A 127,078-nucleotide genomic window follows, 5' to 3' on the forward strand; every position below is an offset into this window, starting at 1 on the left:
TTTCAATTAAAATCACAAACCCTAAAGAGCAGACTCAAAAAGCTAGTTAATTAAATACAATAAAGCAAAGTCCTCCCTTAAATGTTTCTTATGAGTAGTTTGAGTCACTTTAAGGGAGGGTTCCCCTTACCATTCCCCCACTCTTAAGATGTCTAACCTGCTAATTCGGGCGGATTGACCCATACGGGGTTCCGACCCGCTAGGGGACTTCATCTTACTTTAAAAAAATACACGGTATGGAGTAATAGTTTGAGTACGAAATACTCCCTTTGTTCCTTAATACAAACCGGTGCGAAATTTAAGATACTTGAATTGACTTATTAATTTAATATGTGTTAATTGATAGTGGAGTATTTTTTTAATATAGTTAGTGGGAAATGTATAAGGAGTGGTGAGTGGTGTGGGAGTGTGAATTTTTAAATGATTTTTTTTGTAGGGAGTGAGGGTGTAGGTGGGGTAGAAGGTAAGTGAGAGAAATAATATAATATTGACATGAATTTCCATTTATAGAAGCGATGCAAGTATTAAGGGACGGTCCGAAAAGGAAAACGGTGCGAGTATTAAGAGACGGAGGAAGTACGGAGTACTGTACTCCGTATATCACAACTAAAGGAGGAAAGTAACACGTGTCCTCCCGTAAAGGCTCCTGATGAGTAATGAACGGACGATGACGCACTTTCCCAACGTCGCAAAAAACGCTTACCAAAACACCAGCTTGAGGTTGCAGTTGATGAGTAACGAATTTACGATGCTCAATCTTGCTGCTGCGGAGGCGGCGCGGCTGATAACGCAGCTGTGGTTGTGGTCGGGTCAATGGTTCCATCGATTTTCAACGAAGGTATAATTATTTTGGGTTTTTGGGTAGTAGTTTTAACACCCAATTAGACGATTCTGTAAACATTGAATTGAATTTGTTGATTTCCTAGGTTTTTCGGTGAAAAATTGTTGGATAATTTGGTGAACATGGGGTGAAATTTTCGGCTAGGGTTTTAAATTAGAGTCGTAATGCAATTAATCAATCCCCAAATTGGGGTTTTCATGTTCCATAAATTACCGATGTGAGCACCCTCATCCAATTTTTAAAATAATGGTCAAGAAGGGAATTATCTTTTTTATGTTGGATTCCATTTATATTCAGGGTTGAGGTTGTAGTCTTGTAGACACCTGCGCAATTTGTATTCATATTCTTTTGCTTCTTAAATTTATTTTTGGTCAAGAAAATTTATGGTTTACAGAGGTCTTTGTGCAATTGATATTTTAGTATAATTTCAATTTAACTCTTCTAAAAGTTGAGGATGGATGCTTATATGTTGTTAGTAATAGACCTTGATTTAAGTTGCAACCGGTGATATTGATGGTCATTGTTCTTGGCAGCATGGTTTTGATGGGAAGTTGAAGGACGGATTTTCAACAAATTAGTTTCTGAGGCAGACAAATTTCAGTAATTCAAGCATTCCATTGTTGTCGAAGATGATGAGGAATATCTAAATCAGGCAACTGTTTTAAGAAAGGTAAGAAAAACTAATGCTTGCAAGTAACTTGCATTTGATAAGACAATATCATATACCCTATGCTACAAGTCACTCGGTTTCTTAACTGTTGTTAGTGCTTGATTACTTTTTTTGATAATTTTATAAGGTTCGAGATTCTATAATGCAGTAGTTTGAGTCCTTCATTTTTGTTTTAGCAAGTGCTAAAGTGGGTTGTTAAGTGTTGTTAGTAAGACGATTGATGTTTCGTCAAATCATCAATGAATTGTACGCAAACAAGAATCGTCAAACCTCATTAATATATCATAAACAACCAGAAGTATTAAATTTTCTTTTGTTTTTGGTATTTTAAAAGCCTACTTCCACTTCCTATTTCAACCAAAATCCTTAATCTCAGCAGAAATGACTACCACCTCAGTTGAATATCACTTAGCTTGTTGTTTGTTGGTTACCACAAACTGCATATATGCATTATAACTGGTGAATATGAAGGCATTAAGGCAAAACTAACTGATATAAAGTGTACAGGAAAGAAAGTTGCTGAAAATTGCCATTTTAGGCATCCTGTAAGTTAAAATTTGCCAACACTTATCCATCTTTAACAGCACAATGAGTATATAGTCATATACGTAGACACATGCTATAAAATTATAAATACCGTGCATACCTTTGTTTCCATTCACCAGTTGTGCATTAAAAAATATTTTTCATCTTCCAAAATCCAACATCTTCATAATTACACACTTGTAGTGACATAACGCCCATTCTTGAGCACATCAACTTCCTCAACATAAGTATCATAAAAATGCCTATAGTCTCTCTCATGAGTCTTGCCCACATTATTTCGTAAGTTTTTCTTTTATGCCTCAGGTTTTAATTTTCAATTAATTTGGAAAAATCTTCACATAGACGTTGTTAATTGTTTATTTGATGGGCACATACATGGTTAGTTGCTAATTTATCTTCCACCCTTGTGTCAACTGTTCAGTAGTAGGTATTGAGTAGCAACTCGTTCCTCTGCTTTGGTAGTTTGGTTTCCTTAATCTGTAAAATGGAATAATTTCTGTAATTGAGTTAAACTAATAATTCAGGAAGTCTCCATTGCATGTATAAGTGATCTGTTTCAATAAAGCATATGAAAAAATAAACTAAACAAAATGTTGCAGTTCTGCTTTTCCACTTGCATGATTCAATAGATCATGTTATAGGTTCATTATTGACTTTGTTCATACACATTCTGTGCACAAATTTAAGGTGCCATTATATGCTTGTTTAAGTTAGCTTGAATGTATATGAACTGTTTGGGGCACCTGGCACCAACACTTAATTTAGGATATTTATAACAGTATAATTTGTGAGTGTGTTGAAATATATATGGGACTGGTTCGTAATGTAGTATGTGTTTATATTTTTATAACGGTTTTGAGGACATTAGTGTTACGAGCACATGTGCATTCTTTGTGTGCTTGTAAATAATTGATCTTTTCAAATTCAATCTGATCATTTCGTTCCATAAGTTTTGTTTTTTACTTATACAAAATGACTTAGGCTTTCCATTTGGCGTCAACGTATTACGTAGACTCAAGATTAAACCTTTATGAAAAAACTTGTGTCCGTAGGAAATAATCCTCTATTCAAAAGAATACAGGAGATTTGTTATGTGTTGTGATATTGCTTTTGAATCTTCTTGCTTGATTTTTTGTTCAAATTTGTACGAATTGCTTGACTTTGGCTTAATTGTTTCAAAGGCCATACTCGGTATATTTTTCTGTAGCCTGCTAAGTAATTGTATGCATGCTACGATTTTGTTTCTTGCAAAACCCTATTGTATTACTTGGAACACTAATTTGGATGAAAATCAGCTGTTGTGGAAGTTCTAGAATTAATTTCTCATGTTAGATGACTTAGATCCCTTTAAAGAGTTGAAGTTGACTTGAAGCAATTAGATGACTTAGATACCTTTGATAATGTTCCCTAATTTGACTTGAATTCGGTTGATGTAAGGGTGTTCTTACCCTATGCATTTAAGGGGTTTAATAGTGTGTTGACTTTGCTAGAGTTCTGCCCTGCTTCGGAGCTGATGAATGATGTCAATTAATTTGCTTCTTAAACTCTGTAGTTGTAGCAAAAGAAGTTTCAGGGTGCTCATTACTCATTAGGTTCGAAACGATCATGATCGAAATTCTGGTAGGGGGTTCGATTTGAATTTGTGTATTGGACTTCTTTCTAGTGATCTACCGAACTCAGAAAATAAAAAGTTCTGGACCTATGTTTTCTACATTCTATATACGATTATGTTTAGTTTCTTCCGATCTCAGTTTACAATATTGAATTTAGGTTGCAATAATTTATGCTTGCTTAAGTTAGCTGTAAAACGTTTGAAAGCCCTATAAATTATCCACGGGTGAACTGAAACTTAATAATATAGGATGTTTTGGTTATGTTGGAATTGAATTCCTTGAGTATTATTGATTATGGGAAAGTCCTTATATACAAATATTTAGTAACGTAATATGCGTATGCTAAGGCTAAGAATCAGGAACTAAATATGTACATGATGACTAAATCAATGCTAATTATATACGTAATCTATCATACGCCCGCAATCGAAGCGGGAGGTTTGCGAACGCTTAGACTGTCCCGAAAATCATTAAATAGTACGCGCGGAAGCCCTTTTGTAAAAATATCGGCAATCTGATATCGGGATGGAACATGAAGAACTCGGACCTCACCACGGGCAACCTTTTCCCGGACAAAGTGAATGTCCATCTCAATGTGTTTAGTGCGCTGATGCTGAACTGGATTACCTGATAAGTATATCGCACTTACATTGTCACAATAAACAAGCGTCGCTTTAGGGACCGGGTTATGGAGTTCCAAAAGAAGATTCCGGATCCAGCAAGACTCAGAGACCACATTAGCCACACCTCGGTACTCGGCTTCGGCACTGGAACGGGAGAGGGTTGGCTGTCGTTTCGAAGACCATGATATTAAGTTGTCACCAAGGAAAACACAATAACCGGAGGTGGATCGCCTAGTGTCCGGACAACCACCCCAATCGGCATCTGTATACGAAATCAAGCTGCCAACACTAGACTTATAGAGATGTAAACCAAAATCAATAGATCCCTGGACATAGCGCAAAATGCGCTTGAGAGCAGTCATATGCTCAATACGAGGGTCATGCATATGAAGGCACACCTGTTGAACTGCATAAGATATATCTGGCCGAGTGAATGTGAGATACTGGAGAGCACCAGCGAGTTGGCGGTATTTAGTCGGATCATCAAATGGAGCATCATTCGAAGCACTAAGCTTCGGTTTGGTGTCGACAGGTGTGGGGGACGGACTACAATGTGACATACCTGCCCGTTCCAGAATTTCTTTAGCATACTGTTTTTGAGATAAGAATAGCCCATTTGCATCACGAGTAACAGCAATGCCCAAGAAATAACTAAGATGACCAAGATCCTTCATAGCAAATTCAGCACCCAAAAGTGCCATAATAGACTTACGGAGAGAATCAGAAGAAGCCGTAAGAATGATGTCATCAACATAAAGAAGAATATAAGCAGTGTCTGTACCTCGGCGGTATATGAATAAAGAATGATCAACGGTGCTGTGGGTGAATCCGATGGATGCCACATAATCTGCAAACCGTTGGTACCAAGCCCTGGGTGCTTACGTAATCTATCAGGTTAATAGTTCTGTTATTGGTCGTTTTGTACGACGTGAGGTCGACGCTGGAACAAGTCATCGCAAGTCAGTCCGCCCTCGGATCCTATTAAGGAAGCAGTCAAGGTTGGTTCCTATATTCAAGGAGCCATCATCTCCACTATATGCTTGTTGGACAAGGTCAAGGAAGCTAGCAAGGGTCAAACAAACAGTTAGAGGAGATCAAGGGATCAGTTGAGAGTATCAAGGAATAACTAACGGCATTATTCTGTCTTCTATGCTTGACCTAGTACTATATAAAGACCATGAATCCGCAATGAGAGGCCACTTCCAATCTGCATCTAGAACGCCTACAATGAAACCCACGCTTCCCATGTTCTGCCATTTACTCCACTAACACACGTTATCCGAACGGCTATGGTATATATATATACTATCCCTTCATGCTCCTAGGATCCGATGGCTTTTCCCGTAGCTCCTACAACAAATATAAGCTAGCCTTCCTCTTATCTTCCACATGGGTATTCCATCAAGATATGAACCATTGTCGTTCATCTTTAGCCAAGGTATATTAAACCAATTACACTCTCTTTACACACCTACCCTTGCATTAAGCCTACTGCCCTATTATAAAGCTCTTTCACAACGAGTCTTCCCTGAATGTCTCGTCCGCTTACGTACTCCCACAATATTTGCCACACCTACTTGTGTTTACCCTATTATATTAGCTATACTTACGTTCTTGCGAATATACAATGTAATTGTACTCAGTAAGGCTTTTTACGCCTATTACCTAGTGGATTGGTGGACTCATGGCCACCCGCGGTTTTTATCCCTTTCGGGTTTTCCGCGTCACCATCTCTTGTCTTGTCTCTCTTTATTTCCGCCCTTTATTTCATGTCATTTACATACTTTATTTTATCTAGTCGTCTATGTCCCAACCAAAGGTCGTCCATACGAAATTTGGCATAAACAGTTTGGCGCCGTCTGTGGGGAGATGGCTAGATTTATCTTCAAACACATATCCACAAATATCCTCTCAAACACAATATCCGACCCACTTGGGTTCACCAATAAAGTTGTCGCCAGGCTATGGATTGTTGTCATACTTTGTCGCCACCATGAGATGGAGCTACGTCAGGGTGCATGTCGTCGCCAGATCAGGTGTCGACATCAGCAGGTGTCATCGCTAGAAGTGACGCGTCTGAGTGGTCGAATTCAACCTAGATGATGCATATCGTGACAACGACACCAACGCTTGATGACATCGAAAATAGACGTCACGGACCATCATGCAGATGTCACCACAAACAAGATACAATATGAGTTGTCTCGTACCTTGATAAGATCTCGAGACGATTTGACACTTGACGTCGCGAGAAGTATGGTATAAAACTCAACCCCAGTGATTTTAATTTAAACTAATATTGTTTCTAGTCCTTGTTGTCACTAAAACAGATGTGAACACGTGACGTCATCCACCAATGACATGACGTCAACATAGTTTCATCCGACGTGACCTCCACATCAGTCGACGACGTCTCCAAAAACGAAGGCGACAAATGGAGATTCAACAACAAATTGTCGGCAATACTAGATTTTGTGGCTAACTTCAGTCCAAGTATCAAATAGGAGAATTTGTAGTTGTCCTGAAGTCGCCACAGGGGAGCATATAGTATACTCTATCTCATTTAATTTTCATATAGTATACTTGATTTGCTTTTTATATAGTATACTTTGCTTGTTTTAATTTCCAAAAGCACTTTGAAATATATGCTATACGTTGTTATCCTACCTTTTGTACTAACATCGTCACCACTTGTCGTTTGATCATGTCGTGTCGCCAAGTATTGTCTTGTCTACAGGTATTGACGTGTCGCTTGGCTAGGTCATGAGTACATCAGGGGACCGACGTTAGAATGCAGGTGACAAGGTACTGTCTTGTCTATAGGTACTGACGTGTCGCTTGGCAAGGTCGTGAGTAAAGCAGGCGACCAACGTTAGAAGTGTTACACGAGGTCACGACACGACATGAGGTCACGACGATACAACATGACGCCACGACAGCAGGACGCGACCATTCTGGTTACCCCTATGACGACAAGAAGTTTCTCGGCGTTAAACATGGTACGTAGAAGTGATTATCGAACATCTTTATTTTAACAATATATTTCTTCGTAAGTTCGCCAACAGATCGTTGATTGATACATGAATATCAATGGGGGCTAAAGGTACGAACATACTTTCGAAGTGAGTTATCTTTTATTTATAATATACACGTATTGTCGCTGCCACGTACATCGCAGATCGTGAGGGTCATCAACACAATCGAATGGTATGAGTGACTCAATTCATTTATTAGTGACGTCAAAATTTTATAAACTAACACCTCATATCCTATTGAAATTTTCTCATATATCATCCGTGATAACTATTTTTCATTTACTAACGACATGCCGCGACTATACGCGTTAGTATGTATATTAATGACAACAGATTACCTTGATCATGACGGTATGCCCCGACGCCACGAGATGGCAATGACCGATGACACGACGCCACCAGACTACCGAGAAAGCTAAGGAAATCGGAATGTCGAATAATCATCATCAATGATCATGATGACACATGAGTAACTTCTAAACTATTTTTCACACACTTTCTCATTTCAATTCATTCATTGTTGTTCTCTTGTATTAATATGTCTCGTATTCAACGCTCATCAAGTTAACTAATAAATTTTTGCATCGCACCATGAATGTCTCAATTTTTCTAATGACTAAACCATTTTATCAAATCGTTTTGAGGTAATTTGACTTGACACATGAGACGTTTAGAGGTTGCATCATGCTGGCACGCATGTACGAAGTCAAATATAAACGAACGTCATCATATCTGTGGCCGACTTCAGTCATGATATCTTCCTAAAGCCGCCACAGGGGGGCAAGATAGTACATACTCCCGTTCAGTTTAATATACTTGTTACAACTTTGAAGTTTAACTGACGATGTGATACAATTTATTTTCATGATGATCTTGTCGTAAGATTTTGGTAACAGGTACGATGCTAAGACAAATGTACGAACACTGGGGGCTCAACCACTATCACATGTCGAAATAGGCGGATAAAGAAAATTCATTGGGTTTCCCAAAGACGACAAGTGATAAGACGTCAACCGATTAACAAGAAAGGTAATTTATAAAGAGTTCACATGTATTTGAATTTACGACATATTGTAATGTAAGTTTGTCAAATGATTTTACCAAAGACGTTAAGAAAAAGTCCACTTCTTAAGACAGTATAAGGAATTCACATTAACCATATGTTCTTTCTTGTGCCACATTGCGAGGATCAACCAATAAGTCGACCAACGTTGGAATGGACAATGTCAAGACCAGCGATGCGTCATCATTCAACATGACGGTACGACGCCAGATGTGACGACGATGGTACAAGCGATGGCAATGATCTCAGGAACGAAAACAAGATCGGCCACGAGAGGTGTCACGACATCAGGACAATGCTGTTGATTGTAGAATCGTCATCAAGGGACAGTCAACGACTCGACGTAATTTCGTTACATGAGCCCATATTAAGTAATATCTAACACTTACTTCGTGCGTTAATTAATTTATTACATTTTTTACTACACTGCGATTAAAGTTCAATTTCAGTTTTTGTTATTTGTCGCATTGAATATATCTTTCCAAACGCAATTATATTATATTTATGTTTCATCTTATTCATTTGAAAATCAACGCTAACATCGCATCAAGCGAACGTCCACCTCTACCTTTTCTATCCTCAATAGATCACTTGTTGACGATATCACCAACGACAACAGCAACGAACGACATCATCAGAAGACGACATCAACGAACGACGCTATCAACTACAAGCGACGACGTCTCCATGGTCATAACCCTTAAACTTATTGGATCCCAACGACGACGTGTCTCTTCTAAGCGCGACCACTACACACGACGCAGGTACTATTTATGTGCACATAGCTTCGTTCTTTGAGTACCTTACAAGTGACATTTATTCCACAACGAATAATAGATATAGCATAAACAACATTTTAAGCTAACAACGTGTATGCACCCCCGACACTCGTCCAAACGGCTAACCAATCGCCAAATATAAAATAGCAAACTCACGTCTTTCCTCCTCAACACTGACGAAAAACAAAGCAAACCCAGAATGCTCAAAACCTACTTAAATTGTTGTTCTAAAAATCCCATAGGCTAAAGTCTTATGCCATAGACTACACCATCAAAACATCTTATCCCTTGTCCCCATGTTATAGGAAACCTCACAACCCTTCGAATATTCTTGACATTCGTCATAAGGTTGCTTCAAATCATTCACTCCATTCACCTGTAACTTCAACTTAGTCTCCTGCTACCTACCCTCACACGACATTACATCCGACTAAAATAATTCGACATTATGCCCAATCGACGCAACTTCCTTCTCTAAATTCTTCGCATGACTACGAACAAACGAAAAGGCTTATATCGCCTGCATACGATATATGTCACACAACAGCGACAATAGAGGCACGCCTGTAAACATCAGATGACCGACTGAGATACAACAGTTAGCCATGGCGCCTGTAAACATTAGACGACAGACTAAGATACAATCGTTGGCCATGACGCCTGTAAACATCAGACGACAGACTAAGATACAACAGTTGGCCATGACGCCTGTAAACATCAGAAGACAGACTAAGATACAACAGTTGGCCATGACGCCTGTAAACATCAAACGACGGACTAAGGTACAATAGTTGGCCGTGACGCCCGCAAATATCAAACGACAGACGAAGATACAAAAGTTGGCCATGACGCTAGATACCTAACTAACGTTGTGTCTCAACATATATGTTTTCGCACAGGTTTTTTGAGAATTACATTCTGTTGTCTCACGCTCGTTAAGAGGAACGATTCTTTCACAAGATGTCAGGTTTACGTCTAATTAAGCTAAGGACACCAACGCCAACATGAAGACGCCAATATACGCATGATGACGTCAAGTGCTGTCAAAAATCATGGATGACACCAAGTTGCGACGCCACTGATCAAGATTAAGTATGGAAGACGACGGACAAGACGAAGACAATGACAGATTAGCATCGACATCAAATGAAAGCGGTGACAGACTTTGAAGATTATTTTCCTAACTTTCGACTCCCTACAATTAGGAAAATGGGGGCTATTGTTATTGGTCGTTTTGTACGACGTGAGGTCGACGCTGGAACAAGTCATCGCAAGTCAGTCCGCCCTCGGATCCTATTAAGGAAGCAGTCAAGGTTGGTTCCTATATTCAAGGAGCCATCATCTCCACTATATGCTTGTTGGACAAGGTCAAGGAAGCTAGCAAGGGTCAAACAAACAGTTAGAGGAGATCAAGGGATCAGTTGAGAGTATCAAGGAATAACTAACGGCATTATTCTGTCTTCTATGCTTGACCTAGTACTATATAAAGACCATGAATCCGCAATGAGAGGCCACTTCCAATCTGCATCTAGAACGCCTACAATGAAACCCACGCTTCCCATGTTCTGCCATTTACTCCACTAACACACGTTATCCGAACGGCTATGGTATATATATATACTATCCCTTCATGCTCCTAGGATCCGATGGCTTTTCCCGTAGCTCCTACAACAAATATAAGCTAGCCTTCCTCTTATCTTCCACATGGGTATTCCATCAAGATATGAACCATTGTCGTTCATCTTTAGCCAAGGTATATTAAACCAATTACACTCTCTTTACACACCTACCCTTGCATTAAGCCTACTGCCCTATTATAAAGCTCTTTCACAACGAGTCTTCCCTGAATGTCTCGTCCGCTTACGTACTCCCACAATATTTGCCACACCTACTTGTGTTTACCCTATTATATTAGCTATACTTACGTTCTTGCGAATATACAATGTAATTGTACTCAGTAAGGCTTTTTACGCCTATTACCTAGTGGATTGGTGGACTCATGGCCACCCGCGGTTTTTATCCCTTTCGGGTTTTCCGCGTCACCATCTCTTGTCTTGTCTCTCTTTATTTCCGCCCTTTATTTCATGTCATTTACATACTTTATTTTATCTAGTCGTCTATGTCCCAACCAAAGGTCGTCCATACGAAATTTGGCATAAACAAGTTCGATGTTGACGGGTTTTAGAATATAATATCTGGAGAAGTTAATTAGCAGCGTTGGAGTCCTGAAGTGAATTTTATGCATAAAGTAGTAGATTTTATCTATGCGTTGCAAAACATTTGGTGTTTCATCCCTTAGAAACCGACTGACATTTATTTTAAATTAAGCGATCCTAATGATTATCCTAGCTTATTTTTACAGTAGCAATTATCCGATAATATTTAACAAAAATCTCTATGGCTTAATCTATAGCTTATCATGTGAATTATTCAGTATTAGATTTGGAGTGTGAATTTTTGATATTTTATTTTTGGTACAGGTTTACTGTTGCATCAATCCTACTTACACAACTCGGAATCTCTGTAGGAGATGATGGTCATCTTTACGGGCACGATTATTTTCATGGACATGAATTGATTATTCAAGTTTCACTACTGTTAGGTATTATTTTAATAATTGTTCTTATATTTCTTATTAGACGCTTTTTCAAGAAAAGGCAACAACATAGCACACCACCCAGTATCCAACTCCCTAATGTTCCCCCGTCCCAAGTGCCTGAAACTTCTACTAACCTCTCTAATACTCTTCCGGAAACCTATGTATTACGTAGATTACCCGAAGAGATTTACAGAAGTTTTCAGGTAGATACGTATTCAACTGAACGTTGTAATGACTTCAGTCATATAGATTGTATGATATGTAATTTTGCTTTTGTTGATGGAGAGGACCTATGTATACTTCCTGTTTGCCGCCATGTTGATGGAGAGGACCTATGTATACTTCCTGTTTGCCGCCATAGTTCATGGTTTTTAAGCCATGATTGTCGTTGTACAGTCTGCCGTCATGATTATTTTGACGGTTTTAATAATGATCAATTAGTAATGTAAAAAACTATGTATGTTGCATTGTACATGTATAGATAAGTTTTATCTTTTAATTATATATTTTAATATACTAATTATTGACTCTGTGTTATATACATAGTATTTGTATGAGTTTTTGTAAAGCCGTATTTTGTGATTTCAACCCATCATGTAAGAATACCTTGTACGAGATTGAGATTGAGATTGAGATTGAGATTGAGATTGAGAAGTATGGTTGCAACTTGCAAGCAATGCGTGGGAGAATACCTTGTACAATGTACTTTGTTATTCCAATCTCATACGACGTACGGAGTATATGTTATGTTAAGCGCAGGTCTGGGTGTTCTGTTGCTTTCCAGATTTCAGGCAAACATTGTCTACTTGTAAAACTTGTAATATAATGTCTTCCCCTTTGTGTTCATTTATTGTGTGGAACTGAACTGGGTAAGAACTGGTAATAAGTTTCGAGAATTACTGGTAAATCTGGAAATAAACTTGTATTACCGAGTATTAATGTTCGTTGTTTTTATTTCTTCCATTCTGAAAATGTAATTACATTGTAGTACCACCATAGAATATTGTTCTTCCAACTTTGGGATATTGTTCCCTATCATAGACTCCATAATGCCAATTATCGGTATACTTTTCAGTTTGTTTAGGGCTAATCTGTTGACGATTTGCATCTAAAACCCCAAAACGAGCACAATATGCAGATAATCTAACATCTTCAACCGGATAATAGCCGTTTCCGATGGGAGGAAGAGGCTGGTCAGGTGGGCTATATGCCTCTCCACCAACTGCAATATAAGTCGCGCCGTTAGCCAAACCGGTGAATAGCTCTCGTGGCCAATAACCAACAATATTGTCTGGTCTGATTGAGTCCCTTATTAGAAGCCACCAATGCCCTGTTTTAGGATCCTTTTCAACATATTATGAGCATTAGTTTATGTTACAGAAACAATATTAGGTTTACAAACTCATCATTTTTACGGAGTATAACAACAAAACATTAATCCGTCGTATACAATTGAACATTTAATTGTTGATACTCTCAGAAAACTAAAAGTTTGAAGAATAATAATGAACAAAAATCATGAAGAATTCAAATTAGAAATTTCACCTGGTAAACAAAGGGCCCCATACACACTATTTTCGAACTCCCTCTTTCCGAGGTTCCACTCACAATAGCATCAACCGGAATGTGTTTATTGACCCTAATGAATCCAGGGCACAACATGTTGAAACAATGTGATTGACCAGCCTTAAAGATAAAGACAAAAAATTTGTCAGAAAAGGCAAATAAAATGGACAAGAAGTGAAATGTCGGATCATAAACTCACATTAAAATACTGAAAAAGATGTGTACGATTGTCTTTATTTATCGTTGGATTAACCTACACGTTTGAAAAGAAATGGATGTTAGGAGTAAATTACTGTGAACCAATGTGACAAAAAGTCTCACTCAAAAGGATAAAAATAGTCCAAAAGATCGAGGATCATATAATTTTGACATCCGCAAGAATTAAACACTCCTTAATGTTTAGGATATTGTTTGATATAATGTTACATTTTCTTCGAGTACATGGAAGGTTACAAAACCAAACAATGTACAAAGACCTTGCATGCGTTAAACAATTTTTACGAAAAAGAGGGAGATGCGGAGTAACTTACAGTCCAACCAAATTGTATCCGATCATTACCATTTTGAATGATCATTTCTCCCGATGAATATTGTTGTGGCGTAACATGTGGATTATAAATGCTTAACTCACATTTTACACCATAATATTTCACTTTGCTTGGGTCGGAATTTGTTTGAACAATTGCGAACTGTGACAACAATAAAACAATCCTTCTTATTAGGAACACATATATTAATTAGGAACCTCTTAAATGCTCAAATTATTTAGAACGGAGGGAATAAAACGTTTACATGAGTTCCCGGTTGTTGTTGATTAGCGTTTGACTTCAATCTAGAAACATAATCTTTAGTAAATCGCGACATTCGGATAAATTCATCTTTACTCCACCGCCGGATTAAAATAGTTCCCTCAGGGCATCCTCCATCTTCTAATTGCATATTCTCAACTAATGCCTCATTTTCAGCTTCTTCCCATTTTGGTACAAAACTTGGTCTCATCTAAATCCTAACAAAATATTAGAGCAGGTACTTCGTCTATTCTTTTTTTGAAACTACACGAAATTGAATATAACAAAAAAAAAAGAAAAAAAAGATCATGAACCTGTGGATGGGAAGAATGATTTTTCATTAGAGGATGATCAAATGCAGGCTGTTTATAGAAATCCACACAATCGTACACATCTCCATATTTTGTCTGTGAATCATACTCTTGATTATTATTACAAGCATTATATATATTTATAATAAACCACCACCTTGCACAATTGCTCTTGCCAAAAAAAAAAATGTTAAAAAACAACAAACAAATTGAAACACATAAATAAAGTATTTCTACAAATAAGCCCAAAAATGGATTTTGGAAATAAAAGTTACTAGTTGTGGATAAAGTTGTAAATCATTAGAGAAAATTGTACATACAAATGGAGAAAATTGTAAATCATAAAGGAAAATGAAAAAGAACCTTTAGTGTCTTAACACTTGGCTTTTTTAGGAGCTTAAATTGCTTGACCCATTCAAGTTTATCTTGATTAGAAAATTGAATGCCTTCTATTTCATAATTTACCAGAGATGAACACAAGATCACAAAGTATGTAAGGACCTTAATACCCATCATCACGTACTCTACAAGTATCGAATTAAAAATATATATAAATATGACATTTACTAAGATACAAAATATCGATGTGTGGTCACAAAAGCAAAAAATAATTTCAATAAACCGTGCGTATTACCATATTAATTAGTTCATTTGTATATAGAATTATTGTATTTCTTACCTGTTCTTGAGTATGCAATTTCTGAAGGTAACTTGTAAAAGTATCCCTTTTTTTTGTTTCTTTAATTTACAGTTTTACATGAGATGGCTAGGAAATGTGATATATAACGTACTCCTGGTTTTGGTATAAAATCAGTAACAATTAATGCACATGCATTAAAATAAGGAGGTGCTTGGATGCATGTTGTACATGTTAAACAATAGACGACGATAATAAATGAAAGAATCAGGAGTGATTTCATTAAAATATGAAAGACAAATCTATACTAATATATTAAAAGGCGTTGTGAAAAATGTATATGTGTCATTACAATGAGGTTCGAACACCTGACCTCAAGTGTGGATGATAATTCTCATTACCATCTTAACCAACTACCAATTGTGGTTTATCTCTTCACATTAATTTATAAATAAATGTTCACATGAAGTCTAAAACAAATAAAATTTTATGTGACTTTAATTTCTATGGACTATTTTGAAAAGAAAAAAAATTAAAGCATTATGACAACCATGAAGAACCCTGATGTCATAAGTCTCATAAGAATCAACTATATGATTGCCTTACATAGCTGCATATATATCTAATTTGGTGTTTATTAGTTTGACGCACTTAGTTCCATGAGAAAACAAATTATACAAATTGTAAGATGATATGATTGAAAACATACTTGCCATGATAAATGACTTAGCGTGTCTATGTAGTTGACGAACTCAACGGATACTTTTCATTCTATAGAATACAAGTATTTTGGTCAAATATTGAGCTCAAGAAAAATTTAAAACTTTAGTTATTCAATGTAGCAACCGGGGGGCCACACACTAGTTCTTATTTTTTTGAGCTAAGCTGAACTGAACTGAACTGAACTGAACTGAACTTAACTTAACTTAGCTTAAAAGAATCTAATTGTAAAAAATAAAAAATGATAAATAGTAAATAAATAATAAATACTCCCTCCGTCTCTTTTTGTTCTTTACGTTTGATATTTTTCACGCGTTTTAACGATTAATTAATGTGGGTTGAGATTCCTTTATTTTTTTTATTTAAACAAGACAAATTACGTTTATTTATAATGTTTTCACTTTTATCAAAATTCTGATATTGGGAATATGAGAAATATTTAATGTCCTAATGAAAAAGTGTGAGAGATTAAATGACTCAATGAATTTAATTGGTTAAAATAATTATTGGACACGGATTTTGATAGAATATTATGGCATTTATGTGATAATATAAAAGGAAATGTAAAGAACATTTTGAAATACCCAAAAAGGAAAACGTAAAAAACAAAAAGAGACGGAGGGAGTAATTAATGATAAATAATTAATTACTAAATAATAATATTAAATAATAAGTAATAAAATATAGTAATTAATAGTAAATAATAAGTTATACTCCGTATATAATAATAAATTATCATAAAGCATAATAATAATAATAATAATAATAATAATAATAATAATAATAATAATAATAATAATAATAATAATAATAATAATAATGACCATCATCTCATGGCTACTTCTGCTGTTGTTTTGGACCGGATTAGGAGTTTTTCACGTGGCACATCTTGTGGGAGAGACGGTTTACGAGCTCAACACCTTATGGATTGCTTGAGTAGGGCTGTTGTGGCTGTTTCTGATGAGTTAGTTGACTCCATTTCTGGGGTGATTAATCTCTTTTTAGCCAGGAAATGCCCTATGGGTATGGGTGAGTATGTTTCTAGTTCTCCCCTCACCCCTCTTGTCAAGCCCGGTGGTGGTATTCGTCATATTGTTGTTGGTACTTTTCGGCGACGTCTGGTTTCGAAGGTTGGTGTTGTTATGGTTGGTCTGTCTTAGGAAAGTTATTTTGATGGTCTTCAATTTGGTGTCGGGGTATCTGCGGGTGGTGAGGCAATTCTTCATGTTGTGAACAAGTTGATTGAGGATCGGGGTTCTGATGTGGGTCTTTCAATGTTGTTGGTGGATTTTCAAAATGTCTTCAATTTAGTTGATCGAGCGGCCATGTTGCGTGAAGTTCGTCTTCGTTTTTCGGTCATTTCATGATGGGTTGAATTCTGCTACTCTACTCCAGCCAGATTGTATTATGGGGAGCATACGTTATGGTCGTCTCAGGGTGTGCAGCAGGGTGATCCCCTTGGTCCTCTACTCATTGCTTTGGTTTTACAACCCCTGGTTTGTAAAATCAGGGACGCGTTTGATGTATGTCTTCAGGCATGGTATTTAGATGACGGCACTATTATTGGTGATACCTTGGTGGTGGGGAATGTTCTGCAGTTGATTATGGAGGACGGGCCTTGTCTCGGGTTACATCTTAATGTGGAGAATACCGAGGTTTTCTGGCCTACAGAGGACCCTCGTAGCAGGATTGTGGGTGTCTTTCCCCTAATATTGCTCGTCCTTTGCATAGTGTTAAGTTGCTTGGTGGTCCCGCTAGTTTCAATCCAGTTTTTAGTGGTGAGCTTGTGATGCAGAGGGTAATCAAGACCATTGGGCTTATGGATAAGGTTACTCAGCTTGATGATCCTCAGTGTGAGTTGTTGTTACTTAGGTCATGTACCGGAGTTTCTAAACTCTACTTTGCTTTGCGTACTTGTCCTCCTGGTATTTTTGAGGCGGCTCAGCGCACTTTCGATGAGGCTCTTCGATCTTTTTTGGAGCGTATTGTTACTGCTTCGGGGCCTGGCTTTGGCGATTGGCAGTGGCGACTTGCCACCTTACCTTCTTCTTTTTGACGGACTTGGTGTTTATTCCGCGGGTGATGTTCGGCATTATGCTTTTCTTGCTTCTCGGTTGCAATCTTTTGGTTTGCACACAAAGCTTCTACGACATGCTGATATTGTTGGTCCTGGTCGAGCATTTGAAGATGCGTTGAGTCTATTTAGTGGAATGGTGGAGTATGCCATTCTGACTAACCCTAGAGAGGTCTCTGCCCCTAAACTTATGAAGAATTGGCAGATATATATTTCACAAAGGTTACTGTATCTGCAAAATCCACCTTCTCTTTATCGTCTTGGCAGTCGGCGTTGTGGAAATCGCAGCAGGGAGATCACACCTCTGTTTGGCTTCGTGCGGTCCCCATATCAGGTTTGGCACAGACGATGAATGCTAAGGCTTATCGATGTGTGTTGTGTTACCGGTTGGGGGTTCCTTTGTTCTCTGTTACGGTGCCATGTTCTGCTTGCTCCAGGGTCTTTTTCGGGAGACATCTTTGGTGATCAAGCGGTGTCATGTGCTGGCATCGTGGGTATTAAACATCGGCATAATGTGATTCGGGATACCCTTATTGATGTTTGTTATCGGTCTAGGATCTCGGCGCGGAAAGAGGTTGATATTGGTCTATCTGGAGGGAACGATGAAGCTCTCCGACCAGCAGACGTATTGCTCTACTCTTGGGATCGTGGTTGTGATCTGTGTGTTGACTTGACGAGATCTTCTCATTTGACACAGTCTGGGTTGTCTGGCTTTGCCCCGGGCCGGGTTGTGACTGATGTGGCTATTCGGAAGCGGGTCAAGTACAAAGCACGTTGCAGGGCCATTGGTTATGGCTTTCTTCCGTTCTCTTTCTCTTCTTTTGGGGGAGCTGGATAAGGATGTTGTTGCGTTGCTGAAGCGGATTCAGAAGTTTTCTAGGACACAAGACATTGGGGCTCGTGCTGCTGTTCATATTTTTACCAGGATAGGTTTTGATATAGCCAAAGGAGTGGGGGCCCAGATTGTATCTCGGCTGCCCACTAATTATTTGTAAAATGTTTGACTTTGTTAGCATAATAATAATAATAATAATAATAATAATAATAATAATAATAATAATAATAATAATAATAATAATAATAATAATAATAATAATAATAATAATATACTCCATCCGTACCTTTATACTCGCACTGCTTTCCTTATAAAGCCGCCCCTTAATACTTGCCCCGTTTTTGTAAATGGTATTACTAATATTATGTCATTTCTCTCATTTAATCTGGACCCACATATGTATATTCTTATTTCCTTAAAAAGCATTAAAAAATTCAACTTACCCCCACCCCATCCCTTTATTTGACACTTTTTCCACTAACTATAATAAAAAAAATACCCCACTATCAACTAACAACTAATAAATTAATAAGTCAATTAAATTGCCTAAAACTTTGTGCCGGTCAAAGTGGGGTGAGTATTAGGGGATGGAGGGACTACTCCTTAAGTTGAATTGAACTGAAGTGAATTGAACTTAACTTAACTAAATTGAACTGAATTGAACTTAACTTAATTAAAGTGAATTGAATTGAATTGAGCTGGAAAATAAGCCATGAAATTGAAACTAAGCCATAAAAACAACAGCGCGTCTCCTGTGTGACGACCAGCCACACCATCAACTTGATGGTGTGACGCGTAGTTGATGGTGTGACGCGCACACACAACTACTATGGAGAAGGTTATTGACTGTTATGACTTGACTTCCTATGTTGATGTTACTTATATACTGTATTCGTTGTTCGTTTTCATGTTTTATTGTAGTTCTTGAATTTCATGTTAGAGGTTCCTTGTATAGACCGGTGTTACTTGACTTCTTATGCTGGTGTTACTTATACATTGTATTCGATGTTACTTTTCTTGTTTTATTGCAGTTTCTTCAATTTAATGTTAGATGTTCCTTGTATAGACTGGCATTACTTTATTTTATATGTTGGTGTTACTTTTAGGTTCGATTAACCAACGCTCTGAGCTTATTTATAAATGTGAACACGCCACACCATCATGTTGATGGTGTGGCTGGTCACATAAAAGACTTGGGGTAAAAACAGGGCATAAAATGCTTAAGTTCCCCAATTTATAATGTAAAAGTTTTTATCTTTTAGTGATAAAATTATTCAATTAGTTAAAAATTATTCTTTCAAAATCACTAATAATGTATAAAGGTAACCATTTCATTTCATTCTATAATATTCTTTTGCATTTTACTTGTCCTTTGTGATCCTCTAAATTATTTATATTTTTTTCATTTTTGATTTTTCACTTTCCTTTTGTTGGATTTTTTTATTATTATTACAATTATTTAATTGTTTCTATAATTATTCATGATTTTTCTTTTACAAAAACACAAAATATTATTAGCATTATTTTTTTCTTCAAAATGATTTTGTAATTTCCATAAGATATATAAGTAATGTATTTTATATTTCATTTTTATAGACTCATAGTTGCATGTTTCTAAGAACCTTTAAGAGGCCTAATTATATAATAGCATAATGCCTCATAAGCGTTGAAAATGATGTTCCTATTTTTTTTATTAGTGTCGTGTACTATTTTGTTCAGCGACAAGCCGACCATTTTAATAAAGTATATCTCCTTCAAAGTATCAAAAATCATAGTATACACTCATAATTCTTTCTCGCTTTATTGAAATTTTTTGGACCCCATTTGTAAATTCCCGAATCCACTCCTGAGCTGTTGTTAAGTATGGTTGCAAGGCCACGGGTGAGAGAAAAGGTGTATGTACTTTGTTATTCCATCCTGCTAAATCTGAAAATAATAGGTTTCGAGTATTACTAGTAAATATAATAAAAAAAAACTAAAAAAAAAGTCAGGTTACACTTGATCTCCGGCCAGCCTCAATATATAATGAACTTTGTTATTCCAGCCTCATTTTATTCAAATGACACTCTATCCATTTGGTTAGGTTCATTCCATATTGAAATCTTTAGGTAAAAGATGAAAAATTTGAAGAACCTAATTACTTGACCAACTTGTTTGAACATAATTGAAAAAACTGAAGCTAATTAAAACTATAACTAAATTCGAGAAAGATAATTTTATTAAATGTTGAAAAGTAATACAATGAATACATATGGTTGTTTTCATAAATTTTGAGTACAAAAGAAAAGGGAAGCACGCAACTGAATCAACTTTGGTAAGAAAAGTACGTAGAGAAGCTTATGTAATTAAGCAGTGCCAAATAACCTTTTCATCCTCATCACCTCGTCATGACTTAGAAGAGTGATCTGTTGAGCAATATCGGCAGGTAAATTGCCGGCGAATAAGGAGGTGGTAGTGAATTGGACAGCTGGGTTCGCACCGTTCAAGCTAACAATTGCTGTAGCCGGAGTTCTGCCAACGTTGATTTGAAAATGAAGCATGGCTTGTGGGAAGATCATAACGTCTCCAACCTCGAGCCTTCTGTAGAATGCATTATTGCTTGCGTCAATGAATCCCGCAATTATAGATCCTCTGGTCACGATTATAACTTCAGATGTTCGGTGGGAGTGTACTGGGATGACTCCACCTACAGCAAAGTCTAACCTTGCCATGGAAATACCTAGGCCATTCAAAGCTGGGAAATTATCTACGAAACCTAAAGTGACATTACTTCTAAATAGGTTTGCAGTGAAGCTTTCATGACGGAAGCCAGTGAAAACAAAATCATCTGTAGTGACGTTAGCAGGATCCTTGCAAGCGAATCCTTCAGGTCCCCTAGGCAGAGTAGTATCTCCTACACAAAAGTCGAGCTCGATAGCTTGACAAAGAGAAACCAAAAGAGTGAAGGCGAAGAAAGCTACAAGGTTCTTCATTTCAAAAACTTAATTGTGGTGTATATATGCAAAGAGCAGTTTAATTAGTTTGTAATTTTGTTTAGCTTGAGAGGGTTTCTTTCTTGGTTATAATTGCCCCAATTTGTACCCTATTTATAGAGAGTTGTTTAAGTGTTAGAATTAGGAGCTGACTTTTGTAGCTTATTTGACCTTTTCATGTTCAAAGGTCAATGAAAACTACGGGACTAAAGTATTCGCTAGAAATTGTATTATTGTAGCTTAAAATGAAGACTTCAAAGATGGTGTACTCTATCCAAATATTGAATGACTTAAAAACGGCGTGTGGGTGATTACGGAGTATTATTTAATTGGTTTGAAGATGTCTCTATAACTCTATTTGACCTTTTGATTTCTTATTTCTATAATTTTACGGTTATTACGTTGAAGTACGTACATCTATCTCGTAAACTACACGGAGTAAAAATAAAGTGTACTCTCTACATAAAAAAAACAAAACCTAACAATATAAAAAATTTACTTTCTACACACAAAATAAATAAATAATCATATTCCAATTGTAAATAATGTTCAAACATTAGTTTTCGACCATTAACCTCAAGTTCAATGCTGTAGAACTCTAACCACGTACTACTACAAATTAGGGGTGTCAATTTGGACAAACGAATCGACTTTAGGTTGGGTTCATTGGTTCGAGTTGAAAGGTTTTATTTGGCTATCGGGTCGGGTTGAAAAATTAACGGGTCTGTTCGGTTCGGATTGGTAGACACAGGTTCATATCAAGTGGGGTTAATATCGGGCCGGGTATAATCGGGTTCGATTAGGCTGGGTCGGCTTGTAAACGGGTTTAGTCGGGTTGTAACATGATCAGGTCATACCGGGTTAGCTCATGTCAGGTTGGAACACGACGGGTTGTAAATGAGCTTAGCCGGGTTGTAACAGGTTCTATCTTATCGAGTCAGGTTCATCTAAAAACGGTCTGGAACGAGTCTGGTTAGACCTGTCAAATGGGTCGGTCGGGTCAGGTTGTAAAAAAATTATTTTCGGGTTCGGGTTAATCGGGTCGATCACTTTCGGGTTCGGGTTTACAAATGCTTGTTCAAGACCCGAAACTTTCGGGTTCAGGTCAACCCAACGGGTTGAGAGATTTAAAACGCGTATTAAATTTTCATTACTTTAGGTAATTAATATACAAAATATGGGCACAAATTAACAAACTTTCTTAGACAAGTTTATATTTAGTCAAATTCAGACATAAAAATGACGTATTATTCAAACTAAAATCATATTACGCCAAAAAAATAGTAACAACAACGTATTTACTATGCTTAAAATTCCTCATGATTTCTTTTATTACTATAAATACATTGATTATTAATCGGTCGAGTTAAAAACGGGTTCAGTTGGTATTTGACCCATTACTTTTTGGGTTGCTCGGTTTCAGATAAAATCCGGTTACGGGTCTTGTTCAAGACCCAGTATTTTCGGGTTGGGTTTGGGTCGATTTTCGGGCCGGCCGGGTCGATTTTTAACAGGTCTATGTCTGTTGAATAGGTTTAGCCGGGTTACATTAGGTCCAAGTTCATGTTGATTCGAGTTCTTATCATTTCGGTTATTATCGGTTTGGGTTCATACGGTTTGGATAAATCAATAACGGGATGAAATGCAAGGGGTTGTACTTCGGATACAAATTATAAACAATATCGGGTTATTTACTAAAAGCACAATTTTCAATACATTTATAAATTAAAATATGGATGTCTTAATTAGGGGACAAGAATTAGAGTATATTGTCACTTCATATTAATGAAACATTTATTGGTGAATTAAGAACGTACTTCATCCGTTCCAAAATTTTCTTTACGCATTCCATTTGGGTGTCCCAAAATGTTCATTACATTCCTTTTATATTATCACATAAATGCTTTAATACTCTATATATCAAAATTTGTGTCAAATATTATTTTAACCAATTAAATTTATTTGGGTATTTACGCTCTCACACTTTTCCATTGGGGGCATTAAATCTTTTTTATTTTTTCAATGTCAATTTTTTTTTATAAAAGTTAAAATATTATAAATAAACGTAATTTGTCTTATTTAAACAAAAAAATAGAGGAATTTCAATTAACATTAATTAATCTTAAATCGCGTGTAAAATATCAAACGTAAAGAACATTTTAGGATAAAGGGAGTAGTAATTAACAATTGATGATGACTAATTAATATCTAATAAATTTGAAAAGTTTGTAAATGCAAATCTATATATCATAGATTCATATTGGTTTAACAACGACGAGACTAACATATTGAACAACGAAACGAGATAACAAGATCAATTGTTAATGAATTAAGTCGATTTAGTTAAAACAATATGGATTTTGTGATTAGTTCGTTGGTTATAAACTTATAACGTACAAAGTATTGTATTAGATCAATTTAGTTTAGTAATTAATTAATCAGTTGAATATGAGTCAATAAAAAGTGCAAGACTAGTAAAATAATATAAATTAATAAATTTTATAACATTGGCCAACAATTAAGGAATAACATTCTACATTTGATTACTCTAATAAGGTAATAACTGATGAATCGATGATCATAACTAGTTTAAACTAAAATTGTACAAAACTATAATTAATAAAGATATAGATCTTTCTTATCTCGACATTAATTTATAAAAACGATCTAGTATATAGTACGATTTTTAATCTGGATCAAATAAAACTTGTTACGGTTGTAAATAGTTCATGGTAATAAAAGGGTTATAACAGTTTAATTTGGACTAAACATATTGTAAATGGGTTACGGGTAGTAAACGGTTTGGGTTGAAATAGTTCGGGTTGTAAACGGTACGTGTTGAAATAGTTCGGGTTGTAGATGGTCTGGGTTGAAACAGTTTGGGTTGTTGACGGTCCGGATTAAACGGGTTTTTCCGGGGTTGAAACGGTTCAGATCGAAATAAATCGGGTCAATAACGGTTATCGGGTTTAGTCGGTTCGGGTAGAAACAGTTTGGGTTTCTGCATGACAGTTTGTTATCGGGTTTTGAATCTTAATCGAGTTAATATTTTTTAGTCGGTTCGGGTTCGGATTGCATTTAATCGGATCGGAATGAATTTCGGGTCCAACTCACGGGTTATTAACAATCCGGGTTCTAAACATGCGGATAACCAAGTGGTTCAATGAGTTGGGTTGAGAATTGACAGCAGTAGCGATGAGTGATGAACTGACGATGACACACTTTCCCATTGTCGCAATAAACGCTTACCAAAACACCAGCGTGAATACATTTCGAAAAACTCTTGAAGACATGATCAATCTTGTTGCTGTGGAGGCGGCGCCTCTGATCCCGCGGCGGCTGTAGCGGTGGTCCGGTCAATGGTTCCATCTTATTTCAACAAAGGTATTTTGGCCTTTTTGTGGTAGTTTTAACACCCAATTAGACGATTCTATAAATGTTGAATTGAATTTGTTGATTTCCTAGGTCTCTGGTGAAAAATTGTTGCATAATTTGGTGAACATGGGGTGAATTTTGCGGCTAGGGTTTTAATTTTTAGTCGTAATGCAATTAATCAATTCCCAAATTGGGGTTTTCTTGTTCCATAGATTGCAGATGTACTTGCTTGAGCACCCTCGTCCAATTTATAAATAATGATTAAGAAGAAAATTATCTTTTTATTTAGGCTTCCAACGATTATTTGGGATTGAGGTCTTTGAGCAATTGACATTTGGTAGAATTTCAATTGAACTTTTCTAAAAGTTAAAGATCATGCTTATTCTTTTGTTGTTAGTCATAGACCCTGATTTAAGTTGCAATTGGTGATATTAATTGATGGTCATTGTTCTTGGCAGCATGGGTTTCATGGGAAGTTAAGGAAGATTTTCAACAGATTAGGTTCTGAAACAGACAAATTTGCGGTAACTCAAGCATTCTAATGTTGTCGAAGATGACGAGGAAGATCTATATTAGGCAACTGTTTTAAGAAAGGTAAGAAAAACTAATGCTTACAAGTCAGTCGGTTTTTAACTGTTGTTAGTGCTTGATTACTTTTTTGATAAGTTTTTAAGGTTCTAGATTCTAGATTGCAGTAGTTTGAGTCCTTCATTGTTGTTTTCGCAAGTGCTAGTGGGTTGTTAGTGTTTAAGTTAGTAAGACGATTAAAGTTTCGTCAAACAATCAATAAATTGTACGCAAACAAAAATCGTCAAACCTCATTAATAAATAAATTACAGACATAAGTTTTATATTTTCTCTTTGTTTTTGGTATTTTAAAAGCTTACTTCCACTTCCTATTTCAACCAAATTCCTTAATCTCAGCAGAAAGGAAGGGTAAATGACTACCACCTCAGTTGAATATCACTTGTGCACTTAGGTTGTTGTTTGTTGGTACCAACTACATGTATGCATTATAGATCACTGATGAATATGAAGGCATTAAGGCAAAACTAACTGATATAAAGTGTATAGGAAAGAAAGTGCTGAAAATTTCCATTTTAGGCATCCTGTAAGTTAAAATTTGCCGACACTTATCCATCTTTAACAGCATAATGAGCATATAGTCATATACGTAGTACATGCTATAATATTATAAATACCGTGCATACCTTTGTTTCCATTCACCAGTTGTGCATTAAAAAATATTTTTCATCTTCCAGAATCCAACATCTTCATAATTACACACTTGTAGTGATATAACGCCCATTCTTGATCACATCAGCTTCCTCAACATAAGTATCATAAAAATGCCTATAGTCTCTCTCACGAGTCTTGCCCACGTTAGTTCGTAAGTTTTCGTTTTATGCCTCAGGTTTTAGTTTTCAATTAATTTGGAAAAATCTCCACATAGACGTTAATTGTTTATTTGGGCACATACATTGTTAGTTGCTAATTTAATTTTTATCTTCTACCCTTGTGTCAACTGTTCAGTACTAGGTATTTAGTTGCAACTCGTTCCTCTGCTTTGGTAGTTTGGTTTCCTTGATCAGTAAAATGGAATAATTGTTGTAATTGAGTTAAACTAACAATTCAGGCAGTCTCCTTTGCATCATCGCATGTATAAGTGATCATGTGATCATTTTCAATGCAACATATGAAAAAACAAACAAAACAAAATGTTGCAGTTCTGCTTTTCCGCTTGCATGATTCAGTAGATCGTGTTAAAGGTTCACTGTTGACTTCGTTCATAGACATTATGTGCACAAATTTCAGGTACCATTATATTCTTGTTTAAGTTAGCTTGAATGTATATGAACTGTTTGGGGCACCTGGCACCAACACTTAATTTAGGAATTTTTAACAGTAATTTGTGAGTGTGTTGAAATAATATATGGGACTGGTTCGTATGTAGTATGTGTTTATATTTTTATAACGGGTTTGAGGACATTAGTGTTAAGAGCATATGTGCATTCTTTGTGTGCTTGCTTGTAATAATTGATCTTTCCAAATTAATTCCAGAAGTTTTGTTTTTTACTTATACAAAATGACTTAGGCTTTCCATTTTGTGTCAAACATATTGATTCTTGAGTGTAAGTATCCAACACTTCCATCACTACACACTCTGTATAGAGTCAAGATTTAGAATCTGAAACCTTATTGAAAAAATTGTGTCCCTTGGAAATAAATCTATTACTTTATACTAAAACAGACACCAGGAATGACACATGTCACTTCCTGGTGCAATTTTTTCCCGCCAAAAGCCTATTTCCTAAAATATATCTATTTTATTTATTTATTTAGTTTTTATCAGTTTTTATAAATGGATTATGCATGGAAACAAAATATTGGCTTACTAAATATGACAATAATAAATACCACATAATAACTTGCTCAAAATTATATTGAAATATTTTTGTCAAATCGGTATATCAATAATAGAAAATATATTTAGTCGATATTTGATCAAATTAGCATATGATGCACATAAAATATGTAATACGTAATAGGACAAAAGTTTCCTATTAGATGATTAAATGAATATGTTCAAGATTTATTAATTATGCATTGGCTTTAGGAGGAGAAATATTTTTTTAAAACAAATATGGTCAAACAATAATTTTAAAATATCCGTGCATGCACGGGATATAATCTAGTCATTCTCTATTCAAATGTGGATTTCGTTTTAATAAAAGAATACAGGAGAATTGTTATGTGGTCAGATTTGCTTTTCAATCTTCTTGGTTGATTATTGTTACTATTTTTACGAATTGCTTGACTTTTGCTTAATTGCTTCAAGGCCCAAACTCGGTATATTTTGCTGTTGCGGTTGCTGCTAATTAATTGTATGCAGGCTACAGTTTTGTTTCTTGCAAAACCCGATTGTATTACTTGGAACACTAATTTGGATGAAAATCAGCTGTTTTGGAAGGTATTAGATTTGTTTTTTCATGTTAGATGACATAGACCTTTTGATACCTTGACAATATGGCATTGAATAATTATGTTGGAGAGTTGGAGTGTGAATTTTGATATTTTAATTTTGATACAGGTTTACTGTTGCATCAATTCTACTGGCACAACTTGGAATCTGTGTAGGAGATTATGGTGATAATTTTAATTGGGGCGGAATTTTACATGGACATGAATGGGTTATTGAAATTTCACTAATATTAGGTATGTTTTTAATAATTGTTCTTATATTTCTTATTCGGCGTTTTTTCAAGAAAACGCAACAAAGCACACCACCTACTATCCAACTCCCCAATCTTCCCCCCGCCCAAGCCTCTGAAAATTTTACCAACCCCTCTAATGAAACCTATGTATTACGTAGATTACCGGAAGATATTTATAGGCGTTTTCCGGTAGATACATATTCAACTAAACGTTGTAATGACTTCAGTCATGAAGATTGTATGATATGTAATTTTCCTTTTGTTGATGGAGAGGAGCTTTGTATACTTCCTGTTTGCCGCCATGTATTTCACTCTCACTGTACTAGTTCATGGTTTTTAAGCCATGATTGTCGTTGTACAGTGTGCCGTCATGATTATTTTGACGGTTTTAATAATGATCAATTAGTAGTGTAAAAAACTATGTATGCTACATTATACATTTGTGTTCATACATTGGTTTCATTCATTGTGTGGTACTGGGTAAGAACTGGTAATAAGTTTCGAGAATTACTGGTAAATCTGGAAATAAACTTGTATTATCGAGTATTACTGTTGGTTGTTTTTATTTCCTCAATTCTGGAAATGTAATTTACATTGTAGTACCACCGAAAAAGATTGTTCTCCCTAAATTCTCATAATGTTCTCTATCATAGACTCCATAATGCCAGTTATCGGCATACTTTACAGTTTGTTTAGGGCTAATCTGTTGATGATTTGCATCTAAAACCCCAAATCCAGAACAAAATGCAGATAATGTAGCATCTTCAACAGGATAATAGCCGTTTCCCATGGCAGGAAGAGGCTGAGCAGGGGGGCTATATGCCTCTCCACCAACTGCAATATAAGTCGCGCCATTTGCCAAACCGGTGAATATCTCTCGTGGCCAATAACCAACAATGATGTCTGGTGTGACTGGGTTGCGTAGTAGTAGCCACCAATGCCCTGTTTTAGGATCCTTTTCAACATATTATGGGTATTTGTTTATGTTAGAGAAACGTTATTAGGTTTACAAACTCGTAATTATGAAGATTTGAAAATATGAAAATGTACCTGGTAAACAAAGGGCGACACAAACCATATTTTCGTACTTCCTCTTATCGTGGTTCCTTTCGTGGCAATATCAATTGGAACGCGTTTATTGACGTTAACGAATCCAGGGCATAACATGTTGTAGCAATGTGATTGACCAGCCTAAAAAATGAAGATCAAAAATTCAAAAAAGGCAAAGAAAACGGAAAATATGAAATATCGGATTATAAACTCACATTTAAGTATTGAAAATGATGTGTGCGATTATCTTTATTTAATGCTGGATTAACCTACAAGTTTGAAAGGAAATGAACGTTAGTGCAAATTACGATTATGACAAAAACTTCAATCAAAAGGACAGAAACAGTCCAAAAGATCGAGGAACATATAATTAATTTTGACATATGCAAGAATCAAATTAACAATCTGCTTAATGTTGAGGATATTGTTTGATATAGTGTTCAAAGCATTGCATGCGTTAAACAATTCGTATTAAAAAGAGAAAGGTGCGGAGTAACTTACAGTCCAACCAAATTGTATCCGATCATTACCATTTTGAATGATAATTTCTGCCGATGAATATTGTTGCGGGGTGACATGTGGATTATAAATACTAAAATCACATTTTACGCCATAGTATTTCACTTTGCTTGGGTCGGAATTTGTTTGAACAATTGCAAACTGTGACAACAATAAACCAAACCTTCTTATTAGGAACAACGTATATTAGGAACCTCTGAAATGCTCAAATTCTTTAGAACAATGGAATAAAAGGTTTACATGAGTTCCTGGTTGTTGTTGATTAGCGTTAGACTTCAATCTAGAAACATAATCTTTTGTAAATTGCGATATTTGGATAAATTCATCTTTACTCCATCGTCGGATTGGAATAGTTCCCTCGGGACATCCTCCATCTTCTAATTGCATATTCTCAACCAACACCTCATTTCTAGCTTCTTTCCATTTTGGTACAAAACTTGGTCTCATCTAAATCCCGACAAAATATTAGAACATGTACTTCGTCTTTTTTTTTTTTTTTTTTTGAAACTACACCAAATTGAATATAACAAAAAAAAAAAAAAAAGTTAAAGTTGAAAAATCATAAACCTGTGGATGGGAAGAATGGTTTTTCATTAGAGGATGATCAAATGCAGGTTGTTTATAGAAGTCGACACAATCGTACAAATCTCCGTATTTTGTCTGTGAATTAAACTCTTGATTATTATATATTACAAGCATTATATTGCTTGATGGAGAAAATTAACACTATAAGAATTTGTATCTTTAACGACAACCTAATTACGACGGGTCAAAAATCCCGTCGCAAAAGCCTTTTGCGACGGGGCTAACAACCAAACAATGACGGGAATAACCGTCGCAAATGTCTTTTACGACGGGTTTACGACGGATTTACGACGGGATTTCTATTAACGACGGCCCCCTTTTATGACGGGTTCGCGACAGGAAATCCCATCGTTAATGAACGATTATTGGCCTTTCGCGACGGGATTTCCCGTCGTTAATAGTACTATTTCTTGTAGTGTAAAGATAGAGGAAAAAAGAAAAAGAACCTTGATTGCCTTAACACTTGGCTTTCTGAGGAGTTTAAATTGCTTGATCCATTGAAGTTCTTGTTGTTTGGAAAATTGAATGCCTTCTATTCCGTCACATACCAGAAACAAGCATAAGATCACAAAGTATGCTAGAGTCTTGATACCCATCACTCTACAAGTAATCGAATATGCAATTATATATAAGTACCACATTTTCTCATAAAAGCTAAAATAATTTTATTAAACCATCCATTACAATTTTAATTCCATCAGTTATAAATTTATTGTATTTCTTACCTGTTCTTGAGTATGCAATTTCTGAAGGTAACTAGCAAAAGTATCCTTTTTTTTGTTTGTTTAATTTACAGTTTTACATGAGATGGCTAGGAAATGTGATATATAACGTAATCCTGGTTTTGGTATAAAATCAGTAACAATTAATGCACATGCATTAAAATAAGGAGGGGCTTGGATGCATGTTTTACATGTTAAACAATAGACGACGATAATAAATGAGAGAATCAGGAGTGATTTTATTAAATGTGAAAGACAAATTCTTATTTGAAGATGGTGTATAATAAATATTGTCAGAGTAAAAGTTAACTAAGACTTTTTTTTTTGAGTTGAATTGAATTGAACTGAACTTAGCTTAAATGAACCAAACCGAATTGATGAAATAAATAATAAATGATAGATGGTAAGTAATAAATAAGTAAAAAGTAATAATTAATAAATAATGAATAATGAATGATAAATAATAAATGATAAGTAATAATTATAGTAATTAATAATAAATAATACGAAGTAGTAAATAATAAGTTATTCTCCGTATATAATAATAAATTATCATAAATAATAATAATATAATAACAACAACAACAACAACAATAATAGTAGGTACATGCTAAGCCCAAGACAGGTTGTTGTTCTCAGTGTATTCGTGCCCCGACACACAAGATTTTCTGTTCACCATTCCTATTGATGGCTTAGGGCAGAAGATGAACGTACCGTCATCAATTCCGCACTGTATTGTCCTTTAGGCTCACGATAACTCTGTTACCTGAAGGTTGTGTCTGCTCGAATTGCAATGCTCCTAGGTTGGACCAATGGGGAGATCATGTGTCCACTGTTCTAGTGAAGTGGGTGTGAAGTTTAAGCATAATTTGGTGCGTGATATTCTTGTTGATATTTGCTCCAAATTTGGGATCGTGGTGCGTAAGGAGGCTCCAATGAGTTTCCCTTAGAAGCTGGGAAGGATCTAATACCTGCAGACCTTTTACTATTTAATTGGTTCCAGGGTAAATGTTCATATTTGGATGTGTCTGACATCTCTCCCTTTGCAGGTATGGTGTGAGTTCTTGGGCTCCAAGGGTGGCCTTGCACAATGTTGTGGAGAAGTAAAAGAAGCTAGAAGTATGCGTCCAAATGTGAGTACAACGGATACAAGTTCATCCCATTTGCTTTATCTACGTTCAGGGAATTATATAAGGATGCCTTGGACATACTTTCGCGTACCAAGTCTCTCTCTATTAGTCACTATAACAATGTAAAGAGTGGTTCATTTGTCTTTCATAGATAGAGTTTTTGCATTCAGAAAGGGGTGGAAGTACAATTTGTTTTAAGACACTCATCCAACTTTATGTAAAATGTTTACATGTGAAAATAATAATAATAATAATAATAATAATAATAATAATAATAATAATAATAATAATAATAATAATGATAATATAAGTTGAACTGGATTGAACTGAATTGAATTGAACTGAACTGAATTGAACTGAATTGAACTTAACTTAACTGAATTGAATTGAGCTGAATTGAATGGTCCTGAATTGAATTGAATTGGAAAATAAGCCATGTTACCGGAATTAAGCCATAAAAACAGAGTCTAAAATGCTTATTAAAAATTACCCCAATTTAAAATGTAAAAGTTTCTACTCACTAATAAAATTACCCCAATTTAATAATAAAATTATTCAATTAATTAAAAATTATTCTTTCTTATCAATAATAATTTACTTCATATAAAGGTAACCATTTCATTTCATTCTATAATATTATTTTGCATTTTACTTGTCCTTTCTTGATCTCTAAATTATTTATGTTTTTTTTTTTTGTTTTTTAACTTTCCCTTTGTTAATTGGAAGTTTTTTCTCCATCGCTTATTATTATTATTATTATTATTATTATTATTATTATTATTATTATCATCATTTAGTTGTTTCTATAATGATTCATGATTTTGCTTTTATAAAAACTCAAAATATTATTAGCATTATTTTTTTCTTCAAAATGATTTTGTAATTGCCATAAGATATATAAGTAATGTATTTTTATATTCCATTTTTATAGACTCATAGTTACATGTTTTTAAGAACCTTTAAGAAGCCTAATTATATAATACGGAGTAGCATAATGCTTTATAAGTTTTAAAAATGATGTTCCTATTTTTTTTGATTTGTGTCATATATGTACTATTTGTTCAGCGACATGCCTACAATCGCAATAAAAGAAATCTCCTTCAAAGTATCAAAAATCGGAGTATACACTCCTATTTCTTTCCCATTTTATTTAATTTTTTTGACCTCCATTTGCAAATTTCCGAATCCGCGCCTGGACCGTTGTTAAGTATGGTTGCAAGCCACAGGTGAGAGAAAAGGTGTACAATGTACTTTGTTATTCCATCTTATTCTTGCGAAGTATGTAGTATATATATGTTTATGTTAAGCGTACGTATATTATCACAAAAACTGCAGGACCTAAGAAGCTTTATTTCTGGGTCTGTTAAATCTGGAAGTAATAGGTTTCGAGTATTACTGGTAAATAAAAAAAAGTCAGGTTTACTCTTAAATACTTAATCTCCAGCCAGCCTCAATATATAATGAGCTTTGTTATTCCATTCCAGCTTCATTTTATTCAAATGACACTCCATTTGGTAAGGTTCATTCAATATTGAAATCTTTAGATAAAAGATGAAAAATTTATAGAACCTAATTACTCGACGAACTTGTTTGAACATAATGAAAAAAAACTGAAGCTAATTAAAACTATAACTAAATTCCAAGAAAGATAATTTTATTAAATGTTGAAAAGTAATACAATGTATACATATGGTTGTTTTCACAAATTTTGAGTACAAAAGAGAAAGGGAAGCACGCAACTGAATCAACTTTGGTAAGAAATGTACGTAGAGAAGCATATGTAATTAAGCAGTGCCAAATAACCTTTTCATCCTCATCACCTCGTCCTGACTTAGAAGAGTGATCTGTTGAGCTATATCGGCAGGTAAATTGCCGGCGAATAAGGAGGTGGTAGTGAATTGGACAGCTGGGTTCGCACCGTTCAGACTAACAATTGCAGTAGCCGGAGTTCTGCCAACGTTGATTTGAAAATGAAGCATGGCTTGTGGGAAGATCATAACGTCTCCAACCTCGAGCCTTCTGTAGAATGCATTATTTCTAGCGTCAATGAATCCCGCAATTATAGATCCTCTGGTCACGATTATAACTTCAGATGTTCGGTGGGAGTGTACTGGGATGACTCCACCTACAGCAAAGTCTAACCTTGCCATGGAAATACCTAGGCCATTCAAAGCTGGGAAATTATCTACGAACCCTAAAGTGACATTACTTCTAAATAGGTTTGCAGTGAAGCTTTCATGACGGAAGCCAGTGAAAACAAAATCATCCGTAGTGACGTTAGCAGGATCCTTGCAAGCGAATCCTTCAGGTCCCCTAGGGAGAGTAGTATCTCCTACACAAAAGTCGAGCTCGATAGCTTGACAAAGAGAAACCAAAAGAGTGAAGGCGAAGAAAGCTACAAGGTTCTTCATTTCAAAAACTTAATTGTGGTGTATATATGCAAAGAGCAGTTTAATTAGCTTGTAATTTTGCTTAGCTTGAGAGGGTTTCTTTCTTGGTTATAATTGCCCCAATTTGCACCTATTTATAGAGAGTTGTTTAAGTATTATAATTAAGGAGCCGACTTTTGTAGATTATTTGACCTTTTCATGTTCAAAGGTCAATAATGTATAAATTGATATGGTCATGAAAACTAGGTGACTTAAGTATTCGCTAGCTAGATATTGTATTATTGTAGCTTAAAATGAAGACTTCAAAGATGGTGTACTCTTATTTATTACTCTGTACGACTAATTGGTTTGAAGATGTCTCTAGTTCTTATCAATCAATCCATCAATACTATATATTAAAAAATACACTAGGTATGATGCATGTCATCTTCTGATATGTCCTTAGTTTTTTTTTATAATAAAATTTTAATTAAAAAATCTTTTAAAGGACAAATTGTTTTTTACCACCTATAAAAATCGAAAAATTGTTTTATACCACCTTAAAAATGGAAACTTGTATTTTACCACCTAAAAAAGAATTAAAACTTGTTTTTTACCACCTAAAAACAAAAAAGTAGATGCAACCTTTATGTGTGGCTAAGATTGCACTAATCACTTTATAATTCGAATAAATAATAAAATTCTCTAATTTTCCAACAACCAATAATAAAATTTTATATGATTTTATTTTATTAAAATATTATTTTAAATAAATTAGTCAGAATAGAGAAACAAATTATTTAGTCTCATAAGTGCTTTGCACGGGAACTAACCCAATTTCAATAATGTTACGGTTGTTACGGAGAAGTACATTTATCGCAAACTACACGGAGTAAAAATAAGGCTCCCGCAAAATAAATTGTACTCTCTACCTAAAATAAAAATAAAACAAGAAAATTAACTAACCATATAAAAAAATTTACTCTCTGCGCACACAAAATAAATAAATAATTATTTTCCAATTGTAACAAATCGGATCATTAACGATTATCGGGTACAATCAGTTCGTTAAAATGGTTTGGATTACTGCATGACAGTTTGTTATCGACTTTTGGATCTTAATCGAGTTGATATTTTGCGTCGGTTCAGGTTCGAGTTGAATTTAATCGGATCTGAACGAATTTCGGGTTCCAAATCACGCGGTATTAAAAATCCGGGTTCTAAACAAAACGGAATAACCCATGTGGTTAGATGATTTGGGTTGAGAATTGACAGCAGTAGCGATGAACGATGAACGATGAACGATGAACGATGAACCGACGATGACACACTTTCCCATTGTCGCAAAAAACGCTTACCAAAACACCAACGTGAATACATTTCGAAAAACTCTTGAAGACATGGTCAATCTGGCTGATGTGGAGGCGGCGCCTCTGATCCCGCGGCGGCTGTGGCGGAGGTCCGGTCAATTTTGCTGCTGTGGAGGCGGCCCCTCTGATCCCGCGGCGGCTGTGGCGGTGGTCCGATCAATGGTTCCATCTTATTTCATCAAAGGTATAATTATTTTGGCTTTTTTGGTAGTTTTAACACCCAATTAGGCGATTTTGTAAATGTTCAATTGAATTTGTTGATTTCCTAGGTCTTTGGTGAAAAATTGTTGGATAATTTGGTGAACATGGGGTGAATTTTGCGGGCTAGGGTTTTAATTTTTAGTCGTAATGCAATTAATCAATTCCCAGATTGGGTTTTCATGTTCCATAGATTGCAGATGTACTTGCTTGAGCACCCTCGTCCAATTTATAAATAATGATTAAGAAGAAAATTACTACGTATCTTTTTATTTAGGCTTCCAACCATTATTTGGGGTTGAGGTCTTTGAGGAATTGACATTTGCGTAGAATTTCAATTTCAATTTAACTTTCTAAAAGTTGAAGATGATGCTTATTCTTTTGTTGTTAGTCATAGACCCTGATTTAAGTTGCAATTGGTGATATTGATGGTCATTGTTCTTGGGAGCATGGGTTTGATGGGAATTTAAATGGTGGATTTTTAACAGATTAGGTTCTGAACAGACAAATTTTGCGGTAACTCAAACATTCTAATGTTGTCGAAGATGACGAGGAAGATCTATAGTAGGCAACTGTTTTAAGAAAGGTAAGAAAAACTAATACCTGCAAGTAACTTGCATTTGATAGGACAATATTTAAAAGCCCTGTGCTACAAGTCAGTCATTTTTTTAACTGTTGTTAGTGCTTGTTTACTTTTTTTGATAAGTTTATAAGGTTCTAGATTCTAGAATGCAGTAGTTTGAGTCCTTCATTGTTGTTTTTGCAAGTGCTAAAGTGGGTTGTTAGTGTTTAAGTTAGTAAGACTATTGATGTTTCGTCAAATCATCAATAAATTGTACGCAAACAAAAATCGTCGAACCTCATTAATATATCATACACAGCCAGAAGTTTTAAATTTTCTTTTTGTTTTTGGTATTTTAAAAGCCTACTTCCACTTCCTATTTCAACCAAAATCCTTAATCTAAGCAGAAAGGAAGGGTGAATGACTACCACCTCAGTTGAATATTACTTATGCACTTGGCTTGTCAGTTTTTAGGTTGTTACCAGAGACTGCACGTATGCATTATAGATCACTGATGAATATGAAGGCATTAAGGAAAAACTAACTAATACGAAGTATAAAGTATACAGGAAAGAAAGTTGCTGAAAATTTCCATTTTAAGCATCCTGTAAGTTAAAATTTGCCAACACTTACCCATTTTTAACAGCATAATGAGCATATAGTCATATACTTCGTACATGCTATAAAATTATAAATACCGTGCTTACCTTTGTTTTCATCCACCAGTTGAATTAAAATCTATTTTTCATCTTCCAGAATCCAACATCTTCATAATTACACAATTGTAGTAAGTAGTAACATTACGCACATTCTTGATCATATCAGCTTCCTCGACATATTAGTATCACAAAAATGCCTATAGTCTCTCCCGTGAGTCTTGCCCACATTATTTTGTAAGTCTTCTTTTTATGCTTCAAGTTTTAATTTTGCATTAAAGGAAAAATCTTCACATGGACGTTTTAATTGTTTATTTGATGGGCCATACATTGCTAGATGCTAATTTAATTTTATCTTCCACCCTTGTGTTATTGAGTTAACCGTACAGTAGTAAGTATTGAGTAGTATTCGTTCCTCTGCTTTTGATGTTTGGTTTCCTTAATCAGTAAAATGGGATCAATGTAGTCTCTATTTCATGTCTACACGATCAGTTTGATTACAGCATATGATAAACAAACAAAACAAAATGATGCAGCTCTGCTTTTCCACCTGACATGATTCAGTAAACCGTGTATAATGTTCTCTATTGACTTCGTTAATCCACATTCTGTGCATAAATTCAGGTGCCATTATATGCTTGTTTAAGTTAGATTGAATGTATATGGACTGTTTGGGGAACCTGGCACCAATACTTGGTTACAGATATTTATAACAGTATAATTTGTGAGTTTGTTGAAATATATATGGGACTGATTCGTATGTAGTACTCCGTACATGTTTGTATTTTATAAAGGTTTTGAGGACATAAGTGTTAAAAGCATATGTGCATTGTTTGTGTACTTGTTAAAATAATCGATCTTTCATATTCAATCTGATCATTTTGTTCCAGAAGTTTTGTTTTTTACTTACAGAAAATGACTTAGGCTTTCCATTTCGCGTCAACGTATTACACACTGTGAATAGGCTCAAGATTTAAATTGTAAAACCTTTATCAAAAAATTGTGCCCCTTGGAAATAAATCATCCTCAATTCAAATCTGGATTTCGTTTTGGTAAAAGAATAAAGGAGAATTGTTATGTGGTCAGATATGGCTTTTCAATCTTCTTGCTTGATTTTTGTTCATATTTGTACGAATTGCTTGCCTTTGGCTTAATTGCTTCAAGGCCCAAACTCGGGATATTTTTCTGTAGCAGTTGCTGCTAAATAATTGTATGCATGCTACGGTTTTGTTTCTTAAAACCCAATTGTATTACTTGGAACACTAATCTGGATGAAAATCAGCTGTACGTTTTGGAAGTTCTTAGATTTGATTTTTCATGTTAGATGACATAGACCTTTTGATTCCTTTAGAATTTGGCACTAAATAATTCAGTTGGAGCATTCGAGTGTGAATTTTGATATTTTAATTTTAATACAGGTTTGATGTCCATTTCCGACGGAGCCAAAGATTCATTTGTTCTTTTGGTTGTGGGATGGAATGGACTAAATCAAAATGGCTCTTAAAACCTCTTCGCTTCCTTTCCATGAAGTAGAAGATGGTCTTTCCGTTGTCGTCCCGTTATCGCTTTTGGGTCAATTGGAAACAACCTCTCTGCAATTGTAGGGGTAAGGTTGCGTACACCCGATCCCCCCTATCCCGCTTCTTGCGGGAGCCTCTTTGAGGCAATGGGGTAATGATAATGAAAAACAGGTTTAGTGTTGCATCAATTCTACTGGCACAACTTGGAATCTCTGTAGGAGATGATGGTGATAAATTTCCCCCTGTCCGCGAAATTTCTCATAGACACGAATGGATCATCCAAGCTTCACTTATATTAGGTGTTATTTTAATAGTAGTAGTTATATTTCTTATTAGGCGCTTTTTCAAGAAAAGGCAACAACATAGCACACCACCCAGTATCCAACTCCCTAATCTTCCCCTGTCCCAAGTGCCTGAAACTTGTACCAACCTCTCTAATACTCTTCCGGAAACCTATGTCTTACGTAGATTACCGGAAGAGATTTATAGATGTTTTCCAGTAGATACGTATTCCACTGAACGTTGTAATGACTTTAGTCATATAGATTGTATGATATGTAATTCTCCTTTTGTAGATGGAGAGGAGCTTTGTGTACTCCCTGTTTGTCGCCATGTTTTTCACTCTCACTGTACTAGCTCATGGTTTTTAAGCCATGATTGTCGTTGTACAGTCTGCCGTCATGATTATTTTGACGGTTTTAATAATGATCAATTAGTAGTGTAAAAAATTGTATATTGTACATTGTTTTGATCTATAATTATGGACTCTGTGAAAAGATGTACAATGTACTTTGTTATTCCATCTTATTCTTACGAAGTGTAATCCGTATGTGTTTATGTTAAGCGTACGTCTTTTATCACAAAAATTGTAGGACCTTAGAGCAACTTCAATGGTTACAAAATTGACCTGCTCATAAAAAAAATGAACATGTGAGCAGGTAGCCCACCATTGGTACAACAATGACATAAGCCGCTGTTAAAACCATGTAGCTATTTTGGGCTACGTAGCTCAAAAAATATAGCTCTTATAAATAAATTATTTAAATTAAAATATTATAGAGAGCTACAAAGTATTGTAACCCACCAATGTGATAACTTGTAGTTTTAATCAATTGTAGCTAGAAATTTGACGTGCCAACCCTAGCCACAACATCTTATAGTTCACCGAGTTGCTCTAAGAAGCTTTATTTTTGTGTCTGGTAAATCTGGAAGTAATAGGTTTCGAGTAGACCTGATCAAAAGGCGGGCTAGGCTGTGACCCTAAAAATCTGCCCACTGTGTTGGGTCGGGTTAAGCTTTGGGCCAATTTTGTGTACTCAAAATGCTTTTTTCGGGCAGAAATAGTGGGCTTCAGTCCATTTCAGGCCGGCTAAATTTATAACTACATTTGTTCTTTTAAATTGCCCAAAACCCTGGAAATTTGAAAAAAAGATCGGGCTGTCTTGGGCCAGAAAATATGGCTGAAATATTCTGCCCAAACCCCGGGCCGGGCCATGTTGATTGGCTCTAGTTTCGAGTATTACTGTTCATTGTTTATTATTTCCTGTATTCTGAAAATGTAAATTACATAGTAGTACCACCATAGAAGACTGTTCTTCCAAAATGACGATATTGTTCCCTATCATAGACTCCATAATGCCAATTATCGGTATACTTTTCAGTTTGTTTAGGGCTAATCTGTTGACGATTTGCATCTAAAACCACAAAACTACAAGTTAGTATAGGTATAGATTATTTTCTATATTGGAGTGTGATTAGTGAGAGTGACACGTGGCTGATAGACTTGTTTATCAACACTTTTAACATATTAGTATAGGTATAGATTATTTTCTATATTTAATTAAATTATTAAATGCACTTTAACATTTAAACCTTAAAATGCTTTATAAATATATTAAATTACTAGATCAAGTCATGTGTATGCACGATTATTATAAAATTATTTGACAGAAATATTTCTCTCGATCTAAAGCTACTATATATTAATAAATCGTAAACATACTCACACTACTATAAAAATACTATTTAACAGCGCTTGTTTTTGCGTTTAACAGCGCTCCTAGAAGCGCTGTTAATCGCTCCGCTGTTAAAAGAAAAATACACATTTAACAGCGCTTGATAGAAGCGCTGTAAAAGGCCCCTTTAGGATAATTCAAATGATTATTTGACAGCACATTATAAGCGCTATTAAAGGTATGCTGTTAAAAATTTTACCACCAATTTTAAATTATTTTATAATAGCGGATGTCTTAGAAACGCTGTTAAAATAATTTTTATTATTTTCAAAAATAATTTCATTGTTTGTGCAATATATTTCATTTTATGATATCACAAAACTATAAATAGTTCATCATAACATATATGAATAATATAGTAAATAGTTAAATATATTCCAAACCTCCAATATAAACAATTTTGCAATTGTCACTATAATATAACTGATTACATAAATATGTTCTGAAATAAGACCACAAACATTAAACTACGCAAAATACTTCTGTATGTTTTTTGATTCCTTCAATGTAATCTATCTACTATACATTTGTTGAACAACATAGCGCACCCAATGAGTTCTTACTTCGTCAATCTGCTCTTTATCGTAACTTGGAAACTGGCAATCTGAAAAATATTGTGAAACAACAAGGTATTAGAAACTCGTATATAAATATAGCGGGGGAGGGGTATATGCTTGACTGGGGGTGGGTAATTTTGCAAAAGATATGGTGCAGTTATAGATTTGCAAACCATAAATTCATCCATAGTTGTCGATCTATCTCCTGAAAAAATTAAAATATAATAATTCATCCAAACCAATTGAAATGTGCACGTTCAAATGTACAGCAAAATGTAATGTCAATATCATCAACACCTCTATGCAGCATGCCTATCACAGTAGCACAGCTGCACATGGACCTTTTTTTATATAGGTGATAATAACCAGGTAGAATTCATTAAGCACTTGAGTTAAGACATGAGTACTCAAAAGGGGAAATTAAAGAAAGAGGAGAATGTAGGAGTTACCCTTCTTCAAGGCATACCACCCGAGAGTTGGTTGCAAGGTTTATGTCTGTCAAGCCATTATGTCAAGTCGAGGGATAGAATTCTGTGTCTACTTGTGTACACAAGCTTGCTCTCAACGATAAGGGAAACGAGTCTACATCCACATCAAGCTTTTACCAAAGTTCGGATACCTAAGTTTTCGTCAGATATGTAGAAATCTGATCTGTAGAGACCCTCTGCAAAAAAGAAGGAACCATCCCAATTAGGTAAGAATGTTAGTTTGTTATGACTTCCCGAATCAGATTACTCAAGACTGAAGAGGTAATTAGTGAAATTTTAGTGCAAGAGGGTAGTATATCAGACCAACGAGGCAAGATCCTCTCAATGAACAAAAAACAGGAGAATCATAAACTCTAATGTTAGTACTCTGTATTCAAATAAATTACTCGTCTACCAGACTACCACCAGTCCACCACGAAGTATATTGGGTGGCTCAACTATATGGATACGTTTTCAGGAGTATATTTGGTGGTTCAACTATATAGATATATTTTCCCAATTTATAGATTCTGACATTCCCAAGGATACTGAAGAATGTTACCTAATTTCCAACAAGAGATTGGGTTTGGGAACACATGCATACACTAACTAATGTCACAAGTACTAATCCGTGTTCGAGGAATTAGATACTAGGTAACGCTGGGAGTAATTACCAATATGATCAACCTCAAGTACCATTTTTGGATCCTCAAAATCAGTATAAGGATACGGACACTTGACAACGGAATATGGATCAAAAACAGGAGAAATCATATAATATCCGAGTCTAACAATTACTACATGTATCAATAATGGCTGAATATTGTACATCTCTCTAAACATTGATAATAGTGGCTGAATATTGCCACAATCAAATGCTTATATTTCTCTCGTTCTTGCACTTAGAACCACCAAATTAATAGAATCACAAGACAAACTAATTCAATAACAATATCTCCATCCCATCCATAATTAAACAGTTATGCTACACTTTTTTAATCAAACCCTACTAATAGTCATAAGCTGGAGGTAGACATGAGAGCCCAAGTCAGGTCCCCTGTCCTCCTAAGGAGATCATCCCATTGAGTGCTTGGTTGGATGCATTTTTTGTTATTTGTGCCTAGACTTTGGTTGCCTTCAACATTTTATGTCAATAAGCTGGAGGAAGACATGAGTTACAGGAGAGCCTGTAATCAGAAACCCTCCTCTTTATCTGAGAGATCGGCCTGTTGGATGCTTTTAGATAAATAGTGTCTTCCATTCAGATTTAGTTGTTCTTTCTGCCTAGAGTTCGTCTAACTTCAGCATTGTTAGGTAGGTTTTGTTCTGCTCATTATTTCAAAAAACTTGAAGGGTGGGGAGCTGATGGTTGAGAGCCAGTAATAGATTAGCACTCAAAAAATCTAGAACAAGAGAACAGAAGCCTGTAAACTTAAGTAGGGAAAACAACACCTCCATCATGTAAACTTACTTCCTTAATTCACATCTAATATACATAAGTGTAATGTAAAACCAGAAGGAAGATCAGCTATCGCTACTACATAAATTGGATAATTTACGAACCCAAAAATGAAATCATATGTACAATTCGAGGACCAAAACCCATAATTAAAACAATCGTAATTGAATTCAGAAATCATAGACTAAAAGAAAACTAAAATTTATCCAATCGAAGTATGAGATGAAATCTTGAAGAGGAGTTTTCACTCAGTACCAACAATTAACATAGCTTATGAGGGGCTCTCCTTAATTACTTCACACAAAAGCTAAGCATCAGATAGATAACTACAAACTATCGCGTACTCATGTATGAAAAAGAGATATGACACAGAACAAAAGATAGCCATAAACCCTCTTAGTTATGGAAGCAATATTATCTTGGCCCTTGTACAAGTAACTCCCATATGAACCCTAGAAGTACTAATGAGCATAGCAATAAAATTTTACAGGTTATCAAGGAATATTCTCTTTCCGACATTTTTTCATGAAAATTAACATAAAAGTTTAAAGCTTTTATCTGTCGTCAAGAGCCATAGAGGCGAGATCGTCCACTCATTTTAGTGTTTATTAGGAGATTATATATGCTAATTTCAGGAGAATAAAATGTCTGCGATCTTCGAGGTAGACAACAGGACATTTAAGAATTACTCCAACAAGCCACCTAAATAAGGTTAGGCCCTCAAATAAGCTGAAGTAACAACATATTCTAAAAATGTTCAAATATCTCACCACAAACTGCTTTCTTTAATACAAAACAATACATATGAATCCCTAATCACAGCAAAAAGAATTACTAAAGTGTACAAGAAAGAAAAATTAATCCTAACCTTATGATACTGAGCAGTCTCAGAGGTCAAACCTACAATTGCCGCAGCTAATCCGATCAATCCGCCCTTACAAAACAAAACAAGCAAAAATTAATTTAACTCAATACGATTCCACACACCATTTAATAGACCAAACAAATTATTATTACCAAGATGAAAAGCTAGTACCTTGATGATTAGCCTGCGGTGAATAGGTGAATTCCTCAGTCAACAAATTGCTCACTGCACTTATTTTCTCGCGATCTGCAGCTGTAGTTAATTGCTTCACAATCCATTCAACCTATAACCACAACAACAACAATCAAATACCAATATCACTACCCGCAGAAAAAACTACTTCAAAAAAATTCTAAATATTCAAAAAAAATAACAAATTCAAATTAACTCAAGTGCAACAATTTTCCGCTTCTCGTACAACTTATCGGCAAGATTACGAAGCACAGCGGCCAGAATTATCAAAAGTGCAACCGCCATTGTAGAAACCTTTTGAGAAATCGCAGAATTCAAAGAGTAGATATTAGGTAACGCAAACTAATTACCAATATTGAATTCAAACCCCTTTCCCCACAAAACCAATTCAAGAAAATTAATTAACTACAATCGAACTCTTAAAACGCAAAATTAAGGACAGGCCAAACATAAATCGCCAAAATTCCTTGAATTTTATGAAGCATACCATCAAATTCGATTATTCACACCCGTCGTGAGAAGGGATGCGCAGCCGGGTGAAGGGAAGCGCAGCTGGGAAAATGGAAACGCCACCGCGTGAAAGAAATCTCCGTCGTCGGTTTCGCCGCTCCTATTGTGTTCGATTGAGATTTGAGAGTCTGGACAGTATCAAGGGTTTTGCAGAGCAATAACCGAGGGAAGAAGAAGGCAGTTCTTTTCTATGTTGAGAGAGTATTTTTTTTTGTTTTTCCATATATTATTTGATAGCGTTAATTGTTGGAGCGCTGTTGTACCTATGTAATACGACAACGCTCATTAGGTAAGCGCTGTAATACGACAACGCTCATTAGGTAAGCGCTGTAATATGTGCACTTATGACAACGCGTTTATTATAAGCGCTATAATATGCTAAATTTGACATCTTTAACATCAAAAGGGTAAGAAGCGCTGTTAAATAAACGCTGTTAAATATCATTTCTGTAGTAGTGTCATTTAATTTCTTAATTTTCTTATTTCCGAATATATGATGGCTTATTTTATTCTTTGAATTTTGACACGGTGTTAAATTATTTTATAATTTCGTGAAGGAGTTTTTTTTGGGTCTCGACCTTGGGCTTAACTATTTTTTTTTATAAAAAAAAACCACTACAAAAATTTGTATCTTTTATGACAACCTAATAACGACGGGTAAAAATCCCGTCGTAAAAGGGCTTTTGCGACGGGGATAACAACCCAACAAAGACGGGAATAACCGTCGCAAATATCTTTTACGACGGGTTAACGACGGGACTTTCCATTAACGACGACCCCCTTTTATGACGGGTTCGCGACGGAAAATCCCGTCGTTAATCAACAATTATTGACCTTTAGCGACGGGATTTTCCGTCGTTAATAGTACAATTTCTTATAGTGAACCTAAACTTTTGTTAACTTTTTAAAAAAAATAATACGAAGTAAATAAGATCAAATTTTAAAAGAAAATTAAACGACCAATGTAAAACTGACATGTGTTACAATTTGAGAGTGATGGATAGCTAAGTTGGTTAGAGCTTCCATCCCGGTTCCAGATGATCCTGTGATCGATTCTCATCCCCGCCCTTGTGGCTCATTTGCACCAAAAAAAAAACATGTGTTACAATTTAACGGTTCATAAAAGCAACTCCAATGGTCATAAAAAAGAACTTGCTTGCAAAAAATTAAAATTATGAGCAGGTAGCCAATCATTGATCAAACATTTGAGGTGTAATACAAGAATTTGTATCTTTAATGACAGCCTAATAACGACGGGTCAAAATTCCTGTTGAAAAAGCCTTTTACGACGGGGCTAACAATCAAACATGTTAGAATAATGCCTTGAATCGGTCAAGCCCCTTACTGCAACGCCCCAACACGGGGATCTCGCTGAGTCAGGGTTCAGGGACGACGCCCCTGTTTAGGGGTTCGGGGACGCAACGTGGTCCCCGATGGGGGTTCGGGGGCAACACCCCCGAACTTTACGGTATCTGTTATTCTGGACTAGGGTTATCTGTTTTGGGCCTATTTTCTGGGCTTTTCCGCATCTGTCTAGAGAGTACTATATAAACTCTCTAGGTCATAACCTAGTTGTATTCTGTAATCTGTACTCCTCAAGATCAATAAAACCTTTCTCCCCTCTGCCTGTGGACCTAGCTAACACATTGTTAGTGAACCACGTTAAATTCTCTGCGTTCTTTATTATGTTCTTTATTCTTTCTTTGCGACTGTTATAACAAAACAAAGATGGAAAACCGTCACAAAGGTATTTTACGACGGGTTAACGACAGAATTTCTCGTTGTTAATAGTACAATTTCTTGTAGTGTTGAAACATTTTGAAATATACGACACCGTTTAAGTTGAGACCCAAAAAAATTAGGACATGAAGTTGAGACATTTTGAAGAAGATAGATCATAGTTAAGGTTGATGACGTCAATTTTTCCAAAAAAAAAAAAAAACGATTCAGCGAACTAATCAACGCACTATGAAATTATTACATACCCGGTGTAAGCTACAAGTATGACGAAGATCAATGATACAATAATGATATTTCTGCTATTATACCAAACACCTGAAATGATAAACGATTGCAAATGTCTGCAAATTTTGATGATATGAAGTTACCAAAAACACGTGAACTGGTAAGTGATAACTGATAAGTCATGTCAATATTATTTGTATGTAAATTTATTTATTCCAACCATTTTTAAATGGACCCGATCTATACTAAATTTATTGTAAATTATGTCTAAAAATATGGTCAAAAACTTGTGCATAATTTAGTTTGACATGTTTATTAGGATAATTATAGGAAAAAAAAATAAAAATAAAAATCAAATTAGTGTAGTTGCTACATGTTGTGTTTGAATAATGTGATTTTAGCTCACAATTCGCTTTTAAAAACACAGGGTTACTATGATTGAGAAAATGGTTACTATATCTAAGAATTTTGGTATTTAATTTATTTATAGTCACTATATAAACAATAAAGGTCTACATGTATGTATAAAGGATTAAAGGGTGATAGAGAAAATTATCAGTTTTGAGTCCACACTAATATTATTGTGGACCAGGTCCACGTAAGAATAATTCTATTTATTCTCTGTTCCTAGAAGATTGCCCTAATACTTTATTTTTTCAATTTTATTACTCCCTCTGTTTTTAAGAATTGGGTATGCTTATGCTCAAATGTAAGTAAGTAAATTGTTTTGTGTGTACTCTACGGTTAAATTAAGTATAATGTTTGAGGAGAGACTTGTGAAAAAGAACTAACACAAATAAGGAGACACGTACAAACAACTAAGGAGTAAGGACATTCATCTATAGGATATGGAATAATCTTTTTAGGGACGGAGATCGAAAATAATGAACTATCATGACATTAGGGGTGTTCATCGGTCCAAATCCGGACCGGATCGGATCGGACCGATTCGAACCGGATCGAAGATCGAAATTATGATAATTCAAGGCCCGAAAATCGGACCGATTATGCTTGGAGCGAATTCGGATCGGACTGAAAAAATCGGTCTAAAATCCAGACCGGACCGTTTTGTACCGGTTGTAGACCTATTTTTATATATTATTTATTTATTTATAAAAATTATGATAAAAAAGAAAAAATATATAAAAAAAACTATTTGTTTGAGGCCTTTCTTGAAAGTTAAAATAAAATATATCACAATATAGTAATATTTACAACATATTAAAGGAGGTAATTAAAATTTTAACTAGGTTATATTATATTTTGTTAAGGAAAAATCGATCCGGTCCAAAATCGGGTTTTGGATCTGACCGGATCGAAGACCGAAAATTGATATTTCTCGACCCGAAGACCGGACCGATTGCCTTTGGTCCGGTTCGATCCGGTCAAGGTCGGTCCTGTCCGGTCCATATTTTCGATCCGGACTAATTTTTGTACACCCCTAATTATGTATTGTCCTAATAAAGTTTATTCTAATGACCAATAAACTCAAAAAGAAAAAGAAAACTCAAATAAGGGGACAATAGAATAAGAGACTTGTACAATTATACTAAAATTTTAAAGGAGGGCTAGAGCTATAGATTTAATTACACAATTTTTGGGGAGGGAAGGTCAGACTTAGGCCAGACTTATCATCCGTCATTGACCCACTGCTACACTGTACTTCATCCGTTTTATAATGATCTTTCAATTTAGAATTATGACAGTACATACGTAGACTATTTACAACCGAAGGAAATCATCTAAATTATTAAGAAAAAACATATTAATGTGGCGACTTGTTACATTCGGCTCAATGAGCACTTTAATATAATATCAATTTTTTATATTTTTTGCTAATATATAATAAGAGATAGATATACAAAATGTGCATTGACAGACATAAAAAGTGTACCATTAACGACGGAAAATCCCGTCGCTAAAGACCAATAATCGTTGATTGACGGGATAACCCGTCGCGAACGTAACCGTCATAAAAAGGGGTCGTCGTTAATGGAAAACCCCGTCGTTAACCCATCATAAAAGACATTTGCGACAGTTGTTCCCGTCTTTGTTTGTTTGTTAGCCCCTTCGCAAAAGACTTTTACTACATGATTTTTGACCCGTCGTAATTAGGTTGTCGTTAAACATACAAATTCTTGTAGTGAATCATGACACATAAACATGTCATGCCATCATTATGACATGCCTTAAAGGTCGCATGCTGCGACCTTTATCATTTTCGTTATATATATATGGACATATATACAACTTAACAAATGCAATCTACGTTAGAAAACACATGGCTGAACCATCAGCAATGAATCAAAATGGTACTACCACAAAATTAAACCAAAGAGATGAAACATCTTTAGTGAATGAAGAAGTAGAAGTTGAGCATCTTAAACAATGTCTTCCAAAGACAACATGGATGGGTAGTAAGCAAAACCTACTCATTAAAATTCAAGACTTTTGGTATTTAACCAATTTCTCTAACATCCTTACTTTCCAAACACATTTCCTTGCTCAAGACACCGATCTTATAGTGGCTAGCTTTCCGAAAACCGGCACCACTTGGTTGAAATCGCTACTGTTTTCTATTACTAATCGGTTTGTAAACCCCCCTAATAAAACACCTTTGCTTACCAACAATCCACATGAACTTGTGTGTGATTTAGAGACCGCTATCTATGGTGGAAACACCGGGAACTCTAAGCTACCGCACCCTAACCAACTTAACGAACTCCCTTCACCTCGGCTTTTCAGTTCACACTTGCCTTACTCGTCCCTTCCTGAATCTGTGAAGGTTTCTTCTTGTAAGATCTTGTATATTTGTCGAAATCCCTTAGACACGCTTGTGTCGCACTGGCTTTTCTTTCCAAAGCTGATAAAGAAGGTAATAACTCTAGTTTCCTAAATATAATAGAACTCTTTTTTGGTGTTAGCACCCGGTTCACCCTTAAGGCTAATTCGGATTCGGGGCGAGTTCTGGGTGGATAGGTTTCAGTCCCCTCCCAATTGTTGTTGCGGGGGATTGAACACGAGTTCTCCCTATTAAGTTCAGCCTCAATCACCACTGAACCAACAGACAATTGGTAACATAATAGAACTCTACATATATCACAACTCTGATATATATAGTGTCTTTAAATTAAATAAGTGTGTTAGTGCAGTAGCGGAACCAGAAAATTTTGATCAGGGGGGTCACATTTATTTAGTCTTGAGCTCACGATAATGTGCGTAACACATATTTTATTAGGAAAAAGAAATTGTTCACGACGACCTGTTAGTCAGTTAGTTATCCTTAATTTTAGGAACATGTATATTGTTAGTGGGCATGGTTAGTGGGTTATAAATACCACATTCTAGCAATTTACTCCCTCTGTTTTTTTATTAAGTGATATACTTTGACCAGATTTTAGAAGGGTGAGTTCATATTATTAAAATATGATGGAAGTGGGGTAATTAATGAGTTATTATTTATTGTAATAAATTGATAATGGGTGAATTATTTATGGGGGTTACTATTTACCGTCCCATATTACTCAAAACCGCCCTAATATTTTACCCATATACCCCCTTTATTTACCCCCTTATTTTAGCATTTACCATTATCCTTTACCTTTTCCCTTTTTACCGCCCACCCTAAACATAATGTGAAATAATTTTTACATGGCCGAGACTACCGGTGGAACATCAAATTCACAAGAGGACTTTTTTTCGGAAAAAAATATTCAGAAACTTATGCATTTCTAGCTCGTACCATGGAAGGAGCTTAAACTTCATAAGTGTATACTATGGTCGGAGCTCAAAACTCATAAGTCTATGCTATTTAATGTTTTGATTTGTTGTTGAATTTGATGTAATTTGTTTCGGAGAAATGATTAAGAGACTTATGCATCTTAAGCTTGTACCATGGTACAAACTTATGAATTTTAAGCTCGTACCATAGCAGGAGCTTAAAATGCATAAGTCTATGCCATGGTGTGAGCTTAAAATGCATAAGTCTCTACCATGGTGTAAACTTAAAATGCATAAGTTTGTGGAATCAAAATTAAATTAGTATTTTTTTAATTTATTGATTAATGTACTTGACAAATAAAATTGCTTGGTTTAAATATTTTTTTTTTTATGGGTGTATGGTGGTGGTTTGGATGAAGATACTTTCTCTCTTCAAAATAGATGGGGTAAAATTTGGGAGAAAAGTTTCATTATATAAGAATATTAAAGTAAAATAGTGGGGCGGTTTTGAGTAATGTGGGGCGGCTTTTAGCGCTCCACTTATTTATTGTAATATAACGAGAATGTGAATAAGTATATGGATCATAAGAGGCAGGGGAAAAAAATTAATATGATTGGGAGTGAGGGACCATGACATGCCAAAAATAGAACATGTATCACTTATTAAAATACTGTCGAATAAGAAAAATGTATCACTTAATAAAATATGGAGAGAGTAGCTAGTAAATTTTATGAGTTTATAAAAGATTTTTTTTATGTAACTTTTAATTAGATTGTACTACGTATAAAATAATAGTATAATTTTGCTATATTCTTTCCCCTCTCTTACCTCTATTATAAATTTATAATGTCAAATAGATAACAGGAGACGAAAATTTCCAACCCTCAAACATTGAAGATTTCTTTGAAGACTTTTGCCAAGGTGAGGTTATATATGGGCCGTTTTTCGAGCACGTAGTTGGATACTGGAAGCAAAGCTTAGAGCAGCCTAACAAGGTGTTGTTTTTTAAGTACGAGGATTTAAAAGAGAATCCTAGTGCTCACGTAAAGAAGTTGGCGGAATTTGTTGGTATGCCATTTTCTACGCAAGAGGAAAATGAAGGAGTTATTGAAGAAATAATAGATTTGTGTAGTATCAATACTCTTAAAGACCTCGAGGTTAATAAGAGTGGTTCTCTTAGCCATTTCTTTGAAAATAAGACATTTTTTAGGGATGGAGAGGTCGGAGGGTGGACTCGTTATTTGACTGATTCCATGGCGGAGAAGATGAACGAATTGATTGAACAAAAACTTGGAGGTTCGGGATTGTCCTTTAAATTGAAGCCCCTATAAATCAATGAGTGTTATGTATTATACGTAAGATTATTGAAAGTGATTATAAATCAATGTGTGTTATGTATTGTACGTAAGATTGTTTTTTTTTTCTTTTTCCAAAAGGGGAGTACATCCATGAGTGTTATGTATTGTACGCAAGATTATTGAAAGTAATTTTTTTTTTTTGAGGGATATTGAAAGTAATTATAAATCAATGAGTGTTATGAATTAATTAATGCTTGAAAATAATGCATGGTTCTTAAAGTAGTACTCCGTAATTCTTAGCGGTTGACTAGTTATTTTGTTAAGTTAAAACTCTAGTATGTATTGTATTTAGCTTTTTATTTTTTTATTTTTACAATAGCTAATCATACAAACTTATAAGTTATACTACGTACTGGTTAATTTTTTTTTTTTTTTTTTGCTAAGCAAGTGAGAATAATATTAATGAGCAAACAAGAATACAACCTAGGCTAACTCTAAGTGATACGAACCAACTAGGTTGGACCCTATCTACAAGGAGCCAGCAAAAACCAAGCTACACAAGGCTGCCAGAACTAAACAGAGCAAACTGCTAAGAATTACAAAGACATAAACCAATCACTATCCTTTCTACTGACATTCTTAGGCAAAACAGTTTGTATTCTACCTCTCACCACTTGCTTCAACTTAGTCACAGTGTGACTCACAGTAGGAACACAGTTCTCCCAGAAACTAGTATTCCTACATTGCCAAATCAGGTACACTGCTGCCACAAGAGCTGCATAACAAAATTGCTTCTTGAATTACACTTGTTAAAGGATAAAAAAGGGAAGTATACTTGTTAGCAATCTCGTGTGCCCTCTGGACTTGTTATCGATTTGCTTGAAGGATAACACATTCTTTGAATGTAGATGCTATCGTCCAGATTATAGTAACATTCTTCTCCCTAGGCGGTGTCTCCAAGATTGATATTAAGGTTACTGAATCCGTAAGGACTAGTACCTTGTCAATCAGTCTTCCCTTGCACCATCGGATGCCATCAAGACAAGCTAGAGCTTCTGAGTGAAGAGGGGAATGGGCTAGGCCATAGGAACCACCTCCATCTCTCGTTGCTCCTGTTGGTACATCCGACACTGCCCATCATATCCTGTCACAGCACGCTTGGTATGTTTGTCCCATGAACCATCAACCTACAAAATAAAGTTAGGAAAAACAGAGAGTTCCTTTATAATTTCCAAGTTGTACATGGTGGAAACCAGGGGGTTGGGCTAGCTATTGAGCGATCATAGAAGGGTCTCCAACTCCAACTCTACCTTGATTGTTTTTGTAGGTATTGCAACCCCTACTTCCTTTGTAATACAATTTAGCACTCACCTTGCATGTCCCGTTTCATTTGAGAAGATTCTTGAATTACGAGTAATCCACAAGCTCCATAATATTGCTAGCTACAAATATGTCAATTATAGAGCTATCCTTACCATCCTTGCTATAGAAAAGCAGGACATAATTTTGCATCCATTCACCATCACCAAAGGGAATAGATCCACTATTATCCAAGCTAAATGCAAGGGGGCCTAACCCCCAAGTCAACTTAGCAAGGTTACAGGTTCTAAAGATATGTTGAGCTGTTTCACCAATTGTCCCGCAGTAGTCATATGCATTAGCAACATCAATTCCACGTTGAGCAAGGTTGTCCTTTGCAGCAATTGTGCTGTGAAGCAATTTTCAAAGAAAAACCTTCTATTTAGAAAGAATTTTAAGTTTCCATATAAGCTTTGAGAAACTATGTGCCTGGAGTTGGACATCCTGCAAGAGACCAGAAAGAAAAGCATAGCTTGATTTACTAAAACCATAAAACGATAACACAAACATATTGGTTATGTATTTTTTCTATTTCTCCAATCGCGATGTTCGTTTTCCTACCGTTAGGATTACGAGAGAGTATGAAGGCAAAGTCTATTTGGTTCGAAGAAGGCAAGTTCCAGTTTATAAGGTTGATCATGCGCTAATTTTAAGAATATATATTTATTACTTCGTATTATTATTGTTTTTTCGATCATAACGTTCGTAATACTGCTATTACGATTACAGAATTGTACCATTTACGGAAGGGTGTTATACTGTTATGATAAGGAAAGCTAGTACGATCATCACGTGATTTCAGTTCACGGGTAGAGCAGAGTATAGCGTTTTAGAACGATTTTGGCAGTTTGTTCTATACTTAGAAGAATTTGACAAATGTCATTCAAAATATCAATCACATCATCTAAAGACTACAACAACATGCAATTCTCATCATTCAGGAAATAACCAAACACTTCTTCCGATCCTCTCACCAGTAGCGGATCCAGAATTTTGAGATAGTGGGGTCACTATTTAAAAATTGATGAAACTAAAATTATTTATTTTTTAAAAAAAAATTGAACTTTTAACTATAAAAAAAAAAAAAATCAAGTGGGGTCAAGGACCCCACTGAGGGCACCGTGGCTCCGCCACTGCTCCTCACACGTGGCCTACTTAGTTACACGATTGAGAAGAAATACTTCACAGCATCCCTTAAACATTGTTCCATTTTATTGTCAACAAATTCTCTAATTAATAATCATATACTTCCTCCGATTTTTAATACTCGTAACGTCTAATTTTTTTCCACTATTCACATATTTTACTTTGTTTTTTATTGGTTATTTATAAATAAGATAAAGTATAACCATGTAAGATCTTGTTAAATTCATCTTAATGTGTACTTCCTAAATATCAAAGTTTTGTAATTTTTACTTAAAGATAATTAAAGATATTAATGATCAAAGTTGTGCATTGACATGCGTAAAAGTGACAAACGTTACGAGTATTAAAAATCGGAGGAAGTATTATACAGTAACTAGGTATTGTTAGTTTATTTCTAACGTACGTGGTCAATTTTTATAAAATTACATGTTGACTGGCGCACATAAGTATTAAAAAATGTGATTTTTTTATAATGATGCAAGTGATAGATGTTAACGTAGTATTTATTATAAACACTCCGTATTTAATATATAGTGGTTGAATAATTTATGGTGAGTATGTGTGAAGACCATAGCAGAAAAAATTAAGTACACAAGGGAGGAGTAGGGACATTGCCACATTAGATGTAATATCTTAATGTAGAAGTTACTAAAAATAGAAATGCGCGCAACTTCTAAAAAGTACGGCTGAAACTGATATATATGTAACTCCTAAAAATATAGAGGGAGTACTATTTATTTTTTTACTAAGTAAGAAGAAGAGACCTTATTGGACCAACACATATCATAGGTTAATCAGACCAACTAAACAGGTCTTCGCTCGAACCACTTTCAAACATTTCGCAGTGGTAAATTCTCTACCAACTCCACCAACTTATGTTGGTTAAGAGGGAGTACTATGCAAGGTTATATATATATATATATATACATATATATATATATATATATATATATATATATATATATATAGGTCTTCGCTCGAACCACTTTCAAACATTTAGCAGTGGTAAATTCTCTACCAACTTATGTTGGTTAAGAGGGAGTACTATGCAAGGTTATATATATATATATATATATATATATATATATATATATATATATATATATATATATATAAACAAAGCAATGTATTCAATTAACATTCAATTTGAAAACATAAACTTGTAAATTGTAACCCACGACAACAATGAATCAAAACCAAAAAGAGGAAATATATGTCAAGGATGAAGAGGTAAAAAGGCTAATACAACGCCTTCCAAAAACCAATGTGAGGGGCAGCAACATCCATTTCTTTCAAATGGTGTTGTATGAAGGTTTCTGGTACTCCACTAATTCATCCCTCTTTAAAAATGTTCTCACCTTACAAAAACACTTTGTTGCTCGAGACGACGACATTTTCATTACCGGCCTCCCAAAATTAAACCGGCACAATTTGGTTAAAATCCTTACTCTTTTGCGGTTATTAACCGCAAAAATCACCCAAATACTATTGATCAAAACCCTTTTAATTTACTCACCCACCATCCCCAAGAACTTGTGTGTAACTTAGAGGCGGACGTCTATGGCGAGGCCTTTGAGTATCCACGCCCACACCACCTTAATGAGGTTCCATCGCCTAGGCTTTTTAGCACTCATATGCCATACACATCACTTCCTAACTCTATCAAAACTTCTAAGTGTCGGATTTTGTACATTTGTCGAAACCCTTTAGACACTATCGTGTCATTTTATTACTTCTATTTAGGGTATATGAAAAAGTTGGCAAATGGAGAAGATTTTGTACAACTTCCTATAGAGGATATCTTTGAAGATTTTTGTCAAGGGAAAACCCTCTTTGGGCCTTTTTTCGAGCATGTTCTTGGGTTTTGGAACACGAGTTTAGAGCGACCTGATAAGGTGTTATTTCTTAAGTACGAAGATTTGAAACATGATCCCGAACTTCACTTAAAGAGGTTGGCGGAATTTATAGGTATGCCCTTCTCACCTAAAGAGGAAAGTGAAGGTGTCATAAAACAAATTGTAGAGTTGTGCAGTATTAAGACTATGAAGGAGGTTAATAAGAGCGGTGTTATTAACAAGTTCTTTGAGAAGAAGAGTTACTTTAGGAAAGGCGAGGTTGGTGATTGGACTAATCACTTCACACCTGCCATGGTGGAGAAGATGAACAAACTCATGGAAGAAAAACTTGAGGGATCTGGTTTATCCTTCAACAAATTTTCTAATGAATTCCTTTAATGTTTTTTTTGTATGTTTCCCTTTCCTTCATTGTGAACCAATTTATGTTTTGATGAGAATAATTAGGCTTTGTTATGTTTACTAATTCAAGTTTCAAGTATCCCAAAGTTCTTAAAAAAAAATGCACGTACCTCACATAAAAACAAATAGTTTCCCCTACGCGTAACAAGACAAAATAGTTCTACCTAGACTTGTTCAATGGGTTGGGCTCCCGTAAAAGCCCGTATCAAGCCCATTTGTAAACGGGCTTAATTAGCCCTTAAATGTTATAAATTAACCCCTACTTGTTGTACCCTGGTACAACCAGTTCTGACTGTACGTACCCCAAAAAAAGACGCGTCTGTATCGTTTGTTCTTTCTTGTTGTATTTTTTGTTCTTTCTTGTTGTTTTTTAAATTCAACAAAATAATTGTTCATAATTGTTGTATTGTTTGTTCTTTGTTCTTGAATTTTATGTTCTTTTCTATATTGTTTGTTCTTTTTTGTAGAATTATTTCCTCTGTATTTATTTAAGAGATACACTTGCCTTTTCCGGCCGTATTTATTTAAGAGATACACTTGCCATTTTTAATAACTTATCAACCCCACCATCTAATTAAATAATATATCTAATTTACCCACCCCATCTCCCACCCCCCAAAATGACATGGTCCCCACTTGTTTACTTATTAAAATATCTACCCAACCCCACTTGCATCATTATTTTAAAGTCATTCAATTCTTCTTCTTAATACACGTGCCCAACCAAGTGTATCTCTTAAATAAATACGGAGGGAGTATTTGTTATTTCTTGTTTATTTGTCTGTTCACAATAATCATCTGGTTAATGTTCATAATGAAATTAAGCTTTTCATTGATCTTTTATGTTTTTATAAGCGTCTGTATTGTTGGTTCTTTCTTTTTGTATTGTTTGTTCTTTCTTGTTGTACTGTTTGTTCTTTCATGTTGTTTTTTAAAATTCATCATAAAATTGTTCATAATTGTTGTATAGTTTGTTCTTTCTTCTGAAATTTTATGTTCATTTTTATATTGTTTTTTTTTTTTGAACTTTTTGTTCTTTTTTGCTTATTTGTTTGTCCATAATAATCATCTGGTTAATGTTCATAATAAAATTGTTCATACCATTTTCTTTGTTCTTTCTTGTTCTATTACCGAGCATCTTTTAAACCCTTATTCTTTCTTTTTAACATATTTGTTTTCTTTGCATGTTCATCATTTTCAAATCAGTAAATGTGCATTTTTAAATTACTTGTGATCATCATATCAAATTAATTACTTACTTTTTGCATTTTCAACCTATAACAATGAGGAAATTGAAACCGTGAAAGTCAAATATAATGGGTTAGTTATTATAAGGGATTGCAAGGTTTTTCTTAATGGAACAGATTTATTATAAACTAAATAATTACATAGGGCATCCTATCAAGTCTCACGAATTAACAGTTAACACTACCACTTGTGGATAATATAAACTATATTGCACTATTTTTTGTTGCTTGCAATAACTTTATTATCCCCTTCTCAAATTATTATCCCGGTAAAGAAAGTGAAGGAGACAATCCAGGTTATGCTATTTGTGACCATAGAATGTCCGAAACAAAATTATATACGAAGTACGAAGTAACATTTTGGTTAGAAACTGCAAAAGTCAAATATTGTGTTCAAATCACACTTTATACACACATTCAAAAGTATAAGAACTCGTGACTACATCAAAAGCAAGATTCAAGATTGAAGATATATAGAAAAATAAGTGGATGATTTCTACCAATATCTTGTAATTCAAGTACAATTTTACATAGGCAATGCCTAAAATGTTCATTTTTTTTGGTAAACTATGTTATTTGACATGTTTTAATTGCTCAATATATGTAAATATATGTTCAAAGTAATAACATAGTAATGCAATAATTAAGTTCATTTTAAAATTAGTAAATACTCATTTCACAATCAGTAGATAAATTGTCATTTCTAAATTGGTTGAACAAATGAGGATTGCCAAATAATTTAATAAACTTTCATATTCGAATGAGTAGATAAATAATCATTTCCAAATAAATAAATAAATGTTCATTCCGAAATAGTAAATGTTCATTCTGGATGGGAGTACAACCAGCTCTGGTTGTACACATGTACAACCAGAAATTTGCGGTTATAAATGGACCGGGCTCTTAAAGGGTTTGTTTTCAATTGGCTTCTAAAGGACTGGGATTAGATCTTACAGGGTTATGTGTTATAAGTGTTAGGTTTCTCAACTCTCTCTCACCTCCTGTCATGCTTCCACCGGTAACATAGCAACGCGAAGGAGATCTTGTTAGAGGCGCCACCAGTAACCTTAGCAACTCGAAGGAGAGCGAGCTCGATCAGCCTTGAGATCCTTAAGCTAAGCCAAGATATCTGCCTTGGGCTTCTGCCTCAACTCATGGGGTATGATTCTCGCTGCACAAATTCGCACAACAAAATGCAGAATGAATCAACTACATTGAAAAGCCTTGCAATCGTCGAATATGGAGGAGAGAGAAGAGAGGAAAATCGATGGCTTACCCAGATTCTGGAGGTGCTAGTTGATACGGCGGCGACGGCGGCGAATTTGGGATGTGGCGGTGACGACGGTGAATCATGAGGTGTTAGTTTATATACCCGCTTTAGAAAGGGTTTAGTGCTATAAGTGGTAATTTTGAATTTGAGACTGAAATAGAACGAAATTCCTTTTGGCGATTTTGTATACTTAGCCAACTTAGAAAATTGTAATTTGGCAATTACCCCAAGTCTATTTTTTCTAATTGCCATTGAATTTTGTGTTCGTCATCCATCATTTTTCGTGGAATTCAATTTAAATTTCTTGTACAAATGTATGAGGGTGAATTATTTAAAGAAAAAAACTTTTACGCTTGAATGAGTGATAAAAAGGGCTTACCAATTTTTGTTTTTTGTATCATGTTGGTTGCTTTGGTATGGTTACATTGCTTTGACTTTGGCCAGGCCCAATTCGGCCCGTTTATAGGTAAAGCTGTTTGAAAAAATTAGACCGAATAAAATACAGCCTCACCCGGACCCGTTTAAGCCCAACCAGAAAATTTCAGACAAGGTCTGACCCAGCCCGACCCGTATAATTTCAGCCCGGCCCATTGAACATGTCTAAGTTGGTGATGCATCGTATTTTGTTTAAGTCCAATAATTGCTACTATGTCAAATTAAAGTTACTAATCTTGTTTTATTTTCGAAATGTGACAATAATATAATTGCGATAATAAACATTACACATATGGAGCATCTCTTACCAAAACAAACATTACAAATAACTAAAACACATATACTTTATACGTAGTATATAGTAGTATTAATTTATCAAGGCTGTAATTTAAAGGACAATATAATCCAGATCCACCAAGTTTTTCTTCCATCAATTCCTTCATTTTCTCTACCATGGGAGCAGACAGATAACGAGTCCATCCTCCAACCTCTCCATCCCTAAAGAAATTCTTATTTTCCACAAACTTACTAAGCAAACCACTCTTATTAACCTCCAGATCTCTAAGCTTATGAATACTACACAACTCTATTATCTCTTTAATAACACCTTCATTTTCCTCTTGTGTAGAAAACGGTATACCAACAAATTCAGCCATCTTCTTTAATTGAGCACTCGGATTCTCCTTTAAATCCTCGTACTTCAAAAACAACACCTTATTTGGCTGCTCTAAACTTTGCTTCCAGTATCCAACCACATGCTCGAAAAAGGGCCCAAATGCAACCTTACCTAAACAAAAGTCCTCAAAGAAATCTTCAATATTACAAGGTTGGTAATTTTCATCCCCAGTTACCCTCTTTATTAATTTCGGGTAAAAATGCCAGTGAGACACAAGGGTGTCTAAGGGATTTCGACAAATGTACAAAATCTTACAAGAAGAAATCTTTATAGATTGAGGAAGGGACGAGTAAGGCATATGTGAGTGGAGAAGCCGCGGTGGAGGGAGGTCGTTAAGTTGGTTAGGGCGGGGGAGTTTTGGGTTACCACCGTACACGGCGGTTTCTAGGTCATAAACAAGCTCATGTGGGTTGTGGGTTAGCAAAGGCGTTTTGTTAGAGGGGTGGACAAAACGGTTAGTGACAGAAAAGAGCAAGGATTTCAACCAAGTGGTGCCGGTTTTTGGAAAGCTAGAGACTATGAGATCGGTGTTTTGAGCAAGGAAATGTCTTTGAAAAGCGAGGATGTTGGAGAAATTGACAGTAGAATACCAGAAGCCTTGAAAGTTAAGGAGTTGAAAGTGTTTACTACCCATCCAGTTTGCCTTTGGAAGACATTGTTTAAGCTTTTCAACTTCTTCTTCATCCACTATATCTATTTCTTTTGTTTGGTTTGTTTTGGTGGTAATATCGTTTTGATTCATTGTGGCTTATGACTTGTGAGTATGCCCTTGATGTAAGATGCATTTGTTATATACTTATTTCGTTTCGAAATAATAGGGACACCTAGACATTTCACAATAACCAAGATAAATGTTGAAAAGTAAGGAATAAGTACGGCAAAAGTGAAATGTACGTAGTAAGAAAAGAATAATACTTCATCCGTTCTTAAATATTAGTCCCTTTTTGACTTTTTCAACTATATATTTAAACGTAAATATCTCCAAATACGTATGTTAAAGAAATATAAAATGATGATTTCTTAAACTATACATTGAGAAGAACAAATTACAAAATCTCACGGTGAATATATTTTGAAATATGTAAGAAATTAGAAGATTATATTCAATTGCAAATAGTGACAAGATTATAAAAGAGACTAATAATCAAGAACGGAGGGAGTAATACAATTATGTTAAGTGGAGTGGCAAGAAAAGATGAATAAAAAAATAGGTTGAGTGAAAAGTTATGATTAAAAAGAAAATATAAAGATAGATTGAATGGTTGTAAGTAGACCTGGAAAAACTGAACCGGATCCGAAAAATCGACCCGATTGACCCGATCTGTAACCCGAAATCGATCCGAAGCAACGACCCGAAATTAACCCAAAAACCGAATAGACCCGATCCGAAATCGAAACCGACCCGGAAGAGATTTGACCTAAAATGACCCGATACCCGAACGAGCCCAACTGAAATACCCGAACCGATCTTCACCCGAAACCGCATTAACCCGAACCGAAAATAACTCTAAATTTTAAATCAACTCGAACCGATCCGAACCGAAAATCCAAAACTGACCCGAACCGAAAAACAACTAAAATTTACCAATTAGTTTAAATATAAGTTCTTTTTAGCTTTTCATAATATAATGATTTAATCTATTATTATTATTATTATTATTATTATTATTATTATTATTTCATTTTATTAATTTATACTCTTTTATGTTATAGGAAAATGTTTCAATATTATGATAGTATCAATGTAATAAAACATAGAATAATGATATGTTAATTTCGTAATTCTTATCTTCTTTTAGGCTCATATAAATAAGATCATTTAACAAATGATAAGAAAATAATGGAAATAAAACCAACATTAGCACATGGTAAAATAGATTTAAAAATCATATCATCAAAAATTCAAGACTTCCATTTTGACATGGAATATAACTTATCAGATAAATATTGATAAGTAACTAAGCAAATGGCCAAAGTCATAGGCAATGTTCTTTTCTAACTAGCTTATATCAAAATATTATGTCCAAAAGTTATACTAGAGTAATTAGGGAGTATTATATTTGTACATGTCTCAAGTCTCGTTTTCTCGATCGTAAATTAATAGTAGAACTAGTCTCGTGTTCGGAGTATTGTTTACTATAACTCTCATACCATAAACCATTAAACTTCGAACCGTATACGCTTAAGTCTAAACCCTTAATTTTTTTTTAATAATAATAACATTATAAATAATAATAATAATAATAATAATAATAATAATAATAATAATAATAATAATAATAATAATAATAATAATAATAATAATAATAATAATGTTTGACCACCAAAACTAAAGAGAAATAACCTGATCAAAACTCGAAACCTGAACACTACAAGAAATCACCAATTTTCCGACCGCTAAAAGTAGTCGGAAAAAAGCTGAAAATAGTCGCTAAAAACGTTTGCGACTGAAAGTAGTCGGTATGACATGGTCGGAAAACTTCTGGTCGGAACATTAGAAATTTACGACTAAAAAGTAGTTGGTAAAGTTCACCGACTACTTTACCGACTAAATATTGGTTTCTAAATTTCCGACTACAAAAGTAGTCGCTAAATCTCCGACTACCATTGTAGTCGTAATTTAGCGACTACAATTGTGGTCGCTAAATTCCGACCACAAAAGTAGTCGCTAAACTACGACTATATATGTGGTCGGGGATTTAGCGACTATTGTTATGGTCGTTAAATTTGCGACCATATTTGTAGTCGTATTTTCACGACTACTTTGGTAGTCGGAATTTAGCGACTACTTTTGTAGTCGGAAAACTTCAAATCCAGCAAGACCAGATTTGGAAAGTTACGACTATTTAAATGGTCGTTACCATATCAAATATTTAACCACAATATTCAATTTCCTGCTATTCAATATAATTCCCGCGACCACAATATTCAATATATTCCTGCGACCACAATATTCAATATATTCCTGCGACCACAATACTGATAGAAATATATAATGCATTACTACGAGTTAATACATAAATATATACAAAATATGTTTGAAAATCTAGCCCGTAGGCGACCACAATATTCAAAACACGATCTACTGAAAATCTAGCCCTGCCCCTCCATCGGGGGATCTTGACGGTCCTGAGACTGAAATTGACTACACTGACTGAACATCCTTCCATAGTTCTCCATTGCCTCTTTCAACTCGGCAATCACCTTTGCTTGGACCCTATCATTTTCTTCTTTTTCTTCTTTTTCCCTTTGGCGCTCTAGTCGCTCTGCATCTCTCTGCCTTTGTAGCTCTTCCTTCTCCCTTTGTAGCTCTTCCTTCTCCCTTTGTCGCTCAAGTCTCTCTTCTTCTCTCTCCCTTAGTATCTGAGCTTGTGTCGCCTCCAACGCTTGGGTCTTTTGAGTAAATTGTTCTTGAAATTGCGAATAAAGGGAAGGTATGTATGAGCTAGAAGAACCACCTCCCCTCGAAGGTGGTGCATAATACAAATGTGAGCCACTCCCCAAGCCATGGACCTTTCCCTTCTTTCTCCCACCAACTGTCTCAAAAAATATTTGATTTGGATCCTTTTCAATGCCTTTTTCACGGCATTCAGCAACAGTCTTTTCATATGTTTCCTACAAGAATTGAAATGATTAACAAACATGCATAACAATTACGCACAACACTTCATAAGCATTCAATCAACAAACGAACCTATATTCAAAATCTAAACCTTTTACATGATTCATATTTGTAGTTACATGTTTATGAAACTCATTTCAAGTTCGTTTTGGACGCCTAAGGGTCATTTGGGTCGTTATGGGTCATTTATGCCTAAAAATGCTATTTTCGTTCCCAACTATCAACAAACGAACCTATATTCAAAATCTAAACCTTATTCATGATTTATATGAGTGGTTACGTGTTTATGAAACTCATTTCAAGTTCGTTTTGCACTCCTAAGGGTCATTTGCGTCGTTATGGGTCATTTTATGCCTAAAAATGTCATTTTCGTTCCCAACTATCAACAAACGAACCTATATTCAAAATCTAAACCTTTTACATGATTCATATTTGTAGTTACATGTTTTTGAAACTCATTTCAAGTTCGTTTTGGACGCCTAAGGGTCATTTGGGTCGTTATGGGTCATTTATGCCTAAAAATGTCATTTTCGTTCCCAACTATCAACAAACGATCCTATATTCAAAATCTAAACCTTTTACATGATTTATATGAGTGGTTACGTGTTTATAAAACTCATTTCAAGTTCGTTTTGGACGCCTAAGGGTCATTTGGGTCGTTATGGGTCATTTTATTCCTAAAAATGTCATTTTCGTTCCCAACTATCAACAAACGATCCTATATTCAAAATCTAACCTTTTACATGATTTATATGAGTGGTTACGTGTTTATAAAACTCATTTCAAGTTCGTTTTGGACGCCTAAGGGTCATTTGGGTCGTTATGGGTCATTTATGCCTTAAAATGTCATTTTCGTTCCCAACTATCAACAAACGATCCTATATTCAAAATCTAAACCTTTTACATGATTTATATGAGTGGTTACGTGTTTATAAAACTCATTTCAAGTTCGTGTTGGACGCCTAAGGGTCATTTGGGTCGTTATGGGTCATTTATGCCTAAAAATGTCATTTTCGTTCCCAACTATCAACAAACGATCCTATATTCAAAATCTAAACCTTATTCATGATTTATATGAGTGGTTACGTGTTTATGAAACTCATTTCAAGTTCGTTTTGCACTCCTAAGGGTCATTTGGGTCGTTATGGGTCATTTTATGCCTAAAAAAGTCATTTTCGTTCCCAACTATCAACAAACGAACCTATATTCAAAATCTAAACCTTTTACATGATTCATATTTGTAGTTACATGTTTTTGAAACTCATTTCAAGTTCGTTTTGGACGCCTAAGGGTCATTTGGGTCGTTATGGGTCATTTATGCCTAAAAATGCTATTTTCGTTCCCAACTATCAACAAACGAACCTATATTCAAAATCTAAACCTTATTCATGATTTATATGAGTGGTTACGTGTTTATGAAACTCATTTCAAGTTCGTTTTGCACTCCTAAGGGTCATTTGGGTCGTTATGGGTCATTTTATTCCTGAAAATGTCATTTTCGTTCCCAACTATCAACAAACGATCCTATATTCAAAATCTAACCTTTTACATGATTTATATGAGTGGTTACGTGTTTATGAAACTCATTTCAAGTTCGTTTTGCACTCCTAAGGGTCATTTGCGTCGTTATGGGTCATTTTATGCCTAAAAATGTCATTTTCGTTCCCAACTATCAACAAACGAACCTATATTCAAAATCTAAACCTTTTACATGATTCATATTTGTAGTTACATGTTTTTGAAACTCATTTCAAGTTCGTTTTGGACGCCTAAGGGTCATTTGGGTCGTTATGGGTCATTTATGCCTAAAAATGTCATTTTCGTTCCCAACTATCAACAAACGATCCTATATTCAAAATCTAAACCTTTTACATGATTTATATGAGTGGTTACGTGTTTATAAAACTCATTTCAAGTTCGTTTTGGACGCCTAAGGGTCATTTGGGTCGTTATGGGTCATTTTATTCCTAAAAATGTCATTTTCGTTCCCAACTATCAACAAACGATCCTATATTCAAAATCTAACCTTTTACATGATTTATATGAGTGGTTACGTGTTTATAAAACTCATTTCAAGTTCGTTTTGGACGCCTAAGGGTCATTTGGGTCGTTATGGGTCATTTATGCCTTAAAATGTCATTTTCGTTCCCAACTATCAACAAACGATCCTATATTCAAAATCTAAACCTTTTACATGATTTATATGAGTAGTTATAAAAATTTACTTACTGAGTTTGAGGCTTTCAAAATAGTGCAGATAATTAATTCATCATGAAATATCAAATGAACAACTACTAACAGAGATTCAAAAAACTAATAATAGGGATTGTATCTTACGTTATGCTGACATCATATGTACGTGTTCGTAGTATATTTTCATCACCAGGTTCTTGAGCAACTAGATATGTGGTCTGAAGAGTCGCCTGAAAAATAAATTGAACACAAAAAAATCAAATATTAAATCAAAAAACGAACAAAAAATCAAATATTAAATCAAAAAACGAACAAAAAATCCAACACAAAAAAATCACCATTAACGAAAAAAAATCACCAAAAAATCACCAGAAAAAATTGGTTAGGGTTTAAAAAATAAAAAATCAATTAACAAAGAAATCAAATGTAGGTGTACCTGCGTCGCGTCGGTGGTGGTTGATGAAGGTGGTGGTTGCCTGCCTCGCGTCTTTGGTGGTTGATGAATGTGGCCAGCGTCGCGTCGTCTAATGGGTGGCCAGCGTCGCGTCGTCTGCGGTGGTTGCTTGGTGAATTTGGGCTGCCTGTCGATCGGGTGTCGTGCGGTGGTTGTGTCGTGGGGTCGCCGGCGATGGTGGGTGGGTGGCCGGCGACGATGGTTGGTTGACGTGAATTAATCGACGATGGTTGGTCTATTCCAGATCTTAGGTTTTTATGATTTGTTTTTTAGTTGGTCGAGTAATGGGTTTTGGTAGAGTTATGGGTTTTGAAGTTTCCGACCAAAAAGGGGTTTTACAAGATTTGTTCAGGTTTTTTTTTTTGTCCACACCTTTTCCGACTACAAAAGGTAGTAGGTAAATACCGACCAAAATAATTTAGTCGCAAAACACTAATTTAGCGACCAGTGTGAAAATAGTCGGTATATTCCGACTACCTTTGGTCTGTAAAAGTCGTAGGTAAGGTTTTTGGGTTTAGGTATTTGGTTGAATTAATTCACGACCACATTTTAGTCGCTAATTATCTGCTAGGTAGTCGTAATTTTCCGACCACTTTTAAGTAGTCGGCAAAATATATATTTAGCGACCAAATAATATTTAGTCGGTATATTAAATATTTTCCGACTACTTTTCTTGTGGTCGGAAAATGTAGTCGGCCAATGGCCGTTTTCTTGTAGTGGAAAAATCTGTTCCAACCCGAAAAACTCGATCTAACCCCAAAAATCCGATATAACCCGAAAAATCGAATCCGATATGAACTGATCTGATACGACCGATCTGATATTGACCCGAAATTTTGACCCAAACCAGACCCGACCCGATTATAAAAAACCGAAGTGACTCGGAACTCGAAATCGAACCGACCCATACCCGAAACCGACCCCGAAAAAATAACCCGAAATGACCCGACCCGAATCCGATCCAAACAACCCATTTGCCAGGTCGATCTAATTGTAAGTAATGTGGGAAAAGAAGAGTGTGCATGCATTAAATATGATGGGTCGATCATCCATCCCAAAATATAATAAAGTAGAGTGTTCATATTATTTTGAACACCTACTTATAAAAACCATTCCCATGCATTATTTTGAAAGGGAGAGAGTATGGCAATACATATGAGCATATATGAAAATCTTGAGTTTCAAGTTGGTACGTCGCTCACTTGATAGCTACTCCCTACCATTCTTTTTTGTTTTTCCTATTTAGAATATGGGAAGAAACGAAAGAGATCAAATGAGGGGGACCACTATCCGAGATTGGGTACGACTGTCTACTATTCTATCGATTAGATTTTAGCCCGTGCGATGCACGAATTCTATTAAATTGTTAATTTTAAATAAAACTCATATGTATATACCAATTTTATATACTTCGTATTATATTAGATTAGTTTTTTTATTTTGCATTCACTACAAGAAATTGTACTATTAACGACAGGAAATCCCGTCGCGAAAGGCCAATAATCGTTGATTAACGACGGGATTTCCTGTCGCGAACCCGTCATAAAAGGGGGCCTTCGTTAATAGAAAATCCCGTCGTTAACCCGTCGTAAAAGACATTTTGCGACGGTTATTCCCGTCATTGTTTGGTTGTTAGCCCCGTCGCAAAAGGCTTTTACGACAGGATTTTTGACCCGTCGTAATTAGGTTGTCGTTAAAGATACAAATTCTTGTAGTGATTGAATTAGATTTTAGCCCGTGTTGTTTTTGGATAAAATTGTATATGCATAATATGCATAATTAATTAATAAAAATATCTACGTGGCACCTAATTATTTATCTAAGCGGAACTCGGATTTTTTAATTCAAAATTAATTTTGAAATCTTTTTTTTCATTGGCCGAAACCATTGGATTTCCTACGCGACGCTCTAATATTGGATTAATGTTTGATTTTAAATTGATTTTTATTTATTTTATTTCAGATTAGTGTTTGATTTTGGATTAATTTTATTTTAGATTTATTTTTTAATTATTAGAGTGTTTAATTTTAGATGGAGTTGTATATATTAGTAATTAATTAATTAAAATATCTATGTGGCACCTAATTAATTCTATACGTGGCAATCAATTTTTTTTAATTCAAAAATAAATTAGGAATCTTATTTTTCTTTGGCCGGAACCATTAGTAATCCTACGTGGCGCTCTAAGAATTCAGCAAATACGGAGTATGCCTATTGGATTAATGTTTTATTTTAAATTGAATTTTATTTATTTTATTTTAGATTATTGTTGATTTTGGATAAATTGTTATTTTAGATTTATTTTTTATAGTTATTATAATGTTTGATTTTTGATGGAGTTGAATATATTAGTAATTAATTAATTAAAATATCTACATGGCACCTAATTAATTATTTACGTGGCAATCGATTTTTTTAATTCAAAAATAAATTAGAAATCTTATTTTTCATTGGCCGAAACCATTAGTAATCCTATGTGGCACTCTAATAATTCAGCAAATATACCTTCTTTACATATATATATATATATATATATATATATATATATATATATATATATATATATATATATATATATATATATATATAAGATTATACTTTCATATTTCTAAACATATACAATAAAAGTTATTATTGAATATATTACCCCCTCTATTATTTTTTTAAATGTATCACTTGCCTTTTATTGGTGTTTTTTTTTAAATACGCCACTTCTACATTTGATAAATTTCTACCATATTTTATTATTTTTCTGTCTTTGGTTAATCACCATTCCAAATATTTTGTTGTTTTCCTCTCTCTCATGGCCCCACTTAAATAATTAAAAAAAAACCAACATTTCTCACATAGTAATATACTATCACTATTATGGTCTCCATTAATATTGTTATTTAATTAATAAATTATTTACTTGTCCACTTGCATCATTTGATAATAATTTTGTATAAGCCTCCTAAAATCCTATATTTATGCCCATGCAAGTGATGTATTTGCATAGAGTCGGTACTTCCACAAATGCATGTTTTGTATGATTGTATATTTATTTCTCAAATTATGATAATTCATTTTAAATAATACAGTGTGACAGTTTTATTTTTTGGTGTTAGCACCCGGTTCACCCTTAGGGCTAATTTGGATTTAGGGCGAATTCTGGTTGGATAGTTTTCAGTCTTCTCCCATTTGTAGTTGCGGGGGATCGAATACGGGTCCTCCCTACAAGTTCAGCCTCAATCACTACTGAACCAACATGCAATTGGTAATACAGTGTCACAATGGTTAAATATACAATCGTATTTGTAAAATATACATTCATCAACCGGGCAGCGGTCAAGGTGACCACAACCTTATATTGGTCTGTTTTTTTTTTTTTTTGACATATGCTTATAGAAGATTACAAACAATTAGAAAAACTTAGAAGGGTAGCAGCTGCTTTGGTTGCTAGAATATGTGCCTGTTGGATCCTCTGCCTGTCCACTTTGTGAATTGTGCACCATTTGAACACCATTCCAATCCTCTGAATTTCCTTGATAGTCCAACTAATCTGAATATCCACCTGTGAATTGTCCTTATATTGGTCTGTCACATCCCGAAATGAGCCCACTTTCTATTTTACAAAGTAAATTATTGGTCGAGGGTCAAATTTCACCAAGAGCATCTGGCGTGCCCGGTTGGCGAGTTAGATATATAGGTTGAGAAGGTATATAACCTAAGTCTGGATCAAAAGGAAAACAACAAAATTAGGTTTTGGTCTAAGTAGGTTGTACTCATGTTTTTTTCTTTTACCATTGAGAAGACATATAACCTAATTTTAGGTCAAAAAGAAAACAACAAAACTAAATCTCTTAAATTATTGGTCGATGGTCAAACTTCAAAGACCATTCGGCGTAACCTATTCAAGGCATATTCTAACAATATTTTTTTCAAACATAATAAATGAATTGAAATAGAAAGAAGCCTTAATCAAGGGGAACATAACAAACCCATTATTCTCATAAAAACAGAAATTAGTTCAATATAATGAAGGAAAGGGAAGCATACAATATATTATACAAAAACCATTCAAGAAATTAATTAGAAAATATGTTGAAGGATAAACCAGATCCCTTAAAATTTTCTTCCATGAGTTTATTCATCTTCTCCACCATGGCAGGTGTGAAATGATTGGTCCAATCTCCAACCTCGCCTTTCCTAAAGTAACTCTTCTTCTCAAAGAACTTGTTAATAACACCACTCTTATTAGCATCCAATTCCTTCATATTCTTAATGTCACAGAAGTCTACAATTTGTCGTATGACACCTTCATTTTCCTCTCGAGTAGAAAAGGGCATACCTATAAATTCCGCCAACCTCTTCAATTGAGGAGTAAGATCGTGTTTCAAATCTTCGTACTTAAGAAATAACACCTTATCAGGTCGCTCTAAACTCGAGTTCCAAAACTCAAGAACATGTTCGAAGAAAGGCCCGAATAGGATTTTTCCTTGACAAAAATCTTCGAAGATATCCTCTAGTAAAGTAGGTTGTACGAAATCTTCTCCATCATTTGCCATATTTTTCATAAACCCTAAGTAGAAGTAATAAAGTGACACGAGAGTGTCTAAAGGGTTTCGACAAATGTACAAAATTCGACACCTAGAAGTCTTGATAGAGTTAGGAAGTGATGTGTAAGGGATATGAGTGCTAAAAAGTCTAGGTGATGGAACCTTATTAAGGTGATGTGGACGTGGATACTCAAAGGCCTCATCATAGACATCCGACTCTAGGTTACACACAAGTTCTTGTGGGTGGTGGGTGAGTAAAGGGCTTATTTGATTAATAATAGGATGATTTTGGCGGTTAACAACCGCAAAGAGTAAGGATTTCAACCAAGTTGTGCCGGTTTTAGGGAAGCCGGTAATGAAAATGTCGTCATCTCGAGCAACAAAGTGTTTTTGTAAGGTGAGAACATTTCTAAAGAGGGTTGAATTGGTGAAGTACCAGAAACCTTCGTACAACACCATTTGAGTGGGATTGATGGCGCCCTTCAAATTGGTTTTTGGAAGGCATTGCATTAGCTTTTTGACCTCTTCATCATTCACATATATTTCCTCTTTTTGGTTTTGATTCATTGTGATCTTTGGGTACAAGTTTATGTTTTAGGATTGAATGTCCAATGCATTGTTTTATATATACAACCTTACGTAGTACGGACTACTCCCTCTGAACCAACCTAAGTTGGTGAAAAACTCATCTTGTGATTTGAAGGTCACAGGTCGAGCCCATCAACAGCGAAATGTTTGGGAGTCGCTCGAGCGAAAACTTGCGTAGCTGAGCTGAGCTGATTAACCCGTGATAATTGTTGTTTCAATAGTGTTTATTCTTCTTACCTAATAAAAAAAAGTATTTCCACTATATTTTTTAGGACTCACATATGTTTCAGATTCGACCATACTTTTTAGAAATTGCATTTCTATTTTTAGTAACTTCTACCACTACGAAAAATTGTACAATTAACGACAGCTGGTCACTAAAGGCCAATAATCGTTGATTAATGACGGGATTTCCTGTCACGAACCCGTCACAAAAGAGGACCGTCGTTAATGAAAAATCCCGTCGTTGATCCGTCGTAAAAGGCATTTGCGACGGTTGTTCCCGTCTTTATTTGGTTATTAGCCCCGTCACAAAAGGCTTTCGCGACGGGATTTTTTACCCGTCGTAATTAGGTTGTCGTTAAAGATATAAATTCTTGTAGTGTACCTCCAAGGTACTCACTCCTCCATTGTTTGTTGTTTATCTTTCTTCTATGGTTCCTTGACATACTCACGTTATCTTTTCTCACAATAAATTATTCACACACTATCAAATATCTATTACTTTATACTAAAACAGACATCATGAATGACACGTATACGCACTATCAAAATGGTATCAGAGCCCAAGTTTGTTGGACCATTCATAACTGGACATTTCATACTGGTTAAGGTACCTCTATTTGATGCTCATTCCCAATGAGGGTTGTAATACCTTCTGTGCCAGTGTGCTCTAAATTCTAAGGACACTCACATGTGAGGGGGACTGTTGAAACTCCTATTGTCCACATGTGAGTTGTCCCACATTGGAGAAAGAGGAGATGAAATACCACCTTATAAGCTTGTGGAGTCACTCCCACTATTGCCAATGATTTTAATGTGGAACCTTCATTAGCTTATAAGTGATTCAAACTCTCCTCCTCCTCATGAATTGCCTAGGCCCATTTCATCAGTGATCTGAATCTTTTTATAAAGCTCATTTGGTGATTAGTCCGTATCCAATCTTGTAACATTGAACCAGTTTCAAGAAGCAAGGTTCTCTCCTAGAGCACTAATGACTACTGAGTAATGACACACGACATGAACAGTTCAACTTAATTGATGTTTTCACTTCAACTTAATTGATGTTTCTCTAGCCATTTGTCACTCTCTATATTATTTCGTCGCTATGTGGAGATGGGTCCTTTTCCCATGTGAGGATGTTTAATGTCTTTAAACACTGTAACTTTTATGAAAAAAGAAAAATGGTGACATGTGTTTTTTATTACTCCCTCCGTCTCCCGTTTTGTTTGTTTGCACTATTCACATAATTCACGTTAACCCTATTTTATTTCTAGTATATGAAAACAAATGTTACTCCGTAGTAAATAATACGGAGTATATTGTTTATATTTTCAAAATATTAATATTTTATAATATGCAGTTAAAGATATTGGTGCTCAAAATCGTGCATTGAAAAGTGTGTCCAGTCAAAACGGTATGAATATTCCGGGTTGAAGGGAGTAAATTTGAGTGAAGTATACGAAGTATTTAACAACTTTATCTACTGTGTTATATAAAAAAATGACAGGTACTCCGTGGATTATGAAATACACCAAATCTTAAATGGACTTGGTCCACATTAAATTTATTGTGGACATTTTCTTAAAATAAAGTCAACTACTTGTTTCTAATTTATTTTGGCATTTTATTAGAATTATTATGAAAAAATATATCAAATTAGTGTCGTTGATACATGTTGTGCTTGAATAACGTGATTTTTTAAGTCACATTTTGCTTTTAAAATATAGGGTTACTATGTTTCAAAAAAGGGTTACTATGTCTAAGAATTTTGGTGTTTAATTTATTATAGTTACCATATGAATAATAGAGTTCACTATAAATGTAAAAAGGATGCCAGAGAAAATTGTTGATTTTGAGTCTACACTAATATTATTGTGGACCAGGTCCACAAAAGAATAATCCGATGAAATATAGATATGCGAGAGTAATAAGTTCGTATCAGTTTTAAATAAACTAAATATTAAAAACAGAGTACTTAATACCTTTATGGATGGTCTGAACGTAAATAGACACGATTTTTGTTCACGAGACATAAATGAGTAAAGGCATTTTAGATAATGTAAGTGAACATCAAACTCATTTAGGCATATATATGCGATTATAAATGGGAAAGGAATATTTAAACCTAAGATCTATTACAAATATTTTTTTCAGTCTTAATAACTAGGACAAAACCTCATTGGTAATTTTCCTGATATTATGATGATGCATACTTCGTATTTGGGACCGGATATCCGAAAATTCGAACCAAATCCGAATTTCAAAAATACCAAATTGATGTTTTACATTAATTTTTCGAATATCCGAAACCTTAAAACTAGAAAATATCCGTAATTTTGGTTAGGAACATCGGATTTTCTATTGTTTTTTAAAAAATTTAAATTATTTCGGATCTAAAATGGAAAACACAAATTCTTATTTATAAGTTGTGTACAATAAATATTGTACATCGGAGTAAAAATTATCGGAGTAAAAGTTGATTCAAAATGCTTAAAAGTTACATTTATATATGTAAAAGTTATCTATTTTTTAGTGATAAAAATTTTCATTTGAATAAAAGTTATTTCTTCAAAATCAATAATAATGTATAGATTAATCATTTATTCCTTTCAAAAATTTATCTATCAACTTTTTATTTTTATAATATAAACGTTACAAAAGAGTTGGTTAAAGTTACAAAAAAACTGCATAAAAGTTATTGTTATAACCAAACGCGTGCCACGAACGATTAGGAACAAACCCTGCAAATATAATATAGACCAAATAGCAAAAACTATAATAAAAGTCACAAGTGTTTGTGAGGAAATTCAGATTTCCTCCCCTCAAATATTATCGTATTATTAAGTTCCTGCAAACTAATGTAATAACCCCTCAATTGATGATTACTCTCACCAATGTATTTTCCCTCTTATTTTCTAGCTAGGCTTAAACCCCCTTTTATAGGCTAAACTAGAAACCCACATCTATTAGAATTGTACTTGCTCCCCAAGTCTAAATAATTATAGAGATTGTTACATACCAAAATATATCTAGTTTCCTAATTACAATTCTAATTAAACTAGGAAACAAGATATTAAACCAAACAAGTCCGTTTCGTATTCTTGTCGACTTAACTAAGTTGTGTTTAATGCCTAACAGTTATCTTGATGTACAATAAATTTATTGTACACCTTATACGCGCAAGATCTTTTGAATGGAAAAAGTTGATCCAAATCCTATTCGAATATCCAATTTGTTTTCCTTCTGAATATCCGATTCGAAATATCCTAAACCTTAAAATCGAATCGGTTATCCGAAATTTAGAATTGGATATTTTTGCACCTGTACAACTCCTAAATAAATACGAAGGGGTAAGTGCATTAAATTCCATGAAAAAACAAATGTTATTATTGTAAAGGTGCGGGTACAACTCCTAATTTCCTACTCCCTCCGTCTCTTTTTGTTCTTTACGTTTTTCTTTTTAGATATTTTAAAATATTTTTTACGTTTTCTTTTATATTATCACATGAATGACTTAGTATTCTATCAAATTTGTGTCCAATTATTATTTTAACCAATTAAATTCATTGGGTCATTTAATCTCTCACACTTTTCCATTAGAACATTAAAATTTTCTCATTTCCCAATAAGAATTTTGATAAAAGTGAAAACATTATAAATAAACGTAATTTATCTTGTTTAAATAAAAAAATTGAGGAATCTCGATGCAAATTAATTAATCTTTAAAACGCGTGAAAAATACCAAACGTAAAGAACAAAAAGAGACGAAGGGAGTAAATAAATACTCTATACGAAGGAGCAAGTGCATTAAATTCCATAAAAAAAGGTTATATTTATTGTGAAGGTGGAGGGTCCAAAGTCTTACCTACCCAATTTTTTGGATAACTACATGTACACCTAGTGTACAAGACATCTTGTACACCATGCTTTTCTATTGGTTAAAATGTCATATTTATTGTCTTTCATTCTCATTTTTTTAGTGGGTAGTTAAGACGTAATTACCTAAACATAAATTACCTAAGCGTAATTTATCTTGTTTAAATAAAAAAAATTGAGAAATCTCGATGCAAATTAATTAATCGTTAAAAAGAGTGCAATGAATTCCCTTTTCCCAATTTTTTTAAGCACACCATATCTTATGATTTATGCCGGAATCAAGTCCTACCAATTAAACAATTTAAATTATGCACCATTTTTTTTTTTAACAATTTAAATTTGTTATGTGTAATACCGTGTTTAAATTATTACACTACATGACAAATTATATTGGAAACCCCAATAAACCAAAAAATCAGATACTAATTCCTCTGTTTTTAAATGATTGTCCTATTTGATATTACGGTCTCTAAGATATGACTTAAAACGTAAATATCTCTAATTCTACACGCGTATAAATTATAAATGTTGTTATTCCAAAAATATATACTAAAACAAATCTAACAAAACCCAACGTAACTATATTATTTTTTATAGGTCAAAAAGAATTCATTGTCAAAGTTTGACTCAAAAAATTGGAATGATTTAGGGACGGAGGGAGTATTGTGTCTTACAAGTTCAAGAGAAGATAGACAAAGTTGGTTTATGCTGGGAATAGGCGGGCCAGGGGTTCCATGGTGTTGATCAAATGATACAACCTCCCGGCCACCTAGAAAACAACGGTCTAATAAACTAGGTGTTTGCATGATTATATGAGAGATTTGAATGAGAGTTTTGAGGCAAAATAGAAATTTAATAGGCCAAATAAAATCTCTAATGCGAGTGTTTGGTTAAAAAATGATTAAAAGAGAGTTTTGCATCTAAAACACTAATTTAGAAAAGCTATTAACAAGAGCTTTTTGGTGAGAGAAGTTTGTGATCTGAGTGAAAATAACTGTTCTACCTGGCCTAAAGTTCAAATTTACTACTCCCCCCGCCTATTTTTGTTCTTTACGTTTGGTATTTTTCACGCGTTTTAACGATTAATTAATTTGCATCGAGATTCCTCAATTTTTTTATTTAAACAAGATAAATTACGTTTATTTATAATGTTTTCACTTTTATCAAAATTGTGATATTGAAAAATGAGAAAATTTTAACGTCCCAATGGAAAAGTGTGAGAGATTAAATGATCCAATGAATTTAATTGGTTAAAATAATAAATGGACACAAATTTTGATAGAATAATAAGTCATTTATGTGATAATATAAAAGAAAATGTAAAGAACATTTTGAAATACCAAAAAATGAAAACGTAAAGAAAAAAAGAGACGGAGGGAGTACTTCGCGATCATATTGATAAGACATAGGTAGTATGGAGTAATAGAGTAATTAATGCGTCAAATATGACAATACAATACGTTTTATTATGAATTACTAGTGCATCAAACTAAAACGCATAACTTGGAATTATACTAAAAATTACATTTATTTGATTTGAAACTAATAGATCGAGATATATACTAAGGATATACTCGTAATTATTCTAGTACACGATTATATTAAGTAACTCAGGATTGAGGGAGTTGTTGAAAGGACAAACCAGAACCACCAAGTTTTTGTTCCATCAAAGTGTTAATCTTGTCAATCATAGGAGGGGTGAAATAATTAGTCCAATCACCAACCTCTCCTTTCCTAAAGAAGTTCTTCTTCTCAACAAACTTGTTCATAAAACCAATCTTATTAACCTCCAATTCCTTGAGATTATCAATGCTACAAAACTCCATTATTTCATTAATCACACCATTACTTTCTTCCTCAAAAGAAAATGGCAAACCAAGAAATTCAGCCAGCTTTTTAAGATGAAGCATAGCATTATCACCTTTTAAATCCTCATACTTTAAGAACAAGACCTTGTTAGGTTGCTCAAGACTTTGTTTCCAAAACTCAATAACATGCTCAAAATAAGGCCCATATGGAAACTTCCCTAGACAAAATTCCTCAAAAAATTCCTCTATTGTAGGAGGTTGGAAATCTTCATCTTTTGTCCTCTTTTTTATCAAGGTTGTGTGCCAAAACCATTGCGAAACACAAGTATCTAAAGGATTCCGAGCAATATAGAGAATCTTACACGATGAATCTTTGATAGATTCGGGTAATGATTGGTATGGAAAGTGTGTATGCAAAAGCCTTGGAGAAGGGAGGTCGTTAAGTTGGTTAGGGCGTGGTAAGATGGGATTATCACCATAAACACCAAGGTCTAGATGATAAACAAGTTCATGAGGATTATGGTTAAGTAAAGGGCTAAATTTGATTAAGGGTTGTTGATGATGATGATTATCAACATTATTAGGTCGGTTGACAATACAAAAGAGTAAGGATTTCAACCAAGTTGTGACGGTTTTTGGGAGACTAGCTAAGAAGATGTCGGAGTTGCGAGCTTGGAAGTGGGTTTGATAATGGAAGATTTGTTTAAAGGCATTGGATTGACACCAAAAGCCTTGGTAATTTACTAGCTCAAGCTTACTTCCAAGGAAGTTTGTTTTTGGAAGGCATTGCTTAAGTTGTTCAACTTCCTCTTCTTGGAGTAGTTTAGTTTCTTTTGTTTGATTGTCATTTTGATTCATCATATTATGTGGATTGATTCATGTCACTCCCTAGAGGCTGAATGCAAGCACCTACTTATATACTACCTCATTTCCTGATGATTTTTACAGTTATTATTTGCACAAATATTAAGATAAATGAGAGAACAAAATGTGTTAAAAGGCGTATGAATATAATAAAATATGGGTAAAGTAAGAGAACTGGTAAAAAGGTGGGTGGATGTAAGAAAAAAACGAATAAGATAAGAAAACATGAGCTGGGGTAAATGTTGTGGGGTAAGAAGTGTAAGATAGTAAAATTTTCAATTACTAAAGTAGTATAAAGCACAATGTAAAGAACATTATAAAACGGACTACAATGGACATGGTACGTATTTGATAAGGAGTTATATACTATGAAACGAACTAAATCGGAAAGTGTAACAGATACAACGTACATAAAAGTTAAATAAAAACTTATATGATGTGTTCTTATATATAAGACCGGTCAATTTTGTACAAATAGTTACACTTTATTATCGTATAATTAAAAAAAAAAGTTAATGGTGACATCAACGATATCATTGCGGGGCTAAGAAAGACCTATCCTAAAAGTGATAATGTATTACCACCGAGTTAATTATAACATTTGTCTAAGGGTCTGTTTGATTACAATAGCTGAAATCGAGCTGAAATTAATAAGGTAGTTGAAACTGATATAATAGCACCTGAAATAAATTAGTAGCTGAAACTGATAAGGTGCAATTATATGAGATGTTTTGTAAACCCACTTGTGAAGTAGCTGAAATATTTCGTATGATATTTTAGGACATGTATATATAATGTGTATGCATATCTATACTAATATATTAAAAGGCGTTGAGAAAAATGTCTATGTGGCACGTAGTACTCTTCCTTTTGCGCCACATCATCGACTCACCAAATGATATGTCATATCATGGACAACCAAAAATCAATACGTACAATGAGGTTCGAACTCTAGACCTCAAGTGTGGAGGACAACTCTCATTACCATCTTAACCAACAATCATTTGTGGATTATCTCTTAACATTAATTTATAAATGAATGTTAACATGAAGTTTACAACAACTAAACTTTTATGTGACTTTTTATTTTCTATTGATTATTTTGGAAAAAAATAATAATTAAAGAATTAGGACAACCATGAATAAACATGATGTCATAAGTCTCATAAGCATCAACTACATAAATGTCTTGCTTGATTGCATATGTCTAATTTGGTGTTTGTTAATTTTGAATCACTTATTTCCACTAGAAACAAATTATACAAATTGTAAGATGATGCAATTGAAAAATTATTTCTCATGATAAATGAGTTAGTGTGTTTGTGTAGTTGACGAATTTGATGAATGCTTTCACTTAATGCTATATATGTATCTTATCAAATATTTTGCTCAAGAAAAATCTAAAATTTTAACTATTCTATGTAGCAATCGGGCATCGCCCGAGCCACGCACTAGTTACTTATTAAATAAAAGTAGTACATCGTATAATTTATTGAACGTAGGATGCTACTCAAGATATTGCCACTCCAAAAGTTAATTTGTGCTATACTTATAAGAAATAGTGTTAAAATCAATCATTGTATCACGGAATAAATAAGTACATATGATTAGTGGTCCATTATCATATAATCAATTATCTAATCAAGTTGAATTATTGAGGGCCTCCTAAGTACGGAGTATTATTTTCCTGATCTCTCAAAAAAAAAAAAAAAATTAACTCCGTGATACTGATAAAATAGTTGTACCTACTAATCTTGTTTTATTACGCGTAACAAAACAAAATAGTTGTACCTACTAATCTTGTTTTATTTTCGAAATGTGACAATTGCAATAATATACATACTTGATACTTCGTATTTTTCTATATACTCCCTCCGTTCCAAAATTATAGTCATATTTCTAATTTTGGCTATTAAGGTGCACATTTTCTCATGTACTATATTAATTTAAAATGCATTGATAACCCCACACATGTACTATATTTCATTTTCCCCTGTACTATATTATCTTTCCCACGTACTTTATTCCCCTTTTCCATGCAACTCAATCACCATTTGTATTTTATTTCACTTTTCATGTACTATATTCCATTTTTCTTAAAATCCGTATTTTTGGTCAACCGAGACTATAATTATGGGACGGATGGAGTAATAATGATGATGATGCGCTTGCGCCACGTCATGGGAGCAATTATTGGGTTTAATTGGTTTGTAATCATGGGTGTATCCAGAAAATTTTAATTGGGGAGGTCAAATATACTACGAAGAATGTTGTACGAAATATACTCATATTCCTTCAAGAATAAATAAATTATAAATATACTCTTTAATTTAATTTTATTTACCTTCAAAATAAAAGCAAGTTTGTTAAAAGAACCTTTTATAACCCAAATTTTGCGAGAAAGGACCTTGTATAATTTTTTTTTATGAAACCACACCTTAATGTAAATTTTTTTTGCAAGAAATGACATTATATATATTTTTTTGTGAAATCACACCTTAATGTAATTATTTTTTGCGAAAGACAACCAAAAGTAAGTTTCCGGCATTGTGTGAGTTTTTCCGACCACTTACTTGCACGTGAGAAGCATGTGTGGCTTTATTTTGCTAACCAAATCCAATTTTCCTCCAAAATTCTAAGCTTTAAAATTACCTAAAGTTGAAAAAAAATATTCGAAATAAAATCAAGTTTGAAAATTCAAGAATCGGGAAAATCAGTGTCTTTAGCCAACTTAAGTCACACGTGCTGCTCACGTGCAAGTCAATGGCCGGAAAAGCTCAATCAATGCCGGAAACTTACTTTAGGTCATTTCTCGCAAAAAAAATTACATTAAGATGTGATTTCACAAAAAAATGATATAAGGTCCTTTCTCGCAAAATTTGAGTTAGAAAGGCACATTTACTATCTCAACTACTTATTTTTTGTGTTGATAACTTTTACAACATTTATAACTTATTCACATCACATTCAAGAGGGGGGGATGGCCCATATATGTTTGAAATTCATTCTCTCTTGATCAACAATTTTATTATATTACTATATTCCTTTTTACATGTATTATATTCTACTTTCACATACAAATTATTCATCAATGTACTATATTTCAATTTCCCACAAACTATATTTCACTTTTCTTAAAATTTGTGTTTTTATACAAACAAACATGACTATAACTTTTCGAAACGGAGGGAGTATATAACAAGTGCATCTTACATCAAGGACATAACTCACAAGTCATAAGCCACAATGAATCAAAATGATGACATTACCACCAAAACAAACCAAACAAAAGAAATAGTTATAGTGGATGAAGAAGAAGTTGAAAAGCTTAAACAATGTCTTCCAAAGGCAAACTGGATGGGTAGTAAACACTTTCAACTCCTTAACTTTCAAGGCTTCTGGTATTCTACTGTCAATTTCTCCAACATCCTCGCTTTTCAAAGACATTTCCTTGCTCAAAACACCGATCTCATAGTCTCTAGCTTTCCAAAAACCGGCGCCACTTGGTTGAAATCCTTGCTCTTTTCTGTCACTAACCGTTTTGTCCACCCCTCTAACAAAACGCCTTTGCTAACCCACAACCCACATGAGCTTGTTTATGACCTAGAAACCGCCGTGTACGGTGGTAACCCAAAACTCCCCCGCCCTAACCAACTTAACGACCTCCCTCCACCGCGGCTTCTCCACTCACATATGCCTTACTCGTCCCTTCCTCAATCTATAAAGATTTCTTCTTGTAAGATTTTGTACATTTGTCGAAATCCCTTAGACACCCTTGTGTCTCACTGGCATTTTTACCCGAAATTAATAAAGAGGGTAACTGGGGATGAAAATTACCAACCTTGTAATATTGAAGATTTCTTTGAGGACTTTTGTTTAGGTAAGGTTGCATTTGGGCCCTTTTTCGAGCATGTGGTTGGATACTGGAAGCAAAGTTTAGAGCAGCCAAATAAGGTGTTGTTTTTGAAGTACGAGGATTTAAAGGAGAATCCGAGTGCTCAATTAAAGAAGATGGCTGAATTTGTTGGTATACCGTTTTCTACACAAGAGGAAAATGAAGGTGTTATTAAAGAGATAATAGAGTTGTGTAGTATTCATAAGCTTAGAGATCTGGAGGTTAATAAGAGTGGTTTGCTTAGTAAGTTTGTGGAAAATAAGAATTTCTTTAGGGATGGAGAGGTTGGAGGATGGACTCGTTATCTGTCTGCTCCCATGGTAGAGAAAATGAAGGAATTGATGGAAGAAAAACTTGGTGGATCTGGATTGTCCTTTAAATTACAGCCTTGATAAATTAAGTATATGTATTTTAGTAGTTATTTGTAATGTTTTTTTTTCCGGGAAGAGTTATTAAATTTGTTGTAATGTTTGTTTCAATTATACCATACGTCCATACTACTATCACAGTTATTTGTGACTGAGATATTTGAGATTAGTTTATGCATGTACATAGTATGCATTATTCATCATATGAAGAGGTTAAACACTTAGGCTATGTTTGACAAGCACTTTCAGTCACCTTAAATAATTAGGTGCTAATAATATAAGTCACCTTATACAATTAGGAGTGTTTGGTAGGGAGCTGAAATAAAATATAAGTTGGAAAAAGTGACTGATATTGAAACATTAATCTGATTAATGTTTGATTTTCAGCTCATGAAATTTTTGTTTTCTTTTGAAAAAAAAATGTCTCTAAAATTCTAAATAAGTTAAAACTCTAATACTATGTTGTATAATTGTAACTCGCTATGGGAGAAAAAAAAGTCCCTCCTCTGTGAATGATGAAACGTCGGTAAGCACTTCTCTCTACTTTACGGGTTGCATCCAAAAATTTCTTAATTTTTATTCATTTAATAATCGAATCATTTATCTTTTCTAGAAATGTATTTAAATCAAACCCAAAATCATAAAATTAGCAGAGAAAAGAATAGGAAAAAATAATGTTGTGTTAATTATATTTTAGATAATCAAATATGTATTTTTTCTCCAAAATGTATTTCGTCTTTGTAACTCAATATACGATTGTAACTTAAAATTTTTCTTACAAGTGATAAGTAAAGTAGGTATAAAAAATAAAAATTTATACAAGTAATGCAAAATTATTCAAAAAATTAGTTTACCGGCTGTTGGTTAACCAATTTTATTCTTAAACTGCATGTGTAACGAAATTTATATTATTATTTGTAAAACTGCGTATATAAAGCAATTTATAAGTGAATTTGAAATGACTAAAAAACTCGAACTATATGCAACAATTCGGGGCATTGTACAAGCCACTAACTAGTTATACTAGATTTTTAGCCCGTGCGATGCACAGATTCTATTAAATCGTTATGTTAAAATAACACTCCTATACATACCAACTGCTATATTTATACAATAGATCAGATTAAATTTTGATTTTGGATTGGATTTATTTTTTAATTATTAGAGTGTTTGATTTTGGATGAAGTTGTATATTGGATTAGTGTTTGATTTTTGATTGAATTTCATTTTAGATTGGTGTTTGATTTTGGATGAATTTTATTTTAGATTTACTTTTTGATTATTTGAGTGTTTGATTTTGGATCGACGAAGCTGTATATAATAGTAATTAATTAATTAAAATATCTACGTGACACCTAATTAATTATCTACATGGCACTCGATTTTTTAAATTCAAAAATAAATTAGAAATCTTATTTTTCATTGGCCGAAACCAATAGTAATCCTAGGTGGGCTCTAATATTTCAGCAAATATGCCTTCTTTATATATATATATATATATATATATATATATATATATATATATATATATATATATATATATATATATATATATATAAAATTTGAAAAACCCAACAAAATAAAAAAATCAGATACTTCTTCTGTCCGTAAAAGATTGTCCTACTTGACTTATTACGGTCTCTAAGACACGACTTAAAACGTAAATATCTCTAATTCTATACACGCAAAAAATTATAAAAAATTGTTATTTCAAAAATATATATTGAAACAAATCTAACAAGACCCTACATAACTATATTATTTCTTATAGTTCAAAGAGAATTCTGTCAAAGTATTCAAAATTAGCCCAAAAAACTGGAATGGCAAAATCTTTTAGAGACGGATGGAGTACTATATTTTACAAGTTTAAAAAAATCGACAAAGTTGGTTTATCCTGGGGAATGGGCAGGTCAGGGCCTCACGGGTTGCATGGTACGATCAAATTATACAAGCACCCGGCCACCAGGAAACACCGGTCTAGTAAATTAGGGTGTTAGATTATGAGAGTTATTAAATGAGAATTGTGAGGCAAAATAGAAATTTAATGCTGAGTGTTTTGGTTGAAAAAGGATTAAAAGAGAGTTTTGCAACCAAAACACTAATTGTCTAATTTAGAAAAGCTATTAAAAAGAGCTTTTTGGTGAGAGAAGTTTGTGAGCTGAGTGGAAATAACTCTTTTGTTCGGCCTAAAGCTCAAATTTACTACTTCCTCTGTTTCTGAAAGTTTTTTACACTTTGGAATACGTGTCCAAAATATAAAAACTTTGACCGTAAATTCTCACTATTATATATATCAAAACGTTACATGTAAGATCTTGTTAGATTGGTTCGGTATGTATTTTCAGAATATCAACTTTTTATAATTTTTTCACATACGAAATTGAATATATTAGTAGTTAAATATTGCATTGGAGTCCGTGCAAATAACTGTAAAGAACTTTCTGAAACAGAGGTAGTACTTCGTAATCATATTAATAAGATATACTCACTCCATTCCTTAATACTCTCCTCAGTTTGACCGGCACAAACTTTTAGGAAATTTAATTGACTTATTAATTTATTAGGTGGTAGTTGATAGTGAGGTATTTTTTTAATATAGTTAGTGGAAAAAGTGTCAAATAAAGGGGTGGGAGCGGAGGTGGATTGAAGTTTGTAATGCTTTTAAAAGAAGTAAGAATATATGTTGGTCATGGTTAAGTGAAAGAAATGATATAATATTAGTAAAAATATACCATTTATAGAGACGTGACGTTTATTAAGGGACGACTTTATACGAAAAGCGGGATGAGTATTAAGGGGCGGAGAGAGTAAGTAGTACCACGTAATAGAGTAATGCATCAAATATGACAATACAATACGTTTTGTTATGAATTACTAGTGCAGCAAACTAAACAACATACCTCGTACTACGTAACTTGGAATAATTTATACTAAATTACATTACAATATTTGATTTGAGACTAATAGATCGAGATACAAAATATACTCGGAAGTATACGAGTGCACTATAATATTAAGTAATTTAGGATTAAGGGAGTTGTTGAAAGGATAAACCAGAACCTCCAAGTTTTTGTTCCATCAAAGTGTTAATCTTGTCAATCATAGGAGGGGTCCAATCACCAACTACCAACCTAAATGTGACAATAATATTTTTTTTTGGGTGAAATGTGATATAATATAATAATTGCGATAATATACATATTTTTCTATATAGTGATGGTGATGCGCTACGCCATGGGAGCAATTATTGGGTTTAATTTGTTTGTAATTCATTTTCTCTTGATCAGTGGTTTTATAATATTACTAGTGGCTTCTCCATTACCAATATGTTGGTTTTATACTCCCTCCTTTTCAAATTATTTGCACCGGCCATTTTTATTTTTCTCATTATTCACATAATTCACATTGACTATATACTACTTTCTCTGTTTCTAAAAGTTCTTTACGCTTTATAATACGTGTACAAAATATGAAAACTTTGACCGTAAATTCTCACTATTATATACATCAAAACGTTACATGTGAGATCTTGTTAGATTGGTCTCGGTATTTACTTTCAGAACATAAACTTCTTATAATTTTTCCACATACGAAAATGGATATATTAGTAGTTAATATTGCATTGGAGACCGTGCAAATAGTAACTGTAAAGAACTTTTTTGAAACGGAGGTAGTACATTCGTTTTTTAAAGTTCTTCACGCCTTGAAATATATGGCCAAAGTATGAAAATTTTGACTATAAATTCTCACTATAATATACATCAATACGTTATAAGGTAAGATATTGTTAGATTAGTCTCGTTATTTATTTTTTGAATAATAATTTTTAATAATATTTTCACATACGGAATTAGGCATATTAGTGGTTAAATATTGAATTAGAATATGTGCAAAAAGTAAGGTGTAAATAAATTTAAGGAACAAAGGTAGTATGTTTTTGCTAGCATATGAAAATAAATTTTAGAATGTAATATATTGTTGGCTTTACCTTAATAATCGTATGTATTTACAAAATATTAACTTTATAATAATGCTAATATGTACTCCATTGTTAAAGTTATGTATTGATAATTTTGTTCAGTCAAATTAAGTGGTGCAAGTAATTTGGGATTGGAAGTTAATATTGTCCGCTTTGGTTTTTGGGCTCCTTCCCAAAAAGCCTCATACTAGGCAATTTTTTAACACTTATATGCTAGGAAATTTTTGACTCCACTTTCGATGTGGGACTTTGGTTGATATCCCAACAGAAGAGTAATGCATTCTTGAGGTATATAACAAAGGGTGACGATAAAGGTCGCAAGTTGCGACAACATTTAGTTGTCTCAATCTTACGTGTCGTAGTTTAATGAGTACATATAGGCGTCATGTAGGATATGCGTCAGCATGATATTTTTATTATCAATGCGATATTTTTACTATGAAAGTTTGTAAATAAGGTAGTCGATGTAAAGAAGGAAACAAATTAAAATATTAAGATTTTCCTACCTTTTTTTAACATATATAATACTCCCTCCGTCCCAAAATTATTGTCATGTTTTCTAAATCGGGCGTTCCAAAGTTATAGTCCTGTTTCTAATTTTGGCTACTTAGGTCCCCACTTTCTCATGTACTATATTAATTAAAAATAAATTGAAAGCCCACTCATGTACTATATTCCACTTTTCTATGTACTATATTCTCTTTCACATGTACTTTATTCTACTTTTCCATACAACTCAATCATCATTTGTACTTTATTCCACTTTTTCATATGCTATATTCCACTTTTCTTAAAATCCGTGTTTTTGGTCAAACAGAACGATAATTATGGGACGGAGGGAGTAGGTTATATAAGTAACATATTTTAGTTTCCCATTTAAATCATGACACATAAGCATGTCATGTCATCATTGTGACACGGCTTAAAGGTCAGCATGTTACGACCTTAATCATTTCCGTATAACAATATCGACCATCTTCATTATATATCATACATTCATTTCCGATAACATAACCTAAACTATTGAGAATGAATCAAAATCAAAATCAAACAATGGATGAAATGTGTAAAGAAGTCCAAGAAGAAGTTGAAAAGTTAGTGAAATGTCTTCCTAAGGTTACTCAAAGAGGCTCTTCCTTTGAAATGATAAAGTATCAGGATTCCTGGTATTTCATTACAGGTAATTTGTTCAGAAATGTTGTTACCTTTCAAAAACACTTTGTTGCTAAACATACCGATATTATCATTACTAGCCTTCCCAAAACCGGCTCAACTTGGTTAAAATCTCTACTCTTTGCGGTCGTTAATCGCGCAAATCATCCCATTAATCAAAGCCCTTTACTCACTTGCCATCCACAAGAGCTTGTTTATAGCTTAGAGACCGATGTATATAGTGAAGCGTTTCCTTATCCTCGCCCACACCATCTTAACGAGGTTAAGCCACCTAGGCTTCTTAGCACCCATGTCCCTTACACATCTCTTCCTGAATCTATCAAGACTTCTGAGTGTCGCCTTTTATATATATGTCGAAACCCTTTAGATACGCTCGTTTCAAGCTATTACTTTTTCCAAGAGTATATGAAAAAATTTCAAGAGAAAAAACAAGATTTTGCGACAAAACGTAGTCTTGGTGATACCTTTGAGGATTTTTGCAATGGGAAAAGCTTATTTGGGCCTTTCTTTGAACATGTTCTTGGGTATTGGAACATGAGTTTAGAGCGACCTGATAAGGTGTTGTTCCTCAAGTACGAGGACTTGAAAAATGATCCTGAACTTCATTTGAAGAGGTTGGCGGAATTTATAGGTATGTCCTTCTCACCTAAAGAGGAAAATGAAGGTGTCATAAAACAAATTGTAGAGTTGTGTTGTATTAAGACTATGAAGGAGGTTAATAAGAGTGGTGTTATTAACAAGTTCTTTGAGAAGAAGAGTTACTTTAGGAAAGGCGAGGTTGGGGATTGGACCAATCATCTTACACCTTCGATGGTCGAGAGGATGAATAAACTCATGGAAGCAAAGCTTGAAGGATCTGGTTTATCTTTCAAATTGCTTTCTTAATTAATAAACTAATACTACTATGCATGTATGGTACGTGCGTGTTCATGTTGTAGATCGATCAATTAGCTACGTATCCGTACTTACGTTGTATCTTAATTTGAATAATCATGCATTGTAGTTTTGATTGGAAGTGTATTATACGTGTTCATGTTGTAGATCAACAACTACTAATTTTAATAACGCAAACCATAACGCACGCAACATATGAATGGTAGTGAAGGATGAACTATTCTATTATGGAATATGGATGGTCTAGGTAATTAGATTCTTGTTTGGACCTGAGAGTGATGGATAGCTCAGTTGGTTAGAGCTTCCATCTCGGTTCCAGGTGATCCTGGGATCGATTCTCATCCCCGCCCTTGTGGCTCACCAAAAAAAAAAAGGTTCTTGTTTGGACCTTATATACTTTAATTGCTTCGGTGCTTTATATCTTCTAGCCGGTAACCAATTTGTGATATTACCTCTCAATAATTAATTTACTAATGATAGATGACCCTATCAATATCTTCTAGGGGACTGAAATCTATCCCTCGTAACTCTTCTCAGATCCGAATTTACTCTAAAGGTGAAGCGGGTGTCAATGTCTTTACTTAGTGATTAAGACTGATGATCAATGGCGGATTCAGAATAATATATTAATGGGCGTAAAAAATAAAAAGATAATAACTTGTGACAACAATTGACAGCGCATAAAACCATACATAACACTTTATATTATTGGTAGTGACGGATGGACTACACTATAATGCATGGACTATGTAATTGATTTAGCATGTTAATTAATAACGTATGTAGGCCGTGGGTTGAATAAAGAAAGAAGATGAGATTGTATATTTGTATCTACGCCCCTTTACCTTGGGCTAGCTTATTACTTTGTTTCTAATGGTTCAAGCTCGTTTGGTGATTAGTCGGTATCCAATCTTGTAACATTGAACTAGAGCGGTCAAAAAGGTTAATCGAATCGGGTCTGGTCATCTTATGTCTCGGGTTATAATATGGTTGGGTCATCGGGTCATTTTCTCATCTGGGTACAGGTTGAGTTCAGGTCGGGTTCGATCAGGTTAATTATTTGTCGGCTCATGTTGGGTTATTTTTTCATTTCGGTACAGTACGGGTCGGGTCTCTTTCTAGTCGGGTACAATTTCGGTTTTGGGTCTTAACGAGTCGGGTTTGAGTCAGACTTGTAGCAGTTAATTTCGGGTTTGGGTCAAGTTCGGATCGAATAATTATCGGGTCTGTTAAAATTCAGGTCGATCGATTTCACTATCGGACACGGGTTAAGACCGGATCCGATAACTATCAGGTCTAGTTATTGAGTGGGTGGATGTAAGGAAAAAATTGAGTGGGTGGATGTAAGGAAAAAAACGAATAAAATTAGTTATTCAGTGGGTGGATGTAAGGAAAAAAACGAATAAAATTAGAAAAATTGAGTGAAAAATTGTAAATGTTATGAGATAAGAATAGTAAAATGTAAAGAAAACTATGAAACGGACTATAACAGAAAGGGTAAATATAATTCTGAAAACGGAGTTACATATTACAAAATGGATAAATCGGAAAGTGTAACAGATATTACGTACGTAAAATTTATATAAAAACTTATATGACGCGGCCGTATATATAGACCAACTTGGTACAAATAGTTATTAAAACAAATTACTCCGTAATGCATGGTGACATCAAAGATCTTACTGTGAAGAAGTCTCAAAGACCTATCCTAAAAGTGATAATGTATTACGCCGAGTTAATTGCTACTACGTATGTGTTACGTTTGTCTAAATCAACACTTTTAATAAGTATTACACGTCATGTAATCATCTTTCTAATCAAGTTGAATCATCGTGGGAACCCACTTTCATACATGGGTGTTCATAAAAAACTGTAATCCTGAACCATACCGAAAATTAACATTGGAGATTTTTTTTTTTCCGAATGAACCACGAAGCGTTACAAATTACATGCGAAACCATGCAATAAAAGTCTTTGAACCATACGCGGAATAGAGAGTTCCATTGCTCTTGAAGTAGAATAAGGCAAAATCATGCAATAAAAAGTCTTTGAATCTAATTTACGATAAGAACTTACAAGTGGAGTAATTTACAATATCGAAAGATGATCGTCATTCACCAATTGAGAATTAAATTTTAGTTACATAAAACTAAGACCAAACCCTAAAAAAGAAATAAAAAAAATCTAAGGGATAGATTCTCTTTAGTTTTGATTCTACAAAATAAACAAAAATTACAGTGTGTTTTCCTTTCCACCTTCTAAAAACGCAAACATACAGCTTTAGGCAAAGCTTTATGGGAAATAACAGGCAAAACCCCAAGCTTGCAATCAAACTCGAATAATTGACTAACATTATTATCATCATCTCCATTATAAGATATGATGATATCTTGGATTAGAGATAGTAGAATCCGTTCCAGATCTTCACCGTCGGCCCATTCATGGATCTTGGCACTAATAAGCATTGGATTGCTTGAAATCATATCATAAACTGGATAATTCTTCCTTGGCATAACATGATCGCCTTCTCTTAGCCTTAATGAAGGGCAATAATCTCCAATTCCATCTCCTAAGTATATGAATTTCTTGGCGTTGTGTTCACTTAATAACCTTTTTATCACCAAACCCTGCAATTTTATAGAATAATAACAAGTGATTAGACATTAACAACAACAGATTTAATGTGTACTTGTACAAATTTAGATTATATCAAAAAATCTCCAAATATATTTAATTACCTTGCACATGTTTGGAGGGCAAGGGTTGTTGCATCCATGAGGAGTTTTGGTGAAATCATGAATTGGTAATATCCTTAATCTCCCTTCTTCATCAATATAACCTGGGTTTGTGTTAATCTCTGTGAAACAATTCTTTAATCCAAGATGATCCAGTACGGTCTCAATGAAGAATGTATTTGCATCGCTTACAATCCTCAAATCACATCTGCATTCCAAAAAATATAAAATTCTTCATTAACACATACTTGTACATAATACTCCGTATAATGCAATAAACGGGATAATGAGTTCATAGAAGATTAGAAAGAGTAATTAATGTTTAAACAAGATAGAGGAATATTAAATTACCCAGCAGCATGGGCAGCTTTAATTGCCGGAATAACACGAGGATGAATCGGAACTGTTTTCAAAACTCGAGCAATGTCGTCGGTTGTTATTCCTTGTGAGTGCATCTCTTTCATCAATGTGTCCTGTTTCATCATTAAAAACAGAGATTAATCGCTTGAACCAACAATAACATGATGAAAACAGAGTAAAAGCAGGGGAGAATCAAAGAAACAAACCATCATAGAGTTCCATGGCATGGTATTAAGAAGCTGATTGTAACGTTCTGTAAAACCCAACTCATCAACTACCCAATTATCGCTATCACATTCGATAATCGTCTTGTCGAAGTCGAAGACCACCATTATTCCTTCCATTGCTGAAGAAAACTACTCGTACTAGGTTGAAGAAGTTCAGAAACTTTGATGGGATTTTTGGTCTATTAATTCTTGGCTTTGTGTATTAACCTGGAGGATTAGTAGTCAGGTATTTATAGTTTAAAGTTTGAAGGATCTGAATTTAGGTGAGAATAGAATCTATAGAATTAAGGAAATAGTTAGGTAATTAGTTAAATGTGTAATTTGAAGATGAATACAATGCGCGGGAATCTTAGGGAATATGCTTTTCTTGTAAGGCAGAAAATTACTAGGATAAGAAAACCATAAACTTTGATGGGATATTTGCTGTTCTAATTCTTGGTTTTGTGTATTAAGCTAGAGGATTAGTGGTGAAGTATTTGTAGCTTGAAAGGGTTAGTAAGGAATATACTGTAGAATCTTCTGTTACGAAAGAATTATCCCAGTAAAGGATCTGAATTTAGGTAATTAATTAAAAGTGTAATTTGAACACAAGTAAAATGCGCGGGAATCTTATAGAATATGCTTTTCTTGCACGGAAGAAATCCTAGTTTGAGTAAAATTATAACAGCATTTTGAGAGGACAATCCTAAGCTTTGTTCTTTGGAATATTGATCGAGATTCTTCTTATAGCTTTTAAGGGTTTTATAGTTGTCTAAGAAGAAGTTGAAAAATTAGTGCAATGTCTTTCAAAGGACGAGTAACACTGATTCAGCATAGCCAATAGCGTAGCCATAAAAACGAGTAACTAAAATGTTCACCTACAACGAATAGACAACTATTGTCATATATAGTCTTAAATTATAAATACGAGCATGTCTAATATTAACATTTACTTAAAGATTGAACGAGGTTATAGCTGCTTTACCGGACAATTTGGCAAGTAATGTCACGGTTTGAATCTAACTGTGCAATCCTCCACAATCTCTACCAAGAAAAACCATTTATTAAGAAAGTCATATTCAATCTCAATTTCCAGCTTCATACCCCTCAATAGTTCCCTTATTTGCAGCTCCACGTTCTAATTTGAGCTTCTGTTTGTAACAGTTGACTATCTTCTGATCCAGTTCATAGTAAACTTCCATTTTATTCAGGGGTTTCATATCAAGGTCGATAAAAAATGCCTGCAACAGTGCATAGAACATAAGACCATCAGAGAGAAAAAAATTTAAGAATTCATACTAGCCCAAAACATTATATTGAATGACGGAACGACTATACATAAAACACAATCTAGAGAACATCACAACCCACAAAGTCACAAGGAACTGATTAAAGATAATAACTTAGTTCAGATGTCATAAATTCTCAAATTTCTTAACATCTTCATGAAACCCAGAAAACTGCTGAAACTTTGTCTACTTAGCTTGAATATGGGTACACGGTCATATGGCCTTTTTCTTGTGACATTAGACAACTGAAATGAACAATTTTAAGGAAAAACAGATCAGAAAAGATGTTTACCTTGACATCGAACCGTTGCTTTGTTGAGTCCAGATATATGGTTCTATAATGGGATTCTGGATGATCATCTTCCCTTGGACGGAAACTAATCATCAAACTACAGTCCTTGGCTGTTGCAGCTATCAAGTAGTCCCTTACAATCTTCAGACTTTCATCTACAGGAATGGAATGTAGAGAGCTGTATTTTCCAAATTGCTGGTTTTCACCGGAATTTCTACATAACTTGCAAGGCTGGGAAACAATATCATAATAAGCATGAATTGCTCCTTCTATATCAATTTTGTCAAGCTTTTGGACTTCAAGTAGCCTGTCTAGTACACCTAATTTGAGTATTGCCTCTCCTACAAGATGCACAAACCTCCTTGTATGCATACCATTTTCTTCATGTATAAAAGATTTTAGGTGATCTTCAAATGCTTCAATTTCGACAAATTTCATGCCCCCAAGGTCTCCATAAATTAAGGAACCATTTAGAAAAACCCGCAGATTATTCTGCGGAGTTGCAATGAGAGCCTTAAGTGCTTCATGTATTTGATCCTTTGATCCGGAGAATAAATCCAATGGATCATACTCACTCAACTGTTGTATCTGATAAACAGACAGAACCATGTCTTAGGAAAAATAGAAATACCAAATGATTAGCATCAAAGTCGAATCAGGTAGAACGTAATGGCATTTATCTGTTGGCACATTGCATAAGCAAAAGACTCACAAGTTGATTAAATGATAGTATCTCTTTTGAAAAAGAATATGTCAATCGATAACTGACAGCTACCTTGAGTTGTTGCAATTTGAGGACTTGGTGCATTTTGAAACGAGTTACATTCTTCTTGATGGTATTTTCATCAGTTATAAAGCTTGAAGATGGAAGAAATCCACACTTGGGCTGCCCATGGGAGACAAAGGAAGTAACAATAAGACCAACTGAATCGAAGTTATACTTATATGGGTCTATTAATTGAGAATGGTTTCTAATTTATGCCGTTAAAAAAAAAGAGAATTATGTCATATAATAACGAGACCACCTTAATCTCCACGGATATGCATGGTGCTCCTTCAGATATGCCTGCAAGAAGACCAAACAGCACGATTAAGAAGTTATCTTGAAGTAAGCAATGATTCATCCTTTTCTTCAAAATATTTGTTGAGCACATGGTTTTCTACTTCTCTTTACAGAAAGTAAGTATTAAGCATTTGCAAAGACAAAGGTCAGTTAATGTTTCCGAACTAGAAGAAGAAAAAGGATTTATTATATCTAAACCCTAGCAGGTTATAACACACTATCTATTTTCAATTACTGATACTGTATCTAAATCTTTCCAAATGTTTTAACGAAGATTTAAGTTACTTGGGTGAATCGTGTTCTGAATTTCTGATACTCTGTAACATATAAAGTCGTCTTTTCTTCTCTGGAAGTGAAAGAACAATTGATCATGTAGTTTAACCTTGGGGGAATACTGAATGATCTGACATTAGCATCACAGAATCAGCATAACAATCAACTTTGGCAGCATTAACTCTCCAACCAGGACGCTGGGAGAGAGTATTTCTTTCAACTGACTCCAGAAATCCCCTTGACACAAGTATCCGCACCTGCAAGTTTGATAGAAGCCAATAATGTCCAAAGAGTGATACTAGTTGACCAAAGGTGATGCACAGGTGTATATTGCACTTTTTCTCAAGATATCCACAAAACTAAATCCCAAAATATTTGTCATGCTTGAGTAGGAATTAAGGTGATGGTGGACCAAAAGCATAAATTATGACAAAGGGAAACTACATAATCACACCCTCTACAACTAATTTGAATACTCCCTCTTGTTTTACACTTGTTTCTAGGAATGTTAGTGGGTGCAAGAAAAAGGTGGATAAAGCAAGAGAGAGTGAGTAGAAAGGTGTAATTACTGTGGGGTACAGAGGCTAAGATGGTAAAAAGTGCTTGCCAAAAACAGAATAAAGTAGAAGTAGAATGAAAAGAAAAAAAAATGAAAGAAAAAAACAGAGGGAGTATATAACTATAAAGAAGACGGATTTGGGACATAAATTAACAAAAGGCCTCATGTTTTTAATACAAATAGGAAAATGATGGGGAAAATGAACCATAGACGGCCAGTCAATTTTAAGCACTCCTCTGCATAACCAGAAACCCCTAGCTAAATTGAGGTACTTTTAACAGTTTACAACAAACTTCAGCTCTGCCCCCCTACACAGTCACATAACAGACTACATCCTTTCCTTCCTCGTCTAATTCTTCATATGCTTGAGAACAAGCGCAAGTCTAACTCTAAGATACTCACAGCGTCATAATGACTATACACATTACAAACCACACAATCCAAGCATAAAACCAAACATATAATCTCAGTGACAACATTAGTTATGGCCTTTATTTAAGCAATTTCAACAACTTCAGTAGTAAGACACCGTTTGATCTGACAAACATAGCATAGACAAACTAAAACTACAATAATTGTCCGAGTAATCAACATACCAACATACCCCAGGATCGACAAACTCTGATCCTAACAGAGGGATCATCACACATTGCACATACATCTGCTCCGCAATCTCCCTGTTTGGGGATGTAACAATAGACCCAGCATCTTTCCATAAGATGCATTCATGCTTGGACAAAGCTGAGCGTTCGGTCTCTTCTATCGACCCATTCCTCACAACTTTCTGCACCCGTATTATTTTCCCACTCTGCGCAGTGTGGAAAGTGATCAGTAAATTGTGGCAACTTAAATAAAGTTCATCTAGCATGCAAAATCATAAGCATTAATGCCTTCCGGAAACAGCCATCTAAATCCTATGGACTAAACTACTCCGTACATAAGTAAACCCCAAATAAGATTACATCAGGGCATGTACTTTCCTGAACTCACGTAACTGTTATTATACTTACCCATCTAAAGCTTTGAGCATCAGCTCTTACAAACCAATAACCAACAGCAACTAAACTGCCTTCTCAAACTTCAGCTTATCTCATCTACACTTAAAGAAAAGTAGCAAGAACAAGCAGAAACAGGACAGGCACAACCCCCAACTGATACAAATAAGCACTAAAAGGACAGCAACTTACAGCAATACATACTCTGTCACCTTATCACTGCTCGTACAAGGTACTTGAGACAAATCTTCTTTAATTAAATTCTTCCAAGGCAGTACTTCTTCAGTGAAATAACTTTTTTTTCTTCCCAAAATGGTCATCCTATAACACTCAAATATAAAGCCCGTATGGTTTCATAATCTAGTGTGAAAATAAAAGGCACAAATAAACAAGAAAAGGGCAGCTACCAGCCAATGAATATCTGGTTGAATACTCAGAAAGTCATAACAATATAGAAGTATGCATTAGAAAAATGGCAGTTGGAAACTTATAGTATACATATTCAGAAAATTGACCAATTTGCTAATTAATCCCCCCCCCCCCTAAAGATTGTGAATTGACCAATTTGTTTTTCATGTCATCGTACTGCAAAATGAATTTGTGATTCTAAATTGTGCTCCTCCCTGGAAAATAACCTTTTACCAAATGTGGACTATTAGAGATTTAAAGTAGGCTGGAAGGAGTAACTTATATTTATTCAATAAATAGAATTCTAATGTAAGCAGCACAAGTATTACCATCTAGAAGAAAACATAAAAGAGAAATTGAGCTTAGATGAAGCTTCAAATTGAAGTAATTAACAAATAAAATAGCTTGAAATTATAAAATGATGGAAGAGTTTAAAGATTATATAAGTCACCTAGCATGCAATAATAAAAAGTGCAAATATCAAAAGATGGTAAAAACATACAAAGGCAGGAGAAGATCCAGTGTATGCAAGAACAAGATTAACTGCTCCTTCCCCTCTGTAACTCCAATCACTTGCATCCTTTTCCTCTAAAATGAAATCCATTCTACAAAAAGAAAAAGAAACAAAAGGCAAATTAACCACCAGAAATCAACACTCCAAACAAAAAACCAATTTCAAAGATCTATACTGGACTGCAGAAAAGTGTATCAAGAACTTCAGAAATTACGTATGACTGAAGTCCTAATTAAACTAAAAATTGCAGAGAAAATTAGAGAGTGGGAGAAATCAGAAATAGTAATCTTGAGAATAAAAGATGGAGAGAGAACAGACAATACTGTACTTCTTTATAGATAAAGTGCATGGTAACTGACAACAAAGATAAAAATGGCCGAGGAAAAAAAAAACCACAAGCAGCAAAGTGGCAATTAGCAAGCACCAGGTTCTGGAGTCATTGTTCAAGAATCACGATCTTGACATCATCTACTCTACAGTATATGAAAATTCAATAAGCAATAGAAAATCAAGAGTTTAGTGCTATCATTTTGGTTTTGAAGGAACAAATTCAAACCAAAGGTGGAGTAACGTTCGTATAGACGGATGATGGATAGTCGATGGATCCCAGTTATCGCAAGTAGAGAGGTCTCTTCCTTACCTCAATTATAAGATTTTCAAGAGTCACAAAAGTGAAGCTTAGGGACAAAAAACAACCAAATAAGCAACACTCTGCAGGAGAATATGACAAGAGAATACGAATATGCATGGTGGTTACCAAAGTGAGAAGTAACCAAATTTAATTGGAAATCAACTTAGTCCCAGTTAAGATAGTCTACCATTGTTGCATTCAAATAAGGGGATACCTATCTAAAGACGGTACCTAACATTTAAACAACATGATCGAGAAACAGCTAGAACTAAATCGAAAAGGGGCATAATGATTAATGAGTACCTGCATTGCAAAGCCTACTGCCACAACCAGCACCTCTAACCAAATCCAAAAACACACTTTCATTCAAACCATCCTGTGGCACAAAGACATCTCCCAATCTTCAGTGCTGTTCTTGGTGAGCCTTTTATGGTTAATAATTCATTATTGTGTCAGGCACCAATTCATGCATTCAGCATTTCGTCTATAATTCAGAATACAATATTTACTTTTCACTTGTGCAAATTGAGCATTCAAAATTCACATTCAAATCAAATTTAACCCCAATTCTCATCAAATTTTCACCTGTTTTGGTTCCTTTTTCAAAATTTCAATCATAAATCCTAGTTTCCACCATTATTAAACTACTATACATCAATTAAACATGAATTCATTATAATCATACATGATACAACACGCATAAAAAATCGATTGAAAAAGGACATGGTCGTACCTGATGAGAGTGCGAATTGCGACAATAATGAAATAGATGATAAATTGCGGAAAAAACAAATTTGTTCTCGTTATTTTCCGCAATATTTATGAGAATTGTTGTTTCTGGATTATCATGGAGACGAGAAACGAAGGAATTGGTGAATTTTAGGGTTGAGAACTGACGAGAGTGAGTGAGTGAGTGAGCGAGCGAGGGAAATGTCTAGAACGATTTCCCGAAATAGCCAGAAGGCCCCACCACGCGGATGGTGCAGGGGCCTGCACGTAGATCTACGTGCACCTGCACCAAAACGCAAAAAACAAAAAAAATACAAAAAGAACATAAGAAACTAAACAGAAAGAACATAATAGAGTAAACGAAAAGAACATTAACCAAAAGCTGAAAAGAACACTAATGTTAAAAAACTAAAGAAAATGTACAAAATTGAAAATAACATATTCTCTCTCCTGATACACTATAAAAAGAACAACTATTTTACAAAAAAAACATCATGTGAAAAATGCAACAGAAAAACAAAAAAAAAACATATTACCGATAATATTATAAAAAATTAAAAACAGTAAAAAAGTTAAAAAGTTAAAAAGAACACAAAATAATTAAAAAAAGAACACAAAATAATTAAAAAAAGAACAACAACTTTTTTAGAAAACACAAAGAATAAAATCAAAAGAAAAATAAAATAACAAAAACTCAAAAAAATTTAAGAAAAAGACAGCAAAAAAAAGAACAAGAGAACAAAACACATGAAAAAGAACAACATGCATTTTCTTTTTCCTTATCAAACAAAAGAACAGAATGAAGGGGACGAAAAGAACAACAAATCTATGTTCTTTTATTAGTTGTATTTGTTCTTTTCAAACCACTTAGTGTTCTAATTAAAAAGACAAAAACAACGATATTTTGATGCACTTAAAACTAGATATATATTTTTATTTAAATGTATTTTTGTTCTTATCCAACGCATCAGATCTATGTTCTTTTATTAAGTGTTATTTGTTCTATTCAAACGATTTCATGTTCTAATTAAAAAAAAGACGAAACGACGATTTTTTGATGCACTTAAAACTAAATCTATATTTTTTTTTAAAGTATTTTTGTTCTTTTACCACGAATCAGACTATGTTCTTTTTTAAGTGTTATGTGTTCTTTTCAAACCATTATATGTTCTTTTTTTAACAATCTATGTACGTTGATATAAAAGAACAAACTATGTTGATTTAAAAGAACAAACTATGTTGATGCCACAGTAAAAGTAAAGTTGTGAAAAGAACATTACAATTTTAAAAGAACATTAGAGGAAAGAAAAAGGAAACGTACCTTAAACACTTGATCAACATTTATCAGGAGCATCAATATCTTTTAATAAATCTTTAAAAACTGATCTCAATCCTCGGAAAATATCACCCTCTGCAGATATTCTCTTGCTTCGAAAACTAGCCAAATTGAACTAGTGTTTTTCTTAATTGACTCATTTTTCAACCAAGGAGAAACATTCAGAAGGAATTTTAGAGAGAGAATAAGGAGAAAATATATTTTTTACTCTTTCACTCACCATCTCACTCTTTCTCTCTCAAAAAATCTCTCTTATGTTGAGAGAATATAAATCCTCTCATCTTTCTCTCTCTAAAATGTATTTATAAAATGACTAATGGTTATGATTCATAAGTATAATTATTATATATATATATAGTTGCTGAAAAATAGAAAATGAAAAAAATAGAAAGTAGAATCAAAGAATAACTGAGAAGGAGAAAGGAAAAATTCTTAAAGAGTGCATAATGAGAACTATGCACGTGTTTTTATTTTGTTCTTTTAACAGAATATTATAAAAAGAACAAATGAAAAGACTAAAAGAACAAATAGAGAGACTAAAAGAACAAGTCAAGTACCTTGTCCAACAATAATATATGATTCGGAATCATTATTTTCATCATTTTCATCATTCTGTTATGAATTATCAAGCACATTATTCATAATATCTGAAAAATAATAGGTTAACATGTATAAAACCAAGAAAAAGAACGTAACCAAAAGAACAAAGGATAAATAAAAAGTAAGAAGAAAAATAACACAATAAAATAAAAAGAACAAGTTATGAAACGCAAATGAAATTGAAAATAATAAAAAAGAAGAACACAATAGAATGAAAGAACAAATTATGAAACGCAAATGGTCTACTTTTCTACTATAATGAAACTGTTCTTTTAATACGAGCATAAAGAAATTGTTCTTTTGATACGAGCATATGTTCTTTTAATACGTAAAACTGTTCTTTTCTGGAAAAAAGTCGTATTTATATAATCCAAATCTTCAAAATCAGCGATTTCAACGAAATCAGCGTGTTGTTCCATAATTTGATTCATTAAAATCATCAAAACCATCAAAACTCGATTATTACAAAAACAAAATCATCAAAACAATGAAATTAATCAAACACACGATTATTACAAAATCAAAATCATCAAAACTTAGAATTTATTATTTCAAAATTGAAAAATTACCTCCCAAAATCTGATTATCAGCTGCAGAATTCAGATTTGAAGAAGAAGAATCGATTTAATTTGATGTTGAAGCAGAAAAATCATCGAAATTTTGGGAATTTTCACCACTTTATCTCTCTAAGAACCATTTTAGAAAACCTAGTTCATACTTTCTCTCTCCTCTTCACAATTTGAGTTCAAAACATAAAATCTAGCAGAATATATATCGCAAGAAAAAAGCAAATCGAATAAAAAACGCGAAATACAGAGCTGAAAAGAACAGAGCCTTTAATGTTCTTTTGTTCAAGGGTATTGTTCTTTTGTTCAAGGAAAATGTTCTTTTGTTCCCGGGATTTAATGAAACACGCGCGTTTTATGTGTTTTTATGTCGTTTTGTTTCCGGTGCACCTAGAGCATGGTGCACACGCCTGCACCATCAAATTTGCGGAAGGCCCAACACAATAATTAATTCCCAATTTTATTAGATTGAAAACTTTCTCCGGTAGACGGTAGTATCTTTCACGTTGAAGCGGATACGAGTGTTTTTAAGAATTTTAATTCAGCATAAAACGGTCAACATCTAGCGGTTTAATAAAAAGAACCGCTAACTCTATTAGTGGTTTAACATAAGAATCACTTCTAGTATTAGCGGTTCTTTATATGTATTTTGATGTGACTAATTGTGTAGGAATAACTAGGAAAGAGGATATAGTACGTTAATTGTTTATAAATAAAGGAAAACCGCTATCATCGCTAGTGGTTCTATAGTTAAAACATCAACTAACGGTATCGGTTTTGTGCTAAAAAAATAATTACTTATATTATATTTCTTACCCGAACTTATGTGTACGATACTACATGAAATAGTTTGTAAACAAAATGTAAATTTTGGGAATTGTTTTAAATGCCTATGGTAATGAAACTTTATCTCAAACTTCGTTAATTTATATTTCCAACCAATACGACTCAATTTCACGAATTGCTCCCCAAATGATAATAGATTGTAATGAGAATTTAAGAAGAAAAAAAAAAGATTATTTGAGAGAACTAGCATTATCATGAGAAGGGATATTGATTTTCCTTGTAAATTTACATTCAATTTAATCTCATTCACATCATTTATAACCGGCTACCAAACAAGCACGTGTCATAAACTAGTTTATAGACAAAACCCTAAAATCATTTATTTTTCACAATTATAAAATGTTACTCGCAATGTTATCAAAATCGCGATTCTTCTTTAAATTGGAAGGGCTTGTCACAATTGCATCGTAAAACCGAGTCGTAAAGTTGTAAGATTCTACGAATTTGCGGAGGTGAGATTTTATGATAAAATTTGTAAAAAAAAAAATACCCATTTTTCAACAGGTAACACTTAAAATTTAATTGTTTAAATCAAAGCATTATATACTCACGTATATGTTTTTAGAAGAAAGAACATTTATGGTGTATCAAGTTATTTTTGTTGTATTAGATAGTTGTATTTTAATATCGTAAAATTCTATTTTAGATAAGGGGTTCATTAGAACGTAAGAATAGTTTTTGATGCAAACAAAAGGAATATGAAAGTATAACTAGTGCAACATAAATAATTTAATTACTCATAATAAAATGTAAGCACGAATACATAACACAATTTACTTTAAAGTAAAACAAGGAACCTAGGCATGCTTAATCAATAATGGTATTAGGATTCTCATTATTTTCATTTTCGCCATAGGAAGGAGGGAGAAGTCCCTTTGTTCTGCAAGTATCAACAGCTCCTTTGTACATGTCCTTTAATTCGTACTTGAACTTGAAATTTAATCCCATCAACTTTTCTGAAGAAAAATGTACATGTTCCATATCCTCTTCGAAGTCCTTGAATCTGTCCAATTGTTAAATAAGTTCAAAATTTAAGAAATTCAACTAATGATTACTCCCTCCGTCCCTTAATACTCGCACCGTTTTGACTGAACACGCTTGTCAATGCACAACTTTGACCGCCAATGTCTTTAGCTACATATTATAAAAACTTATAAAAATATTAATATTTTGAAAATATATATTAAGATGAAGCTAACAATATATTATATACTAACATTTGTTTTCATATACTAGAAATAATATAAAGTCAAAGTGAATTATGTAAATAGTGAAAAAAGTCAAAACGGTGCGAGTATTAAGGGACATAGGGAGTAATGTTTATGGCATACTTTTGATGAAAGACCCTAGAATGAATCTTTCACATCCTCACTACTCATTAAAATTCACAACTCATACTAATAAGCCAGTCTCTTAAAAGTAAAAATGAGAAGTGAAAAGCTTATGTAAAGATGGTCATGGGCGGGGCCTACGGAGGCCCAACCCGACCCCGCATGAAAAAGCTCGATTAAGCACGGGCACAAAAAAACACGGTACGATACGAGCATGGAGTACCACTAGACAAAGTACGTGATACATAATATTTGCCTAACTGTTAAATCTCATAGAGCACGCAGTACGTTATAGTATTAAAGAGAGACGCTACTTACTTAGTGGGAATATTGTATTCGGGATATTCCTCCCTCAACATTTTGCCAATATCATAGATAGTAGCATCACAAGCTGAAGCAATGTAACGGCCCTTGGCATTAGGGTGCTCATACAAGTATATATGAGCCATGCAAAGGTCATCTAAATGTACAAATTGACCTTGCTTGATTATTGAATAGTGAGCTTCATTTCCTGAAAATTAATTAAAACACAAATAATTAATTAATGACATAAACTACTCCACATGATTAATTACTTGTTGATTTAATACTTTAAACCAACAATTAACTTACTAGTAATTGGAGATAACGCAGTTATGAGACTGGGGGGCATTGTTGGAGTGATAAAAGGTCCAACCACCAAAGGTGGAATGATACTTATAAAATCAAGATTGTTTTCAGCAGCAAATTTCCAAGCAGCTTTCTCCGCTAGTGTTTTCGATACAAAGTACATCTGAGATCATACAATGAAATCGTATACGGAGTAATAAGGAAACAAATTAATTCTCGAAAAGTTAGAAGCAATACTAAAAGGTAAGGAGTATGTAGTACGTAGTAAGGTAGGAGTGTAGTACTAAAGTGTGTTAAAAAAAAAAGAGATAGTAGTGCTAAAGATGGTTGTGGCCGGCCGGCCCGTCTCGGCACGGGCACGCAATCGTGGATCAGGCGCGGGTCGCTTTTTTCATGACACGAGGATCGACACAACAAATCAAGTTAAATTTAGTAAGACCTGATCAAATGACGGGCCGGGCCGGGCCGTGGCATAAAAAATCAACCCGTTATGTCAGGTTGGGTCGGGCCAAAAATTTGTGCCCAAACCCGCTATTCCGAGCCTAAAATACCAGGCTTTCGGGCCAATTTCGGGCCGGGCCAAATTTATAACTAAAAATTGTAGTTTTATGTTTCCCCAATCCTGCCGAAAAAATTAAAAAATTCGGGCCAGGTCCGAGAACCGGAGAAAATTCTACCCAAACTTGCAAAATTTCGGGTCGGGTCGGGCCTGGCTCATCTTGATCAAGTCTAAATTTAGTGAAATTAGGCTTAGACACGAATGTCCATCCCGAGTGCAAGTGGACATGTGCCGCATTTTGAAACTTTTGATCCGGCCTGTATGTGGGCTTGGGTAGACTGGGCCTGTGGGATCAACCTGAAGCCCGGCCCAACCTACATCCATCTATACGTAATATTGTACTACTCCGTATGTACGAAGTACTATTTATTCTGTAAAATAATTACAGGGTTAATTAATTACCCATCCAGTCATCTTTTTGGAGCTGCAAAACTCCATGTCGCTCCAACAAGTTTCATCATACACAGGTTTTTGGATTTCTTCAACATTGACAGTTCCTGCTGATGATGTGAAAACCAGTCTTCGAATTTTGGCCTTGGCGCATGATCTCATTATGTCTAACATGCCATTTATGGTAGGCTTAATCACCTCATTCTGTAACCAAAATAACATTAGGAACTAAATTTAATGTTCAATAACACCTTTAAAAATGAAAATCAGATACTCCTGTGGTTTAATTTAATTTAGGGGTAGGGGGGCGCTAATTAATGGTATTTTAAATATTTACCCTTTTTAAATTTCAATCTTTTTTATTTACCACCTTATAATATAATTTCATATTTATCATCTTAATTTTATGAAAACTTTTGTACGCACCACCTTTTAACGGATTCCATCAAATTTCATCTACGTGTATCACACTTAACCAATTTTTTAAATTTTCCTCCCCTTTCATTAAAGAAGGTCCACATGGACGGAAATTTGTGAATACAAAACATTTAATAAAGATTAGAGGAGTAAATTAATATGAAATTATAAGGTGTTAAACACAAAAACATAAAATTTAAAGTCGATAAATATCAACTAACCTCAGGATCGTTGGAATCAAAGTCCATGGGGGTGGCAACATGAAAGACGCCGGCGCAACCACTGATAGCTTCGTCGAAGCTTCCTTGTTCATTAAGGTCTGCTTTCCATAGTGTCAAGTGAGTGTTTGCATTTGGCAAATCCAACAAATGCTGCACTTTTTTCACGTTACCTACAAAATAATTTTCATACAACAATAATATTAGTACGTCAATGTATAACGAACCTAGGAAATTATTTGAACGTAGTAATTAGTAGATAACAAATAGACCAGGGTCTCGAACGGTGGCTCGGACGATGTAGCCATGCTCGAGGAGCCTCTTGACAAGCCATGAGCCTATAAACCCGGCGGCACCCGTAACACAAACAATCTCTCCTTGCACAACCATTATGATTATATAATTAGTTATTATATTGTGCATTTGTTACATATTACTTTGGTTTATATACATGTATACTACCCATATCATTTTACTGACATTATTAGAGGGTATTTATTGCAGGGTTTAATGGTAGGTGAAGAAGGGAAGATAAGAAAGCCAGGTAGGTTGGGTTCTCGTGATTAAGTAGAATAGTAGATACACTATGTAATTAGGTCAATTTTAAGATATACTTCGTATATATGTAGTAGTACTACTCCCTCCGTCCCTTAATACATGCACCGCTTTCCTTTTCGGGCCGTCTCTTAATACTTGCACCGCTTCTATAAATGGAAATCTTTACCAATATTATATTATTTCTCACACTTACCTATTACCCCACCTACACCTCTATTCCCTACAAAAAATCATTTAAAAATCAACACCCCTCACTAACTACTCCCCATCCCTTACACATTACCCATTAACTATATTAAAAAAATATCCCAGTATCAATAAACACTCATTAAATTAATAAATCAATTCAAATATCTTAAACTCCGCAACGGTTAAATCGGTGCGAGTATTAAGGGACGGAGGGAGTAACTATTAATTACAGTAGCTAGTACAAATGTACAATAAGTATTGATAGACCAAGCAATGTTTGGTGTCATGACCTAAAATTATGGGATCAAACTCCATTTCTCTTATAATTCCTCCTCTCGTATTCAATGAGTCTGGCCTGCAAAGCTGGTTGGAAATCGGGTAGGACAATCATGTATAATTTGGACACTTAGATAAACAAATTTCATGTTCGATCAATAAAATCATGATTTGTGATTACATGTACTTAATTTTGCTTATTGATGAGCATCTAAATCTAGACTAATTCACAAAACTAATTATTGACTAGAAAGGAGTACTTCAACAAAATGCTCTTTAACATGTTACATGTTGCATGTACATAATTATTGACTAGTAGAAGGTCATTATATATTCATCTCGTATACCAAAAGATACTTATAACAAATAAAATAAGTTCATAAGGTCTAACACGAGCTCGAGCAAAGAAGAGAGTCTGATCATATATAAGCCTGATAGCAGGGTGATGCACGATTTTGATGACAACGATTAGTCAATGATGACGGTACAACTTTTACAACAAACCAATAAGCTGATGGCTAATTAGCATATGAAAGAAGTAATTAATAATATAATTGGTCACTTTCAATTTTCAATTCGCATGAATATATATATATATATATATATATGTATGTATGTATATATATATATATATATATATATATATATATATATATATATATATATATATATACTCGATCCGTATAACATGGGAGAATGAATAGCTTAATTAGTCGCAATCTTAATGTATAAGACTTTAAGGGGATTAAGGAACTAATCAACGTGGAAGAATTATCCATGTTGAGATAAATAATCTTAATTAATACTTAATTAATAAGGAGTAGTACTATACACGATGATAATCAAATTATTGAATTGTTTTGTTTATGAAATGTGAAATATTGGTTGTGGCCGGTGTATAATTCATGACTTTGACATTTCCCTCTCCAAAATCCACTAGACTAATATTTTCCCTATAAATAACCTTAAGGTTCCTAGAAGAAAATTAATCAACTAACAATATCTTACAAGTATATATATTTATTTGATCTCAAATACTACATATCAATTATTTCTTGAGTTTTTTTTGGAAGTAATAATGTCTGATGGGGAGGAGAAGCACCACCACCACATCTTCCACCGCCACAAGGAGGACGAAGAGCCTAAGGACCCCGAACAGGAGTTGAAGCATCACAAGGTCCTTGGCCATATTAGCAAGGCTACCGTTGTTGCTGCTGGTGCTTATGCCTTGGTACGTACCTTTTAATTTTAGTTACGTACTCGTCTCTATGTTTTTACATTTTCTTTTTGGATCCTATGTTGTACTCTGTATCTATTGATTCTAGACCTGATTATTTTAAACTCGGCCTACCAATTAATATCTTGGCCTAGTGGAAAAAAATTTCACCTTCCAACTAAAAGGTTGGGGGTTTAATCTCCCTATGAGCAGTTTGAGGGAGCATTCCCTTTTATCATCCCCCACTTTCGAAGTGTCTAGCCCTTTAATCCGGGTGGGTTGACCCGTGTGGAGTTCCGATTCGGTAGGACACTTCATCTTACCTTCAAAAAAAAAATATTAAACCCGGCCCGAAAAATAATGGGGTTGGACACAACTTTTAGGTCCAATTTGGGGACTGGCCCGACCTGACCCAATTTTAAATATATTTTTTGGGGCAACTCAAAATTGGATTTTTAGTTATAAAATTGACCCGATTTGAAAATGACCCAAAAATGCCCGCCAAAATAGTGTATTCTGGTCAAAAAAACACTATAAAAAATAATCTCATTAATGAGGGACTATTTAGGACGGGCTCAAATCCCGTTTTATGTGAAAAGATCTACGACAAGGTATTAAATCCGTCATAACCTAGCCCAAAAAAAGTGATAAATCAAATGATCAACATGATATTTGCGACGGGTTAGTCAATTATGACGGTACCTTTCATGACGGGCTTACGACGGGATTACCTGTCGTAATTGTTCTTTTACAACAGGAAATCTGTCATTAACAATTCTTTTTCTTATAGTGAAAATTGACCCAAAATTTGGCCCGGCCCGGTCAACATGTTAGGCTGGTATTTTTGGCCGTGACCTGACCGGTCTTTTGATCGGGTCTAATTGGATAGATACGATTAATTATATTCGTTTTGGTCCAATAATTTAATTAATACTCAATATGTGTACAGCATGAGAAGCACCAGGCGAAGAAGGACCCAGAGAATGCTCATCGCCACAAAACAGCAGAGGAAATCGCAGCAACGGTTGCAGTTGGAGCTACTGGGTTTGCACTCCATGAGCATCACAAGAAGAAGGAAGCTAAGGAAAGACTCAAAGAAGAGAGTAGCCATCATTAAATTAAATTCAAACCGTGTGTTTGATTTTAGTTCTAATAAAATACTCCATATTCCGTAATTTAATTTGTTTTGAAGACTTTATTTGTTATCTCACATTCTCACGTACATTTGTATTATGTTTTGAGTTGATCAATATTCTTATCATTGTGTTTGTAACGAAAGAATTGAAATATTTATACAAGAAATTTACATTTATTGTATATATGCCTATTTAATATTTATGGCCGTTAATATACACTACAAAAAATTGTACCGTTAACGACGGAAAACCCATCGTTAAAGGCCAATAATCGTTGATTAATGACGGGATTTCCTGTCGCGAACCCGTCATAAAAGGGGGTCGTCGTTAATGAAAAATCCCGTCGTTAATCCGTCGTAAAAGAAATTTGCGACGGTTGTTCCCGTCTTTGTTTGGTTGTTATCGCCGTCATAAAAGGCTTTTGCGACGTGATTTTTAACCTGTCGTAATTAGGTTGTCGTTAAAGATACAAATTCTTATAGTGATATTTTGAGTTATTCCAATCCAAATTTTGGTTAAAAATAAATAGGAACATGTTTCTTAACGAATTGGAGTTTGCTTAGTTTAAATCATGCTCAATTGCTGAAGAACTACACGAAATTTCTTATTTCAAAACCATTCATTAAGGTAAATCTACAAAACCTTACATACGATGTATTAACATACGTCCTCATACAGAGTATATTAGTAAAAATAAATGGTCAAAGTGGAAATACTTAGTGTGTGATAAGTACGAGAAGCAATATGAAACTATATATGTTGAAATGATTCATTGAGATAAAACATCTTACTGTAAGTAATCTGAGACTAGGAGTACATACATCGTAGTAGCATATGTCCTCATACGGTGTACGTATATTAGTAAAAATAAATGGTCAAAGTGGAAGTAATCCATGTGTGATAAGTTACGAGAAGTAATCTGAGACGGGTGAAATACTACTTACTCCCTCCGTCCCGTAATACTTGACCTGTTTTCCTTATCGGGCCGTCCCTTAATACTTGACCTGTTTCTAAAAATGGAAATATTCTAACAATATTATATTATTTCTCACTCCACCCCTATTAACCCACCTACCCCCTACTCCATACAAAAAATAATTAAAAATTCAACCCCTACTCTCCCCCAACCCCACCTCTTAACCCACCTCCCACTAACTACATTAAAATAATACCCCACTATCAACTACTACCTATTAAATTAAATAAGTCAATTCAAGTCTCTTAAACTTTATGTCAGTCAAACCGGGTCGAGTATTCCTGGACGGAGGGAGTATCAGTTATGTAGACGAAATCTTGGACTATTGCATATAGGTTTTGGGCTATAGTATTAATGGGCCTTAAAGCATGTAGCAGACTAGCAGTAGTACGCTCTTTTAATAGTCCCCGGTGTAGGATATTCATCGTATGGGCTAAATATAGTATACCATAGGAAAAGAGATGTGATCCAATAAGTAATAAGTCGTACCAGTTACTCGTTACTTTGACATTTAAACGTTACCCGCTACTTCAACAGTTATCTGCTAATCGCATGTAGTCATGTGTAGGGGTGAAAGTTTGGTAGGAAAAAACCGAAAATCGAACCGAACCGAATAAGAAATTCGGTTCGGTTTTTTTTTTCTATTCGGTTCGGTTTGGACTGAGATTTTAAAAAAAATTGGTTTTATGGTTTGGATTGGACTGAAATGTCTGAAACCGAATAAATCGAATTAAAACCAAATAAACCGAACTTGGCTAAAAAGTATAATAAAGACCTGAAAATTGGCTAAAAAGGGTATAATATAGGCCCAAATGAAAGGCCCATGAAAATTCGGTTTTATGGTTTGGATTGGACTGGAAATTAAAAATTCGATTTGGTTTGGTTTGGATTAAAAGATTATTTGGTTTGGATTTGGTTTCAAAAAATGAAAACTAAATTAGTTCGGTTTGGACCTTAATCCAAACCGAAAACCGAACTTTCACCCCTAGTCGTGTGTTTAATCGTAGGTTAAAGGGAGATAGCTTTGACTAAGTAATCCAGAATAAAAATTCTTACCTCATGCGTACTCTTCCTCCCAACATGATTCATGTGACCCCCTTTTTTTTAGTGAAAGAATGTAACAGTACGTAGTAAACCTAAGATGCCAAGCTTGTCTTCCAAGTTCTACACTTTTAACAAAATTAATGTCTTTTTTCTTCCTTTTAATTAATTAATTAATTATTGATTAATTTATCTTTTGGTAGATCCCACTTGTTTTCATCTTTTATCTAATTTCCCTTTTCATCAACTATTCACTACTCTATTTGACCTATCTTTCTAATGGAATTATTGATTCTTGTTTTATTTTTTGTTGCTTTTTTCCTAGCATCTATTTTTTATTTGTGTCTCCCCCATAATGCTCAATTTCTGGACTTTAGGAAGAATCAAATTAAGCTATATGGTCCACAATTTTCACTTTTGGAATTTGTATTTCCCTTGTGACCCATTCGCGCAAAAACATTAAAAAAAAAAATTAACAACAATTTTGGACTGCCTAGATACGTTTCACGTACCAAGTGCGGAGTATTGGTTAAAATTTATGAGAACAAAAGCTTTTGTATAAGACCGTCTAACGGTTAGACCACTTTTTTTGGTACTAAGTAAACTAGTGTAAAACATAACTATAAATAATAAAATCATACGGAGTAACTAATTGAATAACAAAATAGTTAAGGCATAAAGACAAATAGTTAAAATTATGACTCGAATAGTTATTATTTTCGAACAAACTTATTAATAACTAAAACTCGTAAAATCTTAACTAATTCATCTCATTGCTTAGCTAATCAGTTTCATTGTTTAACTAATTGGTTCAATGCTTAACTAATTGGTTCGGTTGCATAACTAATTGGTCTCGTTGCTTAACTAATTGAATTTCAAACTTAACTATTTGGTTTCAGCGGTTAACTAATTAGTTAAAGTGCATGCATATAAGTGGTCTAACAGTTAGACTGTCTTTCCAAAAAGTTTGTATGAGAATTATCAAGTACATAGTACTAATTAAACAGAAATAACACCAAATTAAATTTAATACGGAGTAATATATGAGTAAAATAGCACGAAATTAAGTTAATTACGGAGTAATATATGAAGAACAATAACACGAAATAAACAATCAACTTATATCACATAAAAAAAATTCGAAGTTATGGCCACCACAAAATTTTTTGGCACGTCAATTATGAGAGCAATTTTCTCACTTATTGTGCTAGCTCTAGCTACTAGCTACTCACAGAAAACGTGTCGAAATCATTAAGTGGTATGCCAAAATCAGTTTTATTCAGGTTTGAGATTCCTTTATTGTATCTTTTATGAAGAATTATTGCGTAAATATCCTAATCAAGTGCCTAATAACCAGCTCCAATAACTAAAAGCCAAGAAAGAATGGATAAAAACCAATTGAGAATTCAATCAATACTAGTCTCAAACATCGGCATCAATGAATTGAAGTACTCTTAAAAGAAAAAAGAAAAGTGGTAGACAGTAGTAGTTGTAGTCTAATGAAGTACTTTATTCTTATTCCTTGTTTTTGTTTGTGTGCAATAAGATTGGAGTATGTTGCTGAAAATAGCTACGAATCGAATACCTAGCTAGGTCGGTTCTTGACAACGAAAACGTTTTCACTTTGATGGTTTTCATGGCAATATCTTTGTCCTTTGTCAATTATTGTACGGGGTAACCAACAATCACTCTCGTCATGTTTTCGGATACAGCTGCATTCTCTTCACTTGAAATAATTGATTGAAAAACTAAGCTAATGGTGTCTAATCCTACAAATGTACCACAATATATTGTTTGGACTCTTCAGTAGGACCACTCCTACGACGATATTTTTTTTAAATATCCTTTAAAAGAAATTATGAAATAACTCTTAACGTCAATCCGCAGATGGCATGAGCTTTCTTAAGAATTAATCTCGGAACTCAAACCCCGACTTCTGAAAAGGTCCAGAAATCCCCGATAATCGTAGATATTTACCTACAATAATGCCATTGTGCATTATATTATATATATATATATATATATATATATATATATATATATATATATATTCCGATATATATCAAATAGTAACCTGACGTTCAGGTATTAATTAAATATATTACACACTCACAGTCTCTCTACTTTCTCTCTCTAAAAGCAATTGACTTGAGTGCCGCATAAAGAATTTCTCGGGAACACCCGCCAAGATAGCTCTCTTTATCGTTTTACAGGAAACTAGTTGCCCAAGTGAAGTTAACCGGTCACCTAGTTAACTGTTGACGAACTCCCCGCTTTTCACTACTTGTAATTTCTTTGCAAAAACATCTTTCACTCGTTCTTTTATCCACCTTTTCTTTCATACACCTTCCCACTCTTTTATATTATCCATTCTACGTTATCCATATTTTCTTACAAACATTCACCATGTTATTTTAAACTGAATTTACGTTATCCACCTTCGTATTACTTATGAAATCATGATGTCACAAACGTAGTAGCACTTTTCGACGTCTATAAACGCACAAAATTATAATAATACAAAAATTGGAAACAATACACATGGACAAGTAAAATAGAAAAAGTGTACGAATTAAGTGGGATATATGTTACGCATGAAAAGAGTGAAAAGAAATGGCAATCATGCATTTTTGCAAATTAAAAGGAAAAAGAGATAAAATGGCAATTGATTTCCAACTCAAAAGAAAGGAAAACCCAATGCTATTCTGCCATATAATTTCCCCCTTATTCCTTATGTTTGCTCTTTTATAAACTCTTTCGGAGACCATTTTGTCTTTCTAGATGAATGCAAGGGTGTGAGGTGTGTGAAAAGCTTGGAAAAAAACACACATACCAATTAAGTACCACGTTATACATTACGTTTTTTCTTTTTTGGAAACTACCAATAAATCAATATGGTATGAACTATGAAGTATGTCAAGAGACTTGGAAATGAGTATGTTGACGCGGTGAAATCAATTATAAGTTCATAACTATTCCGGTGTTCAAACAATGTGTTTCAGACGAAGGCCCTATTTATTGTAGTGGAAGATCTTGTTTGCTTGAATGAGCGGTGTCTGAATTTACCTGCACAATGAGCAAAGTAACTGGCATCGGGATGTTCCAAGAAAAGCCCCTCCGGTGTCTAAGTAAGAACGATGCTCGGATTCTAGAGAGGGAGTTCTCTAAAGAGTAGTCTTAAGGCAATAAATTGGACGTACCTTGATGTGTGAGCCTTGACGGCTTATTTATAGTATTTGTGTAGTAAATGCTCCAATAGGTCATTTATTACTTGATGGGCCTTGGGCCTTGTATTTGGTTGAATAGCCTTTGAGGGGTAAAATGGCTTTATATGTTGTTGTTGTAGCCTTTTGGGCTTTTAGACTGTCGATCCAATTAAGAACCAATTGGGCACCCAAACAATAACTATTCACGTGGTCAAATTTAGAAAGTTTTAGCATTTTAAAACTTTGTGAAAAAGAAATATATTCAGAGGAATTAAATGTGTATATTGTGGATTCGTTTCAGTGAATTTTTATTATAATATACAACTAGTCTGTACCCGTGTATTAGCACGGGATATTTATAAAATTAAAAAGCTAATAAAAATATTATTAATTTTAGTTTCCTTCTTTATTCATATTATTAGTTAAATAGACTAAAGGTTTTGTTGAAGCAAGCTTTCCCAAACAACATGTGTGGGAGTCCCACATTGATAAAATATGAGAGAGTTAATCACATAATAAGGCCAAGGGGCTACTTCCCTTATTGCCATATGGTTTTAAGGTGGAACCTCCTTTGGATTTGTTAAGTGGACTCTCTCTCTTGATGACAGGTGCGGCCCAGACCCGTATTTAACAGGTTTAAATATTTTTCTTTTTTGTTAGTATTTTTTTTCCTCTTGTTGGTAATTTAATTTTATGCTTTAATAGTTTCCTATTTGATTAAGCTTAATTTGAGGAAATTAAGGGTGATGACGTGGAGTAGTTGTGGTTTGATAATTGGGGGTTTGAAGGCCTCTCATTTCTCACCACTCTACTTTAATAATATAGATTTCTTATTTCATACGGAGTATTAGTCAAATATATATAGAGTATATGCATATTTATGGGAAAGTATAATAGACCGTGTAAAATTCAAATGAACGGTAAGAATTAATAATGTGACAATTAGACAATTACTAGTGTAGTAAAGTAGTACGTAGTAGTTACTAGTTACATACACGATCAACAAATCATGAACAAGCACTTTGGTTGTTTGATATTAGGTTACGAAAAGATAATTCTGAATTCAACGTAACTATTGCTTGACATAAGAAGCATATTTATATTCTCATGCGTTTTCCATCATGGGACATACCGGTTCCCCCCATTTTTTTTTTCTTTTTTAAAACCCCTTTCTCTCTCTCATGCACTGGAAAAATGATACTAGTCTAAAGTGAGATACAGTTTTCTGTATTTTACTCACTAAGTAGTGTCCCAAAATTAGTATTAGGTGTGTCAAAAAAAATTTCACTCATACATGGTTGTCATAATTAAGTTATGTAGTCTGTACATGCATCAAACAGAGGAATATGAAATTCCGATCATTCCATGCATTCTATTGACGGCAAACAAGCAAGGTATTATGGGATGTAGGGATTACATAGTTAATTTTTTTTGATAGATTCATATTAAGATTAAAAAAAAAAAAAAAATTCCTCAAAAGACATATTGACTGAGATATAGCAATATAAGCGTGTGTCCTTAGGGCACGGCATAAGGGGCGGTCGCCTGGGCCCAGGTAAAAGGTTCACTATCATGTCAAGTATTACTAGCTAGTTAGCTAGATCGTTCACCCCATTTTCGAGCAATTTGTTTTCTTACTACATACTTATAACACTTTTAAATGTACAAGTCCTTAATATATCTTTAGGATCATTTCCCATTAGAATTTACTAGAATATATTACATACGTCGTACACTTTCTCATATTTTCTCCTTACATGTGAGAATAAAATAAAATAGGAATTTCCAATGTACATAAAAACAATACACCTAATAATTTTCAAGAATTTACTCAACTTAGTGCGCAAACCTTATAATTAAAAAAAAATTGACTGACGTAGTATGATGATTACGGTCTATTGCGCGCCCTGATACTTTATAATTTTCCTAAATTAATGTTCGGGTGGTGTTATTTTTCTAATTCAGCAATTCTGGTTAGGTAATAGGAAGTGGTTAGTTAGTGGTGAGATCTTTGCTTTTGATTCTGTTTTTTTTTTTGTCTTTTTTTTTGGGTGAAGTCTTTTGATTTTGCTTATGTTAAATATATTTAGTGATTTATCTATAACAAAAATATTATTGATGGTGATCTTGCTTTTTGGAGTAATTGTTTTATTTATGATATATCGTGTATTTAAAGAAAATCAAAATTTTAACAGTTTTACCAATACAAGCAATTCCACTTGCATGGACCCGGTCCACCATAAGATTACCATGGACCAGGGTAATTAGGCAATTTTAACAGTGAGTAAATTATAGAAACTGTAGTTCTGTAAAGTAACTATATCTCCAGAATAATAACTATGAACATAATAATGATAAGAGTAACTATTTTATCCAAAGAGTAACTATATCATATAGAAAAGTAATTTTAACTGTAAAATAATTACTACTATATATTCATTCTTGCAGAAAAAAAAAGAGTAAATTATAGAAACTATAGGTTCTGTAAAGTAACTATATTTTCAGAATAGTAACTATGAAATAAATAATAATAATATAGTAATTTCGATGAGAACAATTATTCTATCCAAAGATTAACTATATTATATAGAAAAATAACTTTAGCTGTAAAACAATTACTATATTATAAAAATAAACAATATGATATAGATGGTTTAGAGGTCATATAGTATTTTTTTTATTATATATCACATAATTACTGAAATATAAAAGAGTAACTATATCAAAAGTAACAGTAATTATAACTCTTGAACAATAATAAAGAAAACATTAACTACTTGGTTAGTTGTTTTAGCTACGACATTCTAATTCTTTGCATCTATAAATAAACCATGTTAAACTCAAATGTTTTTTGAACTAAAAAATACTAATCGACACGTTCACGTGGACCCCGTCTCTTTTTTCCACCAACACATCATGTCCTTCCTCTACCACGTTCTTGGTTTCCATTGTTGTCAGGATTTTCTTCTTCTCCTCCTGCTTTTGTTTTCCTTGCAGAATTTATTCTTTGCACGATTTCAATTCTGGATGCATCATCTCTTGTATTTCCGAATCAATAATATTTAAACTAAGTTAATAATTTAACATTTAAATATGAAAAACTAACATAGTAACTATGTAAAACGTGTAGTTTCTATTATGCATCATATAGTAAGTCTTACAATTAACGATGGTAAAATACTTGCAGAATTGCATATATAGTTATTGTTATTGTTATAGTCATATAGTTACTGTCAAAATAATATAGTCACTTTTATTAATAATAACACGGAGTACAAAGAAAGATCATAAAATGAACATAATGATAAGATAATAACTATTAAAAATATATAGTTACTATTATACATGATATAGTAACTCTTAATATTAATGATAGTCATATACGAGCAAGGTTGTAGATATAGTTATTGTTATGATCATATAGTTGTTGTGATCATAACATAGTAACTCTTATTACTAATAACATGGAATACAACAAAGAACATGAAAAGAACATTATAACATACATAAAAAACTATACCAAACATATAGTTACTATAATACAAGATATAATACCTATAAATATTATTGATGGTCATTTAGTCACAGAGTTGCAGACATAGTTGATGTGATAATAATATAGTAACTCTATCCATAATACATTAACTATATCATTAAAAATATAGAATAACATAAAAACATGCACATAACATAATAAACTAACATAGTACCTATTTCAAAAATATAGTAACTATATAAAACGTACAATAACTATTAAAGAAAATAAACATATGGTAACAAGTCATGATAAAATAAACATAATATCTATTTCAAACATATAGTAACTATATAAATAATATAGTAACTATTGAAGAAAATAAACATATGGTAACACATCATGATAAAATAAACATAGTACCTATTTCAAACATATAGTAACTAATATAATAATATAGTAACTATTGTACATAATAACTTTTTTACGTCATTAATCAACAATTATTGTTAGAGAGATGTTAGAGAGAGAAGCTGGAGGTTTTCTCCCTCCAGCACAACACCAAACCGCCCTCACGGCACCACTACTCTTGACAGGGACCGAGCACTCCGACCAGCAGCGCAACCAGGGGCGACCAAGAGCCAAGAGTCAACCTCCTCATCGGAACCAACATGCACCCACCAACACCACCACTTCCCGGAGCCCAACACATCCATCCTTACCAACCACCCCCTACCAAATCATACCAAACAACGCTTCTGGACACTCAACCCACCCCATTCACCGCAACAGAACTTTCAAAGACATACTCACATTAACAAAAACACCAACGACATCACCACTACCCCAAGGTACTCCCATAATCCCCATACCCAAAACACACTTCTCAAACCTACCGTTTGCCCTTAACCCACCTCCACCATCTACCCTAGGGGCCGACCTATTCTTACCTCTCTCAAAGGAAAGGTATGAAGACATAACCTCACCATGGCTAGGTTCCATAATAGTAAAAGTCATAGGTAAGTCCTTTGAGAAGGATTACTTACGGAGGGAATTGCAAAAATTATGGAGAATTACGAAGAACATGGACCTCGTAGCATTGGGCAAGGGTTTTTATGCATTGCATGGGATTTCGCAGGAGATACGCTGCCATATTTTAGCCGATGGGCCATGGTTTGTCATGGGGGCACACTTGTGGGCACAAAATTGGGAACCATCCTTCAGACCCTCAGAGGCAAAGATAGACACCGGACCGGTGTGGGTAACATTACCTGAGTTGCCACTGGAATTTTACGAAAAGTCAATGTTAGAGGACATTGGTCAACAATTGGGAACAGTTGTTAAGATTGATACACACACTTTGAAAGGGGAAGCAAGGAGATTTGCTAACATCTGTGTGCTTATTTCTAAGGAAAACACACCGGCAAGGGGCATTTGGCTAGGGAAATCTTACCAAAAAATTCAATACTCCAGTGGTGTGTGGTTCTGTAAACACTGCAATCAGTTTGGGCATGCACATGACACGTGTCCGTTGGGAATTCCTCCGACCACAACCGCTCACAAAGTTAGTCAAACTAATGAAGATGGAAGGACCGGAGTTTGGAAAGTAATTAGCAAAAGAGGTAAGGAGATTAGGGCTAATCCAGAAAAGCAAGAAAATATGTTAAATAAAAAGTGGGCCCCAAAGGAAACAGTACAGCCGCCTCCTACAGGAAAAGAAACACATGGGGAAAGCAAAGAAATCTTAAGTACTGTGCACGAAGAGTTTGTACCTGGGGAACATATCTTTAACCCCTTCTCTATACTCGGGTCCCTTGAATCTAGCGATTCGGAAGATGAGGAACTCCCTTCCCCCACCCCAAAGAGGACACGTACCCCCCCCCCCTTTGCAGAAACAACACTCTACCACTGCCATCACCTTACCTACACACTCGAGTATCTCGTCATCCAAGGTTAAAACTCACACAACCCCCTTATCTCCCTCTTTAAACCAACCAAAAAACCTTTCACCTTCCCAAGAACCCCTTGGAAACATACATGATGGAAAACCACCACTCACCCATATCTTCCGTCGGAAGTGCATCCTCAACAACACTCTCATCCTCCCCACCGAGAGCCACACTCATGAATCCTGACGAGACTCTTCTCCTCAACAGGACAGCCCTACCCCTCAAACCAGAAATAAACCTCCTCAACACCTTCTACCTCCTCCCATATCTGACCTACCTTCAAGAATTATCCCTCATGGAAGTGAAGAAGTTGATCCTACACCCGAACTTAGCCCCACCAGAGATAGACAATCTCTTGATGTATACGGGGGGGGACGAGGATTTCGAACTAGCCCATCTACCCCAATTATACGACGCCGATCACCTTCCGCCGGTAATGGAAGTATTCATGACTTGGTTACTCGAGAAAGAGGTCGTAGTCGAACAAGAGGAACTAAATCTACTTCACAACCTGGGCCCGTGGCTGGACCCGTACTCGCTGCTCCCGAAGTGGAGGAAATTTGCACAACTACGGCATGCACCGATCGAGGTGGTAGCAACATGCAACACAAATGCTCTGATGTCCATCGATATACTCCCCATGCTCAAACAGATCTCCTTTCAAGTGAATTGGGAAGGGGTAAAAGGAAGAAGAAACTTGCGAGTAACAAGGGTCAAGGCCATCCCTCGGAGGCAGACCTGGTTGTGCCCACTAACTCACGAAGAAATCGATCCGTGGGGGGGAGAGCAAACAGAAAAAGTCAGGGCGATGAAGCGCCTACCACAACTGCCGTTTAATATGTCTATCATCTACTTGAATGCAAGGGGAATTGGGAGAAAATCTTTCAACCCAAATTTTCGTCACCTACTAGCCTTTCACAATCCCGATTTGGTCATCATCTCAGAAACCCAAGCGGGCCGGTCTAAAACAGCCCAAATCGTCGCCAACCTACCCTTTGACTCTTGGCATTTGGTCGAACCGGAGGGTGTTGCTGGTGGCATTCTCCTAATGTGGAAGTCTAGCCGCATCAACGTCCACATTGTTAGCGAGAATCGTCAAGGAGTGCATGGTCTCATCGAGGTAATACTTTCAAATATTTCTTTTGTTATGTCCGCAATCTATGCAAGCACTGATTTTAGTTTGAGGAAAAATTTGTGGTCTAATTTGGTCGACATTGCTGCTAATGTGAATTTGCCATGGATTGTTATTGGTGATTTTAACGAAATTTTGTGTAAGTCTGAGAAATGGGGTGGGAGACCTTTGAACAGGAAAAGAGCTACCTTATTTGCAGATACGATGAACACTTGTAACCTTACTGATCTGGGGTATAATGGGTCAAAGTTCACATGGACCAATAAAAGGAAGGAGGATCCCATACATGAAAGACTAGACCGGGGGTGGGGTAACTCTTTGTGGACGAATTTGTTTCCCAACTCATCCATTTGGCACTTACCACGAATTACCTCCGACCACTGTCCCATCCTTTTAAAACTTGACTCCACCCCTCCGTCTGGAGGCACCAAGCCTTTCCGTTTTGAACCAATGTGGATGACAAACCTAAACTATCACACTCTCATTAATCAGGTCTGGCCTTGTGGGGAGGGGGGGATTTTGGGAAAACTTAAAGCTATGAGCGATCATTTAGTGCAATGAAATAAAGAAATCTTTGGTAATGTGTATGCGAGGAAAAAGAGAGTTCTAGCTAGGTTAAAAGGGGCGCAAGAATGTCTAGATAATAACCCGATTTCGAAATTTCATCAAAACTTAGTGTCTAGCCTCCAGGACGAGTTTTTGTTAATTTTGGAACAAGAAGAGAGCCTTTGGTTAATGAAAAGTAGGGCAGATTGGGTGGTGAATGGAGAGCGTAACACAAGCTTTTTTCATAGATCAGTCCAGGTTAGAAGACAGAGAGGTAGGATTAGATGTCTAAAAAATGATATGGGTGAAGAGATTAGCGACCCCAACGATTTGGTAGACCATATTAGGGAATTCTATGTTACTCTTTACTCTTCAAGCCAAGCGGATTGTAGTATCATTAGCCCCCACTCACAGGGAAGTGTGGTTCTGGCGAACCCACCTTCAGACCAGGAGGTCAAACAAGCCCTTTTTGCTATGAAACCCCTTAAGGCCCCGGGTCCAGATGGGTTCCATCCCACTTTTTTCCAACATTCATGGGAAACATTAGGAGGGGACGTGTGTTCCGAAATTAGGAGTTGGTTCACCAAAGGTCATGTCCCACCAACACTTTGTCATGCCCTAATATGCTTAATCCCTAAACAAGATAACCCGGAAACGGTGAAACAATTACTACCAATAAGTCTATGCAATACTATGTATAAGTTGGTCACCAAAATTCTTGTGAATAGGATGAAACCATACTTGTCTAGTTGGATTAGTGACACTCAAAACAGCTTTATTAAGGGGAGGGGGCCTGACATCAACCTTGTGGTGGCATCCGAAGTCCTACATAGCATGAATAAAATGAAAGGAGATGTGGGTTGGTTTGCACTCAAGGTGGACTTGGAAAAAGCCTATGACCGTCTAGAGTGGAGTTTTATTCGTAGTTGTCTTATTAATCTTGACTTGGATGATCATACGGTGACCCTAATCATGGATTGCATTTGTAGCGCATCCTCCTCGATCCTTGTCAATGGAGGTAAAACCCCTCCTTTCACCCATTCAAGAGGGCTAAGACAAGGCGACCCAATGTCACCATATATCTTTAATATTTGCCTAGACACGCTGTCCCAAATGATCTTTAAAGCTTGCGATAACAAACACTGGAAACCCTTTGTCGTAGGAAGGAAAAAAGTCCAAGTGTCACACCTCCTCTTTGCGGATGATCTCTTGTTATTTGGGAGGGTTGATGATTCTACGGCGTGTACCCTAAGGGAGGTACTTGATGACTTTTGTGCAATGTCGGGGCAAAAGGTTAATGATGCCAAGAGTCGACTTATCTTTTCAAAAAACACTCATAGTGACCATAAAAAACAATTCCAAGACACCATCAATGTTCATGAAAGTAAGAGTCTAGGTATGTATCTAGGAATGCCCATCTCCCACAAAAAGCCAACTCGTAGCAATGTCCAATTTTTGGTAGAAAAGGTGAGGAAAAAGCTAGCTACGTGGAAAGCCAGTTGCCTGACTAGAGCAGGGAGATTATGACTAATCAAGTCCACCTTAAACACCATTCCTAATTACTACATGCAAGCTAACTACTTCCCTAAAGCGACATTGGCAGACCTAGACAAAATCAGCAATGATTTCCTTTGGGGGGATAGGGAAAATAGCAAGAAAATACACCTCGTAGGAAAGGCTAACACGTTCAAACCAAAAGACCAAGGGGGTTTGGGCATTAGAGCACATGATACTCTAAACATGATCTCCATGGCTAAGCTAGGTTGGAAGTTGTGTCACGGGAGGGATACGTTGGCCACTAAGTGCATCCAGTCAAAGTATGTTCATAAAAATCATGTCACTAAATTCTCTAATGGGTCTCCCTTGTGGAAAAGTGTAGGGAAGGGGTGGGGTTTTTTTGCCTCAAATTGTGTATGGGAGGTAGGGAGTGGGGAAAGCGTTGCCCTATGGTCTGACAAGTGGGTGGGGAGATCCTCTCTTAGAGCTTTAATACATGAGCCGCTAAACCAAGGGGAAGAGGAATGGAAGTTAGCCACTTGTATTAACTCCAATGGTTGGATCTTTGATCGCATCTCCTTTCATCTCCCTCAAACTATCCTTGATCGAATCTATAGCCTTCCAAGTCCAAATCAGTGTAGCCAGGATAAACCGTCATCCCTCTTTGTTGAGGCCAATCGTTTCTCCTTGGCCCATGCATATAACGTAGCCACCCACTCCAACAACCAAACATCTGTAGCCTGGTTGTGGAAGGCTCGTATTCCACCCAAGTACGCTGTGTTTATGTGGCTTGCTTGGTGGGATCGCCTACCCCACAAAAAACTCCTAGCTATAAGACAAGTCATACAAGACCCCTTTTGTTCTCACTGCCATGACCGGGTGGAAGATACCTTACACATACTTAGAGATTGTGTCCAGGCGAACCAAGTGTGGAATTACTTCCAGCTTCCTGTTGATTTCTGGTTGAAAGAACCGAAACAGTGGTTGCAGTCAAACTTCTTGTGGGGGGGTAGCTACAAGGGGATAGGGTGGGACCTCCTTTTTCCATATACCTGCTTTGAACTTTGGAAGCAAAGAAATAGACATGTGTTTGAGAACACTCCCTATGACCCCCCGAATATAACCATCACAAAAGCTAGCAACCTTGCCATGGAATACCTTAAGTTCCACCCCCATAGCGTGCACCCACCAAAGGTATGGTCGAGTAATGGTGACATTTCCCCTCCTTTTAGGAACAATATCCATGTGAACGTAGACGCATCCTTTATTCACCATGATACCCCATCTAGTATTGCAGGTGTGTTTCGTGATTCTGCAGGTAATTGGGTGCTCGGCTTCTCGAAATTGGTTTACGCCGTCTCCCCCTCACATGCGGAGCTGCTAGGTATTCGGGAGGCTTTGGAGGTGGCTAAGTCAAAATGGAATAGTATCACTATTATCACTGACTGCTTGCGTGCAGCCAAAGCGCTTAAGAACCAAGGACTACAAACTAACTGCCTGTCGAACACCTATCTTATGTGCAGGGAGTTGCAGGAGGCGTTTACAACCGTTGAGTACATGTTCGTGCCAAGGAAAGACAACGTAGTAGCGGATAGTTTAGCTAAGCGGAGTAGGAAGGATAACCTTGTAGTGAATGTAACTAGGATGTTTCCCCACCCCCCTAGTTATTGTTTAGATGATTTGCTTTTGGATTGTAATAGGCTCTATGCCTCTAACTCAACTTAAGTAATGTTTGTGCTCCTCAGTTTACCAAAAAAAAAAAAAAAAACTATTGTACACATATAGTAACCATTATAATCACACAACAACTAGCTTAACATATAGTGATTATTATTATAATATAGTAACTATTGTACAAATATAGTAACCATTATAATCATATAGTCACTATCTAAGAAGCAGACAAAAATATACTCGAAATAACATACTTCCTCCATTCTTTATTAAATGACACAATTTTTTTGTCACGTTTGCCAATGCAATATTTCAACCATTAATACCTTTTATTATCAATGGTTAAAAATTATAAAAGTTTGATATTATAAAACTATAGGATGAGACGATTATAACAAGACCCCACATGACTATATTTTTTGTTACGTATAAATCACAATTGATGGTAAAAGTATATTATATGAATAGTGCCAAAAGTACAATTGTGTCATTTAAAAAAGAATGGAGGAAGTATTACATAATGTAATCGTATAGTAACTATTATTTATCAAAAAGTCACTATAAACTGTTCTTAACATAGTAACTATCTTAAACACATAGTTATTGTTTTAAATTTATAATAACTTTCTAAAAAATATAGTAACTATTTTAAACACATAGTTACTGTTTTAAAGTTATAGTAACTTTTTAAAAAATATAGTTACTCTAAAAACTACTACTAACATAAACACAATGAATATTCCAATGACTATTAAAAACATTATTTCGCAACATAAATTAAAGGTAACTATATCATTTATATACTAACTATATGAAACACTAACCCTAATTTCACCCAAACAACAAACACTATTTCTATCTCTTGTGCTTTGCTGCATCAATTCTTAAAGTTCACAGCCTTTGTCTCTTTTTTCCTAAATTTAAGGCATTATTTTTTCTTATACAAATGATATTGTAAAGTATTTTTGGAGATTCGTCACTAGATAGTGCAACTTTAGGACCTGGAATAACATGTGATTGATACTTCGTATTATTTTCTTTTACAAATATCAAATATATAGTAACTATATAAACCATATAGTAACTATATAAACCATATAGTAACTATATAAAACATATAGTGACTATTATTAAAATATAGTAACTATTGAACACATATAGTAACCATTATAATCATATAGTCACTATCTAAGAAGCGGACAAATACATACTCTAAATAACATAGTACATAATGTAATCGTATAGTAACTATTATTTATCAGAAAGTCACTATAAACTGTTCATAACAGAATAACTATCTTAAACACATAGTTACTGTTTTAAACTTATAATAACTTTCTAAAAAATATAGCGACTATTTTAAACACATAGTTACTGTTTTAAAGTTATAGTAACTTTTAAAAAAAAGTATAGTTACTCTAAAAACTACTACTAACATAAACACAACGAACATTCTAGTGACTATTAAAAACACTAATTTAAATTAAAGGTGACTATATCATTTATATACTAACTATGTGAAACACTAACCCTAATTTCAACAAAACAACAAACATTTCGAATCACTCAACAAAATAATAACTATTGTACACATATAGTAACCATTAAAATAATATAGTAACTATTGTACACATATAGTAACCATTAAAATTACATAGTACCTCTTTAAACCATATAGTTACTGTATTACTCATATAGTTACTATTTAAAATCGTGAAGTCACTGATCGAATTCGCGAAGTGAAAACGATACTTCGGTAAAACACAAACATTAATTTCTTCAAAACAACAAATATTTTCAATTTTAAATAAAAATATTAAAATTCTTTAAAAAACAACAAACCGAGATGTGATCTCTAAAAATTCTTGTGAAGATTTGTAGGCGAGCGCAAATTCTTCGATTCGATTTCGACAACGATGAACCTCCTTCTTGATCTACTACTTCCTCCAATTTTTCCTCATCAAATAGATCTAATCATAAGAATTATAAGATAATTACGAAAAAAATCGAACAAAACCTAGAAATTTGGGCTAAATTTTGAAAAGCATAGAGAGAAAATGAAAGAGAATGAACAGAATGTAGATCTGAAATTTTGAAAAATAAAAAAGTTTCAAACGTATATAAAGTGGGCTAGACACAAATCGCATTAAAACTCTTCAAAACACATAGTAACTCTTTAAAACACATAGTTACTGTAATACGCATATAGTTATTATTTAAAATTACAAAATAACTGTCACGTGACAGTTACATATGTTACCCATAAAAATTACTCTGTTGCCCTGGTCCACGCTAAGTTAGCATGGACCAGGTTTATATTAGTGTAAATACAATACAAGTACTCTATATGTAACTTAGTGTATACTCTAAGTACATTAAAGATCACAAAAAAAACAATAGTAGACTTTCAAGGACAAGTCGGCGTAT

The 127,078-nt window shown here is 34.4% G+C and overlaps 17 protein-coding genes, 3 long non-coding RNA genes and 1 pseudogene across 30 annotated transcripts; 9 read left to right on the top strand and 12 right to left on the bottom strand.

Moving 5' to 3' along the window:
* Positions 1 to 4,082: 4,082 nt before the first annotated feature.
* LOC130463680 (uncharacterized mitochondrial protein AtMg00810-like) lies at positions 4,083 to 5,540 on the bottom strand. Its single transcript, XM_056832887.1, has 2 exons — positions 5,425 to 5,540; positions 4,083 to 5,163 (listed from the first exon to the last, which is right to left on the bottom strand). Exons 1-2 carry the CDS (start codon positions 5,538 to 5,540, stop codon positions 4,083 to 4,085), a joined length of 1,197 nt encoding a protein of 398 aa, XP_056688865.1.
* A 2,823-nt stretch (positions 5,541 to 8,363) lies between these two features.
* LOC110795641 (uncharacterized) lies at positions 8,364 to 12,296 on the top strand. Its single transcript, XM_056830726.1, has 2 exons — positions 8,364 to 9,155; positions 11,651 to 12,296. The coding sequence occupies exons 1-2, from the start codon at positions 8,896 to 8,898 to the stop codon at positions 12,216 to 12,218; spliced, it is 828 nt and encodes a 275-aa protein (XP_056686704.1). The 5' UTR covers positions 8,364 to 8,895; the 3' UTR covers positions 12,219 to 12,296.
* A 450-nt stretch (positions 12,297 to 12,746) lies between these two features.
* On the bottom strand, positions 12,747 to 14,334 carry LOC110795159 (uncharacterized). Its single transcript, XM_056832888.1, has 4 exons — positions 14,128 to 14,334; positions 13,866 to 14,024; positions 13,315 to 13,455; positions 12,747 to 13,112 (listed from the first exon to the last, which is right to left on the bottom strand). Exons 1-4 carry the CDS (start codon positions 14,332 to 14,334, stop codon positions 12,747 to 12,749), a joined length of 873 nt encoding a protein of 290 aa, XP_056688866.1.
* A 6,566-nt stretch (positions 14,335 to 20,900) lies between these two features.
* On the bottom strand, positions 20,901 to 21,769 carry LOC110795612 (auxin-binding protein ABP20). The gene has a single exon (XM_022000635.2). The coding sequence runs from the start codon at positions 21,670 to 21,672 to the stop codon at positions 21,046 to 21,048; it is 627 nt and encodes a 208-aa protein (XP_021856327.1). The 5' UTR covers positions 21,673 to 21,769; the 3' UTR covers positions 20,901 to 21,045.
* Positions 21,770 to 24,835: 3,066 nt separating this feature from the next.
* On the top strand, positions 24,836 to 28,528 carry LOC110795647 (uncharacterized). Its single transcript, XR_002535348.2, has 3 exons — positions 24,836 to 25,056; positions 25,506 to 28,018; positions 28,139 to 28,528. It is a non-coding gene; the product is annotated as an uncharacterized lncRNA (long non-coding RNA).
* Positions 28,529 to 28,851: 323 nt separating this feature from the next.
* On the bottom strand, positions 28,852 to 30,530 carry LOC110795147 (uncharacterized). Its single transcript, XM_022000133.2, has 5 exons — positions 30,399 to 30,530; positions 30,072 to 30,278; positions 29,814 to 29,972; positions 29,313 to 29,453; positions 28,852 to 29,217 (listed from the first exon to the last, which is right to left on the bottom strand). Exons 1-5 carry the CDS (start codon positions 30,528 to 30,530, stop codon positions 28,852 to 28,854), a joined length of 1,005 nt encoding a protein of 334 aa, XP_021855825.2.
* Positions 30,531 to 33,905: 3,375 nt separating this feature from the next.
* Positions 33,906 to 34,770, bottom strand: LOC110794735 (auxin-binding protein ABP20). The gene has a single exon (XM_021999696.2). It carries the CDS (start codon positions 34,677 to 34,679, stop codon positions 34,053 to 34,055), a length of 627 nt encoding a protein of 208 aa, XP_021855388.2. The 5' UTR covers positions 34,680 to 34,770; the 3' UTR covers positions 33,906 to 34,052.
* A 909-nt stretch (positions 34,771 to 35,679) lies between these two features.
* LOC110795600 (uncharacterized) lies at positions 35,680 to 39,750 on the top strand. 2 transcript variants are annotated; one of them, XR_002535339.2, is made up of 3 exons: positions 35,680 to 36,191; positions 36,694 to 37,660; positions 38,842 to 39,750. It is a non-coding gene; the product is annotated as an uncharacterized lncRNA (long non-coding RNA). The 2 variants fall into 2 exon arrangements; XR_002535338.2 differs by having other exon boundaries at positions 35,820 to 36,191; positions 36,694 to 36,791.
* A 9,387-nt stretch (positions 39,751 to 49,137) lies between these two features.
* LOC110795138 (cytosolic sulfotransferase 5) lies at positions 49,138 to 52,239 on the top strand. The gene is made up of 2 exons (XM_022000122.2): positions 49,138 to 49,848; positions 51,552 to 52,239. The coding sequence occupies exons 1-2, from the start codon at positions 49,153 to 49,155 to the stop codon at positions 52,023 to 52,025; spliced, it is 1,170 nt and encodes a 389-aa protein (XP_021855814.2). The 5' UTR covers positions 49,138 to 49,152; the 3' UTR covers positions 52,026 to 52,239.
* A 3,428-nt stretch (positions 52,240 to 55,667) lies between these two features.
* On the top strand, positions 55,668 to 56,915 carry LOC110795127 (cytosolic sulfotransferase 5-like; annotated as a pseudogene).
* A 3,022-nt stretch (positions 56,916 to 59,937) lies between these two features.
* Positions 59,938 to 61,253, bottom strand: LOC110794728 (cytosolic sulfotransferase 5-like). The gene has a single exon (XM_021999689.2). It carries the CDS (start codon positions 61,120 to 61,122, stop codon positions 60,034 to 60,036), a length of 1,089 nt encoding a protein of 362 aa, XP_021855381.2. The 5' UTR covers positions 61,123 to 61,253; the 3' UTR covers positions 59,938 to 60,033.
* Positions 61,254 to 63,360: 2,107 nt separating this feature from the next.
* Positions 63,361 to 67,355, bottom strand: LOC130462814 (uncharacterized). Of its 2 annotated transcripts, XR_008923617.1 has the most exons (3): positions 66,632 to 67,355; positions 66,340 to 66,425; positions 63,361 to 63,995 (listed from the first exon to the last, which is right to left on the bottom strand). It is a non-coding gene; the product is annotated as an uncharacterized lncRNA (long non-coding RNA). The 2 variants fall into 2 exon arrangements; XR_008923616.1 differs by having other exon boundaries at positions 63,361 to 66,425.
* A 3,254-nt stretch (positions 67,356 to 70,609) lies between these two features.
* Positions 70,610 to 71,794, bottom strand: LOC110794719 (cytosolic sulfotransferase 5-like). Its single transcript, XM_021999682.2, has one exon. The coding sequence runs from the start codon at positions 71,752 to 71,754 to the stop codon at positions 70,717 to 70,719; it is 1,038 nt and encodes a 345-aa protein (XP_021855374.2). The 5' UTR covers positions 71,755 to 71,794; the 3' UTR covers positions 70,610 to 70,716.
* Positions 71,795 to 77,288: 5,494 nt separating this feature from the next.
* LOC110794709 (cytosolic sulfotransferase 5-like) lies at positions 77,289 to 78,570 on the bottom strand. The gene has a single exon (XM_021999675.2). The coding sequence runs from the start codon at positions 78,540 to 78,542 to the stop codon at positions 77,484 to 77,486; it is 1,059 nt and encodes a 352-aa protein (XP_021855367.2). The 5' UTR covers positions 78,543 to 78,570; the 3' UTR covers positions 77,289 to 77,483.
* A 3,221-nt stretch (positions 78,571 to 81,791) lies between these two features.
* Positions 81,792 to 82,965, top strand: LOC110794699 (cytosolic sulfotransferase 5-like). Its single transcript, XM_021999663.2, has one exon. It carries the CDS (start codon positions 81,792 to 81,794, stop codon positions 82,830 to 82,832), a length of 1,041 nt encoding a protein of 346 aa, XP_021855355.2. The 3' UTR covers positions 82,833 to 82,965.
* A 4,780-nt stretch (positions 82,966 to 87,745) lies between these two features.
* On the top strand, positions 87,746 to 88,975 carry LOC110794675 (cytosolic sulfotransferase 5-like). Its single transcript, XM_021999642.2, has one exon. It carries the CDS (start codon positions 87,817 to 87,819, stop codon positions 88,843 to 88,845), a length of 1,029 nt encoding a protein of 342 aa, XP_021855334.2. The 5' UTR covers positions 87,746 to 87,816; the 3' UTR covers positions 88,846 to 88,975.
* A 1,963-nt stretch (positions 88,976 to 90,938) lies between these two features.
* LOC110795593 (inorganic pyrophosphatase 2) lies at positions 90,939 to 93,280 on the bottom strand. Of its 2 annotated transcripts, XM_056831282.1 has the most exons (5): positions 93,141 to 93,280; positions 92,156 to 92,383; positions 91,941 to 92,062; positions 91,593 to 91,797; positions 90,939 to 91,481 (listed from the first exon to the last, which is right to left on the bottom strand). In XM_056831282.1, the coding sequence occupies exons 2-5, from the start codon at positions 92,291 to 92,293 to the stop codon at positions 91,113 to 91,115; spliced, it is 834 nt and encodes a 277-aa protein (XP_056687260.1). In that variant the 5' UTR covers positions 92,294 to 92,383; positions 93,141 to 93,280; the 3' UTR covers positions 90,939 to 91,112. The 2 variants fall into 2 exon arrangements, with proteins under 2 accessions (XP_056687260.1, XP_021856307.2); XM_022000615.2 differs by lacking the exon at positions 93,141 to 93,280 and having other exon boundaries at positions 92,156 to 92,811.
* On the bottom strand, positions 92,958 to 99,127 carry LOC110795560 (inositol-pentakisphosphate 2-kinase). Of its 8 annotated transcripts, none has more exons than XM_056831279.1 (9): positions 98,913 to 99,124; positions 98,483 to 98,555; positions 97,537 to 97,639; positions 96,236 to 96,439; positions 95,182 to 95,329; positions 94,762 to 94,802; positions 94,512 to 94,622; positions 93,737 to 94,324; positions 92,958 to 93,396 (listed from the first exon to the last, which is right to left on the bottom strand). In XM_056831279.1, exons 3-9 carry the CDS (start codon positions 97,636 to 97,638, stop codon positions 93,241 to 93,243), a joined length of 1,350 nt encoding a protein of 449 aa, XP_056687257.1. In that variant the 5' UTR covers position 97,639; positions 98,483 to 98,555; positions 98,913 to 99,124; the 3' UTR covers positions 92,958 to 93,240. The 8 variants fall into 8 exon arrangements, with proteins under 8 accessions (XP_056687257.1, XP_056687258.1, XP_021856278.1 ...); XM_022000586.2 differs by having other exon boundaries at positions 93,035 to 93,396; positions 94,449 to 94,622; positions 98,913 to 99,127; XM_022000579.2 differs by having other exon boundaries at positions 93,035 to 93,396; positions 94,449 to 94,622; positions 98,483 to 98,603; positions 98,913 to 99,127.
* A 3,828-nt stretch (positions 99,128 to 102,955) lies between these two features.
* Positions 102,956 to 106,215, bottom strand: LOC110794664 (dihydroflavonol 4-reductase). Its single transcript, XM_021999632.2, has 6 exons — positions 106,053 to 106,215; positions 105,784 to 105,953; positions 105,158 to 105,349; positions 104,200 to 104,359; positions 103,906 to 104,098; positions 102,956 to 103,259 (listed from the first exon to the last, which is right to left on the bottom strand). The coding sequence occupies exons 1-6, from the start codon at positions 106,201 to 106,203 to the stop codon at positions 103,064 to 103,066; spliced, it is 1,062 nt and encodes a 353-aa protein (XP_021855324.2). The 5' UTR covers positions 106,204 to 106,215; the 3' UTR covers positions 102,956 to 103,063.
* Positions 106,216 to 107,746: 1,531 nt separating this feature from the next.
* LOC110794654 (abscisic stress-ripening protein 1) lies at positions 107,747 to 109,336 on the top strand. Its single transcript, XM_021999624.2, has 2 exons — positions 107,747 to 108,034; positions 108,969 to 109,336. Exons 1-2 carry the CDS (start codon positions 107,882 to 107,884, stop codon positions 109,134 to 109,136), a joined length of 321 nt encoding a protein of 106 aa, XP_021855316.1. The 5' UTR covers positions 107,747 to 107,881; the 3' UTR covers positions 109,137 to 109,336.
* A 9,601-nt stretch (positions 109,337 to 118,937) lies between these two features.
* Positions 118,938 to 119,810, top strand: LOC130463681 (uncharacterized). The gene has a single exon (XM_056832889.1). It carries the CDS (start codon positions 118,938 to 118,940, stop codon positions 119,808 to 119,810), a length of 873 nt encoding a protein of 290 aa, XP_056688867.1.
* The last annotated feature ends 7,268 nt before the right edge of the window (positions 119,811 to 127,078 follow it).

This window comes from Spinacia oleracea, chromosome 6, assembly GCF_020520425.1.
Source record: "Spinacia oleracea cultivar Varoflay chromosome 6, BTI_SOV_V1, whole genome shotgun sequence".
NCBI lineage: Eukaryota > Viridiplantae > Streptophyta > Magnoliopsida > Caryophyllales > Amaranthaceae > Spinacia > Spinacia oleracea.

Excerpts from the sequence above, each read along its gene's own strand:
- LOC110795641 (XM_056830726.1), top strand. The coding sequence starts at position 8,896 with ATGTTTCATCTTATTCATTTGAAAATCAACGCTAACATCGCATCAAGC. Across the intron at positions 9,156-11,650 it reads GACCACTACACACGACGCAG|GTTTACTGTTGCATCAATCC; the intron begins GTACTATTTATG and ends TTTTTGGTACAG.
- LOC130463681 (XM_056832889.1), top strand. The coding sequence starts at position 118,938 with ATGGACCTCGTAGCATTGGGCAAGGGTTTTTATGCATTGCATGGGATT.
- LOC110794709 (XM_021999675.2), bottom strand. The coding sequence starts at position 78,542 with ATGATGAATCAAAATGACAATCAAACAAAAGAAACTAAACTACTCCAA.
- LOC110795593 (XM_056831282.1), bottom strand. The coding sequence starts at position 92,293 with ATGGAAGGAATAATGGTGGTCTTCGACTTCGACAAGACGATTATCGAA. Across the intron at positions 92,063-92,155 it reads TGCCATGGAACTCTATGATG|GACACATTGATGAAAGAGAT; the intron begins GTTTGTTTCTTT and ends ATGATGAAACAG. Across the intron at positions 91,482-91,592 it reads GCCCTCCAAACATGTGCAAG|GGTTTGGTGATAAAAAGGTT; the intron begins GTAATTAAATAT and ends ATAAAATTGCAG.
- LOC110794664 (XM_021999632.2), bottom strand. The coding sequence starts at position 106,203 with ATGCACAATATAATAACTAATTATATAATCATAATGGTTGTGCAAGGA. Across the intron at positions 104,360-105,157 it reads CCAAAAAGATGACTGGATGG|ATGTACTTTGTATCGAAAAC; the intron begins GTAATTAATTAA and ends GTATGATCTCAG. Across the intron at positions 104,099-104,199 it reads TGCGTTATCTCCAATTACTA|GAAATGAAGCTCACTATTCA; the intron begins GTAAGTTAATTG and ends ATTAATTTTCAG.
- LOC110794728 (XM_021999689.2), bottom strand. The coding sequence starts at position 61,122 with ATGAATCAAAACGATATTACCACCAAAACAAACCAAACAAAAGAAATA.
- LOC110795147 (XM_022000133.2), bottom strand. The coding sequence starts at position 30,530 with ATGCTTGTAATATATAATAATCAAGAGTTTAATTCACAGACAAAATAC. Across the intron at positions 30,279-30,398 it reads ACCATTCTTCCCATCCACAG|ATGAGACCAAGTTTTGTACC; the intron begins GTTTATGATTTT and ends GTCGGGATTTAG. Across the intron at positions 29,973-30,071 it reads AACAACAACCAGGAACTCAT|TTTGCAATTGTTCAAACAAA; the intron begins GTAAACCTTTTA and ends TTGTTGTCACAG.
- LOC110795159 (XM_056832888.1), bottom strand. The coding sequence starts at position 14,334 with ATGAGACCAAGTTTTGTACCAAAATGGGAAGAAGCTGAAAATGAGGCA. Across the intron at positions 14,025-14,127 it reads AACAACAACCGGGAACTCAT|TTCGCAATTGTTCAAACAAA; the intron begins GTAAACGTTTTA and ends TTGTTGTCACAG. Across the intron at positions 13,456-13,865 it reads GGATACAATTTGGTTGGACT|GCTGGTCAATCACATTGTTT; the intron begins GTAAGTTACTCC and ends TTTATCTTTAAG.
- LOC110794735 (XM_021999696.2), bottom strand. The coding sequence starts at position 34,679 with ATGAAGAACCTTGTAGCTTTCTTCGCCTTCACTCTTTTGGTTTCTCTT.
- LOC110795560 (XM_022000594.2), bottom strand. The coding sequence starts at position 97,638 with ATGGATTTCATTTTAGAGGAAAAGGATGCAAGTGATTGGAGTTACAGA. Across the intron at positions 94,803-95,181 it reads TCATTCAGTATTCCCCCAAG|GCATATCTGAAGGAGCACCA; the intron begins GTTAAACTACAT and ends GTCTTCTTGCAG. Across the intron at positions 93,397-93,736 it reads AGCAACGGTTCGATGTCAAG|GCATTTTTTATCGACCTTGA; the intron begins GTAAACATCTTT and ends GCACTGTTGCAG.
- LOC110794699 (XM_021999663.2), top strand. The coding sequence starts at position 81,792 with ATGAATCAAAATGATGACATTACCACCAAAACAAACCAAACAAAAGAA.
- LOC110795612 (XM_022000635.2), bottom strand. The coding sequence starts at position 21,672 with ATGAAGAACCTTGTAGCTTTCTTCGCCTTCACTCTTTTGGTTTCTCTT.
- LOC110794654 (XM_021999624.2), top strand. The coding sequence starts at position 107,882 with ATGTCTGATGGGGAGGAGAAGCACCACCACCACATCTTCCACCGCCAC. Across the intron at positions 108,035-108,968 it reads CTGCTGGTGCTTATGCCTTG|CATGAGAAGCACCAGGCGAA; the intron begins GTACGTACCTTT and ends ATATGTGTACAG.
- LOC130463680 (XM_056832887.1), bottom strand. The coding sequence starts at position 5,540 with ATGGGAAGCGTGGGTTTCATTGTAGGCGTTCTAGATGCAGATTGGAAG. Across the intron at positions 5,164-5,424 it reads ATAGAAGACAGAATAATGCC|GGCTTGGTACCAACGGTTTG; the intron begins GTTAGTTATTCC and ends GTAAGCACCCAG.
- LOC110794719 (XM_021999682.2), bottom strand. The coding sequence starts at position 71,754 with ATGAATCAAAACCAAAAAGAGGAAATATATGTGAATGATGAAGAGGTC.
- LOC110795138 (XM_022000122.2), top strand. The coding sequence starts at position 49,153 with ATGACATGCCTTAAAGGTCGCATGCTGCGACCTTTATCATTTTCGTTA. Across the intron at positions 49,849-51,551 it reads TTCCAAAGCTGATAAAGAAG|ATAACAGGAGACGAAAATTT; the intron begins GTAATAACTCTA and ends AATGTCAAATAG.
- LOC110794675 (XM_021999642.2), top strand. The coding sequence starts at position 87,817 with ATGAATCAAAATCAAAATCAAACAATGGATGAAATGTGTAAAGAAGTC.